We start from the raw sequence: 121,896 nt of genomic DNA, 5'->3' as shown, positions 1-121,896 counted from the left end.
ATCCCCCCCCCTTGCCCCTCCACTCCTGAACTCCCCCCTTGCCCTTCCCCTCATAAACTCCTCCCTTGCCCCTCCCCTCCTAATCCCCCCCTTGCCCCTACACTCCTAAACTCCCCCCTTGCCCCTCCATGACTAGACTCCCCCCTTGCCCCTCCCCTCCTAAACTCCCCCCTTGCCCCTCCCCTCCTAAACTCCCGCCTCACTCCTCCCCTTCAAAACTCCCCCCCAACTCCTCCCATTCAAATCTCCCCCCATACCATTCCTCTCAAATTCTCCCTCCTCCCCCCTCCTCAAAGTTGCCTCCTCCCCACCTCGTCTCCCTTCTATCTCATGCCTCCACCCCCCCCAACCTTCTACTGTCCCATGCCCCCCCTCAAACAACCCCTCACTCTGCCTCATCCCTTCACCACCAAACCTTTCATCCTCCTCATCCTTCCCTTTCTTGGAACTCTTCTGTAATCTCTGACACACTATCAACTGCTCTCCCTACCCCCCCCTCTCATCCTTCATCTTACCCTACTCCTCCCCTCCCCTGTCCTGTACCCGATGCTCCCCCTCTCTCTTCTTTAACGGTATGGACCTCAAACATCCGGGGCCTTCGCTCAAACCTGACTGATCTCTCCATACAGGTTGCTTCTGACAATCCAGACTTGATCTGCTTAACAGAGACTTTCCTCCTTCAAGATGTCTCTGATTCCTCAATATCTCTTCCTGGTTACTCCCTCTTCCGGTATGATAGACCTGAGCCTCGTCCTGGTGGTGGGGTGGCTATCTTTATCAAAAACTCTCTTCCTCACTCTCCTTGAACTGCCCTCTCTCCTCCTCACCCCCAGGAGTACCTCTGGCTACGGCTTCCTCTCCGCTCCCACCTTTTGTTCATATGTGTTCTGTACCGTCCCCCAAACAGTGATGACTCAATTTACATTTCACTCTCTGACAACATGGACCAACTTCTATCCACTCATCCCAACTCTCTCTTCCTCATATGTGGTGACTTCAACTGTCATCATGCCACCTGGTTGGGTGTGGGTTACTCTCTCACCAGTCATGGCACCTCAGCAAAGGACTTCTGTGACTCACTGGGATTGACACAATCTGTCAATTTCCTGACCCGGATCTCAGCCAATGGAGTTTCTTCTCTTCTAGACTTGGTTATGACAAACTTCCCTCCTAATGTCTGCTGCTCTTCTTCTGCTCCAATCGGTTCTTCTGATCATGTGCTTGTCAAAGTCGACATCTCTCTGGCCATTCTCAGAGAGCCTCCTCAGCGTCGAAGAGTCTGGCATTTCACTCAGGCCGACTGGGACGGGCTTCAAGCAGCCATCAATCGTCTGGATTGGTCTCCCATCTCCACTGCCTCTGACATCAATTCTTCCTGGGAATTCTTCCAAAGCAAACTGATCTCTCTCATGCACAGATTTATCCCATCTCGTCTTCAGTTGTCTTACCCTTCCTCCCGTCCATGGTACACCGAATCTTGTGGTGAGGCAGTTGCCCTGAAACAACTTGCCTTTGCCTCTTGGAAGGCTAATCCAACTGAAGGCAATCTCAGTTCCTTCCACCAAGCTCGGAACAAGTGTGTGTCTACCCTCAGGAGTGCCAGGAAGCACTATCTCTCCTCACTCAAGAATGTACTCTCAAACCTGTCTCCTTCCTCCAAATCCTGGTGGCGTCTGGTCAAATCCGTTTCTGGTGTTTGTTCCCCCTCCATCCCCTCCCTTACCTCAAATGGCCACACAGTTGACATCGCTCGTGACAAAGCCGAATGCCTCAACTCTGTGTTTGCCTCAAAATCTTTAGTCCCAAACCCATCTCTCTCTGTTCCCACCTTTCCCAGTCGAACCCAACTGCTCCTGGACTCTGTGTCCTTCTCTCCTGACAAGGTGGAGGAGTTTTTGTCTAACCTCGACTCTGATTCTGCAACTGGACCAGACGGCATCAGCCCACGGGTCCTAAAATCCTGCTCTGCCGCTCTATCTCACCCTCTCTCTGTTCTTTTCACCCTATCTTTTGCTCAAGGTCATCTGCCAGCATCCTGGAAATCAGCAAACATTACCGCTTTACACAAAAAAGGTGCAAAAACAGATCCTTTTAACTACAGACCAATCAGCCTGCTCCCAATTATCAGCAAAGTCATGGAATCCATCATTGCTTCGGATATGAAATCTTTCCTCTTCTCCAATGGCTTGATCTCTGATCATCAATTTGGATTCAGACCAGGTCACTCTACTCTGGACATGCTGCTTCTCCTGTCTCAACAATGGATGGAGGTCCTCAATGCCAAACAGGAAATCAGAGCTGTCTCCCTTGACATATCACGTGCCTTCGATACGGTCTGGCACCCAGCTCTGCTCACCAAACTCTACTCCTATGGTATCCATGGAAATCTCCATGCATGGCTTGCGGACTTCCTCTCTGGTCGTAGTCAACGTGTGGCCCTGAATGGATTTCTCTCATCTCCCCTTCCTGTTCAGGCTGGAGTTCCCCAAGGCAGTGTGCTAGGCCCTGTGCTTTTTCTGGTCTTTATCAATGATCTCTCCGACTCTCTGGAAAATCCTCTCTATCTCTTTGCTGATGACTCCACTCTCTGCCACTCCATTCCTCTTCCCTCAGATCAGCAGTCTGCAGCCTCCTCACTCTCTGAAGACCTGGACAAAATCACAGACTGGTCAAACAAGTGGAACATGTCTTTCAATCCTGACAAATCTCACACTCTTACTATGTCTCTCCGAAAAGATCGACTGGACAACCCTCCCATCTACTTTCTCAACAATCCTCTCCAAGAAGTTCTGTCGCTCAAGCTTTTGGGTCTCACTATCTGCCATGATCTTTCTTGGGAAAACCACATTTCCAAGCTGGCCTGCAAAGCCAGTCGCCGACTGGGCATCCTCCGTCGTGCGAAGTCCTTCCTAGGCACACCTGAGCTCCTCACCACATACAAGGCTTTCATCCGCAGCTCAATGGAATACTGTTCTCCCCTATGGGCTGGTGCTCCTGCCTCACACCTAGCTCGGCTTCATGCTGTTGAAACCAAAGCTTTCAGAATCATTGGAATCTCCCGCGATGAAGCTATCTCTGAGGGCCTTTCACTCACTCACCGCAGGCAGGTAGGTGGTCTTTCTGTCTTCTACCGACTCCTCTCTGGCCTTGCTCCCCCAGCTCTCTCTGTGCTCTGTCCCCCAAATATTCCTACAGGTCGCACAAGATCTGCCAGCAAGCCTCTGATGGTTAAACTGCCGAAATCTCGGCTCTCTGCTCACCTTCACTCCTTCATTCCTCTTTTCTCCCGCCTCTGGAACAAACTCCCACTCTCCCTTCAATCCCACTCCTCCCTCCAGGTCTTTAAAACAGCTGTTCACCACCATCTCTTATCTTCCCCCATCCAAAACCTTGATCTTTTCTACCCCCACTAATTCACCCCAGATCCACCTTGTTTGTAATTCCAACTTCTTTCCTGGTAGTCCTGGCAGTGTCCATATGTTTTATGCCTCTCCCACCCCCTTTCCCATGCCTCCCCCCCAAAGCCCTCTCCCTCCCACAGATCTCTCGATGTCTCCATGTCTCTCGGTTCCTGCTCTCAAATGTTGTGTTTGTGTCCTTCCCCCTCTCTCCCCATCTTGTCTACCGCTCCCGATGTTATTTGTTTTATGTGTCGGTTTGTCGGTTATGTGTCGGTTTGTCTTTCTGTGTGATAAATGTTCGCTCTTTCACGAGCCTCGATCTTGTATACAAAAAAAAACAAACAACAAAAAAAAAGCTCAATGGAATACTGCTCTCCCCTCTGGGCCGGTGCTCCTGCCTCACACCTCGATCGGCTTCACGCTGTTGAAACCAAAGCTTTCAGAATCATTGGAATCTCCCGTGATGAAGCTGATTCTGAGGGTCTTTCTCTCACTCACCACAGGCAGGTAGGTGGTCTTTCTGTCTTCTACCGACTCCTCTCCGGCCTTGCCACCCCCCTGCTCTGTCTGTGCTGTGTCCCCCAAATGTTCCTGCAGGATGCACATCTGCCAGCAATCCTCTTCCGGTGAAACTGCCAAATCCCAGACTCTGCTAACCTTCACTCTTTCATTCCTCTTTTCTCCCACCTCTGGAAGAAACTCCCACACTCTCTTCAATCCCACGCCTCCCTCCAGGTCTTTAAAACAGCTGTTCACCACCAGGCAACCAAGTGAGGAGTGTTAAGGATGGTGATTTCGAGGAGGAAACCAAGTGAGGAGTGTTAAGGATGGGGATGTAGATGAGGAAACCAATTGAGGAGTGTTAAGGATGGGGATGTCGATGAGGAAACCAATTGAGGAGTGTTAAGGATGGGGATGTAGATGAGGAAACCAATTGAGGAGTGTTAAGGATGGGGATGTAGATGAGGAAACCAATTGAGTAGTGTTAAGGATGGTGATTTAGATGAGGGAACCAAGTGAGGAGTGTTAAGGATGGTGATTTAGATGAGGGAACCAAGTGAGGAGTGTTAAGGATGGTGATTTAGAGGAGGCAACCAAGTGAGGAGTGTTAAGAATGGGGATGTATAAGAAGAAACCAAGTGAGGAGTGTTAAGGATGGTGGTTTAGACTTTAGATGAGGCAACCAATTGAGGAGTGTTAAGGATGGGGATGTAGAAGAGGCAACCAAGTGAGGAGTGTTAAGGATGGTGGTTTAGAGGAGGAAACCAAGTGAGGAGTGTTAAGGATGGTGGTTTAGACTTTAGATGAGGCAACCAATTGAGGAGTGTTAAGGATGGGGATGTAGAAGAGGCAACCAAGTGAGGAGTGTTAAGGATGGTGGTTTAGACTTTAGATGAGGCAACCAAGTGAGGAGTGTTAAGGATGGTGGTTTAGAGGAGGAAACCAAGTGAGGAGTGTTAAGGATGGAGGTTTAGAGGAGGCAACCAAGTGAGGTGTGTTAAGGATGGGGATGTAGATGAGGGAAACCAAGTGAGGAGTGTTAAGGATGGGGAAGTAGATGAGGAAACCAAGTGAGAAGTGTTAAGGATGGTGGTTTATATGAGGAAACCAAGTGAGGAGTGTTTAAGGCGGAGCCTCAGGCACGGGTGCCCAATGGCGAGGTCTCCCGACAGTTCTGCTGCGCCGTTCGCTGCGGTCCTCCTGGCGCGGGATGGAGCGGCCGCGCTTTGTGCTTAACCGCAAGGAATGCCGGTCCGCCCGTGCACTGTCCGCCCGCTCAAGCAACGGAGCTGAGGTGCGGGTGCGCGCAGGGAAGGAGATCGTGCTGCGGAAATGCGCTCGGGTACGCACCAAGGTCGACGCGGCGCTACCTGTAACTGGGCCGGCATTTGGGACGGGGCGCGCTCTCCTATGGCGCGCTGAGCCAGAGCCATGGGCGAGCCGGCGCCTTGTCCTGCGGGTGTGCGGGACGACGCGCCCAGCGAGTCGGACATGAAGTCTAATAGCTTGCCGGAGCTGGACGGGCCCGGGGCTTCGGATTTGCATCGCGTCTCCTCCAAGGAAAAAGAGTTGCCACGAGAAGCAGAGCCGAGCAGGTGTGCGCCATGCAAGCTCTGGCACCCGGCGGACCCGCGCGTCTTCCTGCTGTGCTTGTGCTGCATGACCTTCATTCAGGCCCTCATGGTCTCCGGATACCTGAGCAGCGTCATCACCACCATGGAGAGGCAGTACAGGATGCGCAGCTCCGAGGCGGGTCTACTCGTGAGTAGCTTCGACGTGGGTAGCCTCCTGGTCGTGGTGTTCGTCAGCTACTGCGGCGGCCGCGGTCACCGACCTCGCTGGCTCGCCTCGGGCGGCGCCCTCATCGCCCTTGGTGCCGTGCTGCTCACCGTCCCTCATTTCATCGGTCCCTCTCACCTCACGCTCGAGGACTCGGTGCGGCGCGAGTCCGCGGAGACCGTCGCTCCGGCGGTCTGCGTGGACCGTGAGCCGAACCGTACTCGTGGCCTCGAGACCTCATCGGGGTCTCCGGCCGCGCGCTCTTTTCAAAGCGCGTGCGAGTGGCAGTCTCGGGGCAATGGTCGTCAGCCCCTCTTCCTGGCACTGTTTATGTGCGCGCAGATACTGGTGGGTATGGGGTCGACTCCGATCTACATCCTGGGACCCACGTACTTGGATGATAGTGTGCGTGAGGAGAATGCCTCACTTTACATATGTGAGTGAGTATATATAGGCTTCCCCACACCTAATAACGAGAGAGTCTTGATATAGAGTTTGGTGTAAATCCCAGTCATTTAGCATCATCTGCCATACACATCCAGTACCATACAGTGTAGTACTTCTGTGATTTTAATATGGTGTTTGTAAAACAATGTAACTGGTGTAAGCTATATATGGGACGGCACACTCAAACTTGAACTGAAACATCCCAATCTGCGACTGTGGTGCACCTTTCTCCTCCCCACCACTCCTTTCCTCTCCACCACCCCTCTCTTCCCCACCACCCCTCTCCTCTCCACCACTCCTCTCCTCTCCACCACTCCTCTCCTCTCCACCACTCCTCTCTTCCCCACCACCCCTCTCCTCTCCACCACTCCTCTCTTCCCCACCACCCTTCCCCACCACTCCTTTCCTCCCCACCACTCCTTCCCTCCCCACCACTCCTCTCCTCCCCACCACCCCTCTCCTACCCACCACCCCTCTCCTCCCGACCACTCCTCTCCTCCCCACCACCCCTCTCCTCCCCACCACCCTTCCCCACCACTCCTTTCCTCCCCACCACTCCTTCCCTCCCCACCACTCCTCTCCTCCCCACCACCCCTCTCCTCCCCACCACTCCTCTCCTCATCACCACCCCTCTCCTCCCCACCACCAAAACCAATCCACACTGCGAAGATGGACGCCATTTACAAAGGTGTTCAAGACCATTCAGGAACATTGAATATCTGAAGTTCCAAACAAGAGCAACAACTTAAAGCCAGGCCAATCGCTCCTGGACACCATGGCCTATGGAAGCCTCAACCACCGAATTTGTACTTGCTCTTAAAGTGGGGAATGATGCAATATTAAACATGATTTCTTACAGTACTATTTTATCAAGTGTTGTGGGTAGTGGCAGCTATTGGAAATCAAAAACAAAACGTTGTGCCTTGATAAAGTGAATATATATATATATATTATGAAAGGAGCCGTATCGTCTGTCTGTTTGCCGTGTATAACTTGAGAACGGATTAACGGATTTCAATAAATCAAATTACAGTGGATTCGGGTAGCTCCCGGGAGTGTTTGTGATCCCATTTTTTTTTCTTTTTAATGGGTACATGAACACGCGCGTGTCAAAACTGCAAATACCAACACGTGATGTTGGTTATCCCTGCACGGACAGCAAGATCTCCCAGGAATCCTTTTTTTTTTTTCTCTTCTTCTTCCCCCATAGATTAGCCCATCGCAGCAAAGATTTGTATTTCCGTGAGCGAAGTGACAGGTCTTATATTGTAGTGTATGTATATATATATTGTTGCGGATCTCGGATTACGGCGCTCCCCTTACCGAGGGGGGTTTAATCCCCTCGTATATTAAGCTGGCCGTCCGAGTCCTAGGAGATATCGTGCTCCTTTGCGGGGTTGAGGTTGACCAGGGTGACTGGTCAACGGATTCCCAGATACCTTTGCCCCCCTCTCCGCAAAGCAAGGCGATACTTCTGCTCGAGCCACGGAGAAGATGGAAGATTGCCGAGCGGTTTAGCAATCTGAAGCTCGAGCCGTTAGCAATAAAACGAACCCGATCCTGAGCGTTGGCCAAATCGTGCCACGTATATCAATGGAGAAATCACTAAAGCGACCGGATGAGAGGAAACCCAAAGAATAAGAAGGAAGAACACGGGTTTATTAATTATGTACAAAACCAAAACCAAGGAAGAAACGAAAGGTAAGACTGTACAGGAAGAGGAAGAAGCAGATACACAGGGCAATCCTTAAACACTCTTATTTTATCACACTCCCAGGACAGTACAAACACACTTACACGAAAAGGGTGGTGGTGGTGAGAAGGAAGGGAAGGGTCCTGGCAGGTGGTAGGCGTCGAGGTCCGGCAGATGGCACAGGCGTCGAGGTCCCGCTCCAAGTTCACGCTCCGGTCCACGCTCCAGGTGTTCACTCGTACCGCGGCACGAGCGGCCGGCAGCTTCACGTGGCGTTTAATGTGAGCGGACAATTAATTATATCGCGGGGGGGAAGACTGGGATACGGCGTCCGTAATAGATTGTCCCTTATGCCTTTTGCCAGTTGTGCGCCTCCAATAGTTCATAAACGGCAAGCCAGGACTCCTTTCAAATCGTTCTCCCGGGCACCTCTCTTCTCTCACTCATCTGGCTCATCCCCCGCATCTCTTGAAGTAGTCCCACGCACCCGCTTATATTGGCCACTCGCGTATCAAGCCGCTTGCCTGTTGGATCCGCCTACCGGTGAGCTGGCCTCGGCTCTGAGTGGTCGCGAGCGCTCACCGGTCCGCCTCTTGCTGGGGCGTTGAGGGGCCAAGCCTTCGTTCTTGGCGCTCCGCCCTTCCTCTCCAGCTTGACCGCGTGCGTAATGGCGGCTGAGCCAGGCAGCGAACGCTACTGGCAAGCAAGGGAGCCCGATTTGGAGGAAGGCTATGCCGCAATATGACTTGAAAAGGGGGCCTACTCTTATTTAATTAATACAACGCAGATTCAACTATTGGGAACAGATCCTTACCTGAAACACATACTAATGAAATAACTAAAGAATATCCTATGGTGTTCTACGTGTTGCTCGTGGCCTAACTATGGTGCGATCTTTGACCTTTAACCCCAAAATGGGAATATTTACAGGGGATTATTTATAAGGGATATTACAATATTTACAAAGTGGAGGGTTCTAAAAACCACAGGAATATATACATATATATATATATATACAGTCACGTGAAAAAGTAAGTACACCCCATGTAAAGTTTTGACTTTTTCAACCATATTTCAACATACAGCTATTTGATCTTCATTTCAACAATATTGATAGATAAAGGTGATATAATATAACAAATATCATGAAACATTTACATTTTGTAGTCCATTGTATAATTTAAATAAACATAAATGCAAATTTCGCATGTGGAAAAAGTAAGTACACCCTTGGCTCTAATAGGTGGTATTGCCCCCTTTGGCAGAAACAACCTCAAGTAGACATTTCTTATAACTGTCGACCAGTCTCTGACATCGACTGGGAGAAATTTTTGCCCACTCCTCCATGCAGAATTCTTTCAGCTGTGCGATGGTTGAGGGGTTTCTTGCATGCACAGCTCGTTTCAAATCCCCCCACAACATCTCGATGGGATTTAGATCCGGGCTTTGACTTGGCCATTCCAGAACCCTCCATTTCTTTCTTTTCAGCCATTCCTTGGTGGATTTACTAGTATGTTTAGGGTCATTGTCATGTTGCAAGGTCCACCTTCAGTTGAGCTTCAACTTTCCGACAGATGGCCTCACATTATCCTCAAGCACCCTCTGGTACAATGAAGAATTCATAGTGGCTTATATGATGGTGAGCTGCCCAGGCCCTGATGCAGCAAAGCTGCCCCAAACCATAATATTTCCACCACCATGCTTTACAGTTGGTATCAGGTTCTTGCGGTCGAATGCTGTCTTTGGTTTTCGCCAAACATGTCTTCTGGTACTGTGGCCAAATAGTTCCACCCTTGACTCATCTGTCCAGAGCACATTGTTCCAGAAGTGCTGGTCTTTGCCTAGGTGTTCATTGGCAAACTTTAGTGTTGCCCTGATGTTCTTTCTGGACAGCAAAGGTTTCCTCCTGGCACACCTCCTGGTGTTGGCTTAGCGGTTAGGGTGCCAGCTTGGGATCCTAAGGTCCTGGGTTTGAATCCCGGTCGATCGCTGAATTAACGCCAGGGGGGTTGACTCAGCCTGTCATCCTTCCGAGGTCGGCAAATTGAGTACCAGCTTGCTGGGATGAATGATCACGGTGTGTACCCCGATTTAGAACAGGTACACCGTATCCCTGCGCATCGTAAGAGCGTGACCAAGGGTTGTTGTCAGGAAGGGCATCCGGCCATAAAACATTGCCTCAAACAGGGAACCATGGTTGTCATGGGGCCCGCAAGGCTAACCCCTGCTCTAGCGGGGAAAAATGGCCTTAAAACGATCATTCATTCATTCACACCTCCCATGTAGATCAAATTTGTGCAGCCTCTTGCTAATTGTAGACTCGTGCACTTTGACATCAACAGTGGCAAGAGCTAGCTGTAGGTCCCGTGATGACATTCTGGGGTTCTTCGAGACTTTTCAGCATCTTGCGGTCTGCTCTCGGGCTGAACTTGCTGGGGCGGCCTGGCCTGAACAATTTGGCAGTTGTTTGGAATCTTCTCCACTTGTGGATGATCTTCCGGACAGTCGAATGATTGATTTCAAATTGTTTGGAGATCTTTTTAAATCCCTTCCCAGACTCGTAGGCATCTATAATCTTCTTTCTGAAGGCCTCAGAGAGCTCTTTTGATCTCGGCATGGTGACGCCACACACTTCAACAACAAAGAGCAAACCAAACGAAATGTCTGAGGTTTAAATAAGACAGGTTCCTCCAAGATCCTCTCTAGCGATGTTCTCATCATTTGCACCTGAGCTGGTGCACCTGATTCTAATTTTAGGTATTTGAAGTAGTGATAAATGTAGGGGTGTACTTACATTTTCCACATGCGAAATTTGCATTTATGTTTATTTAAATTATACAATGGACTACAAAATGTAAATGTTTCATGATATTTGTTACATTATATCACCTTTATCTATCAATATTGTTGAAATGAAGATCAAATAGCTATGTTGAAAAAGTTGAAAGTATGTTGAAATATGTTGAAAAAGTCAAAACTTTACATGGGGGTGTACTTACTTTTTCACGTGACTATATATATATATATATATATATATATATATATATATATATATATATATATATATATATATATATATGGGCTGGCTGAGCCCCACACAAATATTTCATGAAAGAATATAGTAATCTGAGTTGCAATAAGTAGTGGGTTACACAACTAAACAGTACTCAGGGTTACACAAAGAATGACGGAAACAATTTGGCGTTTAATTAGTTAACTTCAAAGGAGAAATGGGGAATTGGAAGCCGCAGCACATGTAGCGTGTGTGTGTGTGTGTGTGTGTTTGTGTGTGTGTGTGTGTGTGTATGTGTGTATGGCATCTCTCTTTGTTGTATGTGTGTGTTCTATGCACAGCCACATATTTTAAGTTGCAAACTCCAAACTCTTGGTACAAATACAACTTTGTGTGTGGGGGTACCAAAAGCTATGTTGCTGCGGCTTCACGCTGGGATGTAGGGAGCTGGGTTATGGGGTGGGGGGTAGCGCCACCCGGTGGTTGTGACAGAGGGTATTACCATTTCCTTGATTTACCTGGGCAACGCTGAAGTTGAAGCACTCTTCACATGGGTAAATTTGTCCTCCTTCCCTTTCCCTTCTCCTCTCCCTCCCCCCGTCCCCCCAACGGAGGTGCCTGTAAAACCCCTCCCCCCCCAAAGATACAGTACATCTCTCCCCTTTCACCTCCCCTCCCAGCCCCTCTCCCTTGCTCCTCACCTCTCCCTTGCCCCTCCCTTCCCCTTTTCCCTCTCCCTGTCACTTCCCCCTCTTCCCTTTCCACCTTTCCCCTTCCCCCTCCTTTCCCATTCCCCTCCCCCTTTATCACTCCCCCTTTATCACTCCCCCTTCCCCTCTCCTCCCCCTTCTCTCTCACACCCCCCCCCCCTCCCCACAGGGCAACGTCGGGTACTTCAGCCGAATGTGTAGCCGCATGATCATTTAAGCGGTGAAGCCGCTTCAAGATTTGGCTATGTCCGTCCGTCCGTCAAAAATGAAGAAGAAACTTTCCACCACACTGTGTTTAATTATAAAGCATTCTAATGCGTTCTAAAGGGGAATTCTAATGGGTTCTAAAGGGTAATTCTAACGCATTTTAAAGGGTAATTCAAAAGTGTTCTAAATGGTAATTCTAAAGGATAATTCAAAAGGGGAATTAGAAATGGTAATTCTAAAGGATAATTTGAAAGGGTTCTAAAGGGCAATTCAAAAGGGGAATTAGAAATGGTAATTCTAAAGGGTAATTCTAAAGAGTCCTAAGGGTCATTCTAAAGAGTCCTAAGGGTAATTTGAAAGGGTTCTAAAGGGTCATTCTAAAAAGTCCTAAGGGTAATTCTAAAGAGTCCTAAGGGTAATTTGAAAGGGTTATAAAGGGTAATTCTAAAGAGTCCTAATGGTAATTTGAAAGGGTTCTAAAGGGTAATTCTAAAGAGTCCTAAGGGTAATTCTGAAGGGTAATTTGAAAGGGTTCTAAAGGGTCATTCTAAAAAGTCCTCATGGTAATTCTAAAGAGTCCTAATGGTAATTTGAAAGGGTTGTAAAGGATAATTCTAAATAGTCCTAATGGTAATTTGAAAGGGTTCTAAAGGGTAATTCTAAAGAGTCCTAAGGGTCATTCTAAAGAGTCCTAAGGGTAATTTGAAAGGGTTCTAAAGGGTAATTCTAAAGAGTCCTAAGGGTAATTCTAAAGAGTCCTAAGGGTAATTTGAAAGGGTTCTAAAGGATAATTCTAAAGAGTCCTAAGGGTAATTCTAAAGAGTCCTAAGGGTAATTTGAAAGGGTTCTAAAGGATAATTCTAAAGAGTCCTAAGGGTAATTTGAAAGGGTTCTAAAGGGTCATTCTAAAGAGTCCTAAGGGTAATTCTAAAGAGTCCTAAGGGTAATTTGAAAGGGTTCTAAAGGATAATTCTAAAGAGTCCTAAGGGTAATTTGAAAGGGTTCTAAAGGGTCATTCTAAAGAGTCCTAAGGGTAATTTGAAAGGGTTCTAAAGGATAATTCTAAATAGTCCTAATGGTAATTTGAAAGGGTTCTAAAGGGTAATTCTAAAGAGTCCTAAGGGTCATTCTAAAGAGTCCTAAGGGTAATTTGAAAGGGTTCTAAAGGGTAATTCTAAAGAGTCCTAAGGGTAATTCTAAAGAGTCCTAATGGTAATTTGAAAGGGTTCTAAAGGGTCATTCTAAAGAGTCCTAAGGGTAATTTGAAAGGGTTCTAAAGGGTCATTCTAAAGAGTCCTAATGGTAATTTGAAAGGGTTCTAAAGGGTCATTCTAAAGAGTCCTAATGGTAATTTGAAAGGGTTCTAAAGGGTAATTCTAAAGAGTCCTAAGGGTCATTCTAAAGAGTCCTAAGGGTAATTTGAAAGGGTTCTAAAGGGTAATTCTAAAGAGTCCTAAGGGTAATTCTAAAGAGTCCTAATGGTAATTTGAAAGGGTTCTAAAGGGTAATTCTAAAGAGTCCTAAGGGTCATTCTAAAGAGTCCTAAGGGTAATTTGAAAGGGTTCTAAAGGGTCATTCTAAAGAGTCCTAAGGGTAATTTGAAAGGGTTCTAAAGGGTCATTCTAAAGAGTCCTAATGGTAATTTGAAAGGGTTCTAAAGGGTCATTCTAAAGAGTCCTAATGGTAATTTGAAAGGGTTCTAAAGGGTAATTCTAAAGAGTCCTAATGGTAATTTGAAAGGGTTCTAAAGGGTCATTCTAAAGAGTCCTAAGGGTAATTTGAAAGGGTTCTAAAGGGTAATTCTAAAGAGTCCTAAGGGTAATTCTAAAGAGTCCTAATGGTAATTTGAAAGGGTTCTAAAGGGTCATTCTAAAGAGTCCTAAGGGTAATTTGAAAGGGTTCTAAAGGGTAATTCTAAAGAGTCCTAATGGTAATTTGAAAGGGTTCTAAAGGGTAATTCTAAAGAGTCCTAAGGGTAATTCTAAAGAGTCCTAAGGGTAATTCTAAAGAGTCCTAAGGGTAATTCTAAAGAGTCCTAAGGGTAATTCTAAAGAGTCCTAAGGGTAATTCTAAAGAGTCCTAAGGGTAATTCTAAAGAGTCCTAAGGGTAATTCTAAAGAGTCCTAAAGGGTAACTCCAAAGGGTTTCATTCGTTTCTAGGCTCGGCGTATTTCATATTAAACATGCCAATCTAAATCTCTTCCTTCGGACAGGGGTGTGATCTTTTTATATATATTTTTTACTCTGCTTGCCTGTCAAAGAAAATTGAAAATAATTCCAAACAGCAAACCTACTGTTTTTAAGGACACTGTTACAACAGGGAGGAATAACTAATGTGATGTGTTAGATAGGGTGGTGTAATAGACGCTGGGTAAAATGGCGATAAAACATGGAATTCATTTTTTGCTCACCTGGAGCGAACTTCAGGGGAGCTTGTGCGATGACTCGTCGTCAGTCCGTCCGTCCGTCCATCAGTCAGTCAGTCCGTAAACACTTGCAGCTTCTTTTCCGAAACCGCTGATGGGATTGCGACCAAATTTAGCACAAATGATATGTGTTGTGTTGTGACTAAAGTTTGTTCACGGCATTAAAAAGATCGGGATCTAAGGGGGTCTACAGGGGGTGAAAGTTGATCCAGGTTTGACCCCCCAAAATAGGAATTTGCTTTTTCTTCTGAAACTACACACACTATTTCGATGAAACTTTACCACAACGTTCTGTTCATCAGCCGTGATGTACCAACGTTTGTTGCCGGCATTTAAAAATTTGGGGTCTAATCACCCGTGATGTACCAATGTTTGTTCAAAGCATTAGAAAAATTGGGGTCTGAGGATGGTTGAGGTTGTTGCCCTATTGGTTCACGAGTTATCAAACAGAGTGACCACTATATTTGTCATGGGTGTATGTCTGTGTGTCTGTCTGTCTGCAGCATAACTACCCGATGATATCATCCGATCTTGATGAAACTTGGGTGGGAGGTTGATATCATGATCTAGTTGTGTCCTGCCTAGAGTGGGCGTATTGCACACATTGTGGGCGGACCACGCCCCAAAAAGATGTCTTTTTAGGGGGTAATCGAGTTCAAGTTACATCTTCTCCGAAGACGTTGGTGGAATCTGACAGGGGTTTCGGTATTTGGTTAGGCCAATGTCATGTGTCTAGCCCCACGGAGCTCGATTTTTCATTTTCGCCCCAAGGTCAAGGTCACAAGGTCACAAAATTTAGAAAAGTCGATTTTTGATGGTTTTGTTACATTGTTCGCTTCCTGATAGGGTGAAATGTCGTACATGATCTTATATTATCACATACATCATGAAATATAAGTTTTCCAACAAATTTCAGAATCTTCGACCTTTGACCTTTGAAGGTCGCAAAGGTCAAATTTTCAAAGTTGTCGGAATCTAACCGAATTTTCAGTATTGTGTAGCTAACTAACCTCATAACTGATTATACATTATTTTCTATCTCATTTCAAGGTCAGTAACCTTCGTTTTTACATTTCCGGGCCAGCACCACACACAATTTCGTACAGCTGGCTCTTAAAGGCCTGCGCACGCAGCGCATTGAGGCCCTTTGTAAATAGGCATGTACACCGCATGTCGGGGGCTGACACCTGCCACGTGGGCCCCCAACCCCCCAGTCCGGGCCTGTTTCGGTTATAGTCCGTCCTTTATCATTGAATACCGCTCGCTCGTGGACCATCGTTGTCTCCTGACCTGTGTTTTTTAATTTGGTGTTGGGGTGACACAGGCATGATGGGTCAAATGGCATCCTCTATCTAATTTTCTGGTTGTTTAAGTGTATGCATATACATATAATCCAAGGCTTAAAATTCCTTTGATGTACATCTGGTTGTTCCGTGTTCCCTATGTAGCAATGGTGGACAGTGCTCTGATGACAATGCCTCCAAGGGAACAGCACAATCTTGTGCAGCCTCATCAAGCCAATTGGTGTTGATCTATATGTCTTTGTCTTTTTCTCCTTTTTTTCTTTTATATGAGGTGAAGTCCAACGGTACCAAGCTTCTGCCCTATCTTCACCACAATACTCCCCCACTTCCCTGTCTTCAGTCATCCTTCTCCACTCTCTAATCACTCCCACCCTATTGATATCACTCCTCTCCTGCCATCTCAACCACGGTTTACTTTTTCCTCTTACCTTGCTCCCTCAACTTATCAGCTCTCTTTGCCATTCTCCCTTCCCTCCATCTGCACCGTGTCCAGCCCACTTCAGCCAGCATTTCCCCAATCTCCCCGTCAAGCTTATCTGCACACCAATCTCCTCCCTCAGTTCATCCATCCTCCTCATATCCACCCTCTTCACTCCCTCAATCCATCTGACCCAGTTGTTCTCGCAGACCTGAAAGCTCTGGTGTTGTCTCTCTGTCATTGCCACGGTTTTGAGACCATAAAGGTAGGCCAGCATCACACAAGTCACCAAAACTTTCCCTTGAAAACAGAATTTACACAGTGGATCATTTGCCTTTAACCACTGAAAGGCAGGAATAATTTTAGCAGGTCGTACATACTGGTACATGCCGTGACCTTAGTAACTCTGCTTTCTCTTAGCTTCATGTGGACAATCAGAGCTTGTGCAGGCAACCTAGGCAGTAGGGTGCACACAAGATTGCGATCTGTGCTTACGTTTACTGTTGGCACGTGAATTGCACGTTGCTTGGCACGAGGGGGTTGCCACCGTCTTCATGAAGTGGAATCCTCAGTGAGATCGGCCCAATTTCCAATAGATTTAGGTCCCACAAGTCAGTTGGGATATCCACAAGATCCAAGTTGTTGGTTTTAGCCTGAGCAGGCATTTTCCCTCGTTTTGGAGCACAATCACAAGTTTTCCAGACCTAGATTTTCCCCTTCACACTAGCATGCATACACATGAGTAGAAAAACTTCCTTAGATGCTTTGCTGTAGTGATGTTGAATTGCAGTACCATTTGGCGGTACATTGGACAATGATGGCAAACGCATATGTAGTGAGGACCTTGTTTGGTAGCAGCAATAAGAACCTTAGACAAATGCGTTATACTTTCTGTACCAGAGTGTCTTTTCTCTTTTTCTTGGTGGGACTCCGACAGTCGCTTGGTTGTGTGGGCCTGGACTTCTCACCGTCTCTTTGCCTCTTTTTCTTGGTGGGACTCCGACAGCCACTTGGTTGCGTGGGCCTGGACATCTCGCCGTCTCTTTGCCTCTTTTTCCTGGTGGGACTCCAACATTTACATGGTTGCGTGGGCTTGGACGTCTTGCCGTTTGTTCTCTTCTTTGTCCTAGTGGGACTCCGACAGCGGCGTGACTGTATAGGCCTGGGAATCTCACTGTCTCATCTTCTTTTCTCGTGTTTCTTTGCGTTTCCAAGCACAGTACATGTGTGTTTTTGTTTGTGAACCTTGCACAACAGGCATGACTGTAACCAGACAAAGCCCATGAGTCACACAGAACAGTCCAGAGCTGACGATGCTCCACTGACATGTCTTTTTTGTCACCATCAAAGTTTATCCATGCATTTGCCCAATTACAAACCTTCTGCCAACTCCTCTCAAAATTTATTACGATTTTGTCCAAGCACTGCAAAACTCGAGATTCTTGGAAGCGTTAGGAAGGCGATTTGTGTTCTACAGTGTTCAAGCATATAATTAAAATAAGATTGTGAAGGTCGTTAAAAAAATTAGTTCCGGAAGTTTACCGCCATTGACACAGTTGACACAGTCACACACAGTATATTGACACAGTCTATTACACCACCCTATCTAACACGTTACATTAGTTATTTGTGCTTGTTGTTTGTGTCCTTTATGCCATCCTTAAAAACAGTAAGTTTCCTTTTTAGAATGATTTTCAATTTTGTTTGACTGCCAGGCAGCCAGAGTAAAACAAGAGTGACCACACTGCAGTCACAACCTGTGACAAAAAATATATACTTTTTGCCTCCTCTGTCCATTCATCTCACTCATCCTTGCTGTTGAAGGTATTATTCAAGTCATATCCGAGGGTCTTCATGGTTTGGTTCAATATTAATTACATCTCTAATGGGTAGCTGTGTCTGGTTTCAGGCAACTGTTACACCCGCTCCATACGGGAGTGGCAGGAAGGGTCATGTTATTATCCTCTACTAGCAACGGTACCCACCCTACGGGCGGGGCTTCAATTGGGAAGCCCAAATGAAAAGGCAAAATATCAGAAATTGAAGGCTTTTATTTTATTTTAAACGATTCATATAAACATCCGTTGAATCTTATCACATGCAAATCATCAAAATCTAAACAGTACATGGCACCCATTTTGAAAATAGATTGAATTCTGCAAAACGGAAGCGGCTGCTACACGTCTTTCTCAGTCGCACGTTTATGTGTGAAGAGTGTGCGCCGAATCTGTAACACGGAAGCGGCCGCTACACCTGTTTCTCAGTCGCTTTGCACACACTGCCATGTTACTTCAGAGCCGCACGTTTATATCGGAAGAGTTCGTCAGGAGTCGATCTACTCTCTCCTGGTACGTAGAATTTCAACAAAAGCCACATCACTGTTCATATCGGTAAATATTATTCCATCGTGTTTGTAAAAACTGGAAAATTGGGAAATATTGGAAAAACAATATTGCCTATTTTACTTCAAGGGGTCCTAGGAATACCCACCCAAAATATCGTTGTGATCGGTTCAGTCGTTTTTGCGGTACCTTCGAACGGACGGACGGACATTTGGTGAATTATAGTAAGATGGGATATCTAGATTGCAGTAGATCTAGGCTTGGGGCTCAAGAATGTCAGGGGTGTGTTCAGTTACCAAGTTTCTTGTAGAGCGCCCACCAAGTGGCTTCAGCACTCGAGCAAGCACTCTATTCAGAACTGTTGATACACAACGACTGGCTTGGCAAGCGCTAGCTAGCGGCTTGGTAACTGAACACACCCCTGACGTTCTTGAGACCCAAGTCTAGATCTCCGGGTTTCTTTCGTTTCAGGTTAGTGTTAATTCAGGGGAAAATATTGCCTCATGGCTCAGCTTACATTCTCTAATCTGTCTCATTAACCTTGTGCAGTGTCTGTCCCGTGTTCCCATGTGAATGAATAAGATTAGATAGATAAGATTCATTGTGATTCCGAACATAGGATTTATTTATCTATTTTAGATTTGTTGTGTGTCTCTGTGTCTCTGTGTGTCTCTCTCTCTCTCTCTCTCTCTCTCTCTTGAAAACCTGTACGTGGCCATTCGAGGTACGGTAATTTGCCATGAAGCACGAGTGAATTGGCTTTAAAAAACGAAACTAAAGCATTTAAGATGTTTGAAAAGGATTGGCTAAACACTATTTTGTTAAGGAGGTGCGTATGGATTTGACTAAACCTTACTGCTAATTTAATACTCGGTCGAAGCAAAGCCATTGGAAATCTGAGGCAACAAAGCCGGACAGTGTATAATCAGCAAAGACCTCCAGGACTAATGTGTTCGGCACACCAGAAAACCAAGATGGTGGCCATATCATTTTGGCTCGGTGCTATGGTGGGTGGAGTCAAGCGACAGATGTGGGTGGGGTCAGTCAGCTGTCCGACCAATGGGTGCACATTTCAAAAATCGACCACCAATAAGAACCCCAACAACAACAGCAGTGGCAACTATCGGGGATGCCTCTTTGCGTTGGCTGTACCCACAACGCAAGTCAAGGACCAAATCGTCTCCATTCTTCCCTGATGCCCGAATTCATCAGCTCAGTGCAGTCATGATCGGAGTGCCGATTGGTTCCCATGGACTGGCCCTCTTGTCTCTGTCCCTTCTTTCTCTCTCACTGTCTCTCTACTCTGTTGTGGCCTTGACTTTGTGAAGGCTGGGGTACACCATTTTGTTTTGGATGTGGGGGATCTCTGGGTCACTCCTGGGAGGTCGATCAGCTGTCTCCATGCCGCGGGGCTGTTCGAGAGAACTGTCCAGGGCTATACTACAACAACAACTACAACAACAACAACAACAACAACAGCAACGTGAAGCCCTTGTAGATCTGTGACATGTCGTAGGTATAAAAGTTTTTCACTCCTCTATGCGCCTGTGGAATTGGGACAATTTCAGAGTCCAAGTACTGCTAAACAGCAGGTTTGTTTTCCGATTCACAATCTGATTTGTGTTCAAAATATTCCATTAAATATAAATAAAGTTGTTCCTCGATCATAAACTGATTTTTGTGGATGGGCGGACGGACGGACCGACAGACAGACAGACAAGTGAACCCATTGCTTAACCTCTCGCTTCACATGCATATGGGGTAATAATCAAGAGCCTACCCAGTTTCAGGCGACATTTCACCTACTTCCCAGCGAGCTTCCTCAGGCCAATCAACCCCCAAGCTTCTGCACGTATCCACTTTTATTCCTGAGGCTACCACTCATTTTCGATCACGTGCCGGGTGCGTGGGGTCAGTTGGAGTGGTTTTTTTTTTTTGCCAAACCTTAAGCAATAAATGTCAAATCGCATCATTGATGGTCTGTTCCACTCTTTGTAGTATTTACTCATAATCTGGTGTGTACAGTGTGTGTCTGCTTGTTGTTTTTGTGTCCACTGCATGAACATGACTGGGTTCATGTCGAGGTTGCATGTGATGGCGTGTGGGCTGTATGGTTAGTGGAGCTTCCGTTGAGTGTTGTACATGTGTGGGTGTGGTGTTGGGGACCGAGTGTTGTTTTTTGCTCACCTTCTCCAGTTGCTTGCACCATCCAGTTTTTGCCATTTGTATCAGAAGTGTATATTGGGTGGGTATGTCTACAGTCTCCCCAGTTAGACCACCCTCTCGGCTCTTGAAGTTCCAAGCCTCCAGTATGAATCTGTGTTGTTCCAAGGCATGGTTAAAGGCAAGGAGCACTGTGACTGATGAGGACTTGGACCAATGACACCACTCTTAACAGGGGTGTGCGCTGCATGCAAGTCATCAGTTGACTCAAAACAAAGTCCATCTTTTTCGTTCAATCATTCTAAATTCATACGGGTTGAAATGGGCAGCACATTCATAACATATTTAAATATGATTGTGGGAGTAGAAAGTGATTAATTATTACTCGTGTTTGTGATTATGATGATGATGATTATTATTATTAGATACATGGAAGATGTATTTTAGGCATAGCCTAAGTGCTAAAGACTCCACTGGCCTTGCCTTAGGCTGCATTGTTTGTGTGAGTCTTATCTGTTTTTGAGGTGTGCTACAAAGTACTTGAGATTGTGGAATATGACTTTGTAGCATCGGGATTTGGAGGCCAGCTTGGAAATGGGATCTATCCAGGGATAAGTATTATCTGATGTTTAAACCAAGGAGGTCGAGAGGTGACATTTCTTGCAGAGTTTGATAGTTCAAAAAACAAACAAACGTTTTTCGGTTATTTTTGCAAGGTCTAGTTGTTTGAATCTTTCGTGCCGTTTTAGTCAAGAAGGCTTCTTCAGACAATGGATTTAAGCCTTTTCATCTGTGTCGAGAAATATTAACTTTGTAAGGTCCACGTCCTTAAGGCTGTATTCCTGAACTCTGAAGCTGATTAATAGGCCATTACAAGATAATTCCTCCTCGTGGGGCCACAAAATTGCATCAAAGCAGCTGCATCGGAAAGTACATCGCTATGGCAATCACTAATTTCCCACAAAGTCACAAATCTTCACCTGTACAAGGTCACCTTGGTGGTATGATCAACTACAGTGGACTAAAATAATATTTATACCTATCTCTACAGATGCGCTCAAGGCGATGATCAACTTATTTCAACAGTGATTATATCATTGACGGTCTTCATATTGCAAAGACACTTCCGATTTGTAAATCCACGTATTTCGAGGCATTGCCTAACCCTAACAACTTCCGATTTGTAAATCCACGTATTTCGAGGCATTGCCTAACCCTAACAACTTCCGATTTGTAAATCCACGTATTTCGAGGCATTGCCTAACCCTAACAACTTCCGATTTGTAAATCCACGTATTTCGAGGCATTGCCTAACCCTAACAACTTCCGATTTGTAAATCCACGTATTTCGAGGCATTGCCTAACCCTAACAACTTCCGATTTGTAAATCCACGTATTTCGAGGCATTGCCTAACCCTAACAACTTCCGATTTGTAAATCCACGTATTTCGAGGCATTGCCTTTGTTTGAAAAAGATGCATACTCAGGATTTTTGGTGGAAGTATACACTACTCACAATAAGTAAGGGATATTGGCAGGTTCTTTGGTGTGGTTCATTTTGTGTATTAATTATGTTGAAAAAAGTTGTTGGTCCTAATTCTATGGTTATTAATGAGTATGAAAAAACACAGCATTCTTGATTTCAATACCCTAACCCTAACCCCAATAAAAAAATAAACTCACTCCCACAATATCCCTAACTTATTGTGAGTAGTGTATATTCAGTGTTGGTGCAATGATTATTGCAAATGATCTTTTCTTACATATTTTCAATCTTTTTTTATTGACAAATACATCTAATATTTCCACATCTAAAACTAGAACGGCACTCCGTTGGGGGGATTTACCACCTGAATCACATTGCCCAACCAGTCCCAAAATGAGGCCCACTGTGTTGTTTAAATGTCAGATCTAAGCCTTACCCAAGGCGATTGTTATTGTTGGTTGTGTTTTCCCTCTTAAGTACAGTACTATTGGTCCTCACTTAACATCGTAGTGGCGTTCTTGAAAGATGCGACTTGAAGAGAAACGACATTAATCGAATCACATTTTTCCATAAGAACGAATGTGTAAACTGGAGTTAGGTTCTTTTGAACATTTCTTGTCAGAAAAAAAAACATTAAAAATTGAAATACTCTACATGTATGTTAATACTTAAATAACATTTTATACTAGAACAGCACTCGGTAGAGCGCATACCTCCACCTGTCTGAACAGTTTACGTTTTGTATCCCACCGATAGGCCGGATCTGGATTTAGACCTGAACCAAAATATAATCGGCTTGTTCTTGTCACCTAAACAACTCGTCCACCAAGTTTAGTCATAACTCGTCCAAAACTTTTTAAAATATCATGTTATATATAGCTTTTGGCTCGATCATTCAATGGTGAAGAATCACTCAAAAATTAAATAATTATCGTATCTGAATCCACATTTAGATCTTCACCAACATCGAATCGATTCAGTCTTGTCACACACCAAACCTCTCCACCATGATTCATCTAAATCTGTCCATAACTTTTTGAGATATGGTGCTTTGTATCAGTTTTAGCCTTATCACTCAATGGTGAAGAATTACTGAAAAAATTGTACTAGCCGGATCCGTATCTGGATCTTCACCAAAATTTTGCTACTTCTTCCTTGTGACACACCCAACCTCTCCACTAAGTTTAGTCCAAATCCATCCACAACTTCTTGTCCCCCGTCGCACAACGGAGCGAAAGGGGGACTATGGTTTTCCTCTCCGTCCGTCCGTCCGTCCGTCCGTCCGTCCGTCCGTCTGTGCGTGCGGGCGTGCGTACGTGCATAAGCGAAAGACCGCATTCGAATTTGGTGTGTGGGTGCAACCCACGTCAAAATCCAAGATGGCCGCCGCCATGTATGTCTGATGCCATGTAAGCGTCTTTGGGCTTCTTGAAAAGCGCTATATAAAATGTATTATTATGTCTGAACCTTGTGAGCGGAATATCTTGAAAAATAAGCGAAGTACCAACTTCTAATCTGGTGTGTGGGTGTATCTCGGCATAAGGAAGAACGCTATTGAAAATTGGGTCGCCACGTCAAAATCCAAGATGGCCGCCTTGCATCTTCCACTTTGTCAACTCGCATCACTTCACCGACGGGGGACCTCGGCGTAACGCTTGTTGAGATATCCTGCTACAGTCGTGACCAAAAATAATGGCACCCTTGCACTTTTTTCATGTAATGCACCATTTCTTCCAGACAATTGTTGAAATTAAAAAATACATTTTGGTATCCACATATGTATTTCTTTGGATTGCAGTGGAACAAAACAATTTGCCATTAATTCTGCAAATTGTCCATTACATCAAGATTAAAATTGACGATTTTGATCAACACTCGGCGGGTCAATTGGATTAAAATTGATGATTTTAGAAGTTTGACCTAGAGTTGACCTTTGACCTTTTGTCCCCAAAATAGTTGGTTTCTCAATTCAGTGAGGCACTATTCAAATGCTGTTAAATTTTCAAGTCAATCGGATGAAAAATGGAGATTTTAGAAACTGGACCTCGAGATGATGACCTTTGACCTCAAAATCAATAGGCTTCTCAATTGTGACTACCTCAACAAATTGGTGAAGTTTCATGATCGATGTAGAATTGTGACCTGTAGGCGAGTGACAAACAGACAGACAGAATAACAAACGCAACCGACCAATATACTTGAAAAATCTTTGATTTTACACTTAACAAACAAACAAGAAATATGTTGAGCATAGCACGATACTTGTGAAATACCTAAAATAAGTTGTTTGCCTTTGTTGACCTCAAAAATAGTTTGGGGTTGAATTCAGTGACCAGGTATGCAAATCCTCTTAAATTTTTTATGTCAACCGGATGAAAATTGAGGATTATAGAAATCTCGCCTGTTAACCTCAAAAATAATAGGTTAAATTCAGTGACCACATAGGCAAGTCCTCTTCAAATTTCAAGTTAATCAGATAAAAATTGAGGATTTTAGAAATTTGGCCCATGTTGAACTTTTGGCCTATGTTGACCTTAAATAGAATTGGTGGTTGAATTCAGTGACCAGATATGTAAATCCGCTTCAAATTTCAAGTCAATCGGATAAAAATTGAGGATTTTAGAAATGTGACAAAGTTGGTTGACCTTTGGCCTATGTTGACCTTTTGACTTAAAAAATACATAGGATTTTGTCAGACCACAAACTCTACCATTTGGTGAAGTTTCGTGAAGATCGGTTTTAAATTTTGACCTGTAGGCAAGTATAAGTGAGCGGACAGACAAACAAACTTGTTCAAGTCGAAAAAAACCCTTGCCTTGGGCAGGGGAGATATTATTAGCATTAAGTTTGGCTTGTATTAACATTAATATTATGCTATTAGTGGTGTTATTACTTTTGTTATTAGAGACGGCCTTGGAAAAACACCACAACAAGCTATTATTGTTAGGGGAGTTAGGGTTAGATTAACACATTAATACACCTTAACATGGATTTTTCCAAGGCGGAAAACCCCCTCGAAGATGGTGACAAGTGATGTCGCTACAACTTCCATTGCTTGACCCTTTGTCCTCCTGAAAAGTTTGCTTGAGATTGGATAAGTAACGACCGAATGTATCACGATCAGACAGACTGCCAGACACCAAATTACGTCGTTTAGTATGATTCTGTTTTACTGAATACTGCACATCGTTTTGGCTGTATGCAATTTCAATCTGCAGCTATTTGCTTATGGGACTTGACTGTAATGTGGGATCTGCTTATACTTTCCAGGAACTCATGAGCTGGGGGGAAAAAGAGGGGAGAGAGAGGTTCTAATTTTCACAGGATGTCTGTGAAGTCCTTGTGCAACTTTGAACTTTTATAACTTTTGGATGTAAACATGATAGAAACAAACTACAAGTGGTGCATGAAAGCATAATTCATGAAGTTCTTACTCGATACAGTTCATATTTTTAGTGTTCAACATAACCACCATATTTTGTAATACATCATTCAATCCGATTTCCACCTTGTTGAAAACATTCTCCAGTTGCTGCTGAGTAATTTCATGATTTGCATTTGTGATCGTAGACTTAGTTCATCCAAAGAATGCAGTTTTGATGAGAAAACAAGTTTCACATAGCCTCCAAAAATGTAGTCCAATGGGGATAGGACAGGCGAACGAGGGGGCCAAGCAATTGAGCAATTGGTCCACGTCTACTGATCCAATTTATCTGGGAAGACATCATTCAAAACCGTCGCACATTCGCAGCACGTTGGCAGCTTGGCCTCATCTTGCTGGTACAAGGTGATATGTGAAAGATTGAATCAACGACGTTTGGGAACCAAATGCTGTAATTGTGGTCGTTGACTTTGCCACTGATGTAGAAATTATTGAAGCCTTGAAGAAGTCAACCTCAGTCATAGAAGCCTTGTCAAAAAATGTCAACTGCCCTGAACCTCTTGACTCAATCTAGAAAGTTCAGGGCTTGCCCTTTGTGCCAAAACCTGCACCTTAGCACTAAAAGTTATGCCTTTGCAGTATTGCAAGGCCACATTCCCGGCTAAAATAATTATTCTGATTAATTAGGTCGTGCCCGCTGGCGTGAAACAGGCCTTCCGCATGAATTGAACGGCCCGTGTGCACTGTGCAGCTCGCTCCCCCAGCCGTGCCTGTCTTTGTCGTCCTTGGTGTGAAACTGCAGCCCTCGGTCCGCAGCTCTTCCACCACTCTACCACCAGCCCAATGCCGGAATACGGCTGCCCGCAATGAAGCCTCCCCATGCAGAGAGCGAAACCCAACCATCCGTTATCGCTTTTGAAACGAGAGGCGCAAGAGGGAATGTTTGCTTTCAATGCCCAGACGAACAGTGGAACGAGGAGGAGATGCCTACCCACAACGTCACCACCAGACCCAAAACCTCGAGAAGGGGAGAGGAGAGGCACAATCACGACCGTTCACTATGGCATCCAGAACGAGAAGGGCCAAATGTCCACCGCTTCAACGACTTCACAATCCGCTCTCTGACGTCATCTTTGGTGCTTCACCAATCAGCAAGCCGCTTCTTACCAGTCCTCCTGTCAATCAAAACCTTGACCACTCACGGCTCCTCGGGGCGTGGCCTTGGCCTGCCCGACCTATGTGTGCCATCCAAGTTGGGGTTGTCAGCGGCAGCGCTCAATGTCCTGGCTTCCGGTAGGCTTTTTAATTAGTGCCATTAAATGCGCGATTCTAGCTAGTGTCTAATGCGGTGCCATAAGGGACATAGGAATAAATTACAGAGGGAACAACATACAAGGAATTAATTAACATAATCCCTGAGCTAAATAACATGCTCCCCCACCCCCCAATTCGGAGCACCTACCTATACATATCTACCTGGACTAAAGTAATCACTGCCTACCCCCTACAAACGTAACACATTGATATACAGTATAATAGTATATCACAATTAAATTACCTCACGCTTACGCTAAACATGCAATATGGAAATGACTATTGTCGAGCTATACTTTTTAACCCCTAGAAGCCATTTCCGCAACAATATACTAGTATTTAAGCTTTTCTCTAAGGCAGTGGCACCATGGAAATGGCAGTGGCCCCTGTGCTCGGCTATTGGTGGCCTAGGTGGATGACTTGGGAGTCCCCTTTTAAAGATGGTATTTTAAGCATACCTGCAATGTAAATTCGTTTTATGCATTTTTGAAAAGCACATTTGCATCAGCTTTACACATCATATCATTCAAAAGTGGAAAATATTATTACATACTTGCTTGCTTGCACAATTTGCTTGCAGTCTGCAAGCAGATAAATCGATGAAATAGAGTGACAAGTACAGCTCTTTATTTGTGCACAATCAAAAATCTGGCCCTCTCCTGGCCAAGGGAGCGAGGCTCCACCAGCCAACTTTTGTTACCTCCGCCACCGAAGGTGGATGGAGGTTATGTTTTCACCCCTGTCTGTCTCTCTGTTTGTGAACATGATATCTCAAAAGGTTGTGGACGGATTCAGCCAAAATTTGATGGAGAGGTTGGGTGTGTGACAAGGAATAATTGATTCAGTTTTGGTGAAGATTCAAATCCGGATCCTCATCAGATAATTTTTCAAATGATTCTTCACCATTGAGTGATAGGGTAAAACCAATAAATAGCACGAGATCACAAAGTTATGGATGGATTCGGACAAAACTTGGCGACAGTTTGTGTGTGTGACAAGGACGAATCGATTCGATTTTGGTGACTATTCGAATCCAGATATGAGAATTTTTTAATTTTTAAGTGATTCTTCACCATTGGGTGATTGGGCAAAAACGATATATAGCAGGATATCTCAAAATGTTTGGAGGACTTGTATGACAAAACTAGGGGGGTGAGTTGGTTAAGTGACGAGAACAAGCCAGTTAGATTTTGGTTCAGGTCCGAATCCAGATCTAACCTATCAGTGGGATACAAAACACAAACTGTTCAACCTGGCAGAGGTATGCGCTCTACCGACTGCCATTCTTGAGTTTTCGGACGGTTTGTGATTTTCTTTCTGGAATCATGACCAAGTTACATAATGATGTCAAATTTCAAATTTCTAACCAACCAAGAAAGTACTAAACATTTACATCAGTAAGTGAATGGTTATAAATTAGGATTTTATTTTAATGTCCACGGGAACAAGTTAAGGTGGAGATGATGTCCATTATGTGCTGCTGTTTGTAACAAATGTCAAATGCTGCATAGTTTCAAGGCCTAATAGAGATTGCATTAAAACGTGTGTGTGTGTGTGTGTGTGTGTGTGTGCGTGTGTGTGTGTGTGTGTGTGTGTGTGTGTGTGTGTGTGTGTGTGTGTGTGTGTGTGTGCATGCGCACAGCACTCATGTACGTGATGGGAGCTCTTGGTCCAGCTGCTGGTTACTTGCTCGGTGGTATACTCATCGGAAGCTACATAGATCCTTGGCACGAACAACCTACAGCCCAGAAGAATCCTACCTTTGTTGGCAACTGGCAAGTGCTTTGTTTGAAACCTCTTGTTCTTGAGCTTTTAAAGTGTAATCTAGAACCTTGCAATAAACAAACTGTGCTCTAAGCAGGAAGTGCTGATGGAGCTGAACTAACTGCACAGAACAGCATGTGTAAGATTACCGGGGTATCTGGAAAGCTCAACAGACTATTGAATGAGATTTGTTTTGCACACGAGCAATAAAACAGCAAGTCAGAAAAGGTATCCTTAATCCATTTAGCTACAAACTTCCTAAAACAGGTGCAAGTGCAGGATACTAAACAGGAAAACGAAACAGAAACAAATACAGCCCCAATGACTGCAAAGAAGAAAAAGGAAAACTACAAAAAGAAACAGCAGTGCCTTCAGAAAGTAATCACCCACCTTTATTTTTCACATTTTGTGTTACAGCCTCATAGCCTGGTGTTGGCTTAGCCGTTAGGGTGCCGGCTTGGGATCCTCGGATCCTGGGTTTGAATCCCGGGCGATCGCTCAATTAACACCAGGGGGGTTGACTCAGCCTGTCATCCTTCCGAGGTCGGCAAATTGAGTAGCATGCTCACTGGTAATTCCCTGTGTGTTGCAAAAGGCAACCGTCAAAATCCAAGATGGCCACCACCATATATGTCTGAACCTTGTGAGTGGAATACCTTGAAAAATAAACGAACTACTAACTTCTAATGTGGTGTGCGGGTGTGTCTCCAACCCACTCGCAAATATTATCGACTCTTCCATGTTTTCTGCGTCTTCCACTTTGTCAACTCGCATCACTTCACCGACGGGGGACCTAGGCGTAATGCTTGTGCCTCATGATCTGTCTTTCATGTGTCTTTTTGCAAACTCCAGGCATGCTGTCATGTGCCTCTTTCTCAGGAGTGGCTTATGTCTGGCCACTTTCACATAAAGCCTAGATTTGTGAAGTGCTGAGACTGTTGTCCTTCTGGCAGGTTCTACCATCTCAGCCAAGGAACTCTGTACCTCTGTTAGGGTGGTCATTTGGTTCTTGGTCACCTCTCTGACCGAGGTTCTTCTTGCCAGATTGCTCTGCTTGGACGGGCGGCGAGCTCTAGGAAGAGACTGGGTAATTCCATATTCTTTCCATTTCCCAATGATGGAGGTCACTCGGCTCTTGGGAACTTTCAACACTGTGTAAATTTTTTTATACCCTTCCCCAGATCTATGCCTCCTCACAATTCTATCTCAGAGTTCTACAGACAGTTCATTGGACTTCATGATGGAGTCTCTGCTCTAGCATGCACTGCCAACTGTGGGACCTTGTATAGAAAGGTGTGTTTCTTTCTAAAGCATGTCCAATCAATTGAGTTGGCCACAGGTGGACTCCAATCAAGTTGTGGAGACATCTCAAGGATGATTAAGGGGAATTGGATGCACCTGAGCTCAATTTGGAGAGAATTTGAAAATCTCAAATTAATCCATTTTGAATTCAGGCTGTAACACAACAAAATGTGAAAAAAGTCGAGGGGTATGAATACTTTCTGAAGGCACTGTATACTCTGACAAATGGGAGAATGACAAAAGAGCAGGAAGATTCAAAAGAGAGCTTGACAGACAGAAGGCTCATTGGAATGACTAAGAGGATGTCAAATTGATTGGGATGGAGAACCTGTTATCATAAATGCCTAAGACCAAAGACACTACATTAATGTCTTTAAGAAGATGGCAGAATTGAGCCAATAGCACAAATGCAGGTTTTGTTGGGTAGAAACAAAGTACCAGTCACCTCCTTTCGGGATGTAAAAAATCTCGTGTCGGAACAGTTGTACAAAGAAAGACATGACATCGTCTGTAGAGTAATCCACTGGCACATCTGTAAACATTTCAACATTCTGGTTCCAGAACAATAATGGAAACACAAGCCAAATCCGATCCTTGAAGATGAACATATAGTGTTCATGCATGACAAGATGATCCCATCAAGGGGAGACACTGCAGGCGGAGGGAGCATTGAGACCGGACATAGTGCTCAAGCACAAAAAGCAAAAGTCAGCATTGTTGATTGAGGTTGCAGTTCCCAATGACTTTGGACTAAATGCTTCAGAAACCAAGAAAATGCTCAAATACCAGGAACTGAAAAATGAGGTCATAAGGACTTGGAAATTGAAGAAAGCTGAAATTGTACCAGTGATAGTCGGAGCAACAGGGATGATCAAGAAAACCCTTACTGAGCACTTAAAAATCATTCTGGGGAATATCATGGCAAACAAGCTACAAGTTGAGTCTGTCAGAGGTTCAGTGAGGGTTCTAAAACGAGACTCATCCAGGATGATATCCTTGGAACGAAGCTGTGAAAATGAAGTTTCACAATCTGGTTCATGAATAATGATCCTTTACTGAAAAAGGTGGAGATTTTGAGTTCTGGGAGAACTTCCTCCCACCTCCTAAAACTCGCAAATTGAGATAACAACCAAAGGAAGCAGGATAGGAGAAAGTTGAAGAGGTTGTATTGCATTTTTGATGACCCAGCTTACCTAGTTGGCAGAACTGGACAAAACTGATGCCTCCATTACTAGGAGGCAAGAATTATTGCCATCTCATTACAGAATTATTGCACTACCGTGCAGTTTATTTGCAATAATCTTATGATTAGTACGACAACAGCAGTGTAGATGGGTATTTAACTGCTAGGCCTTTTTTCTCTTAGACAATTATTATTTGAAACTTGGGATTCCCCACCAAACTGCCAAGGTTCAGAGTTTACCTGCCATAAAATATGCTAACTTTTATCCAATGACGATTGTTCATCCATGTTGTATGTCTTCCCAGGATAATTGGGTTGCTTCGGTGACATTGATTTCGTACACACACACTGGGGGGCAGCTTGGTGTTGTCATAAACGGTTAAGGTGGTTGATTAAGATCTTAGGGACCTGAGTTGGAGCACCTGTCATGCCATTAAAATAACACCAGGTGGGTTGACTCAACATGTCATCCTTCTGAGATTGACAAAATGAGTATCAGCTTATTGGGAAGAATGAGCCATTCGAGTATACTACATCGATGTGGCGACTCATCCAGGATTGTGCCCCTCATAGGCAAGGAAGGAGTGCTTTCGCCGCCATATGTCTGAAGACTCAAAATGAGTGGTTGTTCTTTTTCTTATATATTCTTTGAACATGTCCTAAGGTTCACACGCACATGCATACAGTCGTGGCCAAAAATATTGGCACCCCTGCGCTTTTAAAAAATAACCCACAATTTTCAATAAAAATAAGTTGAAATTGACAAAAGTATTTGGTCTCCACAATTCTTTATTTCACTGTTAATATTACAGAACCTTTGTTTTTGATTCAGAACTTAATATATCCTTTAAAATCAGAGAAAATAAAAAGAAATGGCATTGACAAAATTATTGACACCCAAGACTTAATATTTGGTAGCACGGCCTCAGGACAAAATAACTGCAGTCAAGCGCTTCCTACAGCAATGAATGAACTTCCTACACCTCTCTACTGGCAGTTTGGCCCACTCTTCTTGTGCAAACTGTTCCAGTTCTCCCAGAATGTAAAAATCTTACCTCCTTGGGAATATACCCATTAGGTCGAAAGTTGTTATTGAAAAATGTCTCGCTTATGGTGGTAACCTGTTAGCCAGTGTCCATCCGGCAATAAATTGGTACACTCCCAATTTCCACTGTCACCAACGGGCATTCTCCAATTGCCTTGTCAAGAAAGTCGTTTCCCATTTCAATGAACCCTTCTTTCACCTCTATCCGGCTCTCGACAGTGGAAATCCTTAAAAATTCCTATTTGTCCATGGTTTCCTTGATCAGGAAACAGCCCCTTTTGAGATGTCCTGGCTGCCCACACTTGAAGTACAAATAATGTCCTTTTCCACCCACGTGCCTCTTCGTAGGTTGCCATTGTGACTTTCCTTGTGAGTATGGAGGCCTCTGGTTCTGCTTCAACAGCATTAAAATGTCATTATGTTGACTTAGCTTCTTCAACAGATCTGAATTGTCCACTACATCTGGGGATCCCATAATTGGCACACACATCAGAGCCTAATTGCGGAAGGATGCAGCACTAGATTTTTTTTCCTCTGACCACAGGATGGCCAACTGCATTAGCTCTGGAAAGGAAATCTCTGGATTCTCGTAGCTTCATTTTAATTTTGCACCAAACTGCTGGGGCGCAGAGACCTTCAGCAAACTGCTCGTTAAGTGCAAGTTCTGACTCGGCCATCCTTTCGCACAATCTTTTGCACGGTTTCTTGCAAGTCATAGGCATAAGCACGAATAGTCTTGTGTGTTCTGCACATGTTCGTAGAAATCTCGTAGATGACAACCAACAGGGACCTTGTCTCCATAAGCGCTGCGAAGTGTCTGGAAAATAGTCTCGATTATTTGACCTCTCGTGTTCTGGCAGAAGTTTGCCACTTTGTCGAGCTTGCCAACTTGGGTAGCCAATGACTGCATCTGCTTGGTCTGCTTTGGGCATTTGCCAGGTACGAAAAGCACTCTGAACAATGTCTAACCATTCTTAAACTGCAGTGCCACCGTTGTCGGTTCCAGTGTAGACTGGTACTTTCCTGTTCCTCAGAATGAATATGGTGGGACTTGTGCTGACCCAAGCCTCCTGCTGGCGGATTTGTTGCGCTTGACGCGTCACCATCTGACTGAGCTCTTCAAACCGAACTTCCAATCCTCCTGTCTCCCCACCTTCCACAGGTTCAGTCAGCCATTGTCGTCGGCTCCCTGTTACTGCCCCTTTAATGATGTGTTCCAACCAAAATCCTGTTCGTGACGCCAAATGTAGCCGATATCAGTTGCACACCAACCCGAGGTCTTCTTCCAATCGTTTAATGAATGGTTTGGTTCGAAGGGAACACAACATAAGAATAAGGGGCAGCAACATGCTGTAAATACAATAGGATCAATAATCAGGTAAATATTATTAACTCTGATTAATAACAATTAACCTCTGGTAAGCAATACATTTTAATACACTAACATGTGTATCAACATTAATAGCCATGTAATACTTTAACCAATAACATCAAGCATACCAAAATGTAATACAGAATCGCATAGGTTGCTACTACGGATCTCCCCGAGACATTAACGTATCAGCATTAATAGCTCCAACTACTGGAGGCAATAATCCAACTTTTGTCATTGTGGCTAAAACATGCGTCTCCGTACTGCATCCATACATTACTATCGTTTGCTTCGAGAATTTCTTCACCACATGATTAAAGTAATTATGCAATCATTACGAGCCCGCACAGCTCACCAACTCAACAACCGAAAATGGCGCCGAATTGAATAACTCCGAATCAGTCGACACAAAGTGACGTGCTTGCCACTCCCACGAGTCCTAGGGTCATTAGAGTCCAAACAAACAACAGCATGCATTTTAAGGTGAAGAGTGTCATTAGAGTCCAAACTCCGAATAACAACCGAACCCAAAGACAATGGTCTTAAGGGGTGAAGAGGCGAATTTACACAACACCGGCAACCGCACTCCACGTTACCGAATTTGTAGTCAGGTTCACTATGTCAATAAATTATATTTCGTTCAAAATCATGGTAGATGAGCAAACCTATACATTTTTGGAAAGGTTATAGAAACTAAAAATCAATGTTTACATTTGGAGAGATACCTGTATGGCGGCCATTTTGGATTTTCAAAATGGCCACTGCAAAATACATATTTTGTTCTATTTCTGCCTCTAATTACTCTAAAACCTTTTAAAAATATACTAAACCTATATTTTCAGGGACAAGGAATCCAATGAAAGTATCAAATTAGTGCTTTGGGGAATGGTAAGACACGAATCAAAGGTTTTGAATTGCAAAATACTGTCTTTATATTCGCGATAAGTTGCATAATCAAATACATGTTATCATTTTGTACAGGCAGTTAATAACATCAAAATGTGTCACAATAATTCATATCACCAAACATACACAGGCAGTCAGCAAAATCATATATACACATGCAGTCAGTATAACTTCACATCTACACAGGCAGTCAATGACAAAATATACACAGGCAGTCAATGGCATCAAACATACACGATTACAGAATATGCCATTAGAGTTCGTCATCACTGTCCTGTGTGTCGTATCCGACAATATAGTCCGCATCGTTTTCACAGTCCGTTCCACACAAGCAAAGGTCGGTCAAATTGATTGGCAAATCGAATTGGTCGAATGGTCGATCGAATCGAATTCGATGAATCGAATCGAATCAAATCGAATCGATCGAATCGAATCGAATCGAATCGAATTCGATGAATCGAATCGAATCGAATCGAATCGATCGAATGGAATTGGTCGATTTGGTCGGAATTGGCAAATGTAAACATTGATTTTCAGATTTTCCATGTAATAACGTTTCCAAAAATGTATAGGTTTGCTAATCTACCATGATTTTGAACGAAAAAACATAGTGAACCTGACTAAAATCCTGGCTTCAAATCAACTTCCTCAAACTTAACTATGATAAATCTGAAATAATCATCATTGGCCCAAAAACGCTCACCAAATCCACCCATAACTTTGCCCTCAACATCGACGGTTTCCCAGTATCCACCTCCCCTGACATCCGGAATCTTGGCCTCATCTTTGACCAAACCCTCTCCTTCGACAAATACACTAAACAGATCACAAAGACAGCCTTATTTCACCTGAAAAACATCGCCCGTCTCCGTCCATCCCTCTCCTCCACGGCTGCAGAAACCCTCATCCACGCCTTCATGACCTCCCGTCTGGACTACTGCAACAGCCTCCTCTTTGGTTCACCCTCAATAATCATCAATAAACTCCAATACATTCAGAACTCCGCTGCCCGTCTACTCACCCATTCCCGGACCCGTGACCACATCACCCCCGTCCTTTACAAGCTTCACTGGCTCCCCATCCCCCAGAGAATCCAGTACAAAATCCTCCTCTTGACCTACAAAGCCCTCCATAAGCTGGCCCCATCCTACCTGACTGACCTCCTCTCCAGACACATTCCCACCCGCAACCTCCGCTCTGCTGGTACCAACCTCCTGACCCCCCCCCCCCCATGCGGACCAAATTCAGATCCTGGGGGGACAGGGCCTTCTCCATCGCTGCTCCCACCCTCTGGAACTCACTACCTCACACCATCAGAGACTCCTCCTCACTCACCACATTCAAAACATCACTCAAGACCCACCTGTTCAACACTGCATTCAACATTTAACCCACAGCATTTAACCCCTGACTATCACTTCTCCTTCTCCTTCCTTTTGCTTTGATTATTTACCTGTTGATTTTTGTCTTTTTGCACTTGTTTTTTTGTACTCTGTCAAAGCGTCTTTGGGCTTCTTGAAAAGCGCTATATAAAATAAATGTATTATTATTATTATTATTATTATTGCCTGAGAACGCGCTAAACCCTCTCTCCACGGCAGTCAGGGCGGAAGCGTGCTTTTGATTTCCGGTGGCCAACAACTAAACTTAATTTTACATTTTATCACCTTCGTGACACAAATCACCATAAACCACACAACAATCTATCGCTAGACATTAAACTACAGTGGCAAAGAAAATTGAATAAAATTAATACCAGCCAATGAGAACAACTCCATGTGACCACACCTTTCACCTACAGTCCTACACTAAGGATGAACTTCCTCCTCCCCATGGATGCCAACCTATCAGGATTGTCCGTGCTATTTAACCTTTTAAACGCTGAACATCAAGCCAGAAAGCAACACGTACCATTTTTAAATTCTTTGGTATGACTTAGCCGGGGTTTGAACCACCGTCCTCCCAGACTTGGAGCGGACACTCCAACCATTATATCACCGAGTCTTCTTCTTCATTTTTGCGGTGTGGAAGGGGGTTAAATTGAGAAAAAACGTAATGTTTAAAATAATTAGTCATAACATTTCACCAACTTGTGATGTATTTTCCTTTGCAAAGTTATTTTGCAACAAAATATTTTTAATGCAAAGATGTATAGAAGGAATGGGAGAATGTTGCACAAGATGCCACAGCACCCACTCGAGACAGGACGTTGTGATTCTTTTCTAAAAATCGCTGCAATTTGAAGAAATTTTTAAACATTAAACCTGACTATGTGCCCACCTGAGCAAGCTGAATATTTTTCAATTTCTTGCAGTTGCACAAATTGTATTAAACATTGCAATGTCCTGCCTTGGGCAGCATTCCCCTACGCCTGTACCAGAGATGCATGAAGCAGAGCAAGATTACTGCTGGAAATTCTGTCCAGTGTTGTACTACAACTTGTACAAAATGTAAGTTTTGTATTCTATCAATTATTCGACATTTTTTTGAGGTGTACTTATTTTTGAGGTACAAAAATCTACCAGACAATTTTGTAGCAAAATGCCCCTTCCTGGGCCTAATACTAATAGTCTTGCATATCAAATAAGGATTTACACACATTGTCACAATCATTTTTCCACCCCCAAAATAGTAGCCGTTCATGCAGCGTGAACAATTCATCGATATTTTATAAAGAGATTTGGTTTCTTAGTTTTCAGAAGCATTTTGCACACAGGAGGGCGCTAACAGTATGAGAAATTGGAGCAAAGGGAATTGTAACGTTTATGATTATTAATTGGCTATTTTTGACAAAACGTGTGAACTGAGACCCCAGCACCACGTCTGTCTCTCTTGGATTCTGTGAATACTAAAGCACTTGATATTGTTGACATCTCGCGCACTGAGGTACAAGGTCTGTTTCTCTCACATCACGTACAGGTCGTGACTCATTGTCCCTTGCCCCTGTTTGCGGTTTTGTCATCACGTGTGTGTGTGTGTGTGTGTGTGTGTGTGTGTGTGTGTGTGTGTGTGTGTGTGTGTGTGTGTGTGTGTGTGTGTGTGTGTGTGTGTGTGTGTGTGTGTGTGTGCCGTAACTCTTTTGCCATTTGAGTTTTGTCATCAAATTTTCGAGTATTTCTGGTGTTATCGTGGTATTTGTTCCCTGGGATTTCTACCTCCATAGCTCAACTATGCCATTGACAGTGGAGCAGAAGACAAAAGTGGTGGCTCTGTGGTATGAGACCAAATCATATGTAGACACCTGCCGGAGGTTCTGCTGGGAATACGACCTCAGAACACGTGATGGACCCACAAATTGTGCCATTCAACGTATTGTGAAACATTTTGAGCACAAGGGTACAGTGCACAACCAGAGCAAGGCCAAAAGTGGCAGGCAGCATCAGTAACCAAGAGTCAAGTCAACATCGACGCCGTGCGGGATTCTGCAGTGGACAATCCCAAGAAGTCCCACCACCGGCTCTTCCAGGAACTGGGCCTAAAACCAACATCAGTCTGGTGTATCCTCACTAAGGAACTGAAGCTTTTCCCATACATCATCTCGATTAGGCACAAACTGAGTCAAGATGACATGAGAAAGAGACTTGATATGTGCAATTGGCTCAGTGACAGGATGGAGCGGTATCCAAACTGGATCAACCTGATATGGTTCAGTGATGAAGCCAATTTCCACTTGAACGGTGCCATCAACAACCACAACAACATTTTCTGGGGGGCAGAACCACCTGAGACCTACAGGAAAGTTGGACAGAACTTTGGAGTCAGGATCAATGCCTGTCTGAACCGTGGAGGGGCACACATCGAGAACGTCAATTACAAGGATTTTGCGTGAATTCCAATTTCAGACCTTGGGCTCCCACTAACTCTAGCAGTGACTTACTGTGGTTGCAATCAGTGATAGAAAATACCATGTCATAAGCTTTCAAGAAATGTTTGGTTCACGTTCCTGAGGTTTCTGTTTTTTTTTGTAAATAAACGTTTAATTCAATACAATAAACGATTGTCATCCCATCCATATACAATACAGTGAAATGACGTTCCCCCTGGACCTCGGTGCAATACAACATTCAAGCAAGACTATACACAGTGCAATTGGACATGACAAGTGCAACGCAATACCATAAATACACAGAACAATACTATAAATACACAGGATAGTATACAGTGAATACACAATGAATATCCATGGCAATATGAGTATATCCAAGACAACATAAAAATAAAATTTTAACAAAATGTATCGAGTTGAACAGTTGACTGTAGGTTACATCTGATAAGTGAACCATTTATGTAGCAACATATTATGTAGAACAGTATATGATATATGTAGTGCAAGTAGGGGTTGGGAAGGGGGGATGGGGTGGTGTGGGGAGGGGGAGGGCGTTTAGACCCTGTTAGTTAAATTAAAGCGGGTGGTGGAAGGTAAAATGGTGTTGAGGAGCCTGACACGCTGACAGCCTGGGAGAAGAAGCTGTTACAGAGTCTGGCAGATCTGGCCCGGATGCTGCGGTACCTTTTCCCAGATGGCAGGAGGGCAAAAAGTCCATAGGACGGGTGGAAACGGTCGTCAGCTATGCTGGCGGCTTTGCGTGTGCAGCGTTTGTAATAGATATCCTGCATGGAGGGGAGAGAGACCCCAATGATGTGTTCAGCTGTCTTCCGCTGCAGAGTCTGGCGGTCCGAGACATTGCAATTCCCGTACCAGACAGTGATACAGCTGGTCAGGACGCTCTCAATGGTTCACCTGCAGAATAAGGTGAGGATGGAGGGGGGAAGGCTTGCTTTCCTCATGCGTCGCAGGAAATAGAGACGCTGCTATGCTCTCTTGGCTAGGGAAGTGGTGGTGAAGAACCATTTGAGGTCATTTGTGATGTGTGGGTCCAAATATCCTGCTCTGTAGCTCTTTCACACCCTCTCTCTGTTCTCTTCACCCTCTCTTTTGCTTAAGATCATCTACCATCTGCTTGGAAATCAGCCAACATTAACGCTTTACATTAAAAAGGTGCAAAAACAGATCCTTACAACGACAGACCAATCAGCCTGCTCCCAAACATCAGCAAGTTCATGGGATCCATCATCGCTTCTGATATTAAATCCTTCCTCTTCTCCAATGGCTTTATCTCTGATCATCAATTTTGATTCAGACCAGGTCATTCTACTCTGGACATGCTGCTTCTGCTGTCTCAACAATAGATGGAGGCCCTCAACGCCAAACAGGAAATCAGAGTCGTCTCCCTTGACATATCTCGTGCCTTCGATACGGTCTGGCACCCCGCTCTGCTCACTAAACTCTCCTCCTGTGGTATCCATGTGATTTTTCGGATGAGAAAGGTGTTTCCTTTTATGGGCCACTCATCCACTGCCTTTTCCTCTTGAATCATTTTGTTAAATGTCCTGGTGTAATAATTGTGGAAAGCATCAAGTTGCTTTAGCCGGAAGTTTTAAAGTTTGGAATTTTTTGAATTGTTTTTTATTTTTTTATTTACCAATTTATCACTGCGGGCATTTCCCTTATATTATGTTTTTTTCTCTTCCAAGTGTTGGATCCACCCACCCGAGTCCCTGACCCAACCATCCCTCGCTGGCTCACCTAGAATTTCTCCCTCCGTGAGTCAGCTCGCAGGCCACCCAACATCTACAGGGCCAGAGTAGCCTCATATCGGTCCCGGCTTACCCCGTTATTCCCTTCACAGTCGACAAAACCAGCGGCATCTGTCATGAGCATCTTAGCACGAGAAAGCCGCTTGCGTCTCGATGCCATTGTGTGTGTGTGTGTGTGTGTGTGTGTGTGTGTGTGTGTGTGTGTGTGTATGTGTGTGTGTGTGTGTGTGTGTGTATGTGTGTCAGTGACGTCGTTTGTGTGTATATCAGTGTCGTCGTTTGTGTGTATCTCAGTGAGTGTGTGTGCGTGCGTGCGTGTCAGCATGAAGCCTTTTCTTTGATTTATATATAATTCCACACCCCTCGACCATTTCCACCAGATTTTGCATACGTGCTGGGGGTACCAGGATCAGGTCACGGGCACAATGCCCCTCTCTAAAGGAACCTCTCATTTATGTACGTTTGTGCAAGTCTGATAAATCAAGACACTGACATCAATCAAGGAAATTATTATATTTGGCCCATCATTGCCATGGTGCACTCTCGGGTTAACTTTTGCTACAGCTTTAAACAACAATCTTCTTCATGGCTTACTAAAGTCTGAATAACCCTATCTTGATTGGGTGACCAGTATGTTAATTACTAAAACAAACGAACACCAGAGGAAGAGGTTCACATCACCAATATGGAAAGGTCTTCCAATGCTACAAAATCTTCCAACGCTACATCATAAACAGAACTTTCACACTACAAAATAAAAACAAGAAAGAGCAATCACAGATTACAAACCCTCGCCTGGATGTATTTTCAGTGGTTTTTAAGGCTTTTGTGTTAAAAGAAATATGGCGGCCGAACCACGTAACCGATGATGTCATCATTGTTTTTTTTCTAAACAAATTTATTCCTAGATTATGCTCAAGAAATTTCATCTTGATCTGATGAAGTTTTGTACTTGTCGAATTATGACATCATAATGGAGGCACTTATGACATCATCATTAGCATATTTTATTCCCCATGGAGAGTTCTTTACAATGAGCCATGTCTCAATATTTTCTATTCAGCGCTTTCGGAGCTATAGAGGTGCAAAGTTTTTTGGTTTTTCCAAGATGGCGGCCGAACCACGTGACCGATGACATCATCATTATTTTTTTTACTCCACCAGTTTATGCCAACATGTTGCTCAAGAAATTTCATCTTCATAGGATGAAGCTTTGTACTTGTGGAATTATGACATCATAATGGAGGCACTTATGACATCATCATTAGCATATTTTATTCCCCATGGAGAGTTCTTTACAATGAGCCATGTCTCCATTTTTTCTATTCAGCACTTTCGGAGATATAGAGGTGCAATTTTTTTTGATTTTTCCAAGATGGCGGCCGAACCCCGTGACCTATGACGTCATAATTATCATAAAAAAATTACACAGCTGGAGTTGCACCTATGGTGAAAATTTCCTGTCAATCGGACCAATGGTTGCAGAGAAAATCCTATTTATTCTGTGCGGACAAACAAACAGATAAACAAATGAAAAATCAGTCAGAGACCTGGACTTGCCGGAATGTAATTTTTTATTGGCCATTTTGGATCATTAAAAGTAAATAATGACCTCTGCCAAAGTTCAAACGACGTGGGTTTAATCTCTACATGAAAGAATTCCACATAGCTATTTGGGCGGTGTATAAGCTAACAGATCGCTGTCTCCATCGATCTTGCCAAGGCCGTAACACCTATCGGCTCAAAATCCTTTTAACTGTTGATTTGGTAGTTTTTACAATGAAGGAAACACGTTTCGGTAGTACATACGACATAGCGATTGTGAATGTCACAGCTCGGAGGTGTGTTTCGCCTCGCATCGCAGTGACAGCGAGCACCAACATGGCGGCTGTAAGATTAAAATCTGGCTTCAAGCCCCCTCACCACCTAAGCTAAAGCCTTCAACCAGACATATTAACATGCTCCTCCCCCTTCATTCCCGTTCTTCAAAGCAAAGCGGTAAAAATTGTTGTATCGCCATTATATATTACTAGCAACTGTAGGGCGGGGCTTCAATTTTATGTTCAATTCAAACGTTTTGGGTGACCTTGAGCTTGACATTGAGCCTAGAGAGTTAAAAATTTGGCACAGTCTATTCCAGGGCAAGGCAAATATGTGTGCAAAGTATGGCGACGCTATGTGCAACGATGTAGACGTAGTACTGCGCACAAACGGATAGACAAACGGATAGACAAACAAACCAACCAACCAACATACGTGCCGGAATCTTTCCCGGCAAGTAACAAACCAACCAACCAACATACTTGCCGGAATCTATTCCGGAAAGTAACAAACAGACAGACAAACGGACTCAAATGCAATACCCTCTCCTCAGGCGAGGGTATTAAAAACTACAAAATAAAAATAAAAAACTACAAAATAAAAAGCAAACTTGCAAATGGGCTATTTTCAAAGCATCTACAGAAAAGGTGGGTTTGCTCAGTTGTCAAGGGCTGAATTAAAAGTTTTTTCAAACATTGTTTTTCAGCCTCTGTCTTTCCTTTAATCACGTCCCAAAATGACCGCAGGTATGTTTGAGCAAGAAAAATGTGGGTTAAAATTGAATTATTTTTTTAACTTGGTCAGTTATTTTGATTTTTGTACTCATGTGTTTTAAACTTTGATCCATAGGTGGGGAGGTTTCCTGGCTTGCGCAGCCGCCATGGTTTTGGTCATCGTGCCAATGTTTGGATTTCCAAAGAGCCCACCACGTCACAAGTTGAAGGAAGGTCGGAAGAATGCAAATATTGAAGACAACGACCAACTGAAGGAAAAAGAGGCTGTGGCAGAAGAATTAGAGAGTGGCATTTCTTCCTCGTTGGGCTTTGGCAAAGATATTCGAGGTGGGGAGACGTGGCGCATGAGAAATTTAAATTCTTGCAGAGTTCCTTCAAACGTAACAAGTGTTAAATAACTTGTTTTCGGATGATGTTGTGCTAATGTCATTTTCCACAAAGTCCTCTAAAGTTAGAGCATACTTTTAAATCTAATTCGTTCGTTTCTACAGTTGACAACAAATCGTTCAATCAGTTTGGCACTTCCTGCTGGGTTTTTATCAATACCTTCAGATGCTTTTACATTCTACATGGCTGCGGTGGATGTTGTTGTTACCTCCGCCACCAAAGGTGGATGGAGGTTATGTTTTCAACCCTAACTGTTTGTTTGTCTGTTTGAACAAGATATCTCAAAAGGTTGTGGACGAATTCGGACAAAATTTGGCAGAGAGGTAGTGTGGATCTGGTGAAGATTTTGGTGAAGATTCGGATTCGGATCCGGCTACTAGAAATGTTTAAGTGATTCTTCACCATTGGGAGATTGGCCTTGTCAGTAAGACAGTATATTGAGATATTCAGCTTATTTTTTAGGACGAGTGTCCAACATGACCATGGACTGGCAGAATCAAAAAGAGGCGCATAGCCCTCTATATAAGGGATCGTTTCTCTGTATGCAGCTTTAACATGGGGACTGAAAATGTGTTTCTCGGCTTCTACTGGACGAAATCGGCTGCAAATTTCATAAGTAAATCCTTTGTACGTTGAGGTAATATGCTTCAAATTTCAGCAACATCTGTTTCCACATGCTTGAGTTTTACTTAGAAAACCCTCAAAATCACGTTGGTGTCTGTCCATCCATACATCCGTCTGCCCAAAATGTGTTGGTGCTCATATCTCAAGGGCTATACATTGAAACTAGCTGAAACTTGGAATATACATCTGCCAATAGGTTTAGTTAATAGCTGTAAAAACAAATTGGCACAATGGCCTAATGGATAAAGTATCAGATTTTCAAGCTGGGGATTATGGGTTTAAATTCCCTCTGGGTTGAAAAAATAATTTCCCCTTACTTTTTCAAGTCTTTTATATCATCTTGAATAAAGTTTTTTTCGATGAACAAATGCATTTTGTTCGTATTTAAAATGTATCTTGTGAAATATGACAGGGGCATAGAAGAGACCCCTTTATATGGGATGTGCCATGTGGCAAACTTTAGAAAAGAATGGACATTCTGTAGCTTGTAGAAAATTCCAAACAATACAAAATAAGGGGCATTCAAAAATTTTTGTGTGCATGCTGGACTACCCCTGTGTTCTGAGGAGGAACCAAGTAATGCTCCAGAAAAGTTCATATAAAGGGGCACCCTACATCTGGCTAATAAAATATATTGTTACGGACGCGGTTAAGATGTTATATTTGCCGAGCAGAGGCTCCACGACCGAACAGTTATTCCCCGACTAATACCCGATTTGCCCCAAATTTTGGCCGGATCGCGCCACCGCTATTCAATCGGTAAAACTCTAAAGCGACCGAATGCAAAGAGGAAAACGAAGGCAAAGAAAGGTTTGGAAATACTACTAAATTTATTTACTATTCACACACATAAGCAAAAAGACAGCAGTCACGTTTATTTACAAGCACATGAGACGCAGGTGACACAGTGAAAATACTAGCTTATACAGACTTATTGTTACTACCCAGGGACAAGACAAAAGACAGACTACGAGCACACTTACACGGGGAATGATGATAGGGATGGCAGGTGGGTGGCTGGTGGATGGCTGGCGGGATAGGGAGGTCCAATTAGTTCTGCAGCTGATCGACTCGTGGGCAGCCGCCGCTCCTTCGCGGCCCTGCTCCAAACTGCCGTCCAGGCCTCACGCTGCTGTGGCTGCAGTTTCGGTGGCTCCAGCTGCAGCAAATGCAGTTTCAGTGGCTCGAGCTGCAGCAAGTGCAGTTTCGGTGGCTCGAGCTGCAGTGAGTCCTGGACTTCTTCTCGTCTCTCTGTCGTCAAAGCTCATCTCCCTTGTCTTTCGGTAAAGGCTCATCTCTCTTCTGCCGCTTGGGAAACGCCCTGCCGTGGGTTATATAGGCCCCACCCCTCAACCTTCGCGAACCTCCTCGATCTTTCTTTCCACACCCTCTCAAAGTCCAACCCCTTGTTCGTGGTTGGTTGAGTGGGGCTGACTCACTCCTCCCCTCTATGACGAGGTGGGGACCCGCCTTTCTTCCCCAACCCTGCCTCGTGGTCAATGGCGGCAATTGGAGCGGAGGTAGTTTCCAATCGAGGAAAAGGGGGAATGGAGGTTTTGGGAATGGGAATGAAGGGAATCTATCTCTTTCACTTGGTGCAATGGAGTACTTCTATTAATGGGAGACACAGCCTTACCCTAAAACACAGAATAAGATATAACTATCGAACAGGGGTATTCTATGATTGGCTGACGTGTATGCTTGTGGACTAATTATGGGACGCCCTTTTGACCTTTACACAGCTCCGGAGGCAGGAGGCGCAGAATAACCAATAATAATAATAAAGCACACAATAAAAAAAACACAATCCTCATATCCGCAACAATATTTACTTCTTCATGCAGGTGTATTAATCAAATTGGAGCCCCTTCATATTAACATTTCTTGAGCATTACTTGGTTCCTCCTAAGAACACAAGGGTAGTCCATCATGCACACGAGATTTTTTTGAATGCCCCTTATTTTGTATTATTTGGCATTTTCTATAAGGTATGGAATGTCCCTTCTTTTCTATACTTTGACACATGGCACAAACACTTGTATAAAGGGGCCTTTTCTATGCCCCTGGCATTTTACCCAAGAATAGCTTGGAGATATACAGCTTCACCTCTCAGCTGTTTAGCCTGGGCTCAAATCTCTCCCCATCTATAAATTAGCATCCTAGTGTAGTCTCTATGATGGATGTTAAACTGGGCATCTCATCTGGTATTAATTAGTTGATGGACGTGAAAGATCCCATGGCATCATTTGTGCATAGTCTGCTCGCTAATCGCTGGCACCAGGGGCATCGCTGGGCACTGGCCCATGGGGCACATGGCCCGGATGTTTTTTTCCTCTGACCTGATTCTATTTTAACCCCTTGGTTACGATAAAACCACCTTTAGAGGCCATTTTCCCCCACAAAGCGGGGGTTGGCCTTTTTCGGGGACCGTGGTTGTTGTTGTTTTTTGGTCCCCTTTTTGAAGCAATGTTTTACGGCCGGATGCCCTTCCTGCCGCCAACCCTTTTTGTCGCCAACCCTTTTTGTCGCCTTTTACGACAAGCAGGGAATTACCAGTGAACTGGTACTCAATTAGCCGACCTTGGAAGGATGACAGGCTGAGTCAACCCCCCTGGTGTTAATTCAGCGATCGACCGGGATTCGAACCCAGGATCCTAGGATCCTAAGTTGGCACCCTAGCCGCTAGCCCAACACCAGGCGGGCACCCTAGCCCTTGGTTACGATAGGCCACTGTATAACGATTAGCCTATTTTTCTACATATGCCACTGTGCTTAATGTTTTATTGGGGTTCAGGGGGATCTTAAGATTGAGGGGGCCCGGGGCCTCAATCGTTTTGGAAGTTAGCAATGACTCTGGCTGGCACCCTGGCTAAATTCCAAATTCCTGACCAGATTGTGGGTGGTAAGTGGTCAATTGGTGTTGGAGACTCTTTGCCACCAGGTTACACTTTTTGCTATTTTAGAGTGTGGTTGCTGTCTGAGCAGCAGATTCTGCACTTAAACAAATTGCCCAAGTGGTTTGTATGTTTCATTTGAATAGCCTTCTTCAGTTATGAAAGACAACCAATGAATTCTAACATGACCCTATTGTTTCGGAGTGAAGGTACAATTGGTAGGGGTGGGGGGGGGGGGGGGGGCGAAATCGACCAGCTACCACTAATGTTGAGGGTGACGAGAAGGCTTGTATAGTTTGACCACAGATGATCGTGACGTTGGGCTCATGTAATTTGGAGAAGACCTTCTCAATGGAGGAAGACCCTCTCGTGAGCAGGCCGTTGGTGCTCCTATGGTTAGCAGCAAGTGCCCCGCAAGCAGTGACGGAAAGAGAGTGGCAATTCTAAGTGTGGGGAAAATTGCATGCTTGGTCAGGGTCACCCAGATAGCTCAGATGGCAGAGTGCTGGTATGGTTCATCAGAGGACCTGGGTTCGATTCCTGCTTTGGGCGTGTAATTTTCCCATATATGTCAATTAATTATTCATTTTATTTATTTGTATGCAACCTGTGGCTGCTTGGTAGCATCATTCTCTGGGGGTGCGGCTGAGCCGCTGATGGATGCTGGCCTCCGTTACCAATAAGCTGGTACTCATTTTGCCCACCTCGGAAGGATGACAGGCCAGGTTGACCCACCTGGTATTAATTCAGTGGCACGACAGGGCCTTGAACTCAAGACCCTCGGATCTTAAGCCAGTCACCTTAACCGTGTAGCCAACACCAGGCTTTCAGGGAAATATTTCAAGGCTTTGACGAAATGCTTGTGAGGGATTTTCTCCAGAATCCAGTCGTGTTTTGTTAACTCAACTACTCTGCCTCAAAGTAAATCTTTGAAACTGCCACCGTTCTTTTCGACTTGGTTACGCTGCATAGAAAAGGTGAGGATGAGGGTGTAGCCATGGTTTGCACTGATTTATTGACACTTATTGTGGTGTAAGTTTGGGATTTTATAATTATAAAAGGCACTTTTTCTTTTCTCTTTTCTTTTTTTTGTTGCAAATACAGCCATTGCACGTTTCACGTCCATCCCGCACACGCAGTCACGTGTCTGTCATCCATGTATTAGTATTATCCAAATTTGCTTGGAAAGTCATAATCAACCTGTGATCAGGGGCATGGCGAGCACCAATGGGGTGTAGTTTCACAGTGCCCTTCTGAAAGAATATGGCTTCACCTTCCAAATACCCCATGGGCCATCTTAGCTCCATCACATGACAATAGTATGTGCACAATTGATTCATTTTAGAGGGAAGGGAAAACAGGTAAGTTGAGAAAATGAAGCATATGAGGAATAGCAGGTAAGGTAAGAAAGGGAAGGGTACACTGTGATCGAATAATAAGACAACTGTGGGCATCAGCCAGGATTGTAGTTGTATTTCAGTAATCGGCATATATGCTGTATTTGATTTGCCAAAACCTGTATAAATTCCATGGTATTTTGATGAAATCTGGTACAGACATTCTTTCAACATTACAAGATGCAGACGTTTAAAACCATCCCCTCTTCTTTGTTTGAGATTGCTTATAACTATCAGGAAAAAAGGACAAAGGTTTATAGCAAACGTTAATTTTTTCCTCCTCTTCGTATTGATTTGCAACCGACTTGCAACCGAATTTGCAACAGGTGTCTGGAGAAGGAGTTAGCTTCGTCATCGCAACACGTTTTGGTACATACCAGTTAACATGTGGGGAATCTTTCCACAATCTGCTTATTAGGCAACGACCATGTCAATGAGCTTCTACTTTGATACACTTTGTGATCTATAAAATGATCAGTAATGCATCAGGGTATCACAAAATATGTTTTTCGTTATTATTCTTTATGAACAATCAGTCACGTGTTTAGATTAAGTCTGGTGTTGACTTAGCGGTTAGGGTGCTGGCTTGGGATCCTGGGTTCGAATCCCGGTTGATCGCTGAATTAACGCCAGGGAGATTGACTCAGCCTGTCATCCTTCCGAGGTCCGCAAATTGAGTACCAGTTCACTGGTAATTTCCTGTGTGTCGCAAGAGGTGACCAACAGGGTTGGCGGCAGGAAGGGTATCTGGCCATAAAACATTGCTCCAAAAAGGGGACCACGGTGCCCGAAAAGTTTTTTGAGGTTTTGGAGACCCTGCTATTCACTTTTGATAAAATGCGACCTGTTTCTCTATTCGCGGACAAATGCCCCGCAAATGCACGGCCATAAGACATTGCTTCAAAAAGGGGACCATGGTGCCCGAAAAAGGCCAACCCCTGCTCTGCGGTTATGTTACCGATAGACTCCGAAACGGAGAGGCTCACGTGCTTGATATTTGGCATAGATATGGCCATTGAGCCTGGGACGAACATGGCCGAGACCATATTTGACGAGATCCATATTTTTTATTCATATTTACCTCGGCGCATTTCAGCGAAGTACCCGCTAATCTCAGCCAGTGCCAGAACAGCTCGCTGATTCGCTCAGAGCAATCACGTGATGTTCCATCCCGTCACACGTCACACGTTTGCACGTAATTCAGGGCGAAAAGCAATTGCGTTTTTTCACCTTTATGCGATCGTGTTTTGTGTCGATTTTGTGCGATATGAATTAAATTTTAATTCATATTTCGTGTTTACGAATTCGAATACGAAGGATTTCCCCTTTCCCCTTTCGATTTCGAATACGAATCGAATATGAGCTTGAGTCGAGAGGGCGAATGTACGGGCTGGGAAAGTACGGGTCTCCCTTCCCCCGCCCGGCAACGCCGGTACTGGAGGGCGTGGGTCACAGGATCGGTGAGTCTCCAAAAGCCGCTTCGTGCTCTTGCGAAGATGCAGGACGATGTCGCGATTGTTGTGCTGCTCTCCGACCATGAGAACTGCAACGTCATTGTTGACTGGCCCTCCCCTTCCCCCTCCCCCCCCTCCCCCCTCCCCCCTCCCCCTCCAACCCCCTCCCCCTCCCCCTCCACCCCCTCACCCTCCCATCCATCACCCTCCACCCCCCCCTCCCTCCTCCCCTCCCTCCTCCCCTCCTCCTCACATCCCTCCCACCCCCCTCCCAATCCCCCCTCTTCTACCCTCTCCCCCTCCCCCTCTTCTCCACCTCTCCCCCTCCCCCTCTTCTCCCCTCCCCCCCCTCTTCTCCCCTCCCCCCCGTTCCCCTCCCCTCCCCCCTCCCCTCCCTTCCCCCACCCGGCAATGCCGGGTACTTCTGCTAGTGGCCTATAAAGGTGGTCAGATTGCAGTTACGTCCCACGTGCACGGTATACAAGGCCGCAAACTGTTTTGATGTGGCCACTGTTGTATCATATTATTGCTCATGGTGATGCTTTCCATGTCTTGCACAGGTATTGTCTGGAAATTGGCTGCAATTACTTTCGGCACTTTTGTGTTTACTGTTCCAAGTCCTGTGATGCCAATGGTTCCACATCATTTCACCCAACTGGATGCTTTGGCAACATTTACACACAGTTGTCTTGCTGGCCTTACAAGAGATAGATCAATTATTGAATAGACCAATATTTGACCCACGTATAAACAATTTCTACAAAAAAATGAAGATTTCCTAATATTGGCCGAAGGTCCGTCTTTTGGGATTGCCATTGGTAACGTGTAACCTAGTGCTACCCTGCCGCATGGTCGAGTTGTCTGCGACTAAACTGACACCCCTCACTGGCTTCGCTGGTGGGGATGGTGTGTGTGTGTGTGTGTGTGTGTGTGTGTGTGTGTGTGTGTGTGTGTGTGTGTGTGTGTGTGTGTGTGTGTGTCCTCTTTTACAAACCTTAGTCCACGTATAAAACGTATTTACATGAGAGTAGCTGCATCTAGAAAGCAATTCTCTCTGTCTGCCTTTAAGTTAGCAATGAAATCAACATTGCGAACTGAAAAGCAGTGATTTATAAAATGCTACCAAGCTACCAACAATAACATTTGCATTTATTAAAGGTGTCGAGTCTTTATCATCTGCAAGTGTACATATAGGCCGGTCATTTTACGAATATACCCACCACAAATTGCAATAGTAATGAAACTTGGCATTTTTGCTTCTTTTGACCCATGTAATAACATAGTAAAAGTCAAGGAATAACGAGGCATTGGAACACATTCATTTCGAGCAACCACTTTTTGACAGTTATGCATGCACGAAAATAAGCTAATAAAAATGGCACAAAATAATGCACTTAATTTGTTATTTCGTTCACATTCTCAAAAGATGTCAGAAATGTAAGTGTTTAAGAGTGTAAGAGTGTAAGAGTGAGACGGCAGCAAAACTGATCAAAAGTGATGTGAAATTAGTAGAACAGTCGATAGATATTGTTGTGAATATGAGAATGTTTTTTATTTTGTTGTGGTGGTAAAATGTTGTTGTAAAAGGTTGTTGTAAAATATCACCCCTCCTCCCTCCGTTGTGGTTGTATAAAGGTCAAAGGGCGTTCCCGTAGTTAGTCCATAAAAACATACAGGCAGGACACGATATATCTTTTCTTTTGACAGTTATATCTTATTCTGTGTTTTAGGATAAGGCTGTGTCTCCCATTAATTGAAATACTCCATTGCACCAGTGAAAGAGAATAGACCCCCTTTCCTTCCCATCCCCAAAAATCTCCCTTTCCCTCCCCTCCAAAACCTCCAATGACCTCATATTACATCCCCTCTCGTCATTGCTGAGCCCTCGATTGCCATATTACATCCCCTCTCGTCATTGCTGAGCCCTCGATTCCCAATCACCTCTCCTCCAATAACCGCCATTGACCACGAGGCTCGAGTCAGGGAAGAAAGGCGTGTCTCCACCTCGTCAGAGGAGGGGAGGGGCGCGCCCGCCCGTCGTCGTCCGGGGCGGAGCCCGAGGGTCGTGCGACCAGCCAGGGCCGAGGTGAGCGCCCCGATGGGCGTGTCCAAGACGCCGGCGGCGTGATCGCTGGGGGCGCTATAAAAGGCGCAACCGGAAGAAGAAGAAGGGAGATGCACTCTGGGTTGGAAAAAGAAGGGTTGTTAAGAGAGGAGGAGTTGGTTGCAAGGAGTTGGTCACAGTCGGTTGCCAGAGAAAGGAGTCGGTGGTCAGTTGGTTGCGGTGAGGAGTCGGTGGTGAGGAGTGAGAGAAGCAAGAAAGAGTTGAGGGTTGAGGGACCAGACCAGTGAGACAAGTCCTGGGAACGCAGCGGACGGAGGCCGCCGCAGCAGCGACACCCGGCAACCGCCAAAGGGGGCCTGAACGGCGGTTTGGAGCAGGGCCAACAAAAAGGAACGGCGGCTGCCAAACGCACGATTGAGCTGCAAGACCCCCCCTTGGACCTTTCCTCTCCCTCCAGCCATCCACCTTCTGCCATCCCTGGCATTCCCCGCGTGAGTCAGCGTTCTGTTTGTTCTGTCCTGGGATATAAGTTAAGTCTGTAGGTAAGCTAAATTTGCACTGTGTCACCTGCGTCTTACGTGTTGTAAATAAAACTTGATTGCTCCTTTTTACTTGTGTGTGTAAATAATAAAACCCATTACTCGTCTGTACATCTTCTCGTTTTAATTCCTTGTTTTTCCTCTTGCATTGCGTCGCTTTTGTCTTTTCCCTCATTGAGCAGCTAGGGTGCGATACAACCAACGTTCGGGTGGAATCGGGTGAGTTTTGTTAGGTCGCGATTTTACACCACCGCTCGGTCTATAACATCTTAACCGCGATCTGTAACAATTGGTGTCGGGGAGTGAGATCGACCCGGAGCGCGCTTCACGCGCTCAAAATTATAAAATACCGAAATTTGTTTTGTTTTAAAGGAAAAGCCCGAATTTTGAAATCGCGCCATGGCTGTCCAAGGCGACGGGATGCCGGTGGGAGAGATAGAGGGGTTAGAAGTAACCCAGGACTTCGGGGAAGAAAGGGAGGAGGAAAATGGCAATGTGGTTGCGGGAATATCAGGCGCGCAAAATGGCGCGCTCGCGCACGTGGTTGAAGGGTCCCAAAATAGCGGCGCCGCGGAGGGCGAGCCCGCGGTGGCGGCTGGGGACGCTGGGCAAACCGGGTTTGACCTCAGATTATTCTTGACCCAACTGAATGCAAAAATGGATCAAATGGGGAACCGGATGGAGGCTCAGAATAAGCAATTGGGGGTAATGGGAAACGAAATGGGGGTAATGGGAAACCAAATGGGGGTAATGAGGGACGAAGCGAGGAGTACCGGTGAGGGGTTAGACAATGGGATAAAAGAGGTAAAGAATGGGTTAACGGGGGTGGAAAATAGAATGGCTGCCCAGGAGAATCAGATAGAGGGGATGAAACATGGGTTAACGGGGGTGGAAAATAGAATGGCTGCCCAGGAGAATCAGTTAGAGGGGGTGAAAAATGGGTTAATGGGGTTAGAAAATAGGATGGAGGACAAATTGCAGGAAATAGGGGAACAATCCGCCCGGGAAATCGAACAGATGGGGAACCAGATGGAGGAAATACGACGAGGGGTGAGTGAGGAGGTCTCGGGGCTGCGCGAGGAGGTAAAGCGAGGCGAAAAGCGTATAGAGAAAGAGGTGAGAAATAATACGGCTAAGTTACAAGGGGGAATAGAAGATCTGACGGAGGAGGTGGAGCAGCTGACAGAGGGACAAACTAAGTTAGTGGAGCAGGTTCAAAAGAACACTGCGGTACTAGGAGGGTTAAAGGCGACACAAAAAGAAATTAAAAACGAATTAATAGCGACACAGAAGCAATGTCAGATGGTACGTGAGGAACTGACAATGAGGGTGGAGGAGGTGACAGAGATAATGGAGACAAAGGACCGGCAGGTGAGGATGCACATAGAGACGGTCACGGTAGCCTTAGAGGACGAACTTGAGGAGACGCACCGAGAAATAAAAGAGGTTAAACAAAAATTAGAGGAAGTGGGAGAAGAGGTGAGTGAAATTAAGAAGGGACGGACAGAAACTAAGAGAGAAATCCAGGAGGAGGTAATGGAATATGTGCAAGGTCGGTGCTCAACTCATGATGTGATGCTCACTAACCAAATAAAAAAGTTTGCAGGTGGAAAAGGAGGTGCGAAGACGAAGTACGGAGGTGAGTGGCAATGTATATGATGTGAGAGGAGATTCAGTCGGCTTGGGGGGTGGTGTAGACCCGGGTGTTCGTGAAAGGCCGGTGGTGAAGTGTGTGACAGGTCAGGTGTGCGAAAAACGAGGTGTGCGAGAAAGTCCGACCATGGGGTGTGTGAGAAAAAAGTGCACGCCGAGGAGTGAGTGTGCCGTCAAGAGTGAGTTGGTCGAAGCGCGTGTGCGAGGGAGCACAGGGAAGCGCGGTGTGGTGAGTGTTACGGAGGAAGTAACGAAAAAGTGTGCGCGGGAGGATGCGCGAGAAAGGTGTGTAACGGACGGGTGCATGAGGAAAGAGTGTGCCGTCGAGAGTAAGGGTGAGTGCGCTGTCAAGAGTGGAGGTGAGAGTAGTGAGAGTGAAACGGAGCGTGAGTTGGTTGTGACAGGTGAGCAAGGATGCACACCTGGAATGGTAGAGCGTGTGTGGGAAGGCACATTTGAGTTGGTAGTGAGGCACGTGGTTGGGTGTGCGAGTGAGAGCACACCTGTGATTGTCACAGAGGAGGTGACCGAGAAAGGGGCGCGAAGAGGTGTGTTGGTGAGGTGTGCGAGCGACGAATGTGTGCCAAGGTGTTCGGTGGTCAGGTGTGTGACCAAGTCGGTGAGCGGAGTGAGTGTACCGAGGTGCGTAAGGAAAGGTACGAGGAGAATGGGAACGGCTGCATGTATGAGCACGAAAGGGGTAGCGTATGCATGTAAGCCTGCAGGTGAAGCGTCGACGATAACCGGGTTAAAGGTTAGAACGACTTATAGCCGACTCGGGCCCTCGGTGCGTGCCGGGCTTCGCGTGCCGCGAGAACCGGTGGGGATCCGAACCACGGCGGTTTCGAAAGAACCGCCGTGCGCGATCCACGCTGGGCCTCGCGTGGAACGGCCGCGTCCGGGCTCCACTGGGCGGAGCGGGCAGCCCGATAGGAAGGGTCGTCATGGCGACCACTTTCTATTGAGACGTGCCGGTAGGTCGAGATCGGGACATTGGATGGCTCCACGCTGAGGTGGTGCATGGGATCTCGGCCCGGGTAAGCCTCCGTCCCTGCCCCGAATGCGGGACGTATCCAGCCGCTGGCACAAAACGACCCGCGTTCATTGCTCGGCTGTACGAAGCCGGGCTGTAGATGTGAATTGGCGCACCGAGAGGACCTAATAAGTAGACGGGTGATGGTAATAGTGATAGTAGTGATTTGATACAAAATTTAGAAAAGTGAATAGAATTGGCAGTAAATGGAAAATTTTTGGTTGGTTGGATTTAGGTGTGCGAAATTGATAGTAGGACCTCCCCAATGTGGTGGGATGGCAAATCCATCATCCCTCACATTGTGGGGGCAAATGCGCAATAGCTTATGGGGTGTATGGCAGTGAAAACTAGCCCGGGTGGGTTAGGTTATATTGATAGGGCCCTAGAAGATGACATTAGGTGACGTTAAGTTTAGTTAGTGACTGATACCTGTAGTGGGGACGCAGGTAGATTAGTGTGGATTATAATGACGTGGGAGCGCAATAGTTTAAAGGGGCGACTGGGAAGCGCAAGTTTCAGAGGGGAGTAGTTAGCTGAGATGATGCCGTGTGTGTGAGAATTGAACAGGTGTGATTGCACAGGTGTGCAACTGAACAGGTGTGTGGAGCAGTGTATGAGGGAGTAGTGGTGATTGTGTGTTGTGTTGACCAACTGGTCCAGGAAGAGGAGGAGGGTGCAGGTGGCACCAGGTAGGATTGCACAGGTGTGCAACGACAGGTGAATGAAAGACAGGTGTATGGAATAAATGGTCTGGAGGATTGGAATGGATGGTCGTGGAGTGAGAATGGTGGAAATTGTGGAGTGGAGTGGATGGTGCGAAGGTGTGAATGGGGGGAGAGTGGACCCCCATCACGGATACCCGGGGCGGGTAGTGTAAGAGTTAGGTAGAGGGTACAGGTAAATTGTGGTTGGATATTGGCATCTGTGGTGCGGTTGGAAGAATGATGTTTGGATGGGTGCATTAGTGTTGTGGAAATGGCTGGGCGTGTAGCCTGTTAGTGTGTGTAGTTGGTTTGGGCACTCCACCACTGTAAGGATGTCGGCCAGGTGAGGCCGCAGGTGGGCTCTGGGAGCCGGTAGTAGTTGTTGTGGATGGGGCCCGAGGATCCGGAGGACGGACCCGGGTAGCCCAGTGCCAGAGGGCACCATGGGGTGACAGAGCCAGGAGAGGGGCTGCCCCCAGTTAGATAGGTTAGGGTGAGGAGCTAGGTAAGCTCGGGTGGCAACTACAGTGGTGGAGGTGTGCAGGTGGGTAGACCTGTTGGGAGAGCTACACGTCGCAGCCCAGAAAATGTGCGAGGGCACCGGGAGATGAATCGGGGGAGTGAGACCCCAAATTGAAAAGCACCACAGTTTGGCCAATGGGAATTGGTTTTTAGAACCCATAGTGTAAGAGGGCCAATGGTTTGGCCGGAGAAAGACCCCGGGTAGTGTAAAGTGTGTTAATGTCATTTAGAGGATAGTTAGGATGAAGGATCTCCTCGCACCATCTGCATCCACTCGCCTGAGGTGACAGGTACTCCACACCATGCCATGGTTTAATTATTTTTATGATGCAAATGTTTGGATTGTGGGACGCATCATGACGTGGGTGTGACATTGTGCTTTGATGTTCCATCTCTGCCTCCTTATGAGGATTGATGATGAATTGATGATGGCAAATTTTTGAAGTAGAGGGATTGTGGTGACGAATTTGATATAGGGGAAATATGGGGAAGACGTGACAGTAGTGACGAATTGGTAATGTGTAGGTTTTGTACATATGGGGTAAGGGCAAGGGTGGGCTAGGTAACAGGGGGGTGACGTACGGTAGGGACGAGCTTTCTCACTTCGCCCTCCGTACGCATTTCGCCTTGCATTGCCTTTTTGATGTGTACCCTTGAGACCTTACCCCTCGCTCATCTGTCTTGTCCCCCCTTTTTGTCTCCCACATGAGGACCTGAGCGCCGTTGGGCGCCGAGGGGAGCGTGCGTGGGTCGGCCATTGTGCGCCCGAAATTCCCAGAACCAGCTGTCTGCATCGATGCACCACATTATGGACCACATGTCAGTGGCCGAGCACCACTTATGGACCCCATGGGTTGGGGCAAGGCCCCTCTGCTGGGACCGGCCATGAGGGCCCGAAATCTTGCTGGCGGACCTTGGCCACAGGGCACCGATGCCCCACAGGTGAACCACACGTAGTCGGCCCTGTGGGCCATAAATAAAGATAAATAAAATGGACACGTTTGGGCAAGCTTTATTGCAAATAGGCCGCCAGTAAGCAAAGCAAATGAAAATGACAACAACTGGAAGAAATAATAATGACCAGCAGAGGGAGCCGAAGAGCAAGAGACACCTGCAGGGTTGGGTTTGTTGGTTTTATTTTATTCATTGAACAATGGTGACTGCACCGATTGGTGCTTGGGTGTGTATTGGTGCGTTTTTGGGTGCTTTAATGGTGCATTGATGCAGAGCAGACTGTCCTCCCCCCAGAAAGAACAATTACAGGTCCTGGGTTAGTTTTGTAAATAAAATTAGCGTCAGTGTAAATAATGCTCCCCACCGTCAGTGTATAGTTTGAAGACCATTCCGCAATTCGGTTAACTGTGGGCGTAAGTCTGTTAGGCAGGGTGCAATGGAGCAGCGGGACACATTTATTTATGTTTTAAAACCAGTCGCACTCAGGGTCAGGTTAAAAGTAGAGGGAACTACACCTACGTGCCACACTAAGGTAAAAGTAATAGGCCCGGGACGTGCCTAAGGGGAGGAGGGTGCAGTGTTGTGAATATGAGAATGTTTTTTATTTTGTTGTGGTGGTAAAATGTTGTTGTAAAAGGTTGTTGTAAAATATCACCCCTCCTCCCTCCGTTGTGGTTGTATAAAGGTCAAAGGGCGTTCCCGTAGTTAGTCCATAAAAACATACAGGCAGGACACGATATATCTTTTCTTTTGACAGTTATATCTTATTCTGTGTTTTAGGATAAGGCTGTGTCTCCCATTAATTGAAATACTCCATTGCACCAGTGAAAGAGAATAGACCCCCTTTCCTTCCCATCCCCAAAAATCTCCCTTTCCCTCCCCTCCAAAACCTCCAATGACCTCATATTACATCCCCTCTCGTCATTGCTGAGCCCTCGATTGCCATATTACATCCCCTCTCGTCATTGCTGAGCCCTCGATTCCCAATCACCTCCCCTCCAATAACTGCCATTGACCATGAGGCTCGAGTCAGGGAAGAAAGGCGTGTCTCCACCTCGTCAGAGGAGGGGAGGGGCGCGCCCGCCCGTCGTCGTCCGGGGCGGAGCCCGAGGGTCGTGCGACCAGCCAGGGCCGAGGTGAGCGCCCCGATGGGCGTGTCCAAGACGCCGGCGGCGTGATCGCTGGGGGCGCTATAAAAGGCGCAACCGGAAGAAGAAGAAGGGAGATGCACTCTGGGTTGGAAAAAGAAGGGTTGTTAAGAGAGGAGGAGTTGGTTGCAAGGAGTTGGTCACAGTCGGTTGCCAGAGAAAGGAGTCGGTGGTCAGTTGGTTGCGGTGAGGAGTCGGTGGTGAGGAGTGAGAGAAGCAAGAAAGAGTTGAGGGTTGAGGGACCAGACCAGTGAGACAAGTCCTGGGAACGCAGCGGACGGAGGCCGCCGCAGCAGCGACACCCGGCAACCGCCAAAGGGGGCCTGAACGGCGGTTTGGAGCAGGGCCAACAAAAAGGAACGGCGGCTGCCAAACGCACGATTGAGCTGCAAGACCCCCCCTTGGACCTTTCCTCTCCCTCCAGCCATCCACCTTCTGCCATCCCTGGCATTCCCCGCGTGAGTCAGCGTTCTGTTTGTTCTGTCCTGGGATATAAGTTAAGTCTGTAGGTAAGCTAAATTTGCACTGTGTCACCTGCGTCTTACGTGTTGTAAATAAAACTTGATTGCTCCTTTTTACTTGTGTGTGTAAATAATAAAACCCATTACTCGTCTGTACATCTTCTCGTTTTAATTCCTTGTTTTTCCTCTTGCATTGCGTCGCTTTTGTCTTTTCCCTCATTGAGCAGCTAGGGTGCGATACAACCAACGTTCGGGTGGAATCGGGTGAGTTTTGTTAGGTCGCGGTTTTACACCACCGCTCGGTCTATAACATCTTAACCGCGATCTGTAACAATATGTATCCATGCTCAACTGAATTTTCCGCACCAGAAGAAGCCATGTCGTTCCTACCGGAATCATTAAAACTCCTTCTTCAAACACTCTTTGTCGGCCGAGATGCTGATAGGAAAGTCGGTTCTGTAGGCCAAGCAATCATGCAGGCAATTCGGCCCCGAGTGCTGCTGGCACCCCTACAGATAGGACTGGGTGTACAGATGCACCATCATTTTGCATCAAAGTTCTTGATCGACACGCTCCATGCTCACGGATATTGCAGTTCTTATCATGAGATACAAAGGTATGAACGGAGTGCAGCAGTTACACTAGGGACAGACATACCAAACTACCGGCCAAAGCAGGTCATCCAATATATGGCGGACAATGTCGATCACAACATCCGTACAATAGATGGCCTCAACACATTCCACGGGATGGGAATGATTGCGTCTGTCACTCCTGGCCCCCGCCGGACATCAACAAGAGTGCCACGTTTATCTGTGACACTGAAGGATGTTGAAGCTGTGGGTCGGATAAACATCCGGCATCTGACATCACCTTGCGATGGTCTAGATACTCTGAGGTATGAGGTTCTGCAAGATGAGATGGAAAAGGACAGATCTACCAACCTTGACCTCCTCTGGAAGCTGTCCCTCACATTGCACTCACCACGACCAGCATGGTCTGGCATGATGCAAGCCGTGCACACTGGTGTACATCCAGGTCAGTCTGCAATCTTTCTGCTTCCCATGATCGACATGAACAGCAGTGATCCAACTTGCATCTATTCAACATTGACATTTCTATGTGAGCACGCCAAACAGTACAACGTAAAGGTCATCATCACATTTGACCAACCACTTTGGTGGAAGGCGCTTACCATCATCGAAAGCCAACCGGAGGGCAGTGACTTGCGTAAGGTTGTACTGCGCTTGGGAGGCTTCCACACGTTGATGAGCTTCTTGGGGAGTATTGGAAATATCATGTCAGGATCTGGACTGCGCTCTGTTCTGGAACTGGTGTATGCTGAGAACACTGTAACGCACATGCTCTCTGGCAAGGCATATGACCGAGCTATCCGTGGTCATCTCTTGGTTGATGCAGCACTGAACACTCTCCTCGCAGAAAGGGTACTTGGTACGCTAGTGCCTGCTTGTTCGCAGGCTCAGGATGATGGCCCTCAGGGCACTACAGGAGATGACGAACCAAGTGAAGACGCGATAATGCAAAGCATAGATGAGGCACAGGCAGCCATGGATCCGCATGATACCGAGGCAGGACAGGCAGCCATGGATCCGCGTGATACCGAGTCAGGGTCGCAAAGTGTGGGAGCTGGCCCAGTTGACCTGTGTGAGCTACGAAACCTGTATGATTCATTGTTGAAGGGTGAGGGTTGCACTGAAGATATCCTTTCAGCCCCGGTTCTGGACTCTGTTCATGACATCATGAATGTTGCTCGACAATCGAAGAAGGATCTGCGTACAGCACAGCTATGGCTGCAATACATGGACATGATAGACATTCTGAGGACATTCCTGAGGTCGGAACGCACTGGTGACTGGCGTCTGCATGTGCACGCTTTGCACGACATGTTGCCCTACCTAGCAGCTGCAGGCCACAATCTGTACACAAAATCTGTGTACATCTACCTGCAGCGACTGGCACAACTGTCTATTCAGCATCCGGAGGTCCACCATCAGTTCCAGAATGGATTTCACGTAGTGCGGCGTTCAGATCGGTACTGGGCCGGCTTGTCCACAGATCTTGTGATCGAGCAAGTGCTCATGAGAAGTGTGAAAACCACAGGGGGACTAACAAGGGGTCGTGGAATGGGCGAGCCGCAAAGGATCACGTGGCTGCTGTCCACCCCCATATGTGCAGAGGTCAACATGGCTTTGCAAGAGTACACATCAGTGCAGTATGGGACCAGTGACCAGCACAAAGAACAAAGCGCAGCTCGACAAGGACGGGACACAGATGACACGCACAAACTTATTCGCTACCTGTCATCAAAGGATCCCTTTGGAAACGATCCAACTCTGCAAAGCATTGACACTGGCATCACAGCTGGAGATTCGGTCAATGCTGACCAAGCAGCGTCAGTCGGCAGGAAGATCTTAGATGGAATGCTTGACAAAAAGGTTCTTGATCACACGTTCAAGAAGAAAGATCAGGTTGTGACTCTTGACACACGTTCATCATTGAAAACTGGCAGACAATCCGTTCTGATAGATCCACAACTGTTGTTCCAACGTCTGAGTACGGCAGGATCACGCTGTGATGACCTCAAAGATGTCTTCAAGTACGAACTAAGCAGTTTCCCACCAGCACTGTTTAAGACCACTGATATCCTGCTTGAGGCCGACAAGCCAGCGCTAGCCGAAGCCATTTGGAAACAACTCCCCCTTGACGTTCGCAACACAGTGCTGCCACAGAATGTGCAATATGTTCTGGATGGTGGGGCATTGCTACACAGAATTCCTTGGAATTCTGGCGAGACATATGGAGGAATCGCCAGTCACTACGTGCGATATGTTGGAGACAGGTATGGTAATGCTGTCATAGTGTTCGATGGATATGTGAGCGCACCCTCCACCAAAGATGTAGCGCACAGCAGGCGCGTTCGATCTCACAGCAGTCCCCTTGTCAACTTCACAACGGACATGGTATGTACTATGAAGAAAGATGACTTCCTTGCCAACCAAACAAATAAACAACGTTTCATCAATCTACTGAGTGATGACCTTCAACGGCGGCACAACGCTGTTCATCATGCCAGGGCAGATGCAGATGTTCTCATAGTGGAGACAGCCATTGCATGTGCAAACACCAAGGACACCGTGATAGTTGGCGACGACACCGATCTTCTTGTTCTCCTTTGCAGTCGTGCAGGGCCCACATCTCACAACCTGTTCTTCCGACCTGAGCCTAAGCTGACGTCAAGGAGGCAAGCAAGATGTTGGAATATCGAGCAAGTGCAAAAGACACTTGGACGCAATGTTTGTGACAAGCTTCTTGTTGCACATGGACTCCTGGGTTGTGATACCACGTCAAGAATTTACTCGATTGACAAATCAACAGCCTTGAAGAGGCTGAACTCCAGTGCGTATTTCTCCGAGCTTTTGGCAAACTTCAACACTCCTGGAGCGTCAAAAGAGGATGTCATGACAGCTGGAGAGAATGCCCTGGTTTGCTTGTATAATGCCCAGCCCGGGGAAACACTGGACATGCTGAGGCTTCAACGCTTCCACCAGAAGGTTTCAACAAGCACTGTCAGAGTTGAGCCTCGTACCCTGCCCCCTACATCAGCATCTGCAAAGCAACATTGCCTACGGGTGTATGTTCAGGTTCAGCAGTGGCAAGGAGTTGCCATGGATGCCAATGGTTGGGGATGGGCTATCCGTGACGAGAGAATGGTTCCCGTGATGACCGAGATGAAGCCTGCTCCAGATTACCTTCTAGATGCCATCCACTGTGGCTGCAAAACAGACTGCAGCACCCTACGATGCAGCTGTCGCAAGTACAGCCTGGAATGCTCTTACGCATGCAGTGAATGCAAAGGACTTCACTGTTCTAATGTGACCTTGTCAGAACCAGAAAGTGATCCAGAAGAAGAATAAGCTCTTAGGTTGGTGCTTGAATCGCAGTTCATTCAATTATTAAATAAAACACATTTTTTTTTTTCAATATTTTTTTTTTCAATATTATTTTCAATATTATTTAACGATTTTTTTTGTATATATAGTACGATATGAACTTGTTCACATAAAGCCATTACATTGCAGGCCTCAGGGACATAAAATTGCAGGATCTCATAAGGATTTAGCACGGAAACAGTTTTTGGTCTGAAAAATGTATGCAGATTTTCGCTTAAAACCTTCTCTTAAAGATTGCAAAAATTGGAAATGTTCCAATGCTCCGATTCTCCTTGACTTTTAGTATGTCATTCTCCACTAAATTTGACATTGAAAAATGCATGTTTCATTACTATTGCAATTTGTGGTGGGTTCGACCCCAAAATGGCGTAGATTGACTGGACTAATATGACTCAGCCTACTTAGTGAATATCACAGATAGGCCGGCCAGGACTTAATGGATGAGGTACTCAATGTGTTTGTCCTCTCACTGATATTATGATCTTGCAGCATGTCATACTACCACGTTTCAGTCTCTCTCTCTCTGTCTGTCTCTTTCTGCGTCTCCGTCTCCCTCCCTCTCTCTCTCTCTCTCCCACTCTCTCCCTCTCTCTCCCTCTCTCTTCCTCTCTCTCCCTCTCTCTTCCTCTCTCTCCCTCTCTCTTCCTCTCTCTCTCTCTGTCTGTCTCTTTCTGCGTCTCCGTCTCCCTCCCTCTCTCTCTCTCCCACTCTCTCCCTCTCTCTCCCTCTCTCTCCCTCTCTCTTCCTCTCTCTCCCTCTCTCTTCCTCTCTCTCCCTCTCTCTTCCTCTCTCTCCCTCTCTCTCTCCCTCTCTGTGTGTCTTTCTGCATCTCCCTCTCTCTCTCTCCCACTCTCTCCCTCTCTCTCCCTCTCTCTCCCTCTCTCTTCCTCTCTCTTCCTCTCTCTTCCTCTCTCTCTCCCTCTCTCTCTCTGTGTCTCTTTCTCCATCTCCGTTTCTCCCTCTCTCTCTCTCTCTCTCTCTCTCTCTCCAGTCTCCCCCCCTCTCTCCCCCTCTCTCCCTCTCTCTCTCCCTCTCTCTCTCTCTCTCTCTCTCTCTCCTCTCTCTCTCTCTCTCTCTCTCCCTCTCTCTCTCTCTATCGCCCCTGCTGGCCGTTTGTTGTTGGGCTTGGCAAGATGGCGTGTGCTTGTGTTTGTGTGTTGGTTTCGTACTCTCCCCACCTCCCTTTTCCTTTTTTTCCCCATTTGTACCTTTGTCGTGTCTGTTGACCTTTCCTCCCTTCCTTCTTCGTTACCACCTGTCCCTCTTTTCCCCTTTTTCGAGACGGAGAGGGAGAGCCAGCACGGTGAGGATTTGTTTAAACCACGTTTTTTCCTAAGGTGGTTTAAACCATGATTTAGTTATTATTTATTTAATATACTTTTTTCTATTCATTTTTTTTCTTTTTCTTTAGGATTATACAAATCTATTTACTGTTCACTTCGTTTCTCCTTTGACGATATGGCTAATAGGAGTAGCCAAAGGCCTGCCGATCGTGTTACCGATGAGGGTTTATCGCGTAAGCGCGGGCTGTGCGTGTGCCTTGTCCCGCCGGAGGGAGTTGAAATGGATGACATTTTGCTCGCGCTTGGGGATTTGATCGACGTGAGTAACATTCGTGCCGCGTCCCGTATGAATCACAAAATTGTGGTATTTGTCTCGCAAATAAGTCTGGCCGATGCGATATTGTTGTGCAGAACGGTTTGACCTTGGGAAACGATCTGTTTGTTCCGGTGTCGTCGATGGACACGCCGGCAGTTAAAGTCATTCTGAGCAATGTTCCGCCTTTTCTAGGAAATGAGGAAATCCTACACAAGCTAGGTGAGTTTGGCACTGTCGTCTCTCGAATCATTAGGGTTCCTCTACGTACGAGAAACGGCAGGTCGAAGCACGTACAAGCGTTTAGACGTTTTTGTTTTGTTGTTCTAAAAGACGCAGCGAAGCAGTTGAACACCTCCCACACCTTTAAAGTAGGCGAGCATGAATATAGGATTTTCATGGCGACCGAGACCTTGATCTGCTACGGATGTGGAGCACACGGACACACTAAGCAGTATTGCCCAGACGCCAAGAAGACGTACGCTACAGCAGCTGGGTCGGCCCCCCCTGTGACTGATGCAGTGACCCCCGTTAATGAGCTGGGTGGGGTACAGAGATCTAGAGTCCCTTTATACAGAGAGTAACGACAACTGAGAATACGCCGCCATTTTGGGGCCAATTGTGCGGAACCACTGACCCGGCACATGCACAGTGCACTATGAGCTATGCGTGTATAATGCAATGCACCACTGCACAAACACGGGGCGGGTTAGGGAGTACGGTGAATGTTTTTATTTATTTATTTTATTGTATCGAGATGTCGGTCTATGAGTATTAGCTCCATTATGTTCCAGATTGCCTATAATGGGATATTAGTTTGTCGGAAAAAATGAGCGGTTGATGAGAAGTGACAAAATGGGTGATTTCTGAATCCTCATTATCGCGATGTTGGCAATAATAATTTGGGTTACTCACGATGCCTGGAGAGAATTTGAACATACTATGTGACAAGGTAGTCTTGTAACTTAAAATAATCTTTAACCTCTTCGATTAAGAGGATAGGAAAAGCGGGGTGGGGGGGGGGGGGGGGGCATTAAAACACACGTGTGTTTTGTCTGAAAGAAATGAATTTAATGTAAACATTATCAAACTGTAACAAATTTAATGCGTTTTCAGAGCCAATAAACTCAAACATACACACAAACATCAACACATTAAAACACATGCACACACACGGGATAAACACACACACGAACACACACACACACACACACACACGCACACACACACACACACACACACACACACACACACACACACACACACACACATATCCACACACACAGCCACACACACACGCACACACACACACACACACACACACACACACACACACACATATCCACACACACGAACACACACACACGCACACACACACACACACACACACACACACACACACACACACACACACATATCCACACACACAGCCACACACACATATCCGCACACACACACACACAGGCTCTCGGTCAATGCACACATACTGTAAATTAACCTTTTCAGCTTTCTTTTCATCAGTTAACCACATTCAGCAACAGATCCAGGTACAATCAGAATAAATGAAACGTATGAGCCTGTGTGTGTGTGTTAAACACACATGTGTTTTGTCTGAAAGAAATGAATTTAATGTAAACATTATCAAACTGTAACAAATTTAATGCGTTTTCAGAGCCAATAAACTCAAACATACGTCACTTTGTCCACAAGGGGGTCGTACTTGCTCGCGCGAACTGCCCGTTTAAGGTAGGCCGGCCCGGGCCCAGCGAGCCAACTGGGCAAAGACCGTATACACCCCGAGCTCCTGGGGTGGTGGAAAAGACGCTCGTGGGGAGTTTGGTTAGTTGCCGTACTCAGGAGTGCCCGGATTGAGTTCAACGCCGCAGGTAGCGACCAAGCCCATTTATCGAGGCCCCGGCCGTGGGTCCGGAGATGGAGCATGACGGCCCTCCAGATAATCCCGTTGAAGCGTTCGATCTGCCCATTAGCCTGGGGTCTATACGGCGTGGTGTAACTAGACGCAACGTTGTTTTGGAGCAGATAGCCGCGCACCTCCTGAGACAAGAAGACTGCACCCCGGTCGGTATGGACATAGGCCGGGTAACCGAACATTGAGAACAAGTTCTGTAAGCAACGCATCACCGTGGCAGCGGTCATGTCCGCGCACATATAAGCAAAGGGGAATCGTGAGTACTCATCAACGATAGTGAGCAGATAGCGAGAGCCGCTCGACACCGGCAAAGGGCCCTTGAAATCCATCGCCAAGCGTTCCCACGGGCGTGTAGCCTTCACCAGAGTCCCCATAGGGGGGTTATAGAAACGCGGTTTGATTTCCGCGCAGATAGCGCAGTCGCGACAGATACGGCGGATATCGTCAATCGAGTAAGGGAGATTCCCACTCCGCACGAAATGAGCGAAACGCGTTACGCCGGGATGGCCCGCAGTAGCATGCAGCACCCGTAGGCCCTCCAACGAGGTGATACCAGCACATGTAGTGGGGCGCGATAAGGCATCGGCGGCCTGGTTATCCTTCCCTGGGCGATATTTGATGGTGTAACAGAAGTCGGCGAGTTCGATACGCCAGCGAGTGATTTTCTCGTTCTTAATGCGCTGGGCGTGTAAGGTGTCGTACATGAACGCAACGCTTTGCTGGTCCGTGATGATTTGGAAGCTCCGCCCGAGTAGGTACGGGCGCCATCGCCGAATAGACTCGACGATCGCATACGAGTAGGCAACGGACGAGTGCCGCCGCTCAGCGGAGGTAAGAGTCCGTGAAAAGAAAGCCACGGGACGTCCCCCTTGGGAGAGGGTCGCCGCGATGGCCTGATCCGAGGCGTCACTTTCGAGGACGAACGAGCCGCTCTCGTCGATGGTTGCTACGGCGGCTCGGGCGATGTCGGTCTTAAGACCTTCAAAGGCCGTCAATGCGGCCGAACTCAGGGGAAAAGTGTCGCAGGCCACAAGGGGGCGAAGTTTCGCGGAGAAATTTTGCACCCATTTGGAGTAATGGGCGAACAGCCCAAGGGCGCGTTTCAGGGACGCCCGATCGCAGGGAGGGGCCATGTCGAGCAAAGGTCGCAGACGTTCCTTATCCGGAGAGACAGAGCCATGGGTCACGGTGTACCCCAGAAGATCTATGGTGCGTAGGGAGTATCGGCACTTATCCTCGTTCATAGTTAAGTGATACCGTTGCGCGACCTCAAGGAAGCGCTTCAGATTAGCGTCATGGTGCCCTTGGTCATATCCACAAACCGTAAGGTTATCGAGGTAGACGAAAACATCGGTTAAGTGCTCCCGCGCAACGAGGTCATCCATGGCCCTCTGGAAACAAGCGACCCCGTTCGTCACCCCAAAGGGCAATCGTGTGAATTGGTACAACCGCTGCCCCGACTCGAAAGCGGTATAGATACGATCCGCCCTAGAGATAGGGATCTGGTGGTACGCACTACGGAGATCGAGAGTACTATAGACCGAATACTGGGACACCTGTTGCACTAGCGCGTCCATCCCCGGAAGGGGGTAGGCATGCAGCTGTGTAAAGCGGTTAATCGTTTGGGAATAGTCGATCACCATGCGTTTGCGATGGGCCTCACTGCGCACCACTAAGACCTGGGCACGCCACGGCGACCTACTAGGTTCTATGATGCCGTCTTTCAAGAGCTGAGTCGTTTCGTCCGCAATGAATTGCATGTCCGCGCGAGAGTAGCGTCTCGATTTTACCGCGACAGGGGTACAGTCGGAGGTTAGATTGGGGAACAGTGAAAGCGGACGGACGTCCATTTGCGCTAGGGCGCACACCGTTAGCGTGTCGTCCGCCCCCACAACAAGAGTGTCAGGCCCACCGAACTCCATTACCAGACGTCCATGCAGCTTAAGAAAATCGTGTCCTAGCAGAATATCAGCACATAATGCGGGTAAAACCATAAGGTGTACATCAGGGAAAACCCGTCCCTTTAGCACTAGTTTCAATCGGCATTCCCCTTTTGTGCTAAGCCGGAGTCCCTGGGAAGCCATGAAGATCCGTCTCGTAGACCGCCCGAGCCGCCATCCATGCCTGAGCACAAGTCGCTGGTCGATAAAACTATCCGTAGATCCGGTGTCCACCAAGGCCTGAACACAATGGCCCTCAACCATAAGGGGAATAAGGGCTTGAGCCAGGCCAGACGAGGCAGCTGGGAGCGGGACTGAGCCCCCCGAATGGGTCGGACCAGCCTCGCGGGTGGATCCTACACCAGCAGCAGTTTTGCGATCGTGGCCGGAGTCTGCGTTGACCATGGGGAATCCATTATCGTCATCAGAGGGCTTTCCCCAGCATTCCGGTGTTTCGCGATTCAAAATCCGACGAGAAAAGGCCTCCGTAGTATTTGGCATCGCCTTTTGACACTCCTGGCAGATAAAGGCTTCCGTTGTAGCCGAAATCGCCTTTTTCGTTTGGTCGCTTTGACAAAAGGCTTCCGTAGTATTCGAAATCGCCTTTTTCGTTTGGTCGCTTTGACAAAAGGCTTCCGTAGTAGTATTCGAAATCGCCTTTTTCGTTTGGTCGCTTTGACAAAAGGCTTCCGTAGTATTCGAAAGCTGTTTCTTCCCTTGCGTGGCTCGAGGTTTGGCCAAGGACGCGGCCTTTGTCCCCGATGGAGAATGAGACGGTGGTGGCTGTCCGGTGGCGCCAGTCAAGGTTGTCTGCGCGCCCAGTGGGCCGCAGAGAGGGGCCCTCCCCTTCGAAGTCGGGTAAGGCGCTGGGCTCGTGGGTTCTGCTACAAGCCCGTTCAAGGTTGCCGCGCCTGCGCGACCGCGGCTGCGCGAGTCGAAGGGCCGCGAGCCGCGTGCCGATTTCTTGCACACTTTCGCGTAATGTCCCTTTAGCGAGCACAAATGGCAAATAGCGTCACGTGCCGGACACACGACTCGGGCATGACGAGGCCCTCCACAAAAAAAACATGCGGCCCCGCGCAAGGCCTTGGGTCTGCTGGTCGTAACGGCAGCTGTCAGGGTAGGGTCATCCTCCGGAGCATCCCGGAGTTCAGCAGGCGGATCCACGTCCTCGTCAGTGGTACTCTCCGGCCGGGCGTGTAGTGAGGTGCCCGCCAAAAGGCGCGTGCGATCATAGGCGTTCGATTGCATCCGCGCTTCGGTATACACCGTCGCTTGCTCAACCGCCGTAGCGAAGGTCAGGTCGGTCTTCTCCAAGAGTTTGAGACGTAGTTCCTGGGAGGAGACCCCTGCTATGAAGGCATCTAAAAGTCGATCATCTTTAGCCTGCTCGGGAGTCCGTGGCTCCTTGGCGCTGTCCAGCATGAGCTGCCGGAGCTCCTGGGCGTAATGATCCATAGGCTCGTTGGGCTGCTGCCGCCGCGTCTGCAGCAAATAACGCGCATACACAGGGCTTTTTTCTTTTATATAAAGCCGCTTGAGCTCCGCGATGGTAAGATCATACGTCGTGCATTGAGCGACCGCGTGGTAGACCCGGTAGTCGATTTTTGAGTGTAATATTGCCAGCTTCGCGGCAGGCGTCGGAGCGGTCTCAGGCTCATCAAAGAGATGCTCCAGTTGTCGGAGCCAGTGCTTGAGTTGCAAGCCTCCGTCCGTGGCTTGTGGGTCGGCGCTGAAAATGGACACCGTCAACGTCTTGTTGCCAGCCATGTCAGCAGATCTTAAATGCAATTAAGTGTTGTGGAAAACCATTCAGGTCCGCACAACTTTAGTCCAACGGTTTGGTTTAATTGCATTTAGATCATCAGATCATTCCTGTAAGTAGAAATACACAATAAGCATACGATGCGACATCTCATAAAGCCATTCATATCAGTCAATGCAAGCAAGCTAGATATTCTATAAAGGCGTACCATTAACGAGGCTACCGATGTAACATGTCACAAGGGAGAAGTCTCGGAGCACTGACACAGCAACGGGTCTTATAGTCACGCCCCTAGTGGGGGACAACAATGACAGCGAGCAGCGAGCATCCCCACCCGGGTTCAGTACGGATACGATTTCACTACAGAGAGGGTGAAAGCCGACATCATCTTGATATAAGAGACCCATGCTACGAACACCCTGGTTGCTGAATGGGGTAAACTTTATCGAGGGCAGTGGTGGCTGAGTGGTTTTACCACACCCAAAGCTGGTGTTGCCATCGCCTTGAGTGATAGAATTCCTGCTCGGAAGATTGTCTTTAAGGAAATTTATAAGGGACATCTGATAGCGGTGGAATTCCATTGCAACACACAAAAGATCATCATTGTGAACGTATATGCACCGAGTGAACCCATAGAAAGAAGAGTGTTCTTTTCCACTCTGCATGACTTTGTAAAAGGACTAGAGACAACTGCTTTCATCTGTGTTGCTGGTGATTTCAATTGCACGATCAATCCTTCCGTAGACCGGACCGGTCATGAACCCCATCCGGCTTCTACGAAGATTTTGGAGAACATCATCAAGAATCATCATTTGAAAGATGTTTGGAGGTTGCAACATCCAACTTCACGGTGTTATACTTGGTGCAGATGCCATGATGGGAGGATATCAATGGCAAGGCTAGACAGATTCTACGTGAATAAGCCAATGCTAAATGTGATGGCCACAACCCAGATACTCCCAACTGGTTTCACAGACCATTACCTGGTTTCAATGGGTTTTAATTTGCCTCTGGCCTCAGGTGGTAGTGCGTATTGGTCACTTAACACCCACCTGCTGAATGATATGAAATTCAAAGATGTTTTTCGAGCCGCGTGGGAAAGAATTCGGTCCTCCAAATTTGAGCATGCTAACCTTTGACTGTTGTGGGACCTCGTAAAGGGTCAGGTCAAATCGTTCTGTCAACAATATAGTCTTTATGCCACTAAATTGCAAAATCTCTCGATTGATTCATTAAAGGCTGAAATTGCAGCCCTGGAGGAAAACATTAATACGGCTGGGAAAGACACCGGGTGACCGGCTGTTATGGACTAAAAAGGCAATCTTGACTGAATTGGTATGGCAGCGGGCAATGGGCACCCTGGTACGCATGAGAATGAGTTATTTAACGTTGGATATGCCAAATAAGGACTTTTTTTTTAGTTTGGAGAACTCTGTTAAAAAATCACAACAGATTCACAGGCTACGTGCTGCTAATGGGTCAATGGTGACCTCCCAACAGGAGATTAAGTCTGTTTTGAAGGGTTTTTATACAAACTTGTACTCCCCTAGAGCATAAGTAATGAGACCTTGCAGGAGCTGACTACTGGGCTTCCGAGACTTGAGGAGGACCAGCAACGCACACTGAACATGTCCGTTGCGGCTGCTGAACTTGAAACTGCTATGCGGAGCTTGAAGGATGGTAAAGTCTCTGGGATTGATGGTTTGCCCGGAGAGTTCTATACGACTTTTTGGAACCTTGTGGGACCTGACCTGCTTGAGGTATTTGATGAATGCCTTCATGTTGGAGAGCTTCCCCTGTCCTGCAGAAGAGCAGTCATGTGCCTGTTGCCAAAGGCTGGGGACACTCAACTAGTCGAGAACTGGCGGCCTGTCTCATTGCTGTGCGCGGATTACAAGATTTTGTCGAAGGTTTTAGCAAACCGTTTGGGAACTGTGATCAGCTCTATTGTGCACCCTGACCAGACCTATTGTGTACCAAGAAGGTCAATTTATGATAATATATTTTTGATAAAGGATATTATTTCTTGTAATAAGTACTTGCGTGGCAGTTTTGGGTTGTTGTTTCTTGACCAAACAAAGCTTTTGATCGAGTTCATCACACATATTTGTTTTCTGTTCTGGAGCGGATGGGTTTTGGCGAAACTTTCATTTCCTATGTCAAGCTGTTATACACTTATACCTTCTGCATGATGAAAGTAAACAACAGTTTATGTTCCCCCTTTCCTTTCCGACGGGGTATCCGTCAAGGTTTTCCCCTTTCTGGACTTCTGTATATAATTGCCCTTGAACCACTCTTAGCATCCATCAGGCAGCGAATAACTCAGAATGTGGGAGCCGTTTTTGGTTCAAGATTTGTGGTCACAGCTTATGCTGATGATGTATGCATTCTGATGAAAGACCCAAGTAGTGTTGCTGCGGTGCAGCGTTGCCTTAAAGATTACTCTGCGGCCTCTTCCGCCGAAGTAAATTGGAGCAAGAGTGTAGCCTTATGGTGCGGTTCAGATAACCTTTCTTTAACACTGCCACCGTCACTCCCACATAATTTAGAGTGGAAAACAGATGGGGTCAAATATCTTGGTGTCTATCTCGGCAACCAGGAAGTAGAAATGAAGAACTGGGAAAGAATGATTGAACAAATTACACACCGGTTGAAACGATGGGAAGGACTGCTGCGATCTCTTTCTTATAAAGGCTGCACTCTTGTTAGAAATAACTTGATAGCAGCAAGATTATGGCATAAACTAATTGCCTTGCAGCCACCCAAGGAGTTGATGCCAGCCATCCAGCGGGTCTTGATAAATTTCTTTTGGAATAGATACCACTGGCTTCGGCCTCAAATACTCTACCATCCTCGGAAGGAGGGTGGGCATGGAATTGTGGATGTGTCCACCCGGCTTATGGCTTTTCGCCTGCAGTCTGTGCAACATCTGTTGTATGCTGAAGAGCTGCCCTGGCGCCCATTTTCGTTTTTTCTGTTGCAACAAGCGGGGGGCCTGTGTTATGATAGGCACTTGTTCCTGGTGAACGTTGACCGTGTCAGCTTAGTTTCAATCCCAATTTTTTTTATCAGGGTTTGCTGAAAGTTTGGAAAGGTTTTGGGGTTCATCGTTGCCTTGAGGCTTATAATTGCCGGATGTTTATCCAAGAACCTATTTTCTATAACGGGTTTTTTTCATGCATTCCTCATAGTCCGACTATGATTAGGAAATTTACTCAAGGAGGAGTTGGCAAAGTTTGTGACCTGAGGGATACATCTGGGACAAAATGGATGTCTGCTGGCAGGGTGGTGACCATTCTTGGTTTAAGATCTGTGCGTGTTGTCAGCCTAATTATACGCATCGTCAAGAGGAAGTTTAAGGAGTTAAATATTGGCTGGGAAGGTGTAAACAATGTCGATGATTTTCGGCTGTCCTTCCCTGAAATTAAAGTGCTCCCAAGCTCTCCAGTCAAATGATGAACTTGTATCTCCTTTTCATTTGGTAACAAAGATGCGTATTCACAAGCTCCTTCGAGAAAACCAAGCATCACCCTTCTCCGGAGTGGCACGAGTGGCCTCGTGGTCAGAAAGGTTAGGGCCAGGGTCTCCTGCCACGCCACTGTGGCCTAATATGTACAAACTACCTATTTATGGGTTCGTAGCAGATATCCAGTGGAGATTAGCACATAGGGCTCTCCCTACGAACACCTTTGTTCATCACCTTGATAACTCAGTACCGGTAGCATGCCCCTTCTGTGAACAGAAGGAGGATCCCTTTCATGCCTATGTGAAATGTGAAAGACTAATACCTCTTTTCTTTATTCTCACACACCTTTTTGATCAGTTGTCTTTTCCTTTCACTTCACATTCTTTTATTTTTGGTGTATCTTTCAGACCTTCCTGCAAGGACTCTGGTGTTCTCCTAAACTTCTTAGTTGCTATAGCAAAATATGCAATATATAAATCAAGGAAAATTAAAATTGATAATGGGCATGGGTTTGATGTTGTTCCTATGTTTAAAGGGCTGTTGTCTGCAAGAATAAGGTTAGAGTTTGATTATTATTATTATTATTATGTGGTGAATGAAAATGTCAAACTCTTTGAGTGCAAATGGTGTATTAATGAAGCCTTATGTGTTGTGAATGAATTGAATTTGGTCTACCTTTTTAAATAATTACATTAAGAACTGTGTTGTTTTTTTCTATTTTTCTCCCCTGTAAAATTTGACTTGACCTGGTTTGTTTTTGTGAAATAAACGGTTTTGCAAATTCAAATTCTCTCTCTCTCTCTCTCTCTCTCTCTCTCTCTCTCTCTATCTCTCTCTCTCTCTATCTCTCTATCTCTCTCTATCTCTCTCTATCTCTCTCTATTTCTCTCTATCTCTCTCTATCTCTCTCTATCTCTCTCTATCTCTCTCTATCTCTCTCTATCTCTCTCTATCTATCTCTCTCTATCTCTCTCTATCTCTCTCTATCTCTCTCTATCTCTCTCTATCTCTATCTCTCTCTATCTCTCTCTCTCTCTCTCTCTCTCTCTCTATCTCTCTATCTCTCTCTATCTCTCTCTATCTCTCTCTATCTCTCTCTATCTCTCTCTATCTATCTCTCTCTATCTCTCTCTATCTCTCTCTATCTCTCTCTATCTCTCTCTATCTCTATCTCTCTCTATCTCTCTCTATCTCTCTCTATCTATCTCTATCTATCTCTATCTATCTCTATCTATCTCTATCTCTCCCTCTCTCCCTCTCTCCCTCCCTCCAATGTACTGTACTCTATCAGAGAGCATTTGCGCTACCGAAGCAGCTATCTTACAGGAGCAAGGGTTATACTGGGCAGTTTGATATTGCCTTCCCATCAGTAGTTAGGGCAGGAATTTGTAATTTGTTCATTGTGCTGGCGATAGCTTGCCTACTCGAAGCGAAGGATACTGTGAATTCTTTAACTTGCACCAACTAATGCTGGCAGACGGAACGCCCAGTTTAAAGTCCATCCGAGGGACAGCACAAACATTGATGAATCAACCTGCCTGTGAGACACCAGGATGACATGTGCAGTCATGTGAAAAAGTAAGTACACCCCATGTAAAGTTTTGACTTTTTCAACATATTTCAACATACAGCTATTTGATCTTCATTTCAACAATATTGATAGATAAAGGTGATATAATATAACAAATATCATGAAAGGTTTACATTTTGTAGTCCATTGTATAATTTAAATAAACATAAATGCAAATTTATCATGTGGAAAAAGTAAGTACACCCTTGGCTCCAATAGGTGGTATTGCCCCCTTTGGCAGAAACAACCTCAAGTAGGCGTTTCTTTTAACTGTCTGCCAGTCTCTGACATCACCTGGGAGAACTTTTTGCCCACTCCTCCTTGCAGAATTCTTTCAGTTGTGCGATGTTTGAGGGGTTTCTTGCATGCACAGCTCGTTTCAAATCCCCCCACAACATCTCGATGGGATTTAGATCCGGGCTTTGACTTGGCCATTCCAGAACCCTCCATTTCTTTCTTTTCAGCCATTCCTTGGTGGATTTACTGGTATGTTTAGGGTCATTGTCATGTTGCAAGGTGCACCTTCGGTTGAGCTTCAACTTTCCGACAGATGGCCTCACATTATCCTCAAGCACCCTCTGGTACAATGAAGAATTCATCGTGGATTCTATGATGGTGAGCTGCCCAGGCCCTGATGCAGCAAAGCTGCCCCAAACCATAGTATTTCCACCACCATGCTTTACAGTTGGTATCAGGTTCTTGTGGTCAAATGCTGTCTTTGGTTTTCGCCAAACATGTCTTCTGGTACTGTGGCCAAATAGCTCCACCTTTGACTCATCTGTCCAGAGCACATTGTTCCAGAAGTGCTGGTCTTTGCCTAGGTGTTCATTGGCAAACTTTAGTCTTGCCCTGATGTTCTCTCTGGACAGCAAAGGTTTCCTCCTGGCACACCTCCCATGTAGATCAAATTTGTGCAGCCTCTTGCTAATGGTAGACTCGTGAACTTTGACATCAACAGTGGCAAGAGCTGCCTGTAGGTCCCGTGGTGACATTGTGGGGTTCTTAGAGACTTCTTTCAGCATCTTGCGGTCTGCCCTCGGGCTGAACCTGCTGGGGCGGCCTGGCCTGAACAAGTTGGCAGTTGTTTGGAATTTTCTCCACTTGTAGATGATCTTCCGGACAGTCGAATGATTGATTTCAAATTGTTTGGAGATCTTTTTAAATCCCTCTCCAGACTCGTAGGCATCTATAACCTTCTTTCTGAAGGCCTCAGAGAGCTCTTTTGATCTCGGCATGGTGACGCCGCACACTTCAATGACAAAACAACAACAACAACAAAGAGCAAACCAAATGAAATGTCTGAGGTTTAAATAAGACAGGTTCCTCCAAGATCCTCTCTAACGATGTTCTAATCATTTGCACCTGAGCTGGTGCACCTGATTCTAATTTTAGGTATTTGAAGTAGTGATAAATGTAGGGGTGTACTTACTTTTTCCACTTGCGAAATTTGCATTTATGTTTATTTAAATTATACAATGGACTACAAAATGTAAATGTTTCATGATATTTGTTATATTATATCACCTTTGTCTATCAATATTGTTGAAATGAAGATCAAATAGCTGTATGTTGAAATATGTTGAAAAAAATCAAAACTTTACATGGGGTGTACTTACTTTTTCACGTGACTGTATAGCTGGGTTGGGATTCAAAACCAGGCTAGATGGCTTTCAGGTGAGTGTGCGTACCTTTTGGCCATCCTGCTTGGCCCACACGACCACGTACTGTACATAAGGAGAAAGAGTTTTGGGGAAAACACTGTGATGATGTATTTCTAGTGCGATAGGGTTAAAATGTCTTCACAGGAGATCTTGTATTTTTAAACCATTTCGTGAATTGCTTTGTAAAGATGAGCAGTTGTTCCTTCATTTTCATGTGGATTTATTTCACTTCCAAGGTGTTGTGGCTAGCAATAAATACATTTTGTCTCGGGTCCTCTCAGTTCTCCAGCCTTCGAGTTTTCCAAGTGCAGTACAATTCATAATGCTGCTTCTTTTTGTGATTCTTTTTTCTATTCTCAATATTTTACTATCAATCAAAGAATGAATGGGATCTGTGTTTCCATTGTGCTATTTAGTCATCTTTTGGATATTTGGTGCTGTCTTTTGTCATCAATAGTCACATGCCAATCTACCTTCTGGACCACTACTACAACTACTATGACTACTTCTTGTTCTTTAATGCTCCCAAGAATACCAACCTTCATGTGGGGCTGGTCAGGGAAAGTATCTGGCCTAAGTCTTTCACAGATAGGCCGGCTAAGCTTGACGTTTGACTGAAGTTGCAGGAATATGTACTTTGTTGAGGGTACCGACGATAACTTGCCTACTCTTCATGAAAGACACCATGATATCTCCAATGTCCATCACGTAATACTAGCAGACGGTACATCCAGCTTGACATCCATCCAAGGATGCAATGCCTTGTCTGTGGAGCACACATCCAACAGTTTATAGTCAGGTTGGGAATTACGAACTCGGACGAGACAACTCCAAGCCAAGTTTGCTATTTCGGTACCATCCTGTTGGACAGTCTACCTTCTGGACTATCACACAATAATTCAAGAAATGTCTGTTTGTTTGGTTGACATATGCACTCCTGAACCACCGGATGGAATGAGTTGAAAACAGGTGGTTGTACTCAAGTTGTAAATGGGAATATTTCAGACAATAAAAAATTGTTTTCATATATCCACAGTTCAGGGTGTGGAGAGGACCCCAATACACTCTCTACGTATATATGTATGGCATAGCACCGCTTCCATTAGGTATTACTTGTCATGCTAAGATACTCCAATTTTGGGGGAATGATCCCGCCTTTAATTCCAGGGGAATTAACCCATCCGTAATTTTTCGGCAATTATCCTGTCCTTAAAGAGGAAGCCAAATGCTCAGACCACCTCGATGCTAAATCTATCCCTTGATACCCTACAACATAGATATGATGTGTCTTTTTCCGATTTGCGAAATTATAAAGTCAGTAATTTTGCAATTAAAAGGTGAACGCTGCTTCTTCTTCACATTTATCTCACTCTCACTCTCAGAAGTCAATCACCATATTCGTACTGTCTATGGGTTACTTCGCGGCATGATTGAACTCAAACGGCAAATGATTTTCGATTTTCCACAAATATGCCTGGTCGATGGTCATAATACTATATGGATTTCTTGCTCTTTTTAAAAATTATCTTAAAACCGCCCAGCGGAGAAAGCCGGGAATGCTTCTGGTTGAAATAGCCAAAAATGTTTGGTACATCTGACACGCCACCCCCCACCTATTTAATACTGTGAAATAGATGCAATCTGGGTCCATTTTCAAGAAGGAATTTTCAAGATGGATCAAATCTACGGGTTTCCTACAAGTATCATAGGTAGAGGGATACCCTATCCTATGGTTGTATGAATTAAGATGGCAGAGCATTCAAAAGTCAAATTTTGATTACATACTTTAATTAGTCCATGAGAGGCCATCATGGCAAATCGCATTACATAATGCATGAAATCAATCCAAGCTCCTAATTTGAAAACTATAGCACCTACAAAAGCCATGTATACACCGATTCGTAGGTATGAAGATCAGACATTTGATGATGTGAGTGAAGTAAGTGGAAAAAATTTTGAACACTTAATTGTGCAGAAACCGTTGCGGCCTGTTCCAAGGCAAGGCATTTTTGAGCAGGCCGAAATGAAGCTCAAGACCCCTGTGAGGGATAGCGGGATGACCAAAAATAAAGCCTGTTTTTGTTTTAATTTAATATCGTATTCAAAAGGGGTGTTTACATTTACCCAAACAACCAGTTTTCATTCATGCACCTCCCTTGGAGTTTCCTTGGTATGCATGCAGAATTTCGGGCCGCTAGGTTTCATGGTTTCGGAGTTATGGAGGTGAAACACTGACACACACACGCACACACTCTCTCTTTTATTATTATAGATTTGTTATATGCATCAGTATTTGTGACTGCGATGATGATGATGATGATAAAAATAATTTAATATGATTTTTTTTACAGTCCTCTGAATGTGAACAAAATACTTGTGGTGAAACAATTGACTGGTATGAAGAACATTTAATTATGTCAGATACAGAAGATAACGGTGCACATATCCTTAAGCTTATTGCGAGACTATGAATGACTGTAATAGAACGTTACCGTTTGTACTAATTCCTTTCCTGCCCTGCCAGAGCTGCCTCGTGCTGCTGCCCGCATCCTCAGCAACTGTACCTTCCTGTTTGTGAGTTTGTCCTACACAGCAGAGAGTGCCATTGTTACGGCGTTTATCACATTCATCCCGAAGTTCATCGAGTCACAGTTTGGCATTGCCGCATCACAAGCCAGCATCTACACTGGTGAGAAATACACTTGCAAATGCTCAATATTCACCAAACGAGTAATTGACTGCTACACCTAAGACATGGAAATTCCAGACACAGGAGCCGGGCCGCTAGGATTCATGGTTTCAGAGTTATGGAGGAGAAACACTGACACACACACACACACATACAGGATACTGACACACACACACATTATCTGACAAAATGACGGGAGAAAACTAAAAAAAACATTGGTTGGACCTGATTGATTATGGATCATTCCACACGAACTCGACCAGAGAGGGGGCATTTTGTTGCCCGACCATCTCAGATTTTTACTAGAAAAATTCACCTGGCCATTTTCGGACATGCTTGCTTTTTCATTTTCCCCTTTGCCCTGTGACCTGGCAAAGGTCAACCTGAAGTGAAAAGTGGCCTTGACCAGAAAAATCACCCTGGGCTCAACTTCGATTCTACCATCATGTGGAGCACCTCGTTTGACTCGTAATAAATATAACTTTCAAGAAAGAAAATATCAGAAGCTACAAACTCACTCCTGGCAAGTTGCCAGACAAGGTGTAAGTGACGAGTTTTATTTCACCTTCAGCCCAGCCCTGTCGAGGATGCAGATCCTATTATGGTAATATTGCTGTAAGAAGCTTAGGGACCAGTTTTCCAAATTTTGTGAAACCCTTTTGATTTCAAACCACCCCCCCCCTCCCTCCCCATGGTCCTTTTTACCTAGTTTAGGGCCAAAATAACTCATTTGGGGCGAGGCGGCTCCAATCAATTAATCCAAATATATATTTATACAGATATTGATGAAATCTACAAGAATCATGCAAGATATTTTGGTATTCATGGGTTCTGGATTTTTGGTAGATTTTTGAAGTTGCATTTTTCATGCATTCAAGCATTGCTTATTGTCACTTCGGTGAGGTTAAAGTACCACATAGTCTTTTTCTTCAATTTTGCATTGTCTGCTGTTAGATCTAGAATAAAAAGTGACAAGGTGTGATTCAAATGGCACTTGCTTGGTGCTGAGGAGTTGTGGAATACAACTTCCTTTCCTGCCCTGCTAGAGCTGCCTCGTGCTGCTGCCCGCATCCTCAGCAACTGTTGATGATGATGATGATGATGATGATGATGATGTTGATGATGATGACCATTCCTTTTTGCACCGTGACGATGCATAGGGCTGCCAAAGCAGTTTCCTTGGCTATTGGGCACAATCCTGGACGGGTCGCCACTCCGACGCAGGATACTCGAATAGCTCATTCATGCCAGCAAGCTGGTACTCATTTTGCCGACCTTGGAAGGAATGACAGGCTGAGTCAACCCACCAGGTGTTAATTCAACGATTGACCGGGATTCGATCCTGGGATCCCAAGTAAGACAAGATCCTGGGATCCCAAGTCAGCACTCTAACCGCTAAGCCAACACCAGGCTTATACTAACATTGACAACAGCAATACTAACATTTCATTGACATCAGCAATCTGCATCCCCTACAAGGTAAAGGGTTGGGCTGAAGGTCATATACAACTCGTCTCTTACCCTTACTTACATAATAAAGACAAACGATTGTTGCTGACACGTTTATTACTAATCATGTCTCTCACCATTAATGACAACTTCAGCCAATAACTCTCACAGATTGGCCAGAGCTCGTTTGCAATAAATTGGGAATACAAATATATAAGTTACATCAAGTGTGTGTGTGTGTGTGTGTGTGTGTGTGTGTGTGTGTGTGTGTGTGTGTGTGTGTGTGTGTGTGTGCACGCACGTGAGTGTCCCTGCCAGGCCATGCAGCTGCCAACCATCAGGTTCCAGGTATAGTATCTTACTATAATTCACCAAATGTCTTTGTCTGTCTGTCTGTCCGTCCGTCCGTTCCCAGATACCGCAAAAATGGCTGAACCGATCGCGACGAAATTTTGGGTGGGTAATCCTAGGGCCCCCTGGAGTAAAATAGGCTATATTGTTTTCCCAATTTCCAATTTTTCCAAATTTTCTATTTTTTCCAAACACGATGGAATAATATTTACCGATATGAACAGTGATGTGACTTTTATTGAAATTCTACAAATACTGTTTAGATTTTGATGATTTGCGTGTGATGTGATTTAACGGATGTTTATATAAATCGTTTAAAATAAAAAAGCCTTCAATTTCTGATATTTTGCCTTTTCATTTGGGCCTCCCAATTGAAGCTCCGCCTGTAGGGCAGGTACCGTTGCTGGTTGTAATAACACATGAAGACACAACGAAAGTGGATTCCTTCTTTTGAGAAATTGTTACATGACTAACCATGAATTGCCTTTGCACTAAAATGTGTGAAGGGAATCATAATCCTACTATTAATTTGCAAGTGAACACAGGCCCTGACACCAATCCAATTTTTTTTATTACGGATCAGGCATCAAAAAGCCACACATATCGAACAAACAGTTTCAAATGGAGCACCTCGCCACCATTAGGGCATTTCAATTGCATCAGATGTGGCAATAAATGTGAATTGTTGCTCCCAGCTTACTGGCTTGATGACAGAAGACACCATTTGCTTTGCCGCCTCCTTCCCTACCCCTTTTAGAATTCCATGTGGGCATGGGCAATTTGCTAGTAATGATAATTGATCGTTAAGATATCAAATACTTCCTCGAGATAGAACCACCATTAGAGGCCATTTTTCCCTGCAGAGCGTAGTTTGGCCTTTTTTGGGCAACGTGGTCCCCTTTTTGAAGCAATTTTTATGGCCGGATTCCCTTCCTGCCGCAAACCCTGTTAGTTGCCTCTTGCAACACACAGGGAATTACCAGTGAACTGGTACTCAATTTGCCAACCTCGGAAGGATGACAGGCCTAGTCAACCCCCCTGGCGTTAATTCAGCGATCGACCGGGATTACAAACCCAGGATCCTAGGATCCCAAGCCGGCACCCTAACCGCTAAGCACTTCCTCCAGATAGGTTACACAGATATGAGTACTAACCAATGAAGTTTATATGTGCTTTAAGGAACTTTTCAGCGACTTTACAAGTGGCAGAGGTAATAAAAGGTGGGGGAGAACCATGGTCCAATTACTTTTGGAACTACGTGTGTGTGTGTGTGTGTGTGTGTGTGTGTGTGTGTGTGTGTGTGTGTGTGTGTGTGTGTGTGTGTGTGTGTGTGTGTGTGTCTCTCAAATCCTTTGTCTTTATCATACAGTATTGTTATCTTAGCAAATTCCACCAATGGACTATTCTATGTATCAACTATTCCACTGGCCATTGCAGCCGTCGCTTACTCTTTTCCTTGCAAGTATTCAAAATGAGAAAGGATGTGTACGTACACCCTGAAACACAACATGCAGACGTACAATACTGAAGAGTTGTACAGTGGGAGATTCTTCCTGTTACTGGCTGCTGGTCACATTATGCAATTTGCGGGTCTCTGAATAAATGGCGGGAGCAGACAGAGAAGACAAGGGAGGGAGAATGGGCAAGTGAAGTAGCTCTCAGTTTTTCCTACTCCCACAAATTCACAGGTATCCTCTTTGCTTACAGGTGTGGTAATCGTACCCAGTGCGGGAGTTGGCATCATACTTGGAGGGTACATCATCAAGAAGCTACGATTAGGAGCACGCGAATCAGCAAAGCTTGCCATGATCTGCAGCGGTGTATCCCTCCTCTGTTTGTCAACGCTTTTCATCACCGGTTGTGAGAGCATCAACTTAGGTGGAATCAATATCCCTTATACCACTGGGTATGTGGGTACGGCATGGACGCAGCCAGTTTTGTCTGCCACAGGCAAGCTTGGCTTGCAGAAGGCAGGCTTGCTTCCACACGTTTAACTTTGATCCAATTGGCCTTCCCGAGGGCTTTCCAAGGGAATAGAACTCGCAACCTGACGAGAGCCAAGTTTGTGTCATCTAATATAGCTCACTATTTATAAAGTTATCCTCAGATGCCCGGCAGCCAGACCCATTCTGCCCTGGACAGGTAGCAGAATTACAAGTAGTGCCAGAGGGACTTGAATGCACTTGGCTGACTGTATGATGGATTGCTAAATTAGATGGTGTATCGGCCTGTGCCAAGATGCAAAATTTCACAGTAAATCTCTTATTATACTGTTTGTATTGGCATAATCCCTGCAGTAAATGTTTGAAAATGTAGAGTACTTTAGTTGCTCCCCCTCCCCATCCCCATATAACCTCTTGCCCCCAGTTACGGAAAAGTTTATTATCCTGAGTCTCTGCAAAAGAGGACTTTATGGCTGTTTGTGTTGCGGGCAATTTCAAATGAAAAATATTCAGTATACTAAACAAAAGGTGTGTGTGTGTGTGTGTGTGTGTGTGTGTGTGTGTGTGTGTGTGTGTGTGTGTGTGTGTGTGTGTGTGTGCGCGTGCTGTTGGTTGGTGTCTCCACATTCCAGAAGGTGGGATGCCCTAACAGGGCTGGAGTATCCAGGTATCATGATTCACGAACCAAGTTGTGAAGTTTTCTTATTCTCAGTTTTCTTCCAAGGTCTTTCTTCAGGATTGTCACCGTGCCCCGGACAGCTTCCAACTGTAGTTCGTTTGTTGTCATATTCTAAGGGATGCTTTTTTTTTTTTTTTTTAAACAATTTCCGTACTGTTCCTCTTGTATCATTTCCATTGCTCCAATTGTCACCGGAATAATTTTGGCGTTTTTTGCTTCCAGGATCTTTTGAATGCATTCTTGAGGTCTTGGTACTTGGTAATTTTCTTGATTTCTGCATCATTTGTCATTTGGTAATTTTCTTGATTTCTGCATTGTTTAAGCCAAAATTGCTGGGTACTGAAACCTCAATTAGCAATGAAACTATTATATAAATAAATACAGTTTTTAGAATTAAAAATTTTAGCAATTTTCTTTTTTGTACCTAAGTACAAACTGCTAAACAAGGCCAATTTTTTGTACCTGAGAATAAATTATTTTATACCTGAGAATAAAAATTTTGTACCTGAGAATATGACTACATATTCAGTCGCAATACTTTATTTTCTATGTCACATTCGAAGGGATCATCAGGTCATACATGAACGCTACTTCCTTGTTTACAATGACTGCTTTTGGTTTATGTTTCCATGTGTTTTCTAGGACTGGGATATTTAATTTTTTGGAGATGTGCCAGTGGATTAACCTCATACTTTGTTGTGCCTTTGGGTGTACAGCTGTTCTGATGCATGTTTTTCTATCCTCCTCATCAGAGATGTCTCGTACCTTTTTATTGCTACCTTGCATAACCTACACCTATCTGATTGGCTCAGTCCATCATTTTCTTTAAGCCATTGGTATCATGTTCCTGGTCTTGGGCATTTATTATGATTCGTTCTCCATTGCATTTGAGCTGACCTTTTATTAGCTATTCCAAAGAGCCTTATTGGTCTATGCCCAATCCATCCAACTCTCTTTTATACCTCCCTGGTCTTTTGTCGTTTTCCTTGTTGTCGGTGAATATTTGTTGATATTTCGTTTTATATTTTTATTTTGTCTTTTTTGCAATAATTTGGCTAGTATTCGTTGCTGTTTTTGGTTTCATGTGTGACATCTTGTATTCACACCTGTTTTTGGTAATTTTCTGCTAGGTGCGTTAGGGGTACATTCTCTGGCTTGCTGTCTTCATGCTTGCATACAAGTTGGATTCCGTTGTCTGTTGAACTTTTCATGTATTCAGCCAATCCTACAGTTGCCATTCTGTGGACTTGGTTGAGTTGCATCAGGCCGCTGCTTCCTTGTCTTGGCAGGTACATTCTCGGGATGCATTGATTTTTGTGGACCGCTTTGTGGATAGCGAGGAGTTTCCTTGTTTTTATATCTAGATTTTTTTGATTTCCGCCTGTGTCCAGTTTAGTATTCCACAGTTATACTGAAACACGAGTATTGCTTGTTGGTTTATGGCTTTGATTTTGTTTCTTGGGGTGAGATATATTTTTGGATCATCCTCGTTTTATGCAAGTATTCTTTGGTAATTGTAATGCACATTTGTTTGTGATATATTTGGTGGCTCTCTTCTATTCTAACGTATTTGTAAGATACTTCATTGTCTCGTTCCTGGATTGTTGTATCTAGGTTGATTTTTATGTTGTCCATTTTTGTTTGTTTACATTGTAAGAATGTACACTTGGCACACTTATCAAGGCCAAATTCCATTTGAATGTCATTGGAGTACCGATTCACGAATTTCAGTTGTTCTGCCAATTTTTCGTTGTTTTGTGCAAAGGATTTAAAAACCCTCCATTAACAGTATTGTGCCAACTTTCTTGTTTCTTTGGATGCTCTCTTATTGGACATTAGCATGTATCCATGTCCTTGCTCATTAATGAGGTTGCTCAGTGGGTCCAGGGTCAGACAAATAGGAGGGATAAAAGGCTATCACCCTGAAAGATCCCATGACCTACCTTCACACCTGGTATTTTGATCTTTCTTTGAGTGCTGTAATATCCATGTGGTATTCCAAAGCTCCACTCCTTTCTCTATCAGTTTGATTATTTGCGGGTTTATCTTGTACAATTGCATGCATTTTATCATCCATGAATGTGGAACACTATAAAAAATGTTATCGTCTATCCAGTCTGTGGCCAATTTGGTTCTTCTCGTTTTACAAGTTTTTGAATATGGCCTTGTTTAGCAGTAAGTGGTCTATTGTTCCCTAGCATCCCGTCTTGCATCCCTTCTGTTCTGCCTGTAGGCCTCCTTCCTATGTTAAGTGGTGGTACATCACTTCTCTGATGATTCCCGTCAGATGTTTCTGCGTTGCTGGTAGATTTGTTATTGGTCTATGCTTGTGAGGTAGTTGGGTTTCTTTATATTTTGGAATGAGGAAGATGTTACCCTCTGTGAGCCATTCATTTATTACATTTTCCTCTTGAATACGTTTGTTGAATGTTTGAGCATAGTGATTGTGAAGAGAATCTTGTTGCTTTAACCAGAAGTTTCTAAATTTTATCTGGGCCATTGCTTTTACAATTTGGATTTTATTGAGTTTTTATTATTTTTTCTTCATCAATTATCACTGTGGGCATTTCACTTAGATGTTAGTTTTTCTTTTCCAAGTGTTTGATCCATACCGCTTCCTTAGTGTTTTTTGGATCTTCATAAATTCCTTTCCAGAAATCTTCGGGTTTATCTTTTTCAGGGGGATTTGATATATTTTGCTTTTGTTTCCCTAGTTTGTGGTCGAATCATTTCAGGTTTTTTCAAACAACTTTGTTTTCTGCCTTTGTTGAGTTTGTTGTAGTTTTTTTTTTTATATCTTCCTTGTTATCATTTTTATTTTGACTTTGTTTTCCTTTTTTTTTTTTGGTGCACCGCTCTTTTCCTATTCCATCCCTAGGTGCTGTATGACGTCATCGCCGGGCACCGAAGGGGACCCGGTGATGACGCACGCTGAAAGGGAGTAATCAGTTTTCACTCCGTTTGTTTTCTTTTTTTCTTTTTTAGTTGTACACCTCCCTCCCAATACCGCCGCTATGTGCCACGCTGGAGGATCTTATCTATGCTAGAATATGAGACCTGTCGCTTAGCTGATGGAAATACCAATCTTTTCTGCGATGGCTAATGTATGGGGGAAGGAAAAAAATATTCCTGGGAGATCCTGCTCTCCATGCAGGGATAGCTACCGTCATGTGTTGGCATTTGCAGTTTTGACACGCATGTCCATATACCCATAAAAAAGAATTAAAAATTTTTTGGATCATAAACACTCCTGAGAGTTACCCGAATCCACCGTAGTTGGATTTATTGAAATCCGTTAATCAGTTCTCAAGTTATAACATGACAAACAGACAGACAGACATGGCTCCTTTTATAATACTAGTACACCGGCTCACTACAGGAGGGGCAGGAATGGTCATTCCTTTTTAGGGTATATAGATTACAGTCGCTCTATGGTCGGGTCTCAAGAACATTGGGTGTGTGTTCATTTACCTAGTTTCTTGTGGAGAGATCGTCAAGTGGTTTCAGCATTCGAGCAAGCACTCCATTTAAAACCGTTAAGGAATGGCTGGTTAGGCAAGCGCTAGCTAGCAACTTCGCAAATGAGCACTACCCAGGCTTCCTCCCTTTCAGTTTCATTTTAAACAGCAGGAGCGAGTTTCAAAAGGCTGCTACGAAAAACGCCACGTTCACGGCAGGATGGGTCATGTGATTTACCCAACCCTTGTGGGGTATATAGAGTACCGTAGATCTTTGCTCAGTTCTGTAAGTAAAACTTACCTCATGGATTTTGGGATTCCTCCAAATTTTTTTGTTTATTATTATAGACAGCATTAGCGACTGTTTAAAAAGTTAATCATACGTGTTTGTGGTTTATAATATATTTTTTTTCCCTGGTAGAGGCCGTTGCTCCCACGGAAATGCCAAGATAAGCTATTTTTAAACGTTGACTCGACGTTTGTTCAAGGAGAGAAAAAGCCTTGGGGAGGTGGGATATTAATGGTTTTCATATTGTTTTGTAATAACATTAATATTATGCTATTATCATTCGTTTTGTTATTTGAAGCGGACTTGGAAAAACACCACAATAAAGCTAACCTAACATGGATATACACCTCAACATGCAACCCCATTGTCTGCAATGGTGGGGAAAACCCACTTGGGGGAGAAAACCCCCTTGGGTAGAGGGGAAAATTAATGCGCTACAACCTTCATTGTGTAACCCTTAGTCATCCTGTCAAGTTTGGTTGAGATTGGATAAGTAAGGACGGAATGTATCGCAGTCAAAAAATCATCAGACAGACAGACAGACAGATACCAAATGGCATATTTTAGCATGATAGATATTTGGCATTTTTGATTTATTGATTGATCAATTAATTATTTAATTATTCGATTAATGACTTAATTTTTTTTTCTTTTGAAGTTACAGATTCAGATGAAACGGTGGTAGTTTAGGTATTCTATTAGCCAATTGATTAATAATTTTATATATTTTATGATTGTTCTTTCTTTATTTTCGTTATTAATCACTTACTTATTTTCTTTCTCATCTGGGCAATATCTTCGGCACCTTTTGAGCTAGGACGCTGATATTCGGACATGACAGTGACCAGGTGATGTGGCGATAAAGGATATTTTTGATTTATTGATTAATCAATTCATCAATTCATTATTTATTGATTAGTCAATTAATCAATTGATTATTTAATTATTTTGATTAATGACTTCATTAATTTTCAAAAAGTTACAGCTTTGGATGAAACACTGGTGGTTGAGGTACGCTTATCCAATTGATTAAGAAATTATTTTACGATTACTATTTCTTGATTTTAATTACGCAATTAATCAATCAATTATTGTACACCTCTCCCTCCCAATACCGTCTCGATGTGCTACACGGCAGTATTGCCTGCGCCGATCTTCATAAACATTGTGCCGAAGGCGCCCCGACAATGCTGCGCTGGAGGAAGTTATTAATTAATTTATTTGGCAATGGGGTGGTGTGCTTTGAATGGATCTCTACTTGTTGGGTTTTGCTTTTTGCTCTGGGCTTCCGTTTCTTCATATAAACTGCTGCATTTGTTCCGTTTTTTTCTCATTTGTTCGCTGTGTCATTAGTCTCCATTTCCATGGTGGTGCTTGGTCTCTGTCTGTTGGGCCTGGTTTGTTCTTATGGTGTTGTTTGCCTGTTACTTTTTCCTGAATGAGCAGTGCCTCAGCAAAGCACACAGTATTGATTGCCTTGAAGAGGGGCGATTTTGGTATCATTCTTCTGAGTCCTCGATTGGTTCTCCTTATAATATTTTTTCCATTTGTTGTTTCTACTGCGTAACCCATCGGGCAAAGCCGTCCAGAACAATGTTTGTCCATCCGTATGTATGTATGTCCCCTCAAACGTATACCAATCAGAGCTGAGGATCTGGTCACATGACAGGTGATGTGATTACGTCAAATGTCATTACGACAATACGGCGGCTGACTCCGCACACTGCCATTTTGATTCCAATTTCATTCAAACAAAACATATCGTCGAACCTGTCATATATCACAATCGCCATGCTCTACCTTAACGTTTTTCATTCAGTGTGAAACACAAACAAAGCGATTGTTAAAATGACCATCAAATATGGAAAGCATCGGCGTTATGTCTCTTCCAACGACACAGTACGACACAGTACGACACAGTACGACACAGAACGACACAGTCTTCCAACGACACTCTACTCTGCTCAGTTTTTCTCCCTCATTATCATCTGACATTCTTGCTCTCATCCCTCCTGTCTGTGTAGGTGTCGTTTGGTTTGGGTTAGTGGGCTGGATTTGTTCTTTCGTTTGTGTGTGTGTGTTTGTGTGTGTGTTTGTGTGTGTGTGTGTGTGTGTGTGTGTGTGTGTGTGTGTGTGTGTGTGTATATATATGTGTGTGTATGCAAGCCCACATAGTACACATACGTGATGACAATGTACACACCTGTTCCCTCCAGGCCTTCGCTGCGTGTGGCACAACGCAATCTCACCTGGGAGTGTAATGTCCAGTGTGGTTGCCGGACAGATGATTACAGCCCTGTCTGTGGTTCAGATGGAATCACTTACTTCAGTCCTTGCCTGGCAGGCTGTACTGCAGCTGTGAGGAACTCGAGATCTGGGGTGAGATTTGCCAACAGTGATATTCCAAAATCCACCATGCCTGCGTGGCTCTTTCAATACTATTATAATAATAGCTAGAAAGCATCTGAAAATGCAAAGCCCGTACGCGTCCGCTTTGTATTTAGACTTCTTCTTCTGTTTGCTAAACATGATGAAAACAGCTAAAAATTACAAAAGGACTATTTTAGGTGACCATGACCTTTTGACCTCATGCAATAGGCTTCAGTGACCCAATATGCAAACCGTGCTCAAACTTCGTCAATCGGATGAAAATTGACCATTTTACGCAACCTTGACCTTTGACATTTTGATCTAAAAAAAAAAATCGGCTTCTAGTTTTTGATTGGTGAACCAATTCAGTGACCCAATATACAAATTCTTAAAATTTCAGCTCAATTGGATGAAAATTGATGATTTTGTGTCACTGACCTTTGACTTTTTCTAACAAAATTATTCATTAGCCTTCTCCATATTCTCATAATTAGGAACGGTACCCGCCCTATGGGCGGGGCTTCAATTGGGAGGCCGAAATGAAAAAGCAAAATATCAGAAATTGAAGGCTTTTTTTAATTTTAAGCGATTCATATAAACATCCGTTAAATCATATCATACGCAAATCATCAAAATATAAACAGTACATGGCGCCCATTTTGAAAAAAGATTGAATTCTGCAAAACGGAAGCGGCCGCTACACGTCTTTCTCAGTCGCACATTTATGTGTGAAGAGTGCGCGCCGAATCTGTAACACGGAAGCGGCCGCTACACCTGTTTCTCAGTCGCTTTGCACACGCTGCCGTGTTACTTCGGGGCCGCACGTTTATATAGGAAGAGTTCGTCAGGAGTCAATCTACTTTCTCCTGGTACGTAGAATAAACACTATTTATAGAATTTCAACAAAAGCCACATCACTGTTCATATCGGTAAATATTATTCCATAGTGTTTGGAAAAACTGGAAAATTGGAAAAATTGGAAAACCAATAGAGCCTATTTTACTCACATGGGTCCCAGGAATACCCACCTAAAATATCGTTGCGATCGGTTGAGCCGTTTTTGCGGTACCTTTGAACGGACGGATGGACATTTGGTGAATTATAGTAAGATAAAGCTTTGCTGAAAATTTAATGCCAAAAGCTCAAATGGTTAAAAAAACGGTTATGGTCCGGACACACACACACACACACACACACACACACACACACACACACACACACACACACACACACACACACACACAAACACAAACACAAACACACACACACACACACACACACAATTGCAAAACCCCTCTTCCCTGTGCAGGAGACGAGCTAACAAAATAGGACTGCGGGACCTGAAGCTCACCTGGATCAGGAGCAACAGTTCACTCAAACCCCCATTGACCCTCTCAGATGCTGATATTTTAAATGTTGTGAACAAACTTTGTAATATCATGGTCGGTGAAGGTTGTGATCAAGTTTCATTGAAATTGTGTGTGTAGTTTCAGAGAAGAGAGCAAATACTGTTGAACTCCACTATTCGCGTGGGATACTTTCCTGGAAAATCCCGTGAATTGCGAAACCGTGCCGGGGCATTGTTTCAATGGAAAAAGGGGGGATAGGTTCACGAGTCGCGAAAATCCACGAATAGAGAGGACCAATCCGCGAGTTGAAACAATCCCGTGAATGTATGCTTCTACACTAGTGAAGTCCACACTAGTGCTCATTCGAGAGGAGATGATGCATTGTTTCAATGGGAAAAAGGGGGATAGGTTATAGGTTCCCAGCGGTTCCTGATTCATAGTGGAACATTTTTAAAGTTTAAAATGTTTTCGACCACAAATTCACATGATTACAGTTTCACAAAAAATACGTACAAAAAAAACAAAAAAACGACAACACCAGGTACCATTTTCTTTTTATTGAAGGAATGCACTTACAATTTATTAAAAAGCGCTTAACATACCGTACCGTGAAAGTAAAAAAAAACACAACACCATCATGTAACGTTAAAAAAAATTATTTCACAAACACGGAACTTTCAAATGATGGTGATTATGATGATGATGAATTAAAATCCCATGAATTCCTCGAACTTTGAGGACGACCCAAATGATGGTGCAGCAAAATCGTGCACTAAGGGAGAGGTAGGAGAAGGTGAGGACGATGGTGAAAATGCTGGTGAGGATGCTGAGAGGGCAGCAGGAGAGGGTGTTTGATGGTCTTAAGGTGGAAGGAGCAGGGCTGAAGAAATGGGTAATGTGGAGCTGCCTGACAGATTCCCCAACATTTTGATGCAGCTCTTTGTACGGGAGCAGCATATCATCCAAGCCCCTGTTGAAATTGAGGTACCTCTCCACAATCTTGCACCCTGTCCGCAATCGCCCGCATGTCCTGCAGCACCTCGCCCAGATACTGGACTATGAGGTTTGACCTCGGCACCTCTTCTTCATCACTGCTCACCTCCTCCTCCTCGGAAACCTTTGGAATGGCCTCCAACTCGTCCTCGGTGAGCGGGTTTAGGGAACGGTTCAGCATCATGGGTTTCAGCATGAAGTCCCTCGTCCGCGTGTTGTCCTCAATCCATATGCTGAGAGTCTTCTCCATCCTTTCCATGTGGACATTCCGGACATGGGTGGCCACCTTCATACTCAATGCAGCGCTCGCTGAAACTCTGTCACGAATCGCCTTCTCCTTCCGTATGTAGCGAACGGTGGATTCGTTGATGCCATAATGCCTGCCCACAGAGGCCGCACACTCTCCTCTCGAAAGCCAGTCCAGCAGCTCCACTTTCTGGCTCGGACTCATCACTTTCTTCTGCCTCTTTGCAGTCGACGCATCTCCGGCACTGGTCTTGCTCTTGGGAGCCATGATTGAACGATGAGCAGAGCGAGTCAAAACCACAGGTCAAAACAACAGGACGAGAAGGATGATCGAGATCCCGGACACAGTCTGTATATGTAGGAATGTGAGGTGAGCATTGTGGGTAGCTGTGGGAGGGGTGAATACTCTGCCCATTGTTTGTGGGGGATGTTATCGGATGATGCCGTATCGAGCGTATCTGCTAATTTCAATAATAGATTTAATGAAACATTTGCATTCTATAACTCGCGGAGGATGACTTGTTTTCATAGCTGATGGAACATCCCTGTTACGGATTCGGCCCTAATTAGGTTTACTCTCCATTAAATGGAGAGTGACCTATTATTACTGCTAGAGTTTTTCTTATTATTATTCTTCCGCCCTATTTTGCACCTCCGAAAACTTCATAATTAATGTTCTCAGCAACCACTGGTCGGATTGACAGGAAATTTTCATCAAATGATCGTCTCGGCTCCTAGAATTTTTTAATGCTAATGATGACGTCATAGGTCATGTGGTATAGGCGCCATCTTGTAAAATAAATTCAACGTTTCCCCTCTGTATCTCTGAAATGGCCCAATGGAAAAATTTGAGGAATGGCTCATTCTGAAGAACTCTTCAATGGGAACAAAAGACGTGTATCGAGTATATTAAAAATGCTAACGTTAAGAGGTTAGAATTCGTCAAACAAAAAATTTTCTCCCCCGAAAATGGGATTTTTTCCCCAGATGCCTAGTTAAAAAAAACTCAGATTGCAAAAAATTTCGAAGTCATGCGTCACATGGTTCGGCCGCCATCGTGTTTTTCGTGAAAAACACAAAAACCCCTTTTTCTCCACAATGGCTGAACGGATCGAACCCAAACTTGGCATGCATATTCGCATACCCATGACGAACAAAAAAGTCAGCGAGCACGACATCATCCGACACATGGTTTCAGAGTTATGACGTTTTAAAGCTCAAACTAGAAATGGTATCACCTCCATAATTTGTGGAGATATCGAGTGGAAACTTTACACAAATGTTCCTCATGGGGGGATGTTTCAATGTCACTTGAGACGTTTTGATAAGTCACATGGTTTGGCCGCAATAACTAATGGAAGTGAAATTTTAAAAAGCTTGTAACTCTTGAACCACTGCATGGATGGACTTGAATTTTTAATGCAATGTAGCTCTCATCAAGCGGAAGAAGTCTGCAAAACTTCAAGATGATTGGATGTACGGTCTCGAAGCTATAAGTCTTTATTGTTGAAAGAAGAAGAAACACACCAATTTGTCCTTCTAGAACGTGATCATGATAACGCGATCTCCCGCGGTCATTTCAACCTCAAATGAAATTCCAATTGCAGATTATCAATAGGTGAGGCATATTAACAAAGGAATGAAACAGATTTGGTGAAATTCTGACTATTTTTAACTCGATCGCATTTCACTCAAAGTTATGAGCTACTGAAGAAGAAGATGTCCATCCAGGACGTGATCACTATCACATGATCTCCCGCGGTCATTTCAACCTCAAATGAAATTCAAATTGCAGATTTGTCAATAGGTGAGGGACATTAACAAAGGAATGAAAGATTTGGTGAAATTCTGACTATTTTTAACTCGCTCGCATTTCACTCAAAGTTATGAGCTACTGAAGAAGAAGATGTCCATCCAGGACGTGATCACTATCACATGATCTCCCGCGGTCATTTCAACCTCAAATGAAATTCAAATTGCAGATTTGTCAATATAGTCTGGCAGCTAAGCTAAATATAGCATAACAATTGTGCATTTTGTGAGGAAAGCACCAAATTTGGCACAGTAGTAGACTATTGTAATGCGGTGCTATGCGCACGACTTGTCTTGCCAATAAAGGAAGCAACAACGTACGTAACCAAAAGCGTCTTTATTCGAAGGCTCAAACTATAGCACTGCCGTGCTCGGGGGTGTGAGCCCCGTGTATATCCCGAGGCCGCGCCTACTCCTCGGGCGTGGCCGACACCCTCTTGGTGCGCGGAATGATGTCATCGCGCCAGCGAGCCATCGTGTCCGCCACACTATCATATTATGAAAAGATATGGATATTGGGCCATCTCAGATTCAGAGATTTGATTTTTGCAAGGATGTGTGTGTGTGTGTGTGTGTGTGTGTGTGTGTGTGTGTGTGTGTGTGTGTGTGTGTGTGTGTGTGTGTGTGTGTGTGTGTGTGCGGTGGGGTTTTGGGTTGTGCGTATGGAGGGGTGGGCAGATTTGTGTGTGTGTGTTTATGTGTGGAGGTGGGGGATGTGTGTGTGTGTATGTGTGGAGGGGTGCGTGTGGGGGGAGGGGTGTGGGGGTGTTTGTGTGTGTGTGGGTGTGGGGGGGGGGGTGGATATGTGTGTATGTGGGGGGGGGGGTGGGGGAGGGGGTTGGGGTGTGCGTGTGGAGGAGGGGGGGGGTTGGATGTTTGTGGGTGTGTGGGGGGATGTGTGTGTGGGTGTGGGGGGGTGGATATGTGTGTGTGTGGGGAGGGGTTGGGGTGTGCATGTGGAGGAGGGGGGGTTGGATATGTGTGTGTGTATGTGTGGAGGGGTGTGCGTGTGTGTATGTGTGTGTGTGGGGGGTGGGGTGGGGGGATGTGTGTGTGTGTGTGTGCGTATGTGTGGATGTGTGTGTGTGTGGATGTGTGTGTGTGTGGGGGGGAGTGGATATGTGTGTATGTGTGGGGGGGGGGGGGTTGGGGTGTGCGTGCAGAGGAGGAGGGGTTGGATGCGTGGATGTGCGTGTGTGTGAATGTTTGTGTGTGTGTGTGGGGGGGGGGGGTGGATATGTGTGGGTGGGGGGGGGGGGGTGGATATGTGTGGGTGTGGAGGTTGAAGGAGGTTGGGGTGTGCGTGTGGAGGAGGGAGGGTTGGATGTGTGTTTGTGTGTGGAGGGGTGTGTGTGTGTGGGGGGTGGGGGACTGTGTGTGTGTGTGTGTGTGGATGTGTGTGTGTGTGGATGTCTGTGTGTGTGTGTGCATGGGTGGGGGGGGGGGGGGTGGATATGTGTGTGTGTGTGTGTGGGTGGGGCGGTTGGGGTGTGTGTATGGAAGGGGGGTGGTTGGATGTGTGTGTGTGGGGGGATGTGTGTGTGGGTGTGGGGGGGTGGATATGTGTGTGTGTGGGGAGGGGTTGGGGTGTGCATGTGGAGGAGGGGGGGTTGGATATGTGTGTGTGTGTATGTGTGGAGGGGTGTGTGTATATGTGTGGAGGGGTGTGTGTATGTGTGGAGGGGTGTGTGTATGTGTGGAGGGGTGTGCGTGTGTGTATGTGTGTGTGTTGGGGGTGGGGGTGGGGGTATGTGTTTGTGTGTGTGGTTGTGGGTGTGTGGGGGGGAGTGGATATGTGTGTATGTGGGGGGGGGGGGGGGGGTGTGTGTGGAGGAGGAGGGGTTGGATGCGTGGATGTGCATGTGTGTGAATGTCTGTGTGTGTGTGGGTGGTGGGGGGGGTGGATATGTGTGGGTGGGGGGGGGGGGTGGATATGTGTGGGTGTGTGGGGGGGGGGTGGATATGTGTGTGGGTGGGGGGGGGGGTGGATATGTGTGGGTGTGTGGGGGGGGGGGTGGATATGTGTGTGTGTGGAGGTTGGAGGAGGTTGGGGTGTGCGTGTGGAGGAGGGAGGGTTGGATGTGTGTGTGGAGGGGTGTGTGTGTGGGGGGTGGGGGACTGTGTGTGTGTGTGTGTGTGTGTGTGTGTGTGTGTGTGTGTGTATGTGCATGTGTGTGGATGTCTGTATGTGTGTGTGTGGGTGGGTGGGGGGGTGGTGGATATGTGTGTGTGTGTGTGTGTGTGGGTGGGGGGGTTGGGGTGTGTGTATGGAGGGGTGTGTGTGTGTGTGTGTGTGTGTGTATGTGTGGAGGTGGGGGGGGGGGTGTGTGGAGGGGTGTGTGTGTGGGGGGAGGGGTGTGGGGGTGTTTGTGTGTATGTGGGGGGGGGGGGGGGGTGCGTGTGGAGGAGGGGCGGTTGGATGTGTATGTGTGTGTGTGTGTGTGTGTGTGTGTGTGTGTGTGTGAGTGTGAATGCGTGCGTGCGTATAAAAGAGAGAGATAGAATTGTGAGGAACAGAAATGACAAAACGAGGTGTGTGTGTGTGTGTGTGTGTGTATGTTTGTGTGTAGGGGGGATGTGTGTGTGGGGGGGGGGAGGGATGTGTGTGTTTAGGTGGGGGGTGTGGGGGTTGGTGTGTGTGTGTGTGTGTGTGCGTGTGTGTGTTTGGAGGGGTGTGCGTTTGGGGGGAGGGGTGTGGGTGGGGGTAGGGGGGATGTGTGTGTGTGTGTGTGTGTGTGTGTGTGTGTGTGTGTGTGTGTGTGTGTGTGTGTGTGTGTGTGTCAGGGTTGTATCCAAGGGGGTTGTGTCAAAGCATGTCCAATGAAAGTGGGGTTGTATGAAAAGTGGGGTTGTATGAAAAGTGGGGTTGAATCAAAAGTGGGTGCGAGTAAACCGGTCATCACTGCCAGCAGTTTTAAAGTGGCAGTTCTAGTTATGGTTGTTATTGTTATCATTGTTGGTTCTCGATATGATGCTTATTGTGGCTTAAGGGAAAGGGTTATTGTGGTTAAAAGGTTTAAAAGCGCTCCTGGTAAAATGTGGCCAGAAATCGGATCGTGACCCGAAAGGAAATGGAGCGAAGAAGAAGAGGCGGGAGGAGATTGTGAAAAGACGTTTTTGGTTGAAGCTCCGGACCGAGCGGTCGAGCGTACAGTGCGAGTGAACCTTGCGTCCTTGAAAGGAAGTTCGTGCGATAGGAGATATCGCCGGAGTGCTGTGGAGCCTGCGTAGTCGGGTATCCTCATTGAGGTTCCAGAGTATCCTTGCCTCAAAGCCTCGGTTTGAGTGAAAACCATCCGCCATTTTCGCCATGCCTGCAACCTGCAGTGAACAGGTTTTTGTCGCGTCGGCCGGGCATTATTCCCCGGTGGGTTGCCGGGGACGGCTGTGCAAGAAAGTGGCTTTTGAGGATTATACAGAGACTCGTTGATTGAACCGCAAACGTGTACGTCGGAGCGCGTCTTTGGGAGGTTTCCCATTCCACCGCTATTGTGCTGGGTGTTGGACCACGTGACCTGTGGGTTGCTTCGATCGTCTACGCCTCAATTGATTGTGATCGGACATTGATGCTGGAGCGAATCGACCTCGCCTTGGAGGGGTACAGAGACATTGGGGGAGTACTGTGAGTTTGGGTTAAAGGACGAGATAAGGTGGTACCATCTTAAAAATAGTGATTGTAGGGCGAATTGTTATTATTATTTGTGTCGTGATTCCGGTGTGATTTATAATATATTATTGTTTGTTCATAACCCTTGGTGTGGTTTCATTATTGATTTGATTGATTTCAACCAAGGATAACATATCTTTCTGCTGGGGACCCTCTCGGGGTTCGGAGGTTTACCGAGACCAGAGGATGGGGGAGGACCCTGTAACAGAAATTGGGGGCTCGTCCAATTGACTCGTGGACTCGAAATTGGGTCTGCGTCCGGGATATAAAATTCCCTAGATTTAGTCTGGGAATGAATTCCCTAACATTCCCAAATTTGGAACTTGTTCCAACATTCCCAAATTTTTCCAAAAAACAAACAAACAAAATTTTTTTTTGTTTTTTTTTACATTTCTTGTGTGAAGGTTAACAGGTGTTAACAATAGTCACCATGGAGTTTGACGCAGAGAAGTGTGCAGTGACCCCGAATGAAGCACAGTTCAGAGCGTTAGTAAAATCGGACCTCGGGAAATTGGCCAAACATTTTAGCTTGGAGGTCCGAACTAATATGAGGAAGGCAGAGATGCAGACAGTGGTGATACAATCTATGGTGGGATTAGGAACATGGGAAGAGGTAGCCCGGGATTGGTTACCCGAGGAACCAGAAGAGGTGGAGCTCCGGAAACTGGAGTTGCAATTGCAGAGCGAGGAAAGAAGAGCAGAGCAGAACAGGAACGAGAACTCCAGGAAAGGTTAAAAGCAGAGGAAAGGAAAGCAGAAGAGAGAAGAGAAGAGAATCAAGCAGAGGAAAGGAGAGCTGCAAGGGAACTCGAAGCAGAGGAGAGAAAAGCCGACAGGGAGTTAAAAGACCGTGAAATGGCGCTTCAGCAGGAAATTAGACTCAAGGAGCTGGATGTAATGAAAGAACGGGGAGAGGTACCATCCATGCCGACTGGTTCGACACCTAGTAAAAACACCTGGGATGTTGGCAGACATGTGAGGCTAGTTCCACCCTTCAATGAAAAGGAGGTAGCCAAGTTTTTCCCACACTTTGAGAAAGTGGCTTGACTGTTAAACTGGCCTGAGGAGTACTGGTCCATACTAGTGCAAAGTGTTCTGGTGGGTAAAGCTCAAGAGATTTATTCGGCTTTACCGATTGACCAATGTGCAGATTACGAGGTATTGAAGAAACACATTCTCAAAGCCTATGAATTGGTCCCGGAAGCTTACCGCCAAAAATTCCGGAATGCCAGGAGGAGGGAGAGTGAGACCCATGTGGAGTTTGCCAGATTGAAAGAAACCATGTTTGATAGGTGGTGTGATTCAAAAGGAGTTGGGAAAGATTTCGAACTATTGTGACAATTGATCCTGGTAGAGGAATTACAACAGTGTGTCCACGAGGACATTAAAGTACATCTGGAGGAAAGGAAAGTACCAAAGTTGTATGAGGCAGCAACCATGGCAGATGACTATGCCTTAACACACAGGATGGGGTTCCAGAAAACCGAACTTCTCGCCCAGACCTAGCCAGGGGAGCTATGGTACATCAGGGGCGGAGAATGAAAATCCATGGGGGTGGCCTCGAGATGAAAATGAGGACCACTCTGACACCACGACTTCTGGAAATCAGAAGACTGCGGTTCCAAGACTGACCTATCGTCCGGGGGGCTCGAGGCAGACCGCCACCCCCATGCCTTGGCAGACCACGAGGTTCCCCTCCCGGCCTACTTTCACTTTTTGCCATAAACCTGGACACTTGATGTCCAACTGTTATGCTCTGGGAAAGGAAAATCAGGAGCGGAGTTCGACGAGTACGACTCCAAATGCGATGGCCATTGTGAGAAATCGTCCTCAAAAGGGTTACCAACCATTTATTTCAGAGGGGTTTGTGTCACTGGATGGAGCCTCGACTAACCGGAGACCGGTTAGGATATTGAGGGACACAGGAGCACATCAATCTTTAATGCTTGAAGGCATCTTGCCATGGTCCGAGGAGACGGCAACTGGGGATAGTGTTCGTTTACAGGGGATTGGTGGCTGTGTTAGTGCTCCACTTCAGGTCATCCATTTGGAGTCAGATTTGGTGTCAGGACCGGTCTCCGTCGGTTTACAAGCCACGCTTTTCCTGTAGAGGGAGTATCTGTTGTTATCGGGAATGATTTGGCCGGTGGTCAAGTTTATGGTAACCCGATGGTTGTTAAAAAGCCCAGTAGGGAAAATAACCACACCAGTTAGGGATGGCAACAAATTTAGCAAGTTATTTGTAGGTGGGCTGAACTTCAAAACAAAGGAAGATGTTCTGGAGTCTGCCTTCAGCAAGTATGGACCGCTTTTGGAAGTGCTGCTGATAAAAGACAGGGAGACACGAAAGTCAAGAGGGTTTGGCTTTGTGACGTTTGAAAACTCAAAGGATGCCAGAGAGGCAGAAAAGGATCTGAATAGCAAGGAGTTGGAGGGTCGGACCATCACAGTAGGGAAGGCATTTCCTAGGGGTCGAGGGGGCTACAGAGGAGGACCACGTAGTAGTCGTGGTGGTGGCCGCAATCGATATTATTATGGAGGCTTCCAGAGTTATGACAGCTCCCGAAGGAAGGATTATCAGAGCAGTGGCCGAGAAGGAGACCGCCATTCAGGTGACTACTGTGACAAGTGGTCCAACCGTGATTGTTAGGAAAGTTAGAAAGAGTTGAAGCACTGAAGGCTGCGGAGTAGCCGAGCCAAGATTCCTACACGGATTAACCGTGAACACCACGTTCCTAAAGGAGTCCATGTCGTGAACTTTCCCACATGGATTAACCGTGAACTCCACGTTCCTAAAGGCGTCCATGTAGTGAACTTTCCTACACGGACTAACCGTGAACTCCACGTTCCTAAAGGCATCCATGTAGTGAAAATGTCCAGGCCTCACCACCCAACCACCATGGAACCTGGCCCTCAGCTCGACCTCCCAGAAAAAGTGCTATCGATTTGCTTGACTTTGGATTTTTGATCAACCCCTTAACCTTCATTCAAAAGAAACTAAAAGTAAAAATCAGAGGTTGATGAGATAGAGTTTGGCTTTGCAGGGGTAACTTGGAAATTGAACATGTAAAGGGCAGGGACAATGTCGTGGCTGATGCTTTGTCCAGAGTGAATTAATTTTGGGAATTCTGTGGGTGGTGTGAAAGTTTTGTTGCTTTATTTTTGGGGAAACATTGATTACTTGTGTTGGTTTCAAGAATTTGCCTACAAAGAAAGTGTTTGCAGTGTTCAAACTTTCTTTCTTGAGGGGGGGGGGGAAGTGTTACGGATTCAGCCCTAATTATGGTTGTTATTTTTATCATTGTTGGTCCTAGATATGATGCTTATTGTGGCTTAAGGGAAAGGGTTATTGTGGTTAAAAGGTTTAAAAGCGCTCCTGGTAAAATGTGGCCAGAAATCGGATCGTGACCCGGAAGGAAAGGGAGCAAAGAAGAAGAGGCAGGAGGAGATCGTGAAAAGACGTTTTTGGTTGAAGCTCCAGACCGAGCGTACAGTGCGAGTGAACCTTGCGTCCTTGAAAGGAAGTTCGTGCGATAGGAGATATCGCGGGAGTGCTGTGGAGCCTGCGTAGTCGGGTATCCTCATTGAGGTTCCAAAGTATCCTTGCCTCAAAGCCCCGGTTTGAGTGAAAACCGTCCGCCATTTTCGTCACGCGCGCAACCTGCAGTGAACAGGTTTTTGTCGCGTCGGCCGGGCATTATTCCCCGGTGGGTTGCCGGGGACGGCTGTGCAAGAAAGTGGCTTTTGAGGATTATACGGAGACTCGTTGATTGAACTGCAAACGTGTACGTCGGAGCGCGTCTTTGGGAGGTTTCCCATTCCACCGCTATTGTGCTGGGTGTTGGACCACGTGACCCGTGGGTTGCTTCGATCGTCCATGCCTCAATTGAGTGTGATCGGACATTGATCCAACGATCGCTGGAGCGAATCGACCTCGCCTTGGAGGGGTACAGAGACATTGGGGGAGTACTGTGAGTTTGGGTTAAAGGACGAGATAAGGTTGTACCATCTTAAAAATATTGATTGTAGGGCGAATTGTTATTATTATTTGTGTCGTGATTCCGGTGTGATTTATAATATATTATTGTTTGTTCATAACCCTTGGTGTGGTTTCATTATTGATTTGATTGATTTCAACCAAGGATAACATATCTTTCTGCCGGGGACCCGCTCGGGGTTCGGAGGTTTACCGAGACCAGAGGATTGGGGAGGACCCCGTAACATCCCCCGAAACGTTTTCCTTCTGTAAGATATCTGATGATACTTTACCGTAAATTGCAAACTGTAATAGATTTAATGAAACGTTTGCATTCTATAACTTGCGGGGTTGACTTGTTTACGCAGCTGGCGGAACATCCCGCGAAGCTCTCGATTATAGTGCGGCTAAAATTCGCAACTGCAAAAGCCATGAAAACGTGAAGCACACGGCAGCGGCTCGTTGAAGATTTTTTTTTGCTTATGTCCAGCTGCTTTATGCTTGGCTGGTGAAAGTTGGGTTTTATAAATGTGTCAAGGTAGCGGCTTGTGAAAAAAAAAAATTCGCCACCGAAAAACCACGAATTCGCAGAACAAAACGAATACGAAAAAAACGCGATTTCGTGGAACACGGCCGCGAATAGAAAAAAAGCCCGTGAATTTGCGGGGAATTTTTCCGCGAATAGAGAAACAGGTCGCATTTTATCAACTGTGAATAGCAGGGTCCGACTGTACCTTTTCTGGAGGGTCAAAAACACCCCCATAATTCCCCTTGATGAACGCAGATTTTGATGTGGTCAACACCCGTCATTAGGCATCATATATGAAGCCAGATGCCAAGTTCCATCAAAATCGTGTGTGTAGTTTCAGAGAAGACACCACATACTTATTTGGGAGGGGGGTGGGCGGGAAGGGAGGTCAAACATAAAAATAATAAAAAGGGGGGGGGGGGGGGAGGGTCAGATAATGAAACACCGATCAGCAAGGAATTGGCCAACATCCGCATCACACGTGAGCTAACACCAAATTAATTCAAACTTCCTGAGAAGATACAATCTTTGCATTAATTTGTTGTACACAGAATCGGTGTTTTAATCAAAAGTTATCTTGTTATCAATAATAATGCCGAAGAATTTTAATTTAAAAAAAAACCAATTTCCACCTTTTTCATTACTTTAAAATATATAATCAATTAATCATATACATATAAAACTAATGCTTGTGATTGGAACTTCAGAGAACATGTCAAATTATTGAACAATGACAATTGCTTTTCATTTTACGATTGACTTTCAATAGGCTCAGGTAACGATCATTTGGACCATCTTTTCTGTGCTACATGCATCACCATGTGACCTCTCGCAACAGAACATCCGAAATTTCACGGAATGCGGCTGTGTGCAAAGCCGGAAGGTGGTTGCTCAGACGGAGGGCAGTCATCGAGGACAAATCCGCCTTGTCATCATTAAGACCTTCTTACATGAGAACGGCCATGCGTTACCAGGCCGCTGTGTTCAGGATTGCAACACCCTGGTCCCCTTCCTTATCTTCCTGTTCATCGTCACGCTCATCACAGCCTGTGCACAGCCTTCCGCCATCATTGTCACTCTCAGGTTTGTCTGTAGATCTTTAAATACAAACAATAGCAATATTTGAGCTACTCCCAAACTCCCAAACTCCCTCACTTTTCTCTAACAATTCAGATTTCAACCAAACCTGGCACATGTATGGAATGTAGTACAAAGATGAACTGATTCAATTTTGGATTCAACAGGTGAAAGGTCACCGGCCATGTGTCCTTTGAAAATAATTTTGCAGATTATAACTCAAGTTGGAAGCATCTGATGTTGTCTCTCTCACGCCCTTTCTCATGTTGCCTTTAATTTTTCTTGTGACATATGATTGAGATCAAATATCATAGTGAGTTGACATCTCACATGGGCAAAGATTGACATCCTACGTGGTATATATGGTGGAGCATCTGCAAACCTGATCCAATAATGGAGTACCTTGGAGGGTAGCTTATAAGTAATAAATGTATGACCTTTGTGACCCTCACAAATTTTATCGTGAGATCCTCATCAGATTTATACTACTTTCTATCCTACGTTTATGTAATCTTCTTTCCTCTGGCTTAATTAATTTATAAATTAATTTATACCTAGCCTGGTGTTGGGTTAGCGGCTAGGGTGCCAGCTTAGAATCGTAGGATCCTGGGTTCAAATCCCGGTCGATCGCTGAATTAACGCCAGGCGGGTTGACTCAGCCTGTCATCCTTCCGAGGTCGGCAAATTGAGTACCAGTTCACTGGTAATTCCCTGTTTGTCGTAAAAAGGCGACAAAAAGGGTTGGCGGCAGGAAGGGCATCCGGCCGTAAAACATTGCTTCAAAAAGGGGACCAAAAAACAACAACAACCACGGTTCCCGAAAAAGGCCAACCCCTGCTTGCGGGGAAAAATGGCCTCGAAAGATGGTTTTTTTCCTCTGGCTTAACCAATACCAACTCGTAAATCCAAGACCAGGTTTAACAGACAAACAATGGCATTGGTTTTGGCTGCGTGGATTGCTTAGCTGCTGCTGAATTTTCACAATTCACAATGAATGGGAAAAGCAGAACCATCTTACTCTGCAAACCATCTTACATAGCATTAGTCTTGCATACTCTTTGGGGTGAGATAAAAAAGAAAAAAATGAAAACAAAGGTGATTATCAGCAAGGAAACATGACTCATTGATTCAGCCATCTCCTTATCTGTGCTCCGTTTAACGGAGCTTTCCCCAGTCCTGAAGCATGCATCTCACCCCAGGAAGGAACCACGACTCATGGTCTTGGACCAAGCAGTCTCCTTATCTGTGCTCCGTTTCTCCCTCCATCCCTGAAGTAGCAACGTTGTATATCTGCGTGACCTTTCATGTACACCCAGTCCTATTCCTCTTCATTCTCTAACTCCGAGGGCCTTTCACTCACTCACCGCAGGCAGGTTGGTGGTCTTTCTGTCTTCTACCGACTCCTCTCCGGCCTTGCTCCCCCAGCTCTCTCTGTGCTCTGTCCCCCAAATATTCCTACAGGTCGCACAAGATCTGCCAGCAACCTTCTTATGGTTAAACTGCCAAAATCAAGATTCTCTGCTAATCTTCACTCTTTCATTCCTCTTTTCTCCCGCCTCTGGAACAAACTCCCTCACTCTATTCAATCCCACTCCTCCCTCCAGGTCTTTAAAGAAGCTGTTCACCACCATCTCTTATCTTCCCCCATCCAAAACCTTGATCTTTTCTACCCCCATTTATTCACCCCAGATCCACTTTTTTGAAATTTCGACTTCTTTCCTGGAAGTCCTAGCAATGTCCATGTGTTTTATACCTCTCCGTCTCCCCCACCCCCTTCCCGTGCCTCCTCCCCCAAACCCTCTCCCTCCCACAGATCTCCCGATGTCCCTGTTCTCTACTGTTGTGCTTGTGTGCTTCCCTCTCTCCCCCCCCCCCCCATCTTGTCTCCCACTCCCTTTATCATATGTTTTATGTTTTATGTGTCAGCTTGTCTTTTTGTGATTAATGTTAGCTCTTACACACGATATTTTAAAAAGTTATGGATGAGTTATGACTAAACTAGGTGGTTGAGTTGGTTAGGTGACAATAACAAGCCGATTAGATTTTGCTTCAGGTCCGAATCCAGATCCGGCCTATTAGAGGGATAGAAAACATAAACTGTTCAGCCTGGCCTGGGTATGCGCTCTACCAAGTGCTGTTCTAGTTTTTATTTTTCTCTGAAATGACAACTTGACTTGCAATTGTATTTTTTTTTGTTTATATTCTTCGCTGTTTTACAATAAAATATAAAAATTCAACTCTCTCTGTATCTCTGTCTCTCTGTGTCTCTCTATCTCCCACTTTCTCTCTCTTTCTGTCTCGCTCCTGAAAATTGTTCACTGTTTGCTTATATTCATATTTATCATCCTATAGATCTGTGGAGGCAGCCGAGCGTCCCCTTGCTCTGGGCATGCAGTTTGTACTGTTACGCACCCTGGGTAAGTAGATTAGTCACATAGAATTGTACGCATTTATCATTCAGTCTCACTTCCTATCTTCCATAGCAGTGTTTCTTCAATTTCAACCACCAACACGGGGGAAAGGTGGTAGCTGCATGAGATCTAAGGATATTAAAAGTTGCATGGGAAGTGGCAATGATAACAATATCGTAAGGAGCAAGTTATCCATATCGGTATTTTGAAGGTCACTGCCAATGATGCTCAAAATTTTTGCCTTTACTGTACCCTGCCAGGATCACAAGGTAGGAAAAGGAGTCCCTTGCCCATCGTATAGCAAGCTGAAATAATTCATTATGCTAACTATGAATGCTTTTTGTGCTGTATAGAGGGTTGCTGAGGAAGGAGAATCGATAGAGCTCTGGCTTTGTAAGGCAGCTTAGAATTCTAATTTTTCACATGAACAGGAAATATCTCATGGTGAGACCCAGTAGCTTAAAGGACTCTTCTTCTTAAGATTGGTCACAAAATACGATGGGAGGATGAGCAAAAGATAGGACGTTTTTACAGGTTCTAAGGCTAGCAGAGGAGCTGCGACATAAATAACACACACACATGCAGACAGATACATGAGACAACACCAGACTTGACTTTCACACAAACACATTTGGACATCCTATCTGCTATTTTCATGTTGTGGTCTCTATAGCCGTGAGGACTTGGTAATTTAGCTATTTGGCCAGAGCAATCTTTTCTGGATTTATACCCTTTACCTATTCCAACATAATGAGCTCATTGTATGCAATGTAAGTATGAGTGCCGGTGCTCTTATTTGTTACCTCCACCACCGAAGGTGGATGGAGGTTATGATTTCACCCCTGTCTGTCTGTTTGTCTGTGAACAAGATATCTCAAAAAGTTGTGGACGGATTCAGTCGGAATCTGGCGGAGAGGTGCGTATGTGACAAGGACAAAATGATTCGATTTTGGTGAAGATCCGGATACGGCTAGTATAATTTTAAAGTGATTCTTCACCATTCGAAGACGGGGCCAAAAATGATATACAGCAGGGCATCTCAACGTTGTGAACGGATTTGGATGAAACTTTGTGGAGAGGTTGTGTATGTGACAAGGAAGACTTGATTCAATTTTGGTGAAGATTCAAATCCGGATCAGAGAATTTTAAAAGTGATTCTTCACCATTGAGAGATAGGGGGGAAAACGGTATATAGAACGATATCTCAAAAAGTTGTGGACGGATTTTGACGAATCTTAGCGGACAGGTTGGGTGTGTGACAAGGAAGACTTGATTCAATTTTGGTGAAGATTCCAATCCAGATCCGGATCAGAGAATTTTTAATTGCTTCTTCACCATTGAGAGATCAGGCGAAAAACGATATATAACATGCTATTTTAAAAGGTTATGGACGAGTTATGACTAAACTTTGTGGACGGGTTCGTTAGGTGACGAGAACAAGCCGATTAGATTTTAGTTCAGGTCCGAATCCAGATCGGGCCTATCAGTGGGATAGAAAACAAACTGTTAAGCCTGGCTGAGGTGTGCGCTCTACCCCGTGCCGTTCTAGTTGGTAATGAATTTTTTTATATTTAGAAAAAAACCAAACTATATCATGCAAAACAATTGTCTGCATAATATCATCTGCTCTTAGTTTGACTTTTTGGCAAATAGCCAAATTGTTGGCCTAGATACAGTCACGTGAAAAAGTAAGTACACCCCATGTAAAGTTTTGACTTTATCAACATATTTCAACATACAGCTATTTGATCTTCATTTCAACAATATTGATAGATAAAGGTGATATAATATAACAAATATCATGAAACATTTACATTTTGTCGTCCATTGTATAATTTAAATAAACATAAATGCAAATTTCACATGCGGAAAAAGGAAGTACACCCCTACATTTATCACTACTTCAAATACCTAAAATTAGAATTAGGTGCACCAGCTCAGGTGCAAATGATTAGAACATTGGTAGAGAGGATCTTGGAGGAACCTGTCTTATTTAAACCTCAGACATTTAGTTTGGTTTGCTCTTTGTTGTTGTTGTTGTTGTTGTTGTTTTGTCATTGAAGTGTGCGGCATCACCATGCCTAGATCAAAAGAGCTCTCTGAGGCCTTCAGAAAGAAAGTTATAGATGCCTACGAGTCTGGGAAGGGATTTGAAAAGATCTCCAAACAATTTGAAATCAATCATTTGAATGTCCGGAAGATCATCTACAAGTGGAGAAGATTCCAAACAACTGCGAACTTGTTCAGGCCAGGCCGCCCCAGCAAGTTCAGCCCGAGAGCAGACCGCAAGATCTGCGGTCTTTCAAGATTTTTCAAGTCAAATTTGTTGACTTTAAAAAAAAAATAGTATTTTGTCGACCACGAACTTTACCTTTTGGTGAAGTTTTATGAAGATCGGTTTGAAATTGTGACCTGTAGCAAGTATAAGTGAGCGGACATGCAAACACACAAACACAAACCGGAGTGATCAACGTACTTGTCAAAAAAAAAAAAAATTGCCAAGTAATAACGCACAAGACCAACCACAATATACTTGAAAAATCTTCGATTTTCGCAAGAAATAATGTTACTATTCAACTACACCTGACCTTTGCACGGTTAGTCCTTCATGCATTCATAATCATTTATACAATAGGTTATTGATATTGTAACAAAGTCAGTGTCATATGAACTTTGACAAGATCCAAGAATGACATTGATTTAGAACAAAACTTGTGACCTTTGCAACTTGTGCTAGTTTTTTTCCTGATTTATTAATTTATTTACATTCAATAATGTTCCCCAAATTTTATGCATCATCAGTGGCTATAGCAACTTTTTTTGCAGATCATACTTGAATTAATTTACTCAAAATTAAACAATTCAATTAAATATAGTAAATAATAATTACATTAAATTAATTATAAAAATTAAAATAAATAATAATAATAATGATTATTATTTAATTTAAGCACTGATTGCACCTTTTCGATGCCCACATTATCCTCCCACAAAGCATACATCCCAACTCCCATCTACTTTGGTGCCGTGATCGACACAACGTGCATGCTGTGGCAGCGCTCCTGTGCCTCCTCGGGATCCTGCCTCGAATATGACGTCACAACTTTCCGCTTCGTCTACTTCGGCTTAACGGCGGGGATCAAGACGATCGCCTTCCTCTTCATCTCACTCGCTTGGTTTTCCGTGAGGCGGCGTGAAATGCGCGCCAAGCACCCCCGGCCGCAGCAGCTCTCGGAATTGGGACAGCCCGTCGGCGGAGGTCTCCGTACAAGGTCTTGTCCGAGCTTTGCCACCCAGGCCGAAGGTGAGCGCCCTGGGAGTGCGAACACAGGACGGCGCATCGTGATGCGCCCAAAAAGTATGGGAGATGGAGTGACGCATGAAAGTGAGGCCTAAAGTACAATCGTTGCAAGAAAAGGGCCAATCCTTACCGGATGTTGTGGCGTCCATTGTTAAGAGGGCTGAAATGTAATTTGATTTAATGCTTTTTGGAAGTGGGGAAAGTAACTATATTGTCTGATTTATATAAGGACATTTCAGTCCATCTTTATCCATGCAGCTCACTAAACACGTCCGCTTGCTCACCTCGGTAGCTCAAAATGTTTGTGCACCGACTTTCAATCTCTGCCATTTTCTCAATGTGAATGGACGTGCCGGTGGCACCAGTACCACTGCCTCCTATATAGACATCATTTGATTATCCTATCCAACATACCATTGATATAGTGGGTGGCCCACAAAACGATGACACATTTACAGTTCTAAGTGAGCAGTGTAATTATGTAGAAAGCAACATTGATGTATCCATCAAACATGAACAACAGTCTTTGGAGATCGGTCAGGAAAGGCATTTTGAATGTGAGCACCATTTTGCCAATGCACTTCCTCCGATTAGCTCTCATTGAACAGAATGGGACTGTAAGGCCCTCGTTTGACAGAGTACTACAACGTAATTCAATTTTACCATGCAATTGCTCCTTTGTTTTTTCTTTTTTTTGTATACAAGATCGAGGCTCGTGTAGGAACTAACATCAATCAGAAAAAAAAACAATCGGGCAAACAAAACGTACAACTAAGGGAGCGGGAGACAAGATGGGGAGAGAGAGGGAAGCACACAAGTACAACAGCAGAGAACAGGGACATCGGGAGATCTGTGGGAGGGAGAGGGCTAGGGGGGAGGAGGCAGGGGAAGGCGGGTGTGGGAGAGGTATAAAACACAAGGACACTGCTAGGACTTCCAGGAAGGAAGTTGGTATTTCAAAAAAGTGGATCTGGGGTGAATGAGCGGGGGTAGAAAAGATCAAGGTTTTGGATGGGGGAAGATAAGAGATGGTGGTGAACAGCTGTTTTAAACACCTGGAGGGAGGAGAGGGATTTTGTTACAGAGGCGGGAGGTATAAGTTTGTGAATGAATAGTGTCTTTAATATGTCATAATATAGTCCGTGAATAGTGTCATATAAGTCTTTCTGAATGTTGTGGCTTTTAAGAACCCAAAAGTAAACATTCAAAAGGAAAGCATCATCATTTTGTGGGCCTCGCTGGAGTAGCATGAGATATTACAAAATAAAAAAATTAAAATGGGACATGAGCTCCTCTTTCTTGATGAAATGTAATATGGAGACTCTTGGACTTGGCAGCATAAAATATTTCATTTGTAATCGGATCAGGATGCTGTGCAGTATTGGGAAGGGTTGGTTCAAGCGAAGAAACGAAAAGTTATGGGAGCTTCACATTTGACCTGGAGTTTTGTTTCCATGACAAGTAAAATGCATCAATATAATATTACGTGGATCGATAAATAATTTGAAGATATGTTTCTTTCCAGCATTGGTAACCAATAACCATGTATCACGTGTCTCCTGTTTTAATGCGTGTGCTGAAAATCAAGATGGTGGCGAAGGACGTACAGTAAGTAAGATGGCGGAACAGATCGAATAGCGTGAGGCATATGGTGGATGAAAACATGAAGCGTTAACGTTTAAGAGCTATTGGCAGCACAGAGTAGTGATGTTTGCCTCTTAAGGACATCAGTATGAGAGAACGAGAACTTTGAGGATGAACAGACAAGGTTTTTTTGATTAGCGAAGCTATTACAAATGCCTTCCAGCCTGCACTGCCTATATGTAGGCCTACATGTACTAAATAATTTTACAATCGAGGTATAGAAAAGCTTGCACAATGATTGGACAAGTTTGTGTTCGAAGCTGGTGAATACCCTGAAAAGTAACGTAATTATTAGCGCAGGAGACGGGGTTTTGCAATCACGTGTGTGTGTGTGTGTGTGTGCGGATGCATGTGTATGTGTGTGTGTGTGTGTGTGTGTGCGTGTGTGTGTGTGTGTGTGCGTGTGTGTGTGTGCGTGTGTGTGTGTGCGTGTGTGTGTGTGAATGTGTGTGAATAAGAGACAGAAATGTGAGGAACAGAAATGAAAAAACGAGGTAGGTGTGTGTGTGTGTGTGTGTGTGTGTGTGTGTGTGTGTGTGTGTGTGTGTGTGTGTGTGTGTGTGTGTGTGTGTGCGCGTGTGTGTGTGTGTGTGTGTGTGTGTGCGTGTGTGTGTGTGAGTGTGTGTGAATAAGAGACAGAAATGTGAGGAACAGAAATGAAAAAACGAGGTAGGTGTGTGTGTGTGTGTGTGTGTGTGTGTGTGTGTGTGTGTGTGTGTGTGTGTGTGTGTGTGTGTGTATGTGTGTGTGTGTGTGTCAACAATTCAATTGAAAATCATGTCAATTTGTGTGAATTAGAGAAATAAGAAGTGAAAATCATGAGATTGAATTGTGAGGAATAAAAAAGACAAGGTGTGTGTGTGTGTGTGTGTGTGAATGTGTGTGAATAAGAGACAGAAATGTGAGGAACAGAAATGAAAAAACGAGGTGTGTGTGTGTGTGTGTGTGTGTGTGTGTGTGTGTGTGTGTGTGTGTGTGTGTGTGTGTGTGTGTGTGTGTGTGTGTGTGTGCGCGTGTGCATGCGTACACGTCCAATTGAACTGAAATTTCCATTTCCCATTTGAGTTTTGTTATCAACTTTTCAACAAACCTTTATTATGAGAATATGGAGAAGGCAAATGAAGATAATTGGACCTGAAATTTTAAGAATTCACATATTCGGTTGCAGAATTGGTTCACCAATCAAAACCCAGAAGCTGATTTTTTTTTTTTTTAGATCTAAAGCTCAAAGGTCAAGGCCGCATAAAATCAACAATTTTCATTTTGTATTTAAAAAAAACTGTTTTCGTTATTTTGATCATTTGGAAGAAGAAGAAGACGTCTGAATCCAAATGGACACGGATGGGTTTTGCATTTTCAGATGCTTTCTAGTTCTTGTGATACACATACAAGTTTTATTTACGAGTAAGTACATACAACAGTCCAGGTCCAATTTGAAGCACCCTTACATGAGGATTGATTGGAAAGACCAGAATATTTCTTGCAGACACATCAGTAACTATGGTAAGCAACAAATCTCATAAAATGTCGATTGAGGAAGTAATTGTTGTTTTCTGTTGTTGCTGTAAGTTATGCATACAATGGAAAAGTTCGACTTTGCTAACCCGACCAACTCTCGTAGCCTGGGTCAAGTGTCAAAATACTTTTGTTGTTGTTTAACACTTTAATGTAAGGCGAATGATTCAAAACTACCAAGGTAATTCATCCTTGCATTAAAATCTTACTTTCACCCTTTCACTGTATTATTATGATAACTCTTATTATAATGAATTATATGACTTATCCCTAAAGTCTAGTATGAGTAATATTATGCAAACAATGCAAAAGTAATCACTTTTAGAGAAAAAAGCTTCGTCACTGGATTTATTTTATATAATATTGTGCCCTGCCAATGCACATCGTATACACCTGCCGCACACAGCACTTTGGAGTGCAATTGTTACCTTTGTCAACGTCACTTCTCTAATGATGCAACATTGTGTGGAACAATAAGTACAGTACGTGCATGATTACCTTTATGATTCACTACATAATGTAAACTCTGAGGATTCTTTTTTTTATTGTTCATATCAGGAAGTTTATGTTCATGGTTGATCTAGTGGAGGAACTTTGTTTAAAAAATGAAGAAGAAGATGAATGAAGACACTTCTAGTTTCATTGAGTGGTGCTGAAAAAGGAACCATTGAGGATGAATCATTCTACCTGATGAAAAAGGCAATACAAGCAACCCTTACTTGTGCAAAATCCTAAAGAATATGAACGTTTAAATGTGCAATAGTGAGTTTGTCTTTTTGAACGTATGAAACAATAAAGCCGTTCAAGGCGTCTAATTTTATTTTCATTGTAATACTCGTCAATCTAGGCCTGGTGTTGGCTTAGCGGTTAGGGTGCCGGCTTGGGATCCTGGGTTCGAATCCCGGTCGATCGCTGAATTAACACCAGGGGGGTTTACTCGGCCTGTCATCCCTCTGAGGTCGGCAAATTGAGCACCAGTTCACTGGTAATTTCCTGTGTGTCGCAAAAAGCCGACTAACAGGGTTGGCGGCAGGAAGGGCATCCGGCCATAAAACATTGCTTCAAAAATGGGACCACGGTGCCCGAAAAAGGCCAACTCCTGCTCTGCAGGGAAAAATGGCCTCTAAAGGTGGTTCAATACTCGTCAATCTGTTGCACTGTTTTCGGGGTTTTTTGCTTTGTTATATATTTATTTGGCTTTTTTATGTAAATGATTGAAAATTAATAAACATAACAAAGTAACTAAAGTGCCCCCACAAAAACCGAGCCCCCCCCCCGCCCCCAATTAGTTTCATGCCTTTTGACCTGACCCTGAGTACGATCAACAATTAAGCAAAATTTGATAGAGATCGGGCCAGCCCTATTTTTTTTTAAATATGTTTTTTGCATATGTACGTACATACAAATACATAAAGAGAATTGCCTTTAAAATCTAGTACTAGTGGGGTCACCCGTGGGAGGTGTATTGTTGCGATCGGTGCAGCCGTTTTTGCGGTACCCGGGACAATAACGTTAGGCGGGAGTCCAAAGCTGAAAAAGCTGAAATTGGGAAAACAATATAGCCTATTTTACTCCAGGGGGTCGCAGTATTACCCACCCAAAAATTTCGTTGCGATCGGTTCAGCCGTTTTTGCGGTACCCGGGACAATAACGTTAGGCGGGAGCCCAAACCTGAAAATGCTGGAGACCAAAGCTGAAATTGGAAAAACAATATAGCCTATTTTGCTCCAGAGGGTCCCAGGATTACCCACCCAAAATTTTGTTGCGATCGGTTCAGCCGTTTATGCGGTACCTGGGGGCGGACGGACAGACAGACGGATGGACAGACTGACGGACGGACATTTGGTGAATTATAGTAAGATGACTGCTATTATTTATATATTTCATATCTACTCGATGGTCTGCAGGATATAAACTGTCATCCCGGGATTTTTCAGGCAGGGTATTTCATCAATGTGTGTGCCATTTCTTGATTGAACGTTAAATTTGGCATCACTTCTTTTTTTTTTCTTTCTTTTTTTTTGTATACTGAATCGAGGCTCGTGAAAGAGCTGACATTTACTTCACAAACAAATCAACCAGACAAACAAAATATATAAAAAGAGGGAGCGGAAGACAAGAGAAGGGGAAGCACACAAACACTTGAGAGCACACAACATTTAAGAGCAGGGAGATGTGTGGGAGGGAGAGGGCTTGGGGGGAGGAGGCATGGGAAGGGGAGGGGGGGGGGGGGGAGAAGTATAAAACACAAGGACACCAAGGACTTCCAGGACAGAAGTTGGTATTTCAAAAAAGTGGAATTGGGGTGAAATTAGCGGGGATAGAAAAGATCAAGGTTTTGGATGGGGGAAGATAAGAGATGGTGGTGAACAGCTGTTTTAAAGACCTGGAGGGTGGAGTGGGATTGAAGAGAGTGAGGGAGTTTGTTCCAGAGGCGGGAGAAAAGAGGAATGAAGGAGTGAAGGTGAGCAGAGAGTCTTGATTTTGGCAGTTTAACCATAAGAGGGTTGCAGGTAGATCTTGTGCGACCTGTAGGAATATTTGCGGGACAGAGCCCAGAGAGAGCTGGGGGGGGGGAAAGGCCAGAGAGGAGTCGGTAGAAGACGGAAAGACCACCAACCTGCCTGCGGTGAGTGAGTGAGAGGCCCTTGGAGTTAGCTTCATCGCGGGAGATTCCAATGATTCTGAAAAAACATCATTCGTCATTCATCATTCGTCATCATTCTGCCATCATTAGTTGGTGTACTTTAAAGATCCCATCGTGTCCTCCATGAAGTGTAGGCGAGCTATTGCCTGCGGCACCATGAACCAATTACAAATTTCTGCTCTAACCTACAGGGAGCATCAGAGACAGTCGTACCCCCAGATAATGATGCTACCTGTAGCCATGTGCTGATTCCAAAGAAATAGAAGCGCAATTACAAAGTCGACGATAACAAGTAAACGAAAAAACACGTTTTAAGGCTACACACTTAAAAAAAAAAGTTTTAAACTAATTAAAAAAAATAGTTAAATTTAGATATATGAAAACGTACCAGAAAATAGGACCGTGGGCCAAATTTCAGCCCTCTAGGACGTATGGAACCTAGAAAACGAACCGCTCAAAGATTTGAAACGGGACAAACAAACAAAGTTCAGATGAAGTTCAACAAAAGTGTGTAAAAAGAACAACAGCAATGCTCTATGGAACCTCAAAACGAGAGAAAGAAAGTCGTATAAAATAAATAAAGGGTGATCACTCGACCTTTTTATTTATTAAAACAACTCTGTGTAATGAAGAAACATCAGGCTGAGCTGGCACCATATATATATAAACTCAACATCAAAATAAACTTATCAAATCTTTAGAAGGACACTCATTGAAATCCTCCATGCAAAAATGAAAAATATTTGAACACAGGTAAAGTTCAGCTATCTTTACTGAATACATGTCAATAAACAAGAGGTTGCCTCAATCGCAACAAAGCAAAAAGCATGAACATCACAAGGTGTGGTGCAACAAAAGTCACAGCACTGCAACACAAAGGCACGCACCTGAATACAGTCAAAACAAAATGACACAGGAATGGACACAACACTCGGAACAGTCAACGACAGAATGACAGCAGTCCTCAATGTCTCAATATCTTGTGTCCTCCCTGAGCTGTGATGCAAGCTGCACACCTCCGACGCATGCTCTGCACCAGGCGTCTGATGTGGTCCTGGGGAAGTCTGGCCCACTCCTCCTGCAAGCCTTGAATGAGCCTTGAATCAAATTAACGACACAGATCTGTCAATCATTGCAACAACTAACTGGTTATCTACTAGTAAACAATCACCTAAGAATCTCCATGACACATAAATGTCAATGAATAACAAAATGGTACAGAATCAAAAGAGCTAGAACTCATCTCCCTCTGGTTGATATGCCTATTGACAGCCGTTGATCTCCTCGATGCAAGCCGTCGACCAAGCTCATCCCATAAATGCTCAATGGGATTGAGGTCAGGGGAATAAGGCATCCAAGGCATCACTTCAACACCCTGTTCCTGGAGGAAGTTTGTGGTCAGGCGAGCAGCATGGGGTCGAGCGTTGTCCTGCTGGAAAACTACGATGTTAGGATGAGCCTGGAGAAATGGCAGCAGATGAGGTCTCAAAACGTCATTGACATAACGCTGACTAGTGAGATTGCCTTCGATGACGACCAGAGGTGTCCTGAAACGGGTGGAAATGCCGGCCCAGACCATCACACTGGGTCCTCCCCAACGATTGATCTGGCAAATACAGCATGATGCATACCTTTCCCCACCTCTGTACCATACCCGGTGACGCCCATCAGCAGCATGGAGGCAAAATGTGGAATCATCGCTGAACAAGACTGCACTTCACTGTTGCTGTGTCAAGCGGTGATGCTGCAGACACTATCTTAGTCTGTTCCGCCGATGCACTGCGTTCAACACTGGACCTCTGAAAGGACGTCTTGCCACCAGGCCCCGACTTGTCAAGTGCCTCCGCACAGTAGAGGCACTGATGCGGTTGTTGGTGGTGACCTTTTGTCACTGCAGCTGTTTGCGTCGCAGGGCGGAAATGATCACAAAGATGCTGCAGCACAATCCAGCGGTCTTGGTTTGGGGTGGTTACCCGTTTCCCGTCTTCCTCTTCGCGGACCATCATTCACAGTTCCAGTTTCACCGTAACGCCTGGCCAGGCTGGAAATTGCAGGCTGTGAGCAACCAAGACGTTGGGCAATTGTTCACTGGCTTACACCAGCCTCAAGCATCCCAATTGCCCTTAAACGTTGTTCAGATGTCAGGTGTGGCATCTGAATTTTCTTGTTGTTTTCCCTGTCAGGAGCCTCAAGAGTGACTATAGACAGCAGTAAATGAATGTCTCACCCCGAGAACTGACGGATTTCATTATGAGGGTCATTATTTAAAGGGAAAGATCCCGATACAGAACCATTCAAGCATGCCATTGTTGATCAACCAGGTGATTGAAGTGAAGTTCCCGTTACATAATCAGCCATTACAATTGAAGAAACGTGTTTGTAAAGCTGCACATTTCAAAAAAGAAAGTGATAAATTAATTTTGATGTTCAGTTTATGTGTGTGTGTGTATATATATATATATATATATATATATATATATATATATATATATATATATATATATATATATATATATATATATATATATATATATATATATATAATCAACGACATAACAGCGTGACGAGCGCTGTCCCGATCTCCTGTGGACCGAAGTCCTGTTGACAGAGTGGCCGGGCTGAGGCCTCCGGGTCGGAGGTGACGCTTTGGTCTAGGACTTCGGTCCACAGGAGATCGGGACAGCGCTCGTCACGCTATGTCGTTGATTATTATCCCTGCCGATCGCACCGCACTCGTCACGCTGTTATGTCGTTGATTATTATCCCTGCCGATCGCACCGCACCCCCTGGTTTTGGTTTGCACTGGCGGGAACGATGGTCTGTGTGGCAGACAGGCTGTTGGTTCCTTGCGGGTTATGCGGTATTTACCGTGCGAGACATAATTCGTGGTTGGTGCTCACCATTAAAGCTAGGAGGTGCCTTGATCAACATATATATATATATACCTTTTTTTGAAATACCAACTTCTGTCCTGGAAGTCCTTGGTGTCCTTGTATGTTATATTTCTCCCGCGCCTTCCCACGCCTCCTCCCCCAAAGCCCTCTCCCTCCCACACATCTCCCTGCTCTCAAATGTTGTGTTTGTGTGCTTCCCCTTCTCTCCCCATCTTGTCTTCCGCTCCCTCTTTTTATATATTTTGTTTGTCTGGTTGATTTGTTTGTGAAATAAATGTTAGCTCTTTCACGAGCCTCGATTCTGTATACAAAAAAAAATAAAAAAATAGGCAATAAGTGTGTGTGTCGCTGGTTGTTATCTTCAAATGCAGGTTTCAGAAGGTGGAATAAAGCCCTACACAGGTCTCGAAGTATCCACCTCCGTTTCAGTAAGGGATCATGGTTCATGGACCAGTTTGTGAAGTTTACTTGTTCTCAAAGTTTTGTTCTGAGGGCTCTTTTGAGGATCGTCACAAAGCCTCGGACAGCTTCCAACTGCAGTTCGTTTGTAGTAATATCCCCAGGGATGGTTTTTAAGATCTCTGTGAGGTTCTTTTTTAACATTCCTTTGCTCCAATTATAATTATTGGTACAATTTGGGTGCTCTTCAGCTTCCAGGATCTTTTAACTTTTTGAGGGCTTGGTATTTTATCATTTTCTTGATTTCTGTGATGCTTCGTCCAAAATCTCTGGGGACTGACACCTCAATTAGCAAGGCCGTTTTTTTTTCTTTTTTTGTACCTCAGTGCTATAACCAGTCGTAATGCTTTGTTTTCTGTGTTCATGCTTGATGGGATCATTAGGTCTTATGTCAGCATTACTTTTTTTTCTTCTTCTTCTTTTTTTGTATACAAGATCGAGGCTCATGTAGGATCTAACATCAATCCCCAAAAAAAAAACCGACACACAAAATATAGAATACAGGGAGCGGGAGACAAGATGGGGAGAGAGAGGGAAGCACACAAGTACAACAGCAAAGAACAGGGACAATGGAAGATCTGTGGGAGGGAGAGGGCTTGGGGGGAGGAGGCATGGGAATGCGGGGGGGGGGGGGGGGAGGGGGGTGGGAGAGGTATAAACCACATGGACACTGCGAGAACTTCCAGGAAAGAAGTTGGTATTTCAAAAAAAGTGGATCCGGGGTGAATTAACGGGGTTAGAAGAGATCAAGGTTTTGGATGGGAGAAGATAAGATATGGTGGTGAACAGCTGTTTTAAAGACCTGGAGGGAGGAGTGGGATTGAAGAGAGTGAGAGAGTTTGTTCCAGAGGCGGGAGTAAAGAGGAATGAAGGAGTGAAGGTGAGCAGAGGCAGAGCAGAGGAATACTTCCTTATTTCCAATGATTTATTTTGATTTGTGTTTCCATGAGTTCTCTGGAACAGGAATATTGAAATTTTTGCATTTGTGCCGGTGGATTACCCTACATACCTTGTTGTGTCTTTGGGTGTGTGTACAGCTGCTCTGACATGAGTTTTTTTTACATCCTCATAGGAGGTGGCTCATACTTTCTGTTTCTACCTTGCAAAACATGCACTTGTCCGATTGACTCAGTCCCACCATTTCCCTAAAGCCATTGGTGCAGTGGCCTAGGTCTTGGGCATTTATAATGATTAGTTCTTCATCCCAGTTGAGTTGACCTCTTCTTAGCCATTCCAATGAGCCTTGTTTGTCTACTCCCAATCTGTCCAACTCTGTTTTTTATACCTTCCTGCTCTTTTATCGTTTTTTCCAGTTGGCGGTGTATATCTGTTATTTTGTTTTATATTTTTCGTTCTTCTTTTTTTGCAGTTGCAGGGGCTGTTCTCTTTGTTGTTTTGGTTTCTTTTGTGACATCTTCCATTCGCACTTGCCTTTGGAATTTATTTAGGGATAGGGATACCTCTTCTGGTTTGTTGGGTTAGGGATACCTCTTCTGTTTTGTTGTCTTCGTGTTTGCTTACAAATTGGATTCGGTAGTCTGTTGCACTTTTTACGTATTTGGCCAATCCCGCAGTTGTGATTCTGTGCACTTGGTTGAGCCGTTACGACCTCCTCGTCTCGGCAGGTACTTTCTTGGGATGCATCGATTTTTATTTTCAACATTTGTTTGTCTGTGTGTTTGTGTGTGTCAATCACCCAAAAGTCGTGGGACTTAGAGTATCAGGACCTTGTAGGCCATCTCATCTTGATTCTCAAAGAGATTAACCTATAAAATCGGACATGAAGTCTGGAAATCTATCCATCCAGTTGTCCGTTCATCCGTCTGTTAACCTTTTCCTATTTTTTTTACTCCTCCCTTATCACCTGCCTGATTGTTCTGAATATTGACACTTGAACACAAGAAAGTAGCCCTCACATTCGCACAGGCTTCGATTTTCGACTTTGGATCATGGGGGCTCCCAGGCCCCCCCCCCCGCCCCCCCAAATCAGCAGTGGTCTGAACTACAATCTCAAGAGATAACTGTCAGCTCATTTGGGGCTATTTTTCTTTTTGCCATACTACGCTTAACTGAATAGATCAATATCATTTGAGAAACTTTCCTGCAATTTTTATTTAGCCCAATGTATCACATCACATAGGGTATTACAATAAATAAATAAATCAGTTGCTTGCACAGATTGTAACCACTGCTCAGACAGAACACATGAACCAAACAGTATAAATTGTGGTTATTCATGACGTCTTATGCCTGTCATAAAGATGATTAGCTGAATATAAAAAATGAAAAAAGTGTTCCTGATCAAACTTGAATTGCTAGAAGAAAGAGTCTTCAGATCACAAGAAGGAGATGGTGTGCCTGTCTACTCCACACAGATGTCTTTTAAAGGTGGAATAATCTTGCATTATGTCTAAAATCGGACAAGGTGGCATTGGGGTTAGAACGCCTGCTCTGAGCTCGGGGCTACAGGAGCTCCTCTCAGACCCTGGGAGCAGGTGGGATCACGTCCCCGGAACCAGCACGGGGCTGCAGGATCTCCTCGCAGACGCCGGAAGAAGGTGCGATCGCTACCACGGAAACATGCTTAAAATCCCCATTTTACGTCAGGATTCCTAGAATCAACTGTGTGATGTCAACGAGGGTTAATTTTACTGCTTGTGAATATATTGGATGTAAAAAAAACGAAAACTTGAGATATTAGTGATCCTCATATTAAAGGTTTCCACCTTTGGGTTTTTGGTGAGATGTGTTCTAGTTTTATGTCTTGTGCAGGTACAGAAGATCAGGGAATGGCCTAAAGCGGATATATTATTGTAACCATTGTTTTAAGTATGAGTGTGCCGTTGTGCCCAGGTTGGTGCGATTGAAGGGTTTCCCTCTCCCCACCCTCTGCCTTTTATTGCCTTGGGATATTGGGGCCCTTTAAGCAGAACCACCCCCGTACTACCTCGTCATCCCCTCCCACCATAGGCCATTACAAATACTTCTCCAACTGATCATAACTAAGTTTGGGGCCTTTCAAGGCACCTATGTAGTACAGAACGACCACATAATGTGCAGGTATATATATATATATATATATATATATATATATATATATATATATATATATGTATATATATATATTGTTGCGGATATGAGGACTGTATATATTTTTTATTGTGTAAATTATTATTATTGTTTATTCTGCGCCCCCCTACCTCCGGAGCTGTGTAAAGGTGAAAGGGCATCCCATAATTAGTCCACAAGCATACACGTCAGCCAAATCGTAGAATACCCCTGTTTGATAGTTATCTCTTATTATGTGTTGTTAGAGTAAGGCTGTGTCTCCCATTAATTGAAATACTCCATTGCACCAGTGAAAGAGATAGATTCCCTTCATTCCCACTCCCAACACTTCCATTCCCCCCTTTTCGTCAATTGCAATTCGCATTGCCAACTGCATGTTGGGCGGTTTTCCCTTCATCCGCCATTGACCACGAGGCAGGGTTGGGGAAGAAAGGCGGGTCCCCACCTCGTCAGAGAGGGGAGGAGTGAGCCAGCCCCACTCGACCAACCATGAACAAGGGGTTTGGCTTGAGAGGGCGGGGAGAGAACGTTTGGGGGAGGTTCGCAAAGGTTGAGGGGCGGGGCCTATATAACCCACGGCGGGGGTGTTCCCAGAAGAGATGCACTTTGAGTTGAGACAAGGAGGGACGAAAAAGAGCTGGGTCATCAGAGCAAGAGCGCGTAAGGAGGAGAGAACCCGTCACGCCAGACCCCCCCACCAGCGCATCGGCTCCACCAAGCAGCTCCGACCCGTGATCCCGCGCACACGACAGGCCCGGTGGCATCAGCGGCCGTCGAGGTCCAGCCCGACGTCCCGTGCGGGATCAAGCTCCAGCCAGCTCCGTGCCGACCCCCCCCTCCAGCCACACACGTCCTTCCAGCAATCCACTCTGCAATTCCCCGCGTGAGTCAGTGTCTTTGTTTGTTCTGTCCTGGGAATAAGTTAAGTCTGGATAAGCTAGTATTTGCACTGTGTCACCTGCGTCTTATGTGTTGTAAATAAACCTTGATTGCTCCTTTTTGCTTGTGTAAATAATAAATCCCATTACTCGTCT

The 121,896-nt window shown here is 45.0% G+C and overlaps 1 protein-coding gene across 1 annotated transcript; it reads left to right on the top strand.

Moving 5' to 3' along the window:
• Window positions 1-5,039: 5,039 nt before the first annotated feature.
• Window positions 5,040-109,894, top strand: LOC137438679 (solute carrier organic anion transporter family member 5A1-like). The gene is made up of 9 exons (XM_068133921.2): window positions 5,040-6,117; window positions 28,229-28,361; window positions 42,427-42,638; window positions 78,570-78,734; window positions 82,242-82,440; window positions 89,120-89,282; window positions 102,684-102,928; window positions 105,275-105,339; window positions 108,329-109,894. The coding sequence occupies exons 1-9, from the start codon at window positions 5,334-5,336 to the stop codon at window positions 108,727-108,729; spliced, it is 2,367 nt and encodes a 788-aa protein (XP_067990022.2). The 5' UTR covers window positions 5,040-5,333; the 3' UTR covers window positions 108,730-109,894.
• Window positions 109,895-121,896: the final 12,002 nt, after the last annotated feature.

This window comes from Myxine glutinosa, chromosome 13 (assembly GCF_964187855.1).
Source record: "Myxine glutinosa chromosome 13, kmMyxGlut1.1, whole genome shotgun sequence".
Lineage (NCBI taxonomy): Eukaryota > Metazoa > Chordata > Myxini > Myxiniformes > Myxinidae > Myxine > Myxine glutinosa.
Note: the sequence above shows the minus strand (reverse complement) of the source record. Positions and strands in the feature narration are given on the sequence as shown.

Excerpts from the sequence above, each read along its gene's own strand:
- LOC137438679 (XM_068133921.2), top strand. The coding sequence starts at position 5,334 with ATGGGCGAGCCGGCGCCTTGTCCTGCGGGTGTGCGGGACGACGCGCCC. Across the intron at positions 82,441-89,119 it reads AATATCCCTTATACCACTGG|GCCTTCGCTGCGTGTGGCAC; the intron begins GTATGTGGGTAC and ends TGTTCCCTCCAG. Across the intron at positions 89,283-102,683 it reads TGAGGAACTCGAGATCTGGG|AACATCCGAAATTTCACGGA; the intron begins GTGAGATTTGCC and ends CTCTCGCAACAG.